General features: G+C 36.0%; 2 protein-coding genes across 3 annotated transcripts; both read right to left on the reverse strand.

Moving 5' to 3' along the window:
• Window positions 1-6,880: 6,880 nt before the first annotated feature.
• Window positions 6,881-113,066, reverse strand: LOC131675270 (probable isocitrate dehydrogenase [NAD] subunit alpha, mitochondrial). Of its 2 annotated transcripts, none has more exons than XM_058954197.1 (7): window positions 112,943-113,066; window positions 112,829-112,858; window positions 112,414-112,548; window positions 111,858-112,030; window positions 111,403-111,637; window positions 7,911-8,189; window positions 6,881-7,831 (listed from the first exon to the last, which is right to left on the reverse strand). In XM_058954197.1, exons 2-7 carry the CDS (start codon window positions 112,856-112,858, stop codon window positions 7,601-7,603), a joined length of 1,083 nt encoding a protein of 360 aa, XP_058810180.1. In that variant the 5' UTR covers window positions 112,943-113,066; the 3' UTR covers window positions 6,881-7,600. The 2 variants fall into 2 exon arrangements, with proteins under 2 accessions (XP_058810180.1, XP_058810181.1); XM_058954198.1 differs by having other exon boundaries at window positions 112,829-112,882; window positions 112,943-112,996.
• On the reverse strand, window positions 78,543-86,412 carry LOC131675269 (uncharacterized). The gene is made up of 2 exons (XM_058954196.1): window positions 86,312-86,412; window positions 78,543-81,192 (listed from the first exon to the last, which is right to left on the reverse strand). Exon 2 carries the CDS (start codon window positions 81,182-81,184, stop codon window positions 79,166-79,168), a length of 2,019 nt encoding a protein of 672 aa, XP_058810179.1. The 5' UTR covers window positions 81,185-81,192; window positions 86,312-86,412; the 3' UTR covers window positions 78,543-79,165.
• Window positions 113,067-144,179: the final 31,113 nt, after the last annotated feature.

Genomic DNA, 144,179 nt, shown 5'->3' on the forward strand with positions numbered 1-144,179 from the left:
CCTCAAAATTCTTAAGCTTCGATGTTAACTTGTAGATTTCAGATCCACAGTACCTAGGATTTTTGGGGTTAACTTATAGTGAGCTAATGGATTCTTTAAAAAATGTAAGTCCTCTTTTTCCAAGTAGAATTGATGTGAGATTAATGTTTTTAGTTATGCATATCATGTTTGTGACTGTCATGTTTTCAAATATTATTTAAGATTATACCCTGAAATCTATTGAATAGAACCATACCACAAGATTTTGAATATTTGAAATATACGTTTCATGCATGGTTTATATCATGTTATTCAATAATTTAGCAATAGTAGCTCGTAATACAACTTAACACTATTCATATCCATCATTTTGAATTTCTGATTGTTTCAAACATTAAGTTTTATCAGTGTAGATCCCCTGTTAAATTAGAATTCGCTTATCGAACATGAAGCAATATAATCCATCATTATATACCTGAAAGCTTTTATTATATGAATTACAGTACCATTGAAAACTCATTTTTTTTCTATTTCAAACTACGATATCTCAGATTGTAAAATTCCGGTTTAAAAATACTGGTATTTCTTTTTAAAGTAGAAGACTTGGTTTTTTCAATGTTTATTCTGGTTTTATAATAAACAAAAAATTTGTGGTGTGAGAAAAGCTTAAAACTAGCAGAAAACAGTATTTGTCGCACTTTCAGGTTAGGATACTTCAAAAACTTAGGGTGATAGAGTAATTTTGAGTCAAGATTTAGATTCAATGGTACACTAGGTCTGGTCTTTCGGTCTGAAATTTTTATTTTCATTTACATTTTAACGTGTCACGAGAAATTACAAACCAAAAGGAGATCGAATACGTCCGGTAATCGAACTTCCCGTACTTTGTGTGAAAAATAATGAACGTAGTGTACATTTTGTATTTACGTATTCGTTGAGAAGTTTATTTTTGGAAAAATTTAAATTATGTTGTAGCGGTCCAGTCTGATTTGCCTTTTCTCCCACTGCAAAATAACAACCCGTCGTACGCAAGAAAACTGAAGAAAAGTGGTACTTGAGCGAAGGCGCTCCTCTCATATACGCATAAATGTGTTAGAGCAATTCGTCGAAAACAAGACCATAAAAGGAGTGTGACGTCACGAGCGTGGGAAAATTATTGTTTACAATGCAAAATCGACAATTGCAAAGTCTTTTCTAATGAACAAAAGCATTTTTCAGTCAATTTTCATGCGCTGATCTCGAATCTCAAGTTATTATAGTTATTAAATATGTATTTGTTAGTTTAATTTAATTTACAAGTAAATATCGCTAGTAATTTTGCAACAAATAAATATGATGCGAATTCGAATATACAATAGCGATATTAGCATATTAAGAGAGAGAAGGAAGAGTTTGACACTTTGATAACTGATTTTTGACTGAGTTATCAATAAATAAAAAATTTATAATTTATTTAAACAATTAAAATTGCAATGCGAGATAGCGATTCGACTGTATATATCTATAAAATTAATGATAACAATTGTTACCCGTTTGTTGATTTTATAATGGCTAAAAGAGGAATTTACGAATTCGTTATTTAATTATTATTTAAAAATGGATTGTTAAGTTAGTGGTTTTTATTTTGAATAATGTTCCACTTATCACAAGTGATTTTTTTATGTGAAAATTTTACCTAAATTTATTGTAAATTCCGTGTAATTTAAATATCTAACTTATATCACTTAAAATTTTAAAAGGCGATTTTTCTTTGAAAAACGATTTATATAAAAAAATTCGTTATCTTCTACTTAATTTTTTAAGTCACTAATTTTCAATTTCGATCGAACCATTTTACGACAAAACCTGTACAAATTTATGCTAATATAAAAAATAGCATTGTAGGGGCTACCAAGCGTAGAAAGGAGCCGTTTTCGCAAGTAAATTCGTTTGTCGCTGCGGCAAGAGGATCCATAATCCTACCTTGTTTAGCAGCGCGAGCATTGAACGAAATAAAGACTCAACTATTTCCTGAGACTGATTTCATTATTCAGTTGTTAGCCTGCTATTCATTTTCTTCGCGATAATCTAATTGTAAGTGCTCAACTCATAAAACTCTCTCTCTCTCTCTCTCTCTCTCTCTCTTATGAGAAAAAAGTAGCCTTAGATTATCTCCTCTCTAAAATCAATATTACCTATAAATTAGATTGAGTATTCGTTGCGGCGCTGTGGGGCCTCCGCTAGATAGATGCAGCAATACTCAATTGTATTTAAAACGGCTCATCGAAGCGGCGAACACTGTGTTCCCTATTCGTTGATTGTAGAAATATCAAAACTTATAGAGCTTTCACGTGTCAACTTCTTACTTATTCTCGGAAACGCGATTATGAATATATCATACAGTACGAACTATTTATTTTAATAACCTAAGATGGAATGAAACGTTTCAATGTAATCATTTTCACTCCAAAATTTATTTTAGTATTTATGATTTTTTTACTCTACACATTCTTAAAGAGTTTATATTTTCGTATAACTGTGAATTATACGACCATTTTGACCGTTATATTTATTATTTATATAATCATTTCTTACTTTACATTTACTGTGCCTAAGAGACTATTATTATAGTTTCTATTCGAATCATTTACTTTGTTATCGTTTGTACTATTTTGACAAGAAATATGCAAAACTTTTCTTGTTGGGCCATCGTTAACATCGTGTCGTATGTTACAAAACGGTAAAAAAGTATACTTAAAAATGCTAAGATACAAATGGGTAATAGTTAATAAAATGAACTAAATGATTACATCTTCTGATTACAGAAGATGTACAAGGGGAGGGGGGTCAATAAGTCTCTACAAAATCCAAGAGATGGCGCGCGTCACGCTTAAGTTATGATGTTTTTGGCAAGTAATACTACTAACTACATATCGTACAAAGTTTCAGCTTGATTCATTAAGTCGTTTTTTTGTGAGCGTTGGTTGAACAAAAAGTTATTGGTTTATTTGAAAAATGGAAAAAACAGAGTTTCGGAGATAAAACATTTTCATTTGAAAGGCCTTACACCAAAAAAAATCCCAGTTGAGTTGAACGCCGTTCATGGCAAGTCTGCCCCTGTGTTTAAGACTGCTTATAACTGGGTAAATGAATTTAAACGCGGCCGTACAACACCAAAAGATGAACCTCGTTCAGGACGCCCTGTAGAAGTGAGTACGCCCGAAATGGTCAACAAAATCCACGATATGGTGTTGAGTGATAGAAGATTAAAATTGCGAGAATTAGTTGAGGCCACAGGGATATCAAAGGGTACAATTATTTCAATTTTGCATGACAAATTGGGGATGAAAACATATCAGCAAGATAGGTGCCGCGTTTACTCACTGTTGAAAACAAACAAACCCGCGTGGTCATCTCTGAGGCTCTTTTGGCACACATACGTCGTAATCCGGAAGACTTTTTGCGTCGACTCGTAATTGTAGATAAAACATGGGTACACCACTACACTCCTGAAACCAAAGAACAGTCTAACAATGGATTACCGCAGGAGAACCAGCCCCAAAGAAGACAAAGACAATAAAGTCAGCTGGCAAGATTATGGCCACGGTTTTCTGGGATGCGTATGGAATCATCTACATCGACTACTTGGAAAAGGGCCAAACGGTCACTGAACAATATTATGCGCCATTATTACGTTAGTTGAAAGAAAAAATTTGAGAAAAACGTCTTCACTTGAACAACAAAAATATGCCTCTTTCTTCAAGACAATGCTCGAGTTCACACGTATGCAGTTTCGATGACAAAAATTAACGATTTAAAGTTCAAATTAATTGACCATCCACCATATTCGCCTGATTTGGCTCCCAGTGACTTTTTCTTATTTTCTAACCTCAAAAAATGGCTTATCGGATAACGATTCACGTTGAATAAAGAAGTCATTGCCGAAACAAATGCTTATTTTGAGGGTTTTCAGAAATCATATTTTTCTGATGGCTTAAAAGAACTGGAAGGCCGTTTAATAAAATGTATCGACCTTCAAGGAGATTATGTTGAAAAATAAAAAAAATTACATACGCAAAACTTTTTTTCCCTTCTTTTTGTAAAGACTTATTGACCCCCCCCCTCCCCCCTCGTAATCATATACACGCTTGAGCAATTTAATATTGTGTCCGACATTGTTACAAAATGCACTAGAATCTGCTTACTCTGTTTACTGTGAGCAAGAATGCAAAATATATCTGAACTCCTATTCGGACGTTTGTCATACATTTTTGTCGCCATTTTGTCCAATTAATAATGATTGCTATATAAATAAAATTAATTTATCGTCTATTTTTTAATTTATTTATTTATTATGAATCTCTTTTATATTGATATTTCTTTATTCAAAGAAATCATATATTTATTTTGATTTATAAACTCTTCTGAATTTATAATTTTTTTATAATAGTAGTTCACGATTTTCAATATTGTATTACTTTATATACCATATTTTTAGCCGAATTACTGTTAATGTTTCACTTATTTCATAAGCTTTTTTTTTTATACTTATTTTTTACTTGTTACTTGATATGGTATAGCAATAGAATTGACCTGATTTATGTATTTTAGGTAATTCGTTATTTGTCGAGTCAGCTCTAATCGGTTCTGCAGTTTTTTTGCGAAATTGACGAGGTTAATAATAATCGTATAAGTACACTCGATTTTGGATAATTAACCCAGTAAGTCCCAAATGGATGATGTTTTTCTACTGTTTTCAATTAATTTTCTAAATGTGAAATCGATGTTAAAAAAAATCGGAAAAGGACATTTCCGACGTAAAATTGTCTGTACTTTCGATATACGTTGTCAGAATTTTGAAATAATGTATATTAACAAATTGATAATTGTTTATTTAATAAAAAATGCGAAATTTTGAGTGGTAAAAATTTTTAAATCCTTGTTTTCGAGTTGAATCTAAATGTAGATCTTTATGAATAGCACATAAAAGGCGTCCTCGCATCCTGGACTTTAAGTTATAGCGGTAGGTTTTTCGAAATTCAACATGGCGGCATCCAATACGGCGGTTCAAAGAAGGACATTTTTTGCTACTTTGCGTAATTTTTTGAAAAATAATATTTTTTTACCAATATTTATGAAACTTCGTGTACAGGGTTTTTTTGGGTCGCTGATTACGAATTTAGAATCAGATTTTCAAAATTCAAGATGGCGGATCCAACATGGCGGCATAAAATTTCGAAAAAAGTCAGATTTTTATGAAAATTGGTGTACAGAGGTTTTTTGGGTCGCTGATTACGAATTAATTATCGGATTTTTAATATTCAAGATGGCGGCTAAAAATTTAAAAATTGTCTCATTTTTTATAAAAATTGGTACCTGTAGGTCTTTTAAATCACTGATTAACAATTTATAGGCAAATTTTTAAAACTTTACATAGCTAATTCAAAGTTTTCTATCCTGTAACAATATTCTAACCTAAGAAAATGCATGTATAAGGGTGTCTTGAGCTCATGTCATGTATATACTAACAGTTTTCAAAGTTTTGAATTGTCGGTTAAAAATATGGTCAAAAGCTAGATTGATCAATATTTTCAAGCTTTTGACTACTAGAATTATTATATTCCATATTTTATAAAACTTCTGCTCGCAATAAAAAATTACAAAATATTTAAAAATAAAAATAAAAAAAAAGAAATAAAAAAAAATAAATAAATAAAAAAATAAAAAAAAATAAAAAAAAAAATAAATTAAAAAAAGGCTCCCTGTGTTGCGTTCACATCCTCGTGGTGAGAGCTGGGCAACGGCATATTTTTTGATGGCTAAGTAACGTACTTTATTTCGATAAAACATTTAAAACCCGGAAAATTCTTAAAAACTGAGAAAATTTTTGAATTTTTCGACGCCATATTGAATCTGCCATCTTGCCATCATTTTTCGTTTTTCAACTGCCATATTGGATCCGCCAACTTAAATTTTAAAAATCTGATAATTAATTCGTAATCAACGGCCCAAAAAATCCCTATATACGAAGTTTCATAAATATTGGTAAAAAAATATTATTTTTCAAAAAATTACGCAAAGTAGCAAAAAATGTCCTTCTTTGAACCGCCATATTGGATGCCGCCATGTTGAATTTCGAAAAACCTACCACTATAACTTAAAGTCCAGGATGCGAGGACGCCTTTTATGTGCTATTCATAAAGATCTACATTTAGATTCAACTCGAAAACAAGGATTTAAAAATTTTTACCACTCAAAATTTCGCATTTTTTGTTAAATAAACAATTATAAATTTGTTAATATGCATTTTTTCAAAATTCTGACAACGTAGATCGAAAGTTCAGACAATTTTACGTCGGAAATGTCCTTTCCCTATTTTTTTTAACACCGACTTCACATTTAGAAAATCAATTAAAAACAGTAGAAAAAAATCGTCCATTTGGGACTTAATGGGTTAATGAGATATTTATTTGATTTGGAAACAACACTTTGCAATCAATCAATAATAATAATTATATGAAACGTAACTTAAACGTAGTATCAATTCAGTGTAATATACATTTAAGGTAACATAAATTCAATGTAAAATGTAAAATATTAAGACCGTACAAGGATTCAAGAGAGTTAGTTCTGCTAAAAATCGAGGTGTCGTCTAATGCCTTGATATTTCGGCCTAATAAATTTACGCCAAGTTCGATTGATTGCAAAATTCCAAACTCATCAAAGGAAAAAAGTGATTAAATTTCAGAATGTAATAGTTGCTTCAATCATTATAGCATTTAAAATCAATTTCAATTAAGTCTTCAAGCACCAACAAACTATTTCTCTCGATTATTGACTATATTTTTCATTTAAAATACATTAGAAACGGTGGCGTCCATCCATAATAATTAAAAAAGGTTGTTTTTTAAAATGAAAGTAATTTTATCATGTAATGAAATATATTAAGAGTGGAACATTCCATTGATAACATATTATTAAATCTTACAGAAATGTTTTTCACAAGGTTTACTAAAATAATTTGCTACCAACCTTTTAAATTTTAAATAGAATTTGTATATATACAGATTAAATAGACTGAAAATTGTCCAAAGAATGACTTATTCTTTTTTATTACCTAGTTAGTAAAGAATATTGGCTTTCAATACATTATTCCATGGAATCAAATAGTGAGAATATATTATTATTCAATATTCAAATATCGGAGCATGCTTTCCTTCAAAGATGCGATTTTGAGCAATTCAAACGTATTTGACTGAAATTATCTGAAATAATACTATTGATAATTTTTTATGTAATATTATAACATTTATTCCAGCAATCTGAATAAATGTTAAATAAATGTTAATAAACGGTAACTAAATATCTTTCACTAAATTTAATATTAGGAAATTTTTTAGCTGTTTCTCGGCAGCATCTTAATGTTATTTGCATATTAATTTTTCAAAGCGATGAGGTGATTTCATTATTCAAATAGATATCTTTTACATTCATCAGATCATTAGCCTAATCTCCGAAACATAATTTTTTCAATGTCGACGAAAAATAATATAACGAAATTTGCAATCCAGTCTCAATCATCGTTGTCTTTGGTAGTTTTATTAATCTAGAGGAATTATCATGTTTCATAGAATTCATTTACTTAAACAGTTACTTTTTTGCAAATCTCATTAGTATATTCACTACACTTAGCAGTGCCACCTAAATCTCCAGTCAAGAATTTAGCTTCTTTAATCGTATCATAAGCAGCATGTTCAATAATTCGTGCGTGGTCATTTAGGCCCATATATTTCAACATCATAACTGCAGATAATAATAAAGCAGTTGGATTGGCTTTATCTTGTCCGGCAATATCTGGTGCAGTTCCGTGTACCTATTAAGAAAATATAATAAATTTTTTAAGAAATTCTGCTTCTTTATGTTATAATTTCTTAGAAGTATTAGAAACCTACAGATTCAAAAAGAGCTCCATTTAAACCTATGTTACCGCTTGGGGTGAGACCTAAACCTCCAACAAGACCGGCACACATGTCAGAAAGAATATCACCATACAGGTTAGGCATTACGAGAACATCATATTGACTAGGATCTTGCACCATATTTAAACATACTGTATCTAAATATCTTTCTTCAAATTTAATATTAGGAAATTTTTGAGCTGCTTCTCGACAACATCTTAAAAATAAACCATCGGACATCCTCATAATATTAGCTTTATGTACAGCTGTAACCTAAAATTAATAAGAAATTTTAATATTATTCAAAATACTGTGATTTTCCTTTTATAAAATAGATAATATCTTCAAGTAAATTTTCAATTAAATGATTCGAAGGAAGGATGAATAAATTAAAATTAATATAGGTACATAAATTAACTATATTTAAATTAAGATTTACATAAATCTTGAAATGGATACTTCTTAAGTAGTCTCATTTTAAAAACAATCTTAAAATTTTATACGTGAATTTGTTGCAAAGATGGAAATTTCATATTGTTTTCACCAAGAAACAATCAAGCCATGGTGAACTAACTTTCGATAACTGATGAGATGAACTGATGAATCGGAGATATGACAGGTGAGCAAATATAACATTACTTCACTGGCGAATTAGATTTATTCCGTAACGATAACAAGCGATGATCAACATCAACTGTATACAATTACTTTTTTCGCTAAATTCTGTTCAGCAGTTTATAGGCGTGGATTAATATTTTTGTTCTCCTATATCCCGGAAAAAACAGCGTCAAAGCTTTACGTTTTCCACGTCAATTAGTTTGTCAACGCTCGGTTTAGTTTAATTAGCAAAATTGTAAGAACCTTCAGAAATAAAAAAAAAAAAACACGAAATTTTGAGTAACTTTTTACGACGGCAACTTCAGAGATCTGCATGTACGAGGGTTGCTACTTATATTTTGAGCCTTGGCAATACTAAGTGTTTAGAGGCACCATCTGACGTTTTCAGTGGAAAGTTTGACATTTTTAACCATAACCTTCTTCAGAACATTTTTTCATTTAAGTGCAATTTGTGTTGTTCACAGTAACTTGAAAAATTCATCTCGGGCAAAAAATGGAATTAACTCGTGAGCATTTTCGTGCGATGATTTTCTACGACTTTCGACGTGGGCTATCAAGACAGGAGTGCATCGATCAACTTACTTCGACTTTTGGCGATGAAGCCCCATCCCTTGCCACTGTGAAACGCTGGTATAACGAATTTAATCGTGGCCGCAGTTCGCTCGGGGATGAAAGTCGTGAAGGTCGTCCAAAATCAGTTGTTGTGCCAGAAAACATTGATTCTGTGCACGAACTAATAAAGCAAGATCGGCATGTACCATATCGTGAGATTGAGGCATCCTTGGGCATTAGTATGACGAGCATCAATAAGATATTGCATGAACATTTAGCTGTAAAAAAGATTTGTTCGCGTTGGATCCCCCATAATTTAACAAAAGCTCAAAAAGATGCTCGCATCAATTGGTGCAAAAAAATGCTCAAAAAATACAATCGCGGTGCATCAAACGCTGTGTATAACATCTACACAGGTGACGAATATTGGATCTATGCATATGAGCCTGAAACAAAACAGCAATCCATTGTATGGGTCTTCCAAGACGAGCCGAATCCAACAAAAGTGATTCGTGCGCGAAGCACTTCGAAGCACATGATCGCCTGTTTCTTTGGAATAACTGGACATGTGGCAACTGTACCGCTAGAGCATCGTAGAACAGTAAATTCTGAATGGTATACAACCATTTGTTTGCCAGAAGTGCTTGGTGAAATACGAAAAAAGAAGAGACAACGAAGGATCATTCTTCATCATGACAATGCAAGCTCTCACACATCAGCTAAAACAACCTCCTATTTGACTGGCCAAAACGTTGAATTGATGGATCATCCTCCATACAGCCCTGATTTAGCACCAAATGATTTCTTTTTATTCCCACATATCAAGAATAAATTACGTGGACAACGTTTTTCGGCGCCTGAAGAAGCCGTTGATGCATTTAAAAACCATGTTTTGGAGGTACCTCAATCAGAGTGGAAAAAGTGTTACGAAAATTGGTCCGAGCGCATGCAAAAGTGCATTTATTATCATGGAGAATACTTCGAAAAACAATAAAGCCATTTTAGATAATAAATTACTGTCTTTTCATTCTTAGGCTCAAAATATAAGTAGCAACCCTCGTATTATCCTTGCATGCAACCTTCTCCAATGCAATTGCAGTAAAAGTTTGAAAAAAAATTATATAAAGTACGACTTCAATGGCTAATGGCTCATTCGCTTGACGTCGAACTTGGTACAAATTATTAAGCAACGATTAAAAATTATAATTTTCAATAATTTTATGAATACATTTTTTAAACATTTAAATGCCAATCTGCTAAAATATCCGACTCAATTCAATAAAATCCGCGCTTTCTATGTTTCAATTGTTATAAATGACAATTGTTATAAGTGTTCAATTGTTATAAGTGACAATAGTCACAAAACAAGTTCGAGTGGAATGTAATACCAACCGTACCTTATCTCTTTCGGTAGCAATCATTCGCAATACTTTTTTTGAAGAAATAGTGTGATGCAAATTCAATTACGTGTACGACGTTAAAAATGTTGTAATTTTTCTTAAAGCACGTATTATAGTGTAAATTTTATTAAATCATTGACACTGCAAATACAGGTTCTTTCTTTTTAACTAGATTGTCAAATACGTTACTAATATTTTTATCGCGCGTTTCTGAATCGAAAGACCGTTAGTCTATACATCACATTTATTATCAAATGTAAGAGTAAATAATTAACGGCTTTGTGCTATACCACGCTGTCTGTTGGCGGGGAGGGAGAGATGTACTGAATTTCGAGAAAAGTTGCCGTGAGCCTTCAAATTGAAACCAAGCAAAATTTTTTTATTTTCTCCGTAACTATTGCATATAAATTCATCATTTTTTAACAAATTTGGTGTAACTCGACGTAATATTAACTTTTACATAATTGATTATCATGTAAAGCTATTATCAACTATCGTAATTGTAAAGTTTTTAATATCGGTTAGTATCTGTTCAATATTTTGGAATATTTCCCGCAAAATTTATTAATAGCTATTTTCATTTCAGAATAGTCTATTATTTAACGTCATATATCGTTTTATGAGAATATAATTATAATAAAAATTAATAATTTTATACTTCTAATTAGAGAAAAAATTAGTAGTTGTATGAGATGAAGATTATTTTTTGTATATTTTTATTATTTTTAATAGATAAATAATATATTATTATTTATGCAATAATTCATTTACAATATGTAACAAATGCCCAATGTCGTCACCAATTATTTAAGGGGGGATAAGAGAGGCGCTTTTAATCTCAGCAATCGAAGAAGAGAAAAAGAGGATAGATCAATAAACTATTCAGATACAATCATCTTATCAAAATGCAAAATCTTAATACTAACTAATAAACTCAATAAGGAACATATACCCATCTTAGACTCATTATAGAAAAAACAGAAACGAACGCATAATGACTGACAATTTACAGTACCATCGACCGGAATAAACTAGGTGTGAACTGCCCTACGGGTGAACGCCTTGGCAGCCCACTACCTGTCACCCGCACGAACGGTCACATAACGGCAGATTTTTGTTGGTTGCTTAAAAAGGTAAAACGAGGAAAATGCAAAAAAGGAAGAGATCCGCTGTAGAAATCTTTTGAAAATAGAAGAGTCCGTTATAAAAGAAAAAAAGTGTAAATTTAGATACATCTATAATCTAGACTCAATGGGATCAAGCGAACCTCGAATTTAGATTCAGCGGCCCTGAAAACTATAGAAATACTAGTTATTCCTTCCTAAACGACGTTTTTCTACTTGACCTTTAAATGCCCTTGAACCTGAAGTGTTGTCAGCCTGACCTGTTGCTAAGGTCAAACGGATTGCAAATTCGGATTCATCGACCCTCAAACTTATAAAAATACTAGTTATTCCTCCTTAAATGGTTTTTTCCTCAATGTAATCTTCGAATGCCCTTGATCCTGACGTGCTACGATCAAAGAGATCACGGATTCGGGTTTAGCGACCCTCAAACCGTATGAAAATAGTTGCCTGATTTCACGAAGGCATACTTTTGTATTGTTGAAATCATCATACTGATTCTCAAGATATTAACGTTCAATTACCTTGAAATGATATACAGTCACGATAAAAAAAATGAAAAATATTATACCTGAACGTAAAATTTTCCGTACTTACAGAATCTGCAATCAAAATTTAACTTTTTGCACAATATGCACATTTGACCTTAGAAATGACTTTGATTCAGATATCTTGAGAACAAACAGACTCTACATACAGCAGTCCTCTAAACCATAGATACACTAGTTAAATTTTTTAAAACTACTTTTTCCTCACTTTGACCTTCAAATGCCTTTGATCTTGACGTGGTGGGGCAAAACTGACTGCGGATTTTGATTCAGCGTGACAAAATATATGGGAATATATGTATGTTGTTTTTGATACAGACGACCTTTTTTTTGTGTGCCTGTCCAGTTACTGCGCACTTTGAAAAAGTGAATTAATTAAATTAAAGAAATGAAAATAATTTTCGAGACTTGCAATTTATATCCATGTTATACAACTAGAAAAAAGAAATATTTTACTATTAATTAAACTAAAGCATTAAACTAAAATCAATTAGAAAAATTAAAAATGATATATTAATAATTAACTGTATTAATTAAGAGTGTGGGCAAAACTGTCCATGATGTAAGTAAATATCTAAGTGATTCATATACTATAGAAAAAGAGAAGATTAACTTATTTGTGAACTTAATTGTGAAAATAGTGGATATAGATAGTTATAAGAAAATAAGTGATAAAGCAATTGCAAATGATACAAAGATTAGGAATCTTGAATATCTAAAAAATAAATGTAAATTATTACATACATATGACCATCAAAAATAAAAGCAAATTACAAAAAATAATATTAGAGGTAACAAGCAAAATATATAAGTTAATAAAGAATAATTATTCAAGAGTTTACGTTAGATATCAATTTTGTAAAGCATATGATGTACTTAACCCATTATTACTGAAGCAAAATCCAGGCCAAATAACATCAAACTAACCATTGGATAACTGTCAAAACGAAAAAAAAATTAATACGTATTATTTCATTTACGATTGCAATTGCTTATGCGAAAGTATTTAAACAAATTAAAAAAAATTTTGTTCATAAAACTATTCATGTCAATTAAGAAAGAACACATTGAAACCTCTACACCATTTTTCTGTTATATTCTAACTTGTTAGTGTATTAAAAAATGTGTTAAAAAATAAAATATTAATCTTTATTCAGAAATCAACATTTTATTAGAACCTTCGGTTCTAATAAAATTTATGAATTCAAATAAAATTAGCACGAGACATTTAGGTATGATTTTTTTAACTGATCATTCAGGGTTGGGTTTGGGTAATAGATTACATGTGTACAAGAAAGTTCTAAATAGTTTTTTCGCGTAGGATCGATTGGTAAAATTAGTTTTTTGATTGCAACGTTTGTTTAGAATTTATTTAAATAATTTCGCATTAATAACTGGAATCACAAAAAGAAAAATACGGGTCTTTTTTTCGTGTGAAAAATGGCAGAAAAATACTGTAGAGGTTTTTATGTGGTTTATTTGGTAGAATTGATTGGCATAATTAGTTTTTTTAAATCGCAAAAACTTTTTAATTTGTTTAAATAATTTTGCATAAATTATTGGAGTCATAAAAAGAAAAAACCCAGGAAATTTTTTTTCCGTTTTGACGGTGGTCTTATGGTTAGCTTGATGCCATTTAGTTTGAATTTTTCTTGGGTAATAATTAATTAATATCAAGCCCTGTTTTGAATCTGGTAGATATAACCACAAAAATACTAAATGTACTAATGAAATTTATTGTCTAACAAGAAAGGTACCCCAACCGAACTCACCGATTTTGATAATTCGTATACGTATTGTAGTACATAAAAAAAAGATTCTTATTTTTTTTATCGACAAAAAAACAATTAAGGGGTGAAACCCACCTTCAAAGTTTACCCCCAAAATAGTTTTTTTTTTAATATCTTTTCTTCTAATCAATATTTTTTAGTAAAACTAAGTGGATAATAATCCTTATGAAAAGTAAAACAAATTTAGATGTGTTTGGATTTTGAATATTACAACCCCTATTTTTAATACGCGAAAAATTGACACGAATTTTCAGAGTGAAAATAGTTTAGTTTTGAACAGATATCTGTATTTAGAAAGAAAATAGAAAAATAGAATCCTCCAATTTCTGAATTATCAATAAAAAATAATTTAAGAGTGTAAAACTACTCTTATTAATAAAAATTAGTATCTAATGAGTAAAAATGCGATGGTTTTAAATAAATTTTCTAATTTTCAGTACTTGGTAGCCGTCGCCATACTAAAAAAGTTAGAAAGAAGTGGATAATTTAATTATTATAATATTATTTAAACTTTTTCATACACGAGTAGTCAAATATTAAATTTTCAATCATTATAATATTAACGTATGTACTGTAATAATCTACTTGTAGTTATTAAATAAAATAATGTTATTTTTGTTGTGTTATGTGACAGAAATTGAGCAGTTATTAAAACAAAGTCTCGACACACAGTAAAAGCGTCAAGGCCAAGACTTCAGCGATAAGCTGCTGAAGTCAGCAGCGCACGTGTGCGCGCTTGTTGAGTCTTTGCAGCAGAGACAAAGCAATGAGAAGAAGACGAAAAATAGGAAGGAGAGAGGGAGAGTAGGCTGCGGTAACGAGGCGATTAGCCGGTTCTAGAGTACGGACGCTACTTTCGCCAGAGTATTAATTAAATCTAACCCATTACTTATATTCGACTTGAGTTAAGTCTCCGAGCACAAGAGAGAAAAGAGTTTGCCATTAATTATCATGTTTCGAATTCAAATAATAAAGCTAACACCACAAATCAAACTTATATAAACCAAAAAAAAGGACCAAAACAACAGAGTGAGTACTTCGACGCTCTATTCTTGATAAAGTGAAATCTCTTCCTTGTTTTCTCTCTCTCTTTATTTCGATAATTACTTACTATATTCAGTGTTCCCCTTTCGGTGAATCCATCTGTTTGCGTACCGGGACCGGGTGCGTAACGACGACCGACCGCGTATTTTAAAATAGTTATTTAATAAATCGTAAATTAGATAGTAACGCGATAGAGGTATCAATACTAGACATGTTATCTTATGTATCTATATATATATAAATCTATCTTATGTTATCCGTGTATTTTCATTTTAATAATCCAGCGAGCCGCACCCCCCCCCCCCCCATTACACTTACTTGTTCCTCGCATGGACGAATTTCGGACATTGTCGGCAAAAACGCGATTCATCCGCTGAGACGGTCGTACCGAAGGTTCAATTCGCCCGAGTCAGGACCACTCGGAGCTAAAACAGTCTAACACGTGGTCGTTTTGAAAAAACATCAAAACTGCCACGTAACAAATGGTAGCAGAGCGTGGTTGTCTGCCTTCGATTAGTTGCCGATAAATCATTGTGTCCTTTTCTTAATTTTATTGATACGTATTTTTTTATATATATAAATGTGTTGGCTCTGGAATTTTTTTGGGAACGGCACGTGGAGCTGAAACCCGAAGCGTTTCCCCGCCGTATAACTTGAGCTTTGACGAGGAAGAAATTTTCGCTCTTTCTCACGCGTTTGATTTCGCTGAAGTCAGCGGGAAATTTGAACACCCTCGAATTTTTTTTGCTGACTGAGTTTTTTTTTCTTTTCTTTTATCCTCTTCGAGTGTATTCCTCGTGCTTCTTAATTATCTTGCAAATATTAACAAAATTAACTTAGAGGTTTTGTGGTCACCTATCTATTATTTAGTTTTAATTGAATTAATTACTTTCGCTAAGTACTTTTGCCTCAATCCTTTTATGAAGGTGAAGTTTTTTTTCTATTTTTCTCTTTTTATTGATAAGTGGTTTGGACTGACTAATTTCACTCTTTTCTTATTTCTTTTAAATGATAAGGATTAGTGAAACGTTTAGATGGGATTAGTAAGAATCCGACACTTTTATCTAATGGGGAGCGACCGATAGAATTTTTATTTGCAACTTTAGTCAGTTTTATTGTTTTATACTTCGCTAGAAATTTACATTATTCACTCCTGTTAGGGAGGTCAGATTAAAATAACGATTCAAATTACGGTAATTTTGGACTTGTGGATTTGAGTTTACTACTTTTTTTTTTACTTTGTGTAAATTTTATTGAAGTATTATTATCATTCTTAATCAAATTTTGTTTTTCTCCCTTAGCAATAATAATTATTATCTACTTTTATATTATATAATCATTTTGCTTGTGATTTAGTAATCGCGTCTTATTTTTTTTTTTTTCGTGTATTTTTGTCTCTTACCACCTGACTCCAAGAACAATAAAGTCTTTCTACCATGGCGACTTTAAATCTTCTATCTAGTATGTCAGCAAGTTTTACTTTGCAAAATATTGTGCAAGGAATCACGGAATTTGATGGGAAAAATGTTCCCGTAAAAGACTTTATTCAGGACATCCGTAATGGAAAGGCACTTATAGCTGATACACAAGAAGCGAATTTTATTCACTTAATCATAGCGAAATTAAGGGGACCAGCGAGAGATTGCATTTACGGTAAAACCATAAATACTGCTGAGGGAATAATTAAAATACTCAAGAAGCGTTTTACCCCGTGCAAGAACTTCTCTTATGATTCGAAGATTCATAGTTTGCGAATGAAAAATGGGGACACGGTCGGAGATTTTCACGACCGTATCAATATCTTACTAAACTGCGCACAGAATGCGCTGAAAGAAGAACTTGGAGTTGAATATAGCGATGTTATGATGACCCTGATAAAGAATTCCAAAATTAAAACCTTTATTGATAGGCTCCCAGAAGAAATCGGGGACTTAGTCGATATTAAGCAGCCCAAGTCTCTTGAGGAGGCTTACAAGGAAGCCCTTCGCATAGAAACTAGGAATAAGAATAAGCCGAAAAATGCGGACCTTAATATGAGTAGGTGGCTGTCGATTAACCGTGGATTTAACGTTGGCTATATTCAGGATCAGCAAGTTGAAGCTGAGGAACCATATTACGAAGAATAGGAAGAGTTACATGCGGAAATCTAACAATTTTTTATCCAACGCCAGAATGGACGATTTTACCAGAATAATCAACGACAGCAATACCAGAATCAGAACCAGAAGAGCCAGTCTCAACAACAGCAAAATCAGTCCCAGGGGCAAAGGTAGTTTATGTTTAGAAATTGGAGGGGACGCCAGCAGAATAAAAATTTTTAAGATAATGGCGGTCACCCAGGACGATTGTACCATCCTGATACGGACATGTATCAAAATCCTACGGGATGAAGATACGGGGCAATTGCCTATGACCAACAACAGAAAACCAACGAGTTAAGACCGAACCCGCCGTATCAGTAGTTCGGAGGAAATGCTGGTAATTTAAACTCCAACGGGGCTCGCCCTGGAGTGAATGCGGCGGGCCCATCTCAGACATCTCCGGCTCAGAATCATCGGCAACAATAGGCGAAAACACTGATGACGGAAGTTCGATAGATGCCGGGAGTACCGCCAGCAAAAGTGATGACAATACTGAAAAATTCGGAGACGTTTCTTCCGAGTCAGTCGTCGCAGTTGCCGCAGATCGGGGACCTAGCGCAAGAGATAATAAAATCTATGCGCCTACAAGAGTAAGATTTCGAATACCCGAGACCGATAAACGGTGGACCGTATTTATAGTCGATAACGGATCGGCCGTAAATCTTATAAAATTTAATACTTTACATTGGACTACGAGGTTCGACCCAAGAGAGTCGACTACGCTGAGTGGCATAACTGCACACACGGTTCCGACTCTAGGCACTGTATTGCTAACAATAAATGGCTAGTCTGCTAAATTTCATATAGTGTGGAATAATTTCCCCATTGAAGAAGATGGCATGCTAGGAAGGGACTATTTAATAGACACGAGTGCAGTTATATCGTATTATAATGGAACTCTAAAGGTAAACAGTGACTTGATGAATCCGATACCATTTCTACCTGTTAATGTACCTGTGGAGCGCTTACAAAACAATCTTATCAAACCTATGCGCATAGTACCAGAAGACGATGAAATATCACAACTTGGAGCTGATTCGGACCTGGATTATGCGATAGAGCAACTTGCTAACGAAGGAATTAGTAACACTAAGCCCGGTCGAGCAAAGGACGACGTCAGTCACGGTAAAGTCAGGTACACCATAGGACCAAGGTCCCGTCAAGTTATTCAAATTAATTTGATCAAAACCGAGTTGACAGAAGGCTACTTGCCCAGGATTGACGTGAAGGATGAAAAGGTATTTCTTGGAGAGGGAGTAGTCGTAAATGTAAATAATACCTGTAAAATCATGGCGATTAATACACATGATGACGAGGAAGTCACCATTGAAGTGGACCCGAGAGAAATTTTACCATTCGAGCAGTTTAAAACGCAGTTTTCCAGCTCTGAAGGCGAAAGTGTGTCGGAGTCCAAAGTAGCCGTGCAGGCCAATAATTAATATAAGAAGAGGGGAAAGAACCTCTTACAATTGATTAGGACCGGACATCTTAGTCCAAGCGAGCTCCAAAGCGTTAAGCGACTATTAAAAGGGTACCCACACGTATTTCTACTTCCTGGAGAACTATTGCCCTGCACGGACTTAATAGAACATGAAATTCATTTTGAAAATAGAATTCCTATAAATACCGAACAGTATAGGCACCCTCCCGTTCATAGACAATTTATTTCTCAAACGTTAAGAAAACGATTGGAAGATGGAATAATAGAAGAATCGAATTCACCATATAACTCGCCACTTTGGATAGTACCTAAAAGCTCGGCAAGTGATGGGACCCCAAGGTGGAGAATGGTCATCGATTTCCGAGAATTAAATAAAAAAACTGTCGGTGACGCTTACCCTTTACCGAATATAGGGGATATATTAGATTAACTAGGGGGATTCCTTTATTTTTCAACGTTTGACCTTGCGAATGGCTTTCAACAAATACCTTTAAGAGAAGAAGACAGGCCCAAGACAGATTTTTCATCGTTTGATGGGCATTTTCAATATAAAAGGATGCCGGAAGGATTGATGAACGCGCCGGCAACATTGCAGAGAATGATGAATGTATAACGTGGCGTCCTGAGACGCCGCTCCGATTACCTGCTGCTGAGATAAGAGCCCTGGCCCCGACACATTGACTACCCGTTGAGCCGTAGCCGTGGCTGGTTGCGCCCCTTTGATTTTCTTCGCATGTTGAATAGGACTTCGCGCTCTCTTTTTCTTACATCCTATAAGTAGCGAACAAAGCCAGCGTACGGAGGAAACAACGAGACCGTTCGAATCACAGCGACCAGAACCCAGCCGATCTGCAGCGCTACATGCCCTCCTAACACGAGGACGGTAGCTGGCGCCCAACGATAAATCAATAATAAAAAGCAGCGATTATCGGCTGACTGCGTCGCTGGTGGCAGTTGAGGCCGCGAAAAATTATAATAAATTATTTTTCCCCTGCCCTCTCCCGTCGCACTAAATACAGATATCTGTTCAAATCTAAAATATTTTTCATTTCGAAAATTCTTGTCAATTTTTCAATTTTCACCTATCAAAAATAAGAGTTGCAATCCCCAAAAGTCAAATATACCAAAATTTGTTAGACTTTTTATAAGGATTATTACCCACTTAATTTTACTAAAAAATATTGATTAGGAGAAGAGTTATTTGAAAAAAAAACTCTTTGGGGCGTGAACTTTGAGGGTAGATTGCGCCCTTTAAATGTGTTTTTCCGTCGATAAATAAAATACGAATCTCTAGTTTTTTTAATGTACTACAACATATACAAGAATTATCAAAATTGGTGAGTTTGGATTGGGATACCTTCTTGTAAGATGCATTGAAAGACATCAAACTAGAGACCGTGAAAATATTAAGATCAGACAATGCATGAATTGTGTTTATAGCGATCTAATTATAACACTAAATATAAAGTAGAACATTATGCTACGGATAGTCGTGAATACGATATATTAAAATCAAAAATTAATAAATACATTGAATTCATAAATTAAATCATTAAGCCCATTTTCCAAAAATTTATTAGAAAGGTGGATTTTCATGCAAATGAAAAAACTGTAACTCACTCTAAATAAACTAATTTAACGACTAGTGATAATAAGATAAATTAACATAGTTTAAAAGTTATTAATACTAACAATTTAAACAAAATGGATCAGATTAAAGATACATTAAATAATAAGAAGGTGAAAATAATGCGAGAGGGGACAACCACCGTGCGCCTTGGGATGGTCTCTGCTAATTTTTCTGGGTTCTTTCTCGGTAAAGAAAGCCGGCGCTGACTTTCACAGGCCGAAGTTCGCTCTGGTTCGGGAGGTTGATACGAATAATCGAACACTTTAATTCTCTTATATTACATATGGCGATCCCATTTATTGACGCCTTTTCACAAATATCGCTACAAGATCTACTTAACCGCAATGAGCGCGCTCGCTCAATCTTTCCGCGACCAGAGTTCGCGGGATCACGCAGGCGAGATCGCTCAGCGTGCGCAATAAATTTCTCACAATACGCTAATATTTGTAATCGAGCGAGAGCTGGCACGAGAGAGACCCATCGGATGCCGACGGTCCGTCGGTAAAGAGGCGACGCCGGCGAAAGCGTAGACCCGCCGGAAACGGTGCCCTGGCGACGGTCGAGGTTGCTGCAGGAAGGGCCGCAGCACGGCCTTTGCCTCGTGGACGGCGAATGGTCGCTACTTGTTCGGGCTCGGCCTTGAACACCCTGTTCTCCTGGCAAAGTGGCAGTCGCACTCCTGGCAGTAGTTCCTCTCCTGCCGAATTCTTGTCTCCACCAGTCTCTCCTTAGGCGGCCCTAATTACTCGAAAGCTCGCGCCTAACTGCCCTTCCTCTCTCTTAATTTTCTAAGCCTCGCGCCGCCGCGCTCCCACTTCTCTCGCCGTCAAAAATCAGTCAAAATCGCTTTCTCTCTCTCGCTCTTCTTGCTCTCACTCGTACTCACGGCGACACCTCGCCGATCATCGCGCTCCTCTCTCCAGATCCTGCAACGACACAAGTATGTAGTCGCCATATAGCGTAGACTTGGTCGCTGCGCTCGCGCGAGGAGAGTGCCGCACACAGGGCTAGCGAACATCGCTATACCCTGTCACAATAAAAATACTAAAAAAAAATTAACACAGCAATGGATTTAGAAAAAATTAGAATATTTGGAAATTATACACTAAGAATTAATAAAGAAATAATAATGTGACGTCGGTTGACGAAACAATTCTCAGGCGCACTTTTTGGTCTATCCTTGCGGACAATAACCGGGACGTGCGTTACCACTATCACGGGAAATTCCTTTTTTCGGGGACGGAGGATCGAAGCTCTGCTACACCACACGCTTGGCAATATAGCAATGCTTCGCGTTATTTTACCACACTCTAGGCGATAAAATAACGTAAAGGGGGACCTATCTAATATGCACTCGACCACACGCTCGGCAATCGAGTGTAACTATCTAAAAGGCAGACCGTCCGCGAAACTAAAATAGGAAAGAATACGGAGAGAAAAGGATGCAAAAAGAAGTTAGAAAAAAGAATTTAGTTTAATTTTCTTTACTTACTTTCGCCTTAATTTCCCACACACACCAACAAAACGAAGTCAAAAAAAGAGTTGCACGAATCGAATTAACTTGAACTAACGAACTGAACTGGAAAATAACTGCTAACTTTGAACGAACTGAATTTAGAAAAATAATTGCCTAATTTTCGTGAAAAGATCTCTTTTATACTTTTTCACAGGAGACTCCCACTCGAAAATCTTTGTCATTTTTGGGCAGGAAGAATTTAAATTTTCTCAACTTAATTGGTTGGAAAATTTGGGGAGTATCTCAGCGTAAGCAAGGTTCGAACCCTAATTGGCCGGGGGCGGAGTGTGCGGGTGTGGCCTCATTTTAGTGTTTTGGGCCCTCTTCACATAGATGGCCCTCTATGTTCTATTCTGGCCTTTATTTATTTAAACTAATTCTATTTAAAATTAATTGTGTGTGTGGTACTCTAATTTTACAAAAATGTTTCTTAATCTATAATAAAACTAAATGACAGAACAAAAGTTAAGAATTACATTTATCTAAAAACAATTAGGATATTTATAGTTTTAACTATTAATTGATTATAAAAAAAACTTTGAGAAATACTGAAAAAATCAGAGTTAATTAAAAGAAATATAATTAATAACTTTCGTTCAAGCCATTCTTAAATTATCTAACGCAAAGTTGAGCGCATCCAACAATTATACATACAAGACTCGCAAAGAAAATAAGCCAATAAATACGGGAAGATAAATTTCGCAATTTTTCAAGAAACTTGCAAGCAAATGTGCTTCCTTTAATTTAAAAGAAATTAGCAATAATAATAATAAATAAAATAATAGTACTGCTGGCAGGATGCACATGTGCGCTGCAGATCTCTACTTTCTAAACATACGCGCAATCTGGCTACTCCGGATGACGCGATCGTAAAATCGCTTTGATTGTCTCCAGCATCCGAAAATTGCCAGATGCGCGAGCCGAAAACTGCTGTTCATAGGAAAAATTCAACTGTACGCAGTTTTTCATCTTGATTTACGAGCTAAGTGTGTGGTCGGTATTTTTTTTTGTCTTTTTTTTTTATAAGTTTTTTTTTTTGAGCGGCCGTTACAATAAAAAATATTAATTTAGTTAATAAGGAGCTGAATGTGCAATGATTTAAAATTATATTTTAATATACGAAGCTTAAACGCCAATTTCAATGAGTTAAAAACATTTATAGAAAGAATGAAAATTAAACCTATTATAATTGTTTGAATAGAAACATGAAATTTAGAATTTTATAAAAACAATAATCTAGAAGGTTATAAAATTTTTTATAATAAAACTCTAGTGTATCACTATGTCAACCTGCAAGATATGTTCCTGAAGAAAAATTCCGTAACAAGGAAAAAAACTATACAGCCCCTTAAAAGAAAATTAACAATCAGCATTAAAGATAGCTATACAAGAGCTTTAGCCACCTTCAATCAACTAAAAGGCCATCCATTCTAGATACAGGAATACAATGAACCAAAAAATACATTGCAACAATTTACAACAAATATATTACAAACTAAAGCAACAAGGGAACTTTGATAATAGTCTAAATACAGCATTGGAAGTCCATGTGGATGTGGATAAGGATAAGTTTCTCTTGGGTGTAAGGACATATTTGTGTTCACAAGGCACTTGTACACTTCATCACAATCGTTCTCATCGTCGAATGTCTGATGTGACGGTAAACGTCAAATTAGCGCTGATAATATAACTTAATTGTTGCCTGTGAGGGCAGCACCTGCCGGGGGGACGAAATTCATAACGAAGGAATTCGGCACGCGAGCAGACGGAACGCGCGCGATTGAAACCGAACTAGTGAAGCTTCGACTATCGTTGAGTCCGCCCGCTTTCGCTATCTTTATCGCCAATCTACGTGCCATCAACATTAACACGCTAGAGCAGCAACAGCCAGTCGTCCGTGATCGTAGCCGCCCAGGTGCCATCCAGCTACTAGTTCGAGGCCAGGACAAGAGTGTGTGTGAGGTTTCGCCATCGAGGGCGAAACCATATCCGTGCGCGCGTGTTCGCGACCGGCGACAAACAATTAAAAACTGTTCCGCGCTGTGCGGTTTGTCTGTGCTTCCTTCGATCGCCTACAATAATAAGGTAAGCTGGCCAGCTTAATTTCGCGATCGCGGTTGCATGATTAATTATTAATTTCCGACGTTCGAAGCGTGCATGCGGCGACTATAATAACAAAGAGCAGCGAGCGTCCCGGCAAAACGTGTTGTCGATGAGCGAGCGTCAATGTAAACAAACGCGCGGGCCGACTTTGTGTAGTATTCGAATGGTAATAAAAGGCTCCGTCCGTGTTATTAACAAGTATTCTTTGACTCGCTCTTTTCATATAGCTTCCACTCACTTTTCCCAGATTAGAGAACTTACTGGTTGACTGATGCACGTTTCCACATGCTCTCCGATTTATGTATTGAGCATAAATAATTACGCGCGTCCTTTTAGTATAATTGCGCGAATAAAATAATTAAACGGTTTTACCCCGTTACACTGAATATAACATGAAAAAAATTAAAGTATCAAATAACTACAGAAAAATAATAGAAACAATTGCAAATGTGATTAACATAGCATGGAACTCACAACGGATAACTATTAATACCAAAACAAAAAACGGACTCAGAGGGAAAAAGAAACGAAACTTACATTCTAACAAAAACAGATACAACCAACATAAATTTCATTAATAAATGTGAATACTGCACATACAAACAATTAATTGGTAAAAAACATATACATTTCATAAAAGAAGAAAACAAAGAAGATCACAAAGAACCAAATACAGATAAAGTAAGATATTAACCCATAGAAACAGTATTTAAACAAATAGATGACATTGCCGACAACAATAGTATGCAAATAGAAACAAGTAAACCAAAAAATACACCAGGAAACCCGATTCTACAAACAAATAATATTCGAATGACCTATGGAGACATCAATTATCTTGGAAACAATAAAGCATTATTATATTAGGTTGGTGCGTATGAAATGTCGGATTCTTAAGTGATTGTATAAAACTGCATATCTTTCTTCAAAAGCTGTTTATTCAATCAAAGTATGCTCCATTCGCTTCAATACACTTCTCCCAACGAGATTTTAAAGCGTAGATGTCTGTCATAAAAAAATTTTAGTCTTTAGAATTAATAAACTCTGATATCGAGTTTTTTAGACTGTCTTCATTTTCATAGTGTTTGCCCCTTAAAAACAGCTCTAAATGCTTGAAAAAATGAAAATCGGTCGGCGAGAGATCCGGTGAATATGGTGGATGCTGCAAAACTTCATATTCCAGTTCGTTCAGTTTCGCAATTGTTTTGTGCGATGTATGCGGCCGAGCGTTGTCATGGAGCAGTAGCGGGCCATGCCGATTCACAAGCGATGGGCGTACAATTTTTAACTTATCGTGCATTTCATCAATGTACTGGCAGTACTTTTCGGCCGTAATTGTCTCCCTAGGTCGAAGGAACGAATAATGGATTACCCCAGCCGCGTTCCACCAAACTTTGAACAAAATCTTCCGTGGATGAAGCGATGGCCTTGGAGTATGGGCACAAACCTCATCCTTGTTAAGCCACCGAGCACACCTCTTTCTATTGTCATAAAGAACCCATTTTTCGTCACATGTAATGATCCGATCGAAAAATGGCTCTCGGTGAAATTGGGTTAGCAATGATGAGCATACGTTTAACCGATCCAGCTTATTTCGCTCTGTCAGTGCGTGCGGTACCCACTTGTCCATCTTCTTAACCTTGCCAATCTCAGAAAGGTGTCTCAATATCGTTGTATGGTCAACTTTCATCCTGATAGCAAGTTCCCTCGTGGATACGGCTGGATCCGCTTCCACTAGAGCCTTCAAGTCATCATTCTTCACAGACGTTTTGGGTCTTCCGCGCGGCTCATTTTGCAGTGAAAAATCGCCAGTCCGAAATTTTTCGAACCAACGCTGCACTTTCCGATCGTTAACTATATTCTCCCCAAACGCTTGGTTTATGTTGCGTGCAGCTTTTGCAGCACTATTACCAAGTTTGTACTCATATAAGAAAATGACGCGAATGTCGGCAGAATTCATATCAACAATAAACTCAAAAGAAATAACAAAAGGGAAGACTTTCGAGAAAAACCTATTTTGCTGAAATGAGTCTCTGTATGTGTCTCGTATTTTAAAAGAGAATAAATTTCATCCTTACAGAATGATCCTTCACCAAGATTTAGATGTAAATGACATGCAACGTAGACTTGATTTTTGTAATTGGAATGAACAACAACCTTATAACTTTCACAGAAGCATTTTGTTTTCTGATGAGTGTACATTCAAAAGTAATGCAGAGGTGAACACTTGGAACTATCGATATTGGTTACAAACTAATCCTCACTGGTTAAGACAAGTTGATCATCAACATGTGTGGAAAGTGAATGTTTGGTGCGGTATTTACCAAGGACACATTGTGGGTCCCGTATTCTTTGATCAGAATTTAAAGGGACCACGGTACAAACAATTAATTAGAAGGAATCTTCTTGGAAATTTAGAAGATATTCCTATGCAAGAACGTTTTGGAATGTGGTTCCAACAGGATGGATGCCCAGCGCATACTTCGATGACCGCTCGAAGATTACTGAATAATATGTTTCCGAATAGATGGATTGGTATTAGTGATCCTGTCGAGTATCCAGCTCGATCACCTGATCTTACTGTACTCGATTATTACTTGTGGGGGAGAATAAAGGATTTAGTTTACCGCGAACGGTCCACTACAAGAGATAATATGATCTATAGGATCACTGAAGCCATTCGATCCTTAGACAACGATGAAGTTCTTCGAGCATTTGATTGCTTTCCTACAAGAGTAAGGGCCTGCATCCAACAGAATGGAGGTATTTTTGAGCACTACATCTAGCTAGGGATCAGATTAAACATTGTCGTTTAAATTTTTCATTTATGCTTACTTTTCTGTTATTCTTGTTCATGTTGACAAAAAAGGTAACGTCATTATAATTCAATAAAAAGAAAATAAATGTTTAATCACTACAATTTGTGTACTACTTTTTGCAACCTTGAAATAATCTTGGAAGTCAAAAACATTTTGTAAATGTTTCGCGAATAATATTGGATCTAAATTTCACATGACCTTAGCGATGAACGACGTGGATCAATCGAAACTCAACATAATACCTTATCCAAACGTCGGATTTCGCGCTATGTGCGAACCCGGGGTCAAAAAGAGGGGTTTCCATTACAAAAAACACTTCGACCTTGAAATGACCTTCAAAATGAGATTAAAGATCAAAGGTTTTTGGTGCATTGGGTGGCCCACTCTGTTCTGAACAAATTTTGTAGAGGTCATTTTTCGATATCTTAAAAATTAAAAAAACGCTTTTAGGCAGTTTTTCAAATATTTGACCTTAAATCGACCTTCTCAAGGTCATGAAAAAAAAATTTTAAAATATCTTTGTGGACGTAAAATTTCCCGCTATTTTCTAATCCGATGTCAAAAATAGGGGTTCCCATTTGAAAAAACAATTCGAACTTCAAATGACCTTGAAAACGATGTTCAAGGTCAAAATTAATTATACAGATAGATGGCCCTCTTTGTCGTAAACAACTTTCATCTGAAACATTTTTCACAAAAACACGAATTTTCGATTTTAAAATGGCTGTACGGATGGTCTGGAACACCCGGTATATAATTTTTATGTTCTTGAACACTATGTTTATGGTTACCAATAGTTATATAGATAGTTTTTTCTATATTTAGCGACAGTTTATTTGAAGTAAGGCAATTTTCAACTTTATCAAAATATTTATTAATTGCACAGGCCGACAAAAAATTTTACCAAGAACCCGAGTATAGTTTTCCGAAGGTTTTTTGCGCGCTGAATCCGAATCCGAGGTCAGAATTACTCTGGTGGCTCCGGTTTTCGAGATATCCTAACCTTAAAATGCAAAAAAACGCGATTTTTGCCTATATTTGAGGTTATGTAGCAAAGAAAAGAAATTTTTTTTCAAAAAACTGTATACATCAAATTAAAGTATGAGTTTTTTTCTTTCAAATGCCGTTGAGTATGCTCGGATATCTTTTTTTTTCACGAAGTTACACAAATTTGAAAATTTCAAATTTTATGAATTTAAAAAGCACCACACCATTCAGCCCAAGCTATCTAACAAGTAACCATATTAAAGAGCCACTCACCAATTTAAACCAAACTTGGAAATATGACAAAACACTAAAAAAGATGGCAGATTCAAGATGGTGGATGAAAATCATAGAATTAGCATATTTTTGGTTGGAAATTAGTACTCGGGGGTTTTCGAGGTCGCTGAGTTCGAATATACTACCAAAATTTCGTTTTTTCAAATCCAAGATGGCGAACGCCAGATAGCGAATTCAAAATGGTGGAGGATATTTTTTTGAAATCAATATTTCGCTCGAAAAATAGTAACTTGAAGGGTTTCCAAAACCCCCGAGAATGAGTTTTTTTTACCGAAAAGCAGTTGATTAATCTTGCTTTATCCAGGGTCATGTGGGTGTGCCTGCTTAGGAGTTGGTAGGGGTGGTTTTAAAGGGTTCAGCAGGTATTTGGGGATGAGGCTTATCTAGGTCGAGATTAGTACGCATACCTGTGATTGGAAAATGAGTTTTTTTTATCGAAAAGCAGTTAATTAAACTTGCTCTACCCAGGGTTATATGGGTGAGCCTGTTTAGAGGCTGGCAGGGGTGGTTTCTACCCGTAAGAGAGCATTTTGTAAATAGAAGCACGATGCTCATAATATTTTTTAGTGTTTTGTCATATTTCCAAGTTTGGTTTAAATTGGTGAGTGGCTCTTTAATATGGTTACTTGTTAGATAGCTTGGGCTGAATGGTGTGGTGCTTTTTAAATTCATAAAATTTGAAATTTTCAAATTTGTGTAACTTCGTGAAAAAAAAAGATATCCGAGCATACTCAACGGCATTTGAAAGAAGAAAACTCATAATTTAATTTGATGTATACAGTTTTTTGAAAAAAAATTTCTTTTCTTTGCTACATAACCTCAAATATAGGCAAAAATCGCGTTTTTTGCACTTTAAGGTTAGGATATCTCGAAAACCGGAGCCACCAGAGTAATTCTGACCTCGGATTCGGATTCAGCGCGCAAAAAACCTTCGGAAAACTATATTCGGGTTCTTGGTAAAATATTTTTGTCAAATTCTGTCGGCCTGTGTTGTTTTAACTGTATTATCTTGTTTTTCATTACTCGCAATGATAGCAGTATCATCTACATAAGACAAAACAGAGTCAAAAGTCATTCCCATTAACAGGCCATTTATGTACAATAACAAAAGTGATCTAAAGATTGTGTTCTGAGAAACACCAATATTTGTATCTATATAGTAGCTATATTTAATTCTAATCCGTACTCTTTGTTGTCTATCAGTTAAGTACTTAGCAAGGAGTAGGGATTACTTCTTATACAATATCTATACAGTTTTTGTAATAATAGTTTATGATCTACAGCGTCAAATGCTTTTGCCAAATCTATACATATTTCTTATTAATCAAAATGTTTAGTCTCTTATAAATGATATTTTCCAATATCTTTGCAATATTGACAATTAATAAAATCAGTCTATTTTTTCGACCTCAGTTATATTCTTGCAATTAAAGTTGGAAATTTGAATTATTCCAGCTTTCTTGAAGTTCCCGGTCATATTCCTTATTCTAAACAGTCATTAAAAAAATATTCAATTTATAATTTCAACTATTGTTTTCAAAAATACTCGTACGAATTGAATCTACTTCGCCAGCTTTGATTTTTATTTTTACTTAATCCTTACAGGTGTGATTGATAAAGAAAGGATCGTTAATCATTCTAAAAATGGTAATGGTGTTACTTTCGATCTTTAGTGAATCTGTAAATATTTGTACACCAATATTGCAGAAATACTTGTTTATATGTGCCACAATTTCATCTATGTTTTTATTTTTTTCATTTTTACCATTGACCATAAAGTTAATATCTGCTTTTTTTAAATTTTATTCTCTATTTTTTCATCAATTGATTTCTATAATTTTTTTGTTATTACAGTTACGTTCTATGTTTTTTTCATTATATTTACGTTGAATATCCATTACACAAGTTAGCATGGTTTTGTTATAGACTAGGTAATAGCCATTTCTAAAGTAATTTTCAGCGTAGAACTCAAATCCAGGCTCAAAATTACTCCACCACGTCAGGTTTTCAAGTAATCCTAATTTAAAAGTGCCAAAAACACGGTTATTCGTCATATTTGAGCATCCATAATATCACCATTTATTATTATTTTTCAAATCTGAATCAATCATCAGAAAGGGCTATTCTCCAGTTTTCCATATCACTATTCATATGTATAATTATCATTTTTTTAACCAAAGATATCGTCGATTAAAAAGAACGAAATTACAACTTTTGCAATAACCGATATATGAACGGCAAAAATAACAACATACTTAGGTTTGAAACAACAGAGCCCTACCTGTCGTGCGTTTGATATTATTACCTTTTAGAGTTACAACTTATTTCGGTTTACAATAGCAGACATATACATTTCGTGGGCTTGATGTTATTCTGTTTGAGATTATGGAATTATAGCTTATTAAGGTTTTATAAACTGAGCGCTACCAGCTATTCAAAATCTTTTGTTAATATAATGCTTCCTTCAACAAAGATTCGTCAAAGGAATTTACACGTCCTGTTATTTTTTCCGTTCATATATTGGTCATTGCAAAATCTGTAATTTAGTTCTTTTGAATCGACGATATCTCCGGTTTAAAAAATGATAAACATACATATTAATAGTGATACGGAAAACTGAAAAGTAGCCCCTTCTGATGGTTATTTCAAATTTGAAAAATAATAAAAAATGGTGATGTTATGGATGCTAAAATATAGCGAATAACCGTGTTTTTCATACTTTTAGGTTAGGATTACTTAAAAACCTGACGTGATGGAGTAATTCTGAGCCCGAATTTGATTTCTATTATTAATTTTTCTAATAGCTATGTAATTTTTATATTGAGTCTTGAGCAATTCATTATTTGGTTGTAGTTTCATAATCTTATATAACTGCTCTTTTCTATCACGTGAAACTATTGTTGTATTTGTTAACAAAATTAAATATTTTTCTATCTCTCGAATTTACTCAGATATTTCAAAATAAAAAAAAAAAAGTTAATATCTAGCAAAAACTCGACTGCGTACGTTGTATTCGATGAATTCGAATTTACAATGAGCGTTTAGATAGCGCTTGGAAAAAGCTAAAAAATGACGTATATCAAATTTTACTACAATTTTTTTTCACACTACAGTCCGGTATCAACGATGGACAAAAAAGTATTGAATTTTGAAAATTGAATGATCGTTAAAAAAAGTTAAAGTAGGGCATCAATCGCATTTGATGTACGAGATCTGTCCCAAAAGTATCCCCTACTTCGATTTCTCGGCGCTTGATTTAATCTTCGACGGTCGGGAGGTGGCATCCATCAAAATATTCCCCATTTGATTGAATAAGAAGCTCGATGTTTCCACTTGAAAGTCAGACTTTGGAATCGCCTTTAGTGCATTCGTCGCATTCGTTTGAACAGTCTCTGTATAGTCGAATCTATGTCCCTTGAGCGGTATTTTCAATCGAGAAAACAGCCAAAAGTCACAGGGAGCTATATCGGAACTGTATGGAGTCTGACGGAGCTGCGCAACACTGTGTTTTTATAAATACTGCTGCACAAAGTTTGATGCTTGCGCTGGAGCATTGTCGTGATGAACAATTCAGTCACCGGTTTCCCAAAATTGTGGTTGTTTTCTTCTGATTGCATCATGCAATCTTTTTAACATTTTAACGTAGTACTCTGTTGATTGTTTGGACTATATGAGCTTATTCGTAGTGTACAACGCCTTTATAATCGAAAAAATTAAACCAGAACGAGGATTACTGTCAACAGATGTGCGGACACTTTTGAATTGCCTATTCCACTCATTTTAGGAGCATTCAAATGCACTGCTTTAGGTCTCTGTACGTTCATTGTTGTTTTAAATACAAAACTTTTAAGGTTTGAATAATTACGTTTTAGATGGACAAAAGCAATTGACTTGTACTGTACATCATGTAACTCGAGATTTTACATCAGTTTTTTTTAAGAGGTCAAAGTTTGCAAACACATTCTTTTGTAATTTGTAGGGCACGGTTTGCATTTTTAATAAAAAGTTTTTTATAAGTCATAAATAAATTGAAAAGCTACATTTGAACTATTGCATGATAATTTTCGGTCATTAGTTATTGTAAAAAGTTCTAATAACTGTGGAAAATGGCCATTTTTAAGATATCAAATATTTATTGCAAAATTAATAATTTTTTATCTTTTTTTTGCCGTTATAATAAAGTTCTAACATTTCTCTAAAAAATAAACCTTTGTACGATTGCATATATTTATTAGTTGCTCAGAGATATTTTAATTAGTTAACTAAGAGCTGACTAAAGTACGGAACCCTAACTTTTTTTTATTCAAAGGGATTCAATTGCCAATCAGTTCAATCTCTTTGTTAAAACGTCAATTTTTATGAACTCATTTTGTTTCAACTCATTGTTTTTAGCTTAAAATCCAACGCATTTTCTGTTATAAATAAATGCATTTATGGCTTTGATATATATTCTATGGCTTCCATGGTTTCCCCATGTATTGCAGATTCATTACACTATTATCACTCACTGTGTCGCATCTAATGATCGCTCGATGAATTTTAAAATAGATTCTTAAAGAAAATAGATCGATATCATTGCCAACTATCATAACATTATCTTCATACTTGACAACATCGATAGCAGTTTTAATAATTAAAACATCCATGTCTTCATTTGCTTGTTTAGTTATATAACCATTCGCTTCAAGCCGCTTTTTTAATAAACCAATTAATTGTTTTTTTATTTTTGTCGTTACATGAAAATTCTTTGGATTTCAGCGTAATCCTAGTATTATACGTAAGTACCACGACAATTTTTTTGATGTCGAAGATGTTCTGTTAATTTTGTCCCTTCTACATAACCGTTAAAAATTACATAAATGTTTTTCAAAAATCACTTCTCCACGTAATTAACTAACTCATTCATTAACCACGAAATTTTTTGTAGCTAAAATCCAACATCAATTACATAATTTATAAACGAGTTGAAATAAATAAAGTTAAATTAAGTCTACATAATTAAAGTTATGTATGAATGAACTTTTATCCTATATACTCAAATAAGATCCGTGAAATTGTGAAAGAGGATATGGAGCCAATTCATACTGCAAAAAGTATTTCATATCGGTTGTATCAGAAACATTAAGAGAGATACGTTCGAATACTAATAATTGCGATACATTTACAATTTTATTATTTATTTTTATTTTATTGAGTATAAGTAATGCCTGATCTTTACGTTTATACGTGGTTTCAACAAAAGACTTTCCAAAATTTTTTTCCAGCATAGATATACTGAATTCAAATGCTCTATGGCAATTTACTTTATTATCTTCAATCTCCAATAAGATCAGACATAAGAGATTCATCGTTGTTTGAAACTGGAAAAAGATCATGGTTGTTGTAAAATTCAAACAATAATTGCAAATCCGACGCATTTCTCACATCCTACTAATACGGGAGTCAACATGTTGCTTGCTATTATCATACGTGTAGGAACAAAAGTTGTCCATTTCTGTGCATATATCAATCAAAATTATTGTGCACGCTAACCATTTTGCAATCATCCTCAGTTAAACTGCGCCCGTACATCATACCTCCAATACATTTAATAGCTCCCATAAGGTCTTGTTCAATAGCTATATCAGTCCATACATCACACCAAATAATTTTGAACGACGAACAGTAAAAAAGCCTTCATTTGTAAATTGCTGAAAAATTGGGAACCCAATGAAAGATTGCAATACTACCATATTGCGATGTCGCTAATCGCTTATTATTTATATTTAGTTCGCACTCTTGTGGTCTCTCGCGTTATTGAGTAAGAATTCGTTTCAAAGTGAAGAAAGTAAATATATCTAATATTATTTATGATGTATAATTTTAATCTTATATGTGAAAATCAAATTTATGTAATAAAAGTATATAATTATTTGGAATGGAATTAAGGAAAGACAGGCTTTACCCTAGTTTCTCATAGTGCGAACTGTCCCATAAGCAGAGCATAAGTCACTCTTGGAAAAAAGGATGTGATTCAGCCCAAATTTCTCATAGCGCGAAGTGCTCTATGAGTCGAGCATAAATCACAATAGAAGAAGGAAGGCTTGCTTAGCTAATCATAAGAAAGAAACTTATGTATAAGCCATTTATGTAAAAACATAAATTTTCTCTTTTTTTTGGTCTTAGAAAAATTTTTCTCTTTTTTTTTGCAAAATTCATGATATTTATTATGGAATAATATTGAATAAGTAAAAAAAAGAAATTTGATGTAGTTTTTCATCTTTTTGGTTACCAGCTGTGAAAAAAAAAATTTATTTTAATCGACAGAAATTTGTTTTCGAAAATATTAAAAAAAAAATAGTACAGTATTCCACTTGCAAAAATAAACATTTTTTCTTTTATACTTTTTTTTTGAATTTTTAGAATTTACGAAGACAAAAACTGAGCGATTGATTTGATTAAACAGATAATATTGTATTTTCATTGCTTGCAGGATCATTTACAAATTTAGTGGTATTATTTTAGATAAACAAATTTCAATAACCTCAGAATGAGCTTCTCAAAATTTATGCCATCCTTTGGTGTTTGAAGGAATATTTTTGAACTAATCATAGAAAGTCTAAAAATGATAAATCTACTGACGAATCCGAATAAACTAATTTTTGTACTACCAGTTTTTCTAAACCTGTTAAGTTGAATGTGGTAGATGTTGTAATTGGTAAGAAAGAAAATGATTCCAGTCCACGTGTAACACCCGTAGCGTTCAGACGTATTGAGTTATCGTTTAAGTAGTAAACCTACGGGCAAGCCCAATAAATTCCTCGCGTCCCGCGAGTAATACAAAGTGCACCAATATGGCCTCAACATCAGCCAGCCAACCAACAAAAGAAGTTCCAACGTTTTCTATCACCCCCAACCTCAGCTATGCTACCATCGCACAAAAAGACCAGGCGCCTAAGAGAGACCAAGGACTCCTCATGGATTGTACCGGAGAGCTCAATCTTACAGACTATACGTGTGCTATCGGTGATATAGTAGAGCCCAAAAACGTCCTATTCGCATCCAAAATCTCAAACAACCGTATCTGCATCTACCTCACAGAAAAAGAAATGGTAACAAAAATTACTGATATGTACAAAACTATCACAATCGGCGAACACTCGGTTCCAATCAGACCACTTGTCTCCCAATTGAAAAAAATTACCTTTTCCAACGTATCTCCTAACATTCCAAATTATATTATTGAAAGTATCTTAGACCAACTACAAGTAAATAGAGGATCCCCCGTTATCTCAATAAAAGCATCCATCACAAAAGAAGGCTACGCACATGTAAATAGTTGGCGTAAACAAGTTTACGTCAAACCAGACGATGTCGCGAAAATTCCCGAAATTTTCAAAATAAACTATGAGAACCTCAATTACTTCATATACTCTAGCACAGATACTATCAAATGTTTCAACTGTAATATAGAAGGCCACCTCGCGCAAAACTGTGTCAACACTCCCACGCAAACAAACATCCAACCGACGAAAACAAAATCAGCCTACCATACGGGAACGAGCGACAATTCTACGAACACAGCGCCAACCGAGATGGATTTTACAACTAAGACCAACAAACGAGCACATTCGGAAACTAGCAACGAAAACTCCCAAATCGAACTATCAATAAAAACAAAAGACAATCCCGTCACTACCAAGATCAAACATGTTCGCAAACAAAGTAAATTAAACGACAGTACTATAGATGACACTACCAATAACCAGATGCTAAATGAAAACGAGGAAATTCCAGATAAAAACCTTCCCCCTATGGAAGAAGATAATTTTGAGGATGCCTTCGAAGATGAACTAAACAAAAAATTGAAAAGCATTAAAACGTATTTACAAACAGCTAACGCGCTATTAAACTATGAACAATTTAAAAGTTTACTAGAGGGCACCTACAGAAATAAACAACCAATTGAAATCATTAAGCAATACACCACAGATTTAAACCTATTTGTCAAGTACATACAGGAAGACATCTATCCAAACGTCCGTAATTCAAGCATAAAAAATCGATGCACAAGGCTAATTAAATGTATAGAGCAACCAAACACGAGCGTTACACCAACCCCTACTCCAGCAACCTCCGATTCTGAAGAACAACCAAAACATGGCTAAAATAATACAGTGGAATTTGAATAGTTTAGCACAACAATTTATATTTCTTCAGTCCCTCATCCAGCAAGAAGATCCAGACATCATATGTTTACAAGAAACCAATTTGAAAGACAACGAAAAAGCCCGCGTGAAAAACTTTACCTGCTATAATAAAAATAGACAAGATAGCTTGATAGCTAGCGGAGGAGTCTGCGTATTAATTAAAGACCAACTATACAGTCAAGAACTACAACTCAACACTGAAATAGAAGCAGTTGCGATCCAGGTACAGATAAAAAACAAACTAACAACAATATGTAAAATATATCTGAGTAATAGATACACTATGAACAGAGAACTCTTGCAAAATCTAATAGATCAACTCCCATCTCCGATGATCATAGTAGGTGACTTCAACAGTCACAACCCACTATGGGGCTCTAGCAAAATAGACGACAGAGGGCAAATTGTTGAAGATCTATTAATTTATAACGAACTCGAAATTCTGAATGATGGTGCACCTACATACTGCAGTCCTTCCTCTGGCAACTTCAGTAGCATAGACCTCACCATCTGCAGTAGCGAAATTGCCTTATACCTTCAGTGGGAAGCGTTAGACTTTCTATACGGAAGTGACCACTTCCCCCTCGTGACCAATTTCTTCAACCCCGATTCCCCAACTCCTACGATAAAAATCAGCAGATGGAAATTCTACAAAGCTAACTGGGAAAAATACAAAGTAACGATAAACGCACGAAACCACGAACTCGAAGAACTAATCAATGAGAGTAAAGCCAATAAAAATATTGACATAAATATTATTACCAATAAATTCAAAGAAATAGTACTATATGCCGCAAATGCAAGTATTCCCATCAGCACCGTGAAAACGGTTAAACACGACACTCCGTGGTGGAATGAAGAATGCGAAACTGCTATAAAAAATGCCAAAAAAGCTTTCAACAATTGGAAAAAGGAAAAAACTACAAAGAACCTAATAGAACGCAAACGATTAAAAGCAACAGCAAAAAAAAATAATAAAATCAAGCAAAAAATAATCATGGTTAGAGTTTCTAAAATCTATGAATTACACAACGCCCCTAAATGTAATTTGGAAAAAAATTAAATCTATCGAAGGCAACAAACGATTATCTTGAAAGAATACAATAAAATCACAAACGATCCCAATGAAATAGCCAATAAACTAGCCGAAACCTTGGCTAAAAACTCTAGTGATAACAACTTAACTGAAGAGTTCCTCCTATACAAAAACTCCCAATCTCCAATAGAAATACAACAAAATAACTCCAACAAAAACGAAATAAACAACAAATTAACAATAGAAGAACTAACCACAGTACTCAAGAATAGCAATAATACCAGCCCAGGCCCAGACGCCATACCTAATATCCTCCTCAAACAACTGCCATACAGCGCACACATCCTTCTACTCGAAATATACAACTTGGTATGGACACATAATCAATTTCCTGATGAATGGCGGCAAGCAATAGTAATTCCAATACTTAAACCAAACAAAAACAAATTCGACAAAAACAGCTACAGGCCTATAGCATTAACATGTTGTACCTGTAAAATTTTAGAAAAAATGGTAAACAAAAGACTGAAGCGCTACATAGAAACGAATAACATACTAAACAATTGCCAAACCGGTTTCCGGGAGGGTCGTAGTACCACAGACTGTTTGGTCACCTTAGAATCAAATATATGTGAAGCCTTTGCCCAAAAACATCATCTACTTGCTGTTTGCTTAGATATGAACAAAGCATATGATTTACTATGGCGTCGCAGGATCCTCGAAATTCTAACCCGGCAAAAAATTACAGGATTCATGTTCCACTTCATTAAAAATTTCCTCACCAATAGAAGCATCCAAGTAAGAAACCTCAATAAACTATCTAAGGCGGTAGTTATCGAAAACGGAGTACCACAAGGTTCGGTCATTAGTGTAACACTATTCCTACTGGCATTAAATGATATCTTCCAATGTATCCAATCACCAATCAAATGTTCAACATTTGCCGACAATATTACATTATTTATCCAAGGAAAAAATATATCATCAAGCGTCCAACTAATGCAAGCAGTTTTAAACAAATTAAACGAATTCTCCAAATCGACTGGATTCCAATTCTCAACAACTAAATCTCAAGCACTGCTCTTTCAGTCAAGTGGAAACAACAACCAAGATGTGAAACTATATATTGGAAAAGACCGCATCCAAGTAGTAAACGAAGTTAGAATACTAGGTCTCATCTTTGATAAAAAACTATCTTGGACACCGCATATCACCGAACTAAAAAACCAATGCATACGCCGCATGAACACACTAAAAGCACTTTCAGCTAGGAATTGGGGAGCAAGTCATCAAATAATAAGTAACTCCTACAAAGCTCTGATTCAATCGAAATTGGACTACGGATGCATAGCATATGGATCAGCCAGTGAAAACACGTTGACCAAATTAAATACTATAATACACTCAAGTATGGGAATAGCATTAGGAGCCTACAGGACAAGCCCAATAATTAGTATCCTCAGCGAAAGTAATATGCTCCCCCTCTACCTCAGACGAAAAAAACTAGCCATGAAATACACAATAAAAATCCTACACTCACCAAACAACCAAGCTCACTACCTTTTATCAAAAAGTCTACTCATATACGACACAGACAAACCCCGGCAAAGAAAACCATTTTATCTACGAACCAAAGAATATTTCAATGACTACAATCTAGATTATAACGACCTATTATCTAAAAGTATCCCACACAACATTAAACAAATAACCGAAAAACTAAACAATGAAAATAACAACATATGGAAAAATGAATCAAACAATTGCTTACTCAAAAAAATAAAAACCGAAGTATCCCAAAAAAATCCAGCCCTACACTTCAATAGATCAGATCAGATTCGCATCACTAGACTAAGAATCGGACACATAAATATAACACGTCAACATCTACTAATGAACGAAAAGGCCCCTCAGTGCAAAAAATGCAACATACAACTAACCACAGAACATATACTATTACATTGCCCTAAATACCAAAACGAACGTCGTAAACTCCAGCTACCCAATTGTCTAGATAATCTTCTCAACAACATCCATCAATGCAAAAATGTCATTAAATTCCTACACGAAATTAAAATAGCAAACTATATATAATAATAATTGATGATAACACACATATCTATTAATAATATAAGCACACATGTCAATCCAATCACTATGTAAATATGTACATCGACTGTCTGTATGTAAAACTATGTAATAAGCAATAATAATGTATCAAAATGTAACACCAAGTCGCTAATACCCATAAAGGGGGATGCGACAGTAAATAAATAAATAAAAAAAAAAATGATTCAGCTATTTCATTTGAAGAAGAAAGTGATTTTAATTTTATAATGTGTGAAGAAGTAGTAACTGCCGATGACCGTGTAATAACCATGATTCCACCCATGACATGATGTAACGCTTCAAATTATATTACTATTCAAACGCGTACAAATTTTTCAATATGTTTGTTCTTAACCTGCATTTAAAGAGAATTTGAACTGAGTCATATATCAGTCATATTTCTGTTTATAGAGAAACTTCGGCTAATTTGTAAAAAGATCGACGCAATACAAATACTTGAAAACGAGGCTAAGTTACTGGAAGACAAAACTTTAAAGGCAAATCAACCTTTTAAAAGATGTGATCAAAAAGAAGAAAATGTATTAAGTGATAAAATAAGAATTTCAAATAAAAGAAACGAGATGAACGAAATACAATCAAGTAACAAAGAGCGATGCGTTTTAAAGAAAACAAATATTTAGCTACTACTTTTTTTATATTAATGTCATCTTAAACTTTATATTAAAACTTGTATTATTACTTTTGACTTTTTAAAAAGGGTAAAATGAGTAAAATTAGCTATGTGAACTTAGAGAGATTAAACTTGTGTGACAGGTAACCAAACAATAATTAGAAATATGAATATTGTGATTTTATTTTATTATAATTATATATGGAAGTTATTCCGTTATTTTCATAAGTTCTTAAGTCAGTACGATTTCTTGGACTCAAGTATACATTAATTTTAAGTATAGACAAAAAATTTTATGTATTTATAAACAATTATAATTAATTGTAACGGGGTGTGCATTTAATGTGTGTGCTATGCTGGGCACGAGTTACGGGTTCGCATGTGTATATTCGCAAATGAGCGCGAATGTTACCGCTGCGCCACATAATGGCGTAGACTTCAGCGGTGCTTAACGAACTTTTAGAAGATTGCCCGCTCGAGCAATCTCGAGCACCTTTTCTGCGGCAATCCTTGCGCTGCTACTTTACCTCTGGCGTAGCCACGCTCGTCTCCGGGCGAAGTCCCCGTTGTTTGCCACCGTTATTTTGTTTAACTTTTCGGAGATATTTGGGATGGAATGTGATTCCGGCTAGCTAGAAACGGACACCAAAGCACGAAATTGTTTTGTCGACACGAACGCATCGACAAGGGAAAGGGATAGGAATATTGGGTCAGTCAATGATTTTATTGCTTACATAATTTACTTGTCTCTAAGGGGTTCTTTATTATTCACTGTCCATGTATAAATTTTAGGACTGCGCTGCTACCGTGATTTACTACACCTGACGTATACGGACGCCGCCATATTATCCGAATCCGCACATAAGTCACGCTTTGTTAGGTGACGGAGCATTTTCTTTTTTTGTGTAACCGTATGCTTGATTAGACTCTCGCTTTCGGGAGTCCTACACTCGTGTGCGTGTCTTGCGGTAGCGCGTGGGAGACGCTGATCACAGCTACTGAGGTATGATGCGACAGCATGCTGCACTCAGCGTCCTAGCCTAAGTTATACGAAACAATTAAAACGTATGCACTAGAGAGAGATGGAGTGTGAGGAATGAGAGAGAAAAAAAAAAGATATATAAACAAACGGTGAGAACGAGCATGCTTCCTCAGTTAGGAGTGAGACCCGATTAATAAGACTGCAAATTCTTTTCCTACAATAATAAAATTGACAGAGTTGTTGAGTTTATTAAAATCTGAATTTATTTTATCAAAAGTTTGAGTTTATTGAGTTTATTAAAATCTGAATTTATTGAAGTTAATCAAAGTCTGAGTTTACTGGAATATTAAAAAGGTGTTGAGTGCGATTATTCGGTTAATTTCTTTCCCTTCTGCAAATAAAGACCATAGAAATAATCCCTATCTCATCTGGAGCTGCAAAATTGAATAAAAGCGTAAATATTGGACCAGTAAATTGATCAGAACAAAGGAAGAACATAATTACGTATTAACCCAATTATACCAAAGGACCAAATTGTACCAATATTATTACAAAGTATAATTTATTTTTACGTAATAAAAATAATAGACTCCGCATGGCGAGACGAATATGTTTGATTATACCTATACATAAATCTCTCTCTCTCTCTCTCTCTCTCTCTCTCTCTCTCTCTCTCTCTCTCTCTCTCTCTCTCTCTCTCGGTGAGTAGCGACACACTGGTCTTTGAGGCTCTCTTCCTTAATAATCATTTTCTCAATTTTGCCACTTCCTCGAGCGGCATATTTTTGCAGGCGAGTTCGTCCAGCTGGCCACTGCGCTTCCTGCTAAAAATTCTTGGCTCTCAGTCAATTTTTTGGCCAGTGGATGAATAAACCGCCTGCCTGGTTACAACATAACCTTCATCAATTCTCCAATTTTGACGAGTTTTGATCTATACACTTCTGCATACAACACAAACAACAACACAGCCTCCACTCCAGGACCGCTACACTCTACACACTACACACTACACATCTCACCGAATGCAACACTTCCAACATTTTTGCTGCTAAGTACCAGTGTCAACTATTTTTACCGTTATCCACATATTTGAATCTTCTCGGAGAGACTCCTCATAGCCGGTGCTATTTCTTCGCCGCATCACTACTCTTCACTTAATTTGTTCTTGCGCTCAGTCATCGCGATGGCTGTTTTAATTTTAAGCTTATTTTAATTTATATTTATTTTACAACATCTTGTTTTGTTTTATTTAGTTTAATACTGTTGTATTTTCATCCAGCGCTATCTACACGCTAGACAATTTTATTTTTAATCTTAATTTTAATTTTATTCTATCGACCGTGTCAAATCGCGTTTACTTTCTTGCTTTTTCACGTAATTTGTAATGTAATTTTTCTGCGTTCGCGTCATCAATCATTTTCTCTCATTTCATTCTTGCGTCTAAGTTACTCATTTATTTTTTGCGTTTCAATCATCTCTAGGTTAATTTGCGAAATCCCTTACCGTCTCTTGTAAATGGCATCATTTTACTCCCGTGTCTCCCGCCAATTTTGATCCTTAACTAACTGAGTTGGTGCCACTGAGGCGCCAATTTTCAAATCTTTTAAATCCAGACTTTTCACAACTACCGTTTATGACTGGTCAGTGACTCAAATTTTCGCGCGAAATTCAAACTGCTCAATTTGTCGTGTCGATCGGTCCTTTAAACTATCTCACTTGTTACAGTTTCTTGCGTAGTTTTGAGATCCGGAGAGGAGATATGGGAAATTTTTTGACACAATCTATGAATTTTTATTTTTTATTTTAACTAGTTTTAAATTTTCAAACCTTTCACTTTTATCAAATGGTCTTGTCTTCATGCGCCGAGTGTGGTGAAGCGCTGAGTGATCTGGGTGCTAATATCTTGCGGTGCGAGTCCTGTGTCAGATCTTTCCATCGTCACTGTTTCCATTTAACCTCAAATCCTGATCTTGCGACCTTTACTTGTCGTGCCTGCTCTTTTCAGTCCGCGGTTTTAGCCAACTCTCGTCAGTCCGGTGGTGTTTTTTTGGAATTCCCTTCTTCTACCCAATTTGACTCTGCTTCTGCTGGTACTTTGCCTTTTATCGAAACCTCAGGCCGTAAGAGACAGGCATCTCCTTACGAGCTTTTCCCATCGAAGACGTCGAGAGTGGAATCCCGGAGTGACTTCCGTAGTGCTGACCGATCGGCCGTCCATCCCACTGTTTCTCCCTCCAGTGAGGACCAAACCCACTTGCTGGATAGTATGGCATCTACCACGGGCGACAAACCACCAGCATGGTTTTCTGGCTTCGTGAATAATGAATTCACTGAATTTCGGAACGAGATCAGAGCCACCCAGACCTCCATTCTAACTAAAGTCAATCGTGTTGCCGACGAGGTGAAGAGTCTCAAGTCCGTGGTGGGTCTCAAGGATCGTTCCGAGCTCCTTATTATGGGCCTACCGCAGGGGTTCCAGGGTTCGCTGGAGGATGCCGCCGGGATGCTTTTTGAGGCGATTGGCTGTCCAAACGCTGGTGGTCGCATAGTGGCCACCAGAAGATGGACTGCCACTCGCTCTCGTCCAAATCCGACCGATACTACGTCCACTTTCGTCGTGCGTATCGACTCAACGGTGGTGCGTGATGTCATACTGGAGCGCTCGGGCAAGCTCGCTGGGAAGACGGCGAGGGACATTTTTAAGTGTGGTCACGGAAATCCCGTCTTCATCCACCAGCTGTTACCGCAGCCCATCCACAATCTCTTTGTAAAGGCACTCGCGCGCAGTCGTGAGCTGGGTTTCGCGCGCCCTTTCGTCTCGGGCATGGTCGTCCATATGCGGGAGAACACACGTTCCACCCCGATCCCAATCACATCGGAGAGTGACCTTGACACCTGCGCGCCTGTGCCTCCTGGTCAGCCTCCTGCCCAGGCCTCTCCGCGCTCTGGTGCCATGTCAGTGGCTGCCACTCCGATCGGCACTCGCAGACATGCTCCACTCAACCTTAACTTCGCGCCCCAGGTTGTCAAATCGCGACCTACTGCCTCCATCCCAAAAAATCCGGCTCCGCAACTTAGCAAAACAGACGGTTGTTTCAGCCCGACAGTGTCTGTTTTTCCGGCCCAGCTATCTCAAGCCATCCCAACTTCATCTCCTCCAGTTTCTGGTCCATGATGCCAACTAATCCGGGACCATACCCCGCCCTCTGCTTCCTTCGTTGTCGGCCACATCAATATAAACAGACTTAATTCCCCCCGTCACTTTGCTCTTCTCGAAGCACAAGCCATTTCTACACATTTTGATGTCATAGCCATTACCGAAACTTTCCTCTCACCTGATATCTCTGACTCACACCTCTCTCTGCCCGATTTCAATTTTTTCAGGCTTGACCGAATTGGAAAGCAGGGTGGCGGTGTTGGTCTGTACGTCAGATCTCACTTTAAATTCAGTTTCCTAGCTACTTCAGATCCAGTTTTCGATAACACGCCTGAATTCATCCTGGGTGAAATAAAGTCCGACAACACCAAGCTTTTGATGGCGGTGGTTTACAGACGTCCCTCTGCTTCTTTCCCACACACTTTTTCAACTGCTTGGCCACTTACCTCCCTCTGTACGGAAATGTCATCATTACCGGTGATTTTAACGCAGACCTAGGTTCCAGCTCTCTGCCAGATGCTCGAGCTTTGAGATCTCTCGTTGACCTGCACAACCTCCACTTCGTATCCACTGCTCCCACTCATCACTGTCTTGAATCAAATCCCCCTTCCCACACTACTCTTGACCTCTTCATAGTGAAAGACCTAAATACTATCCAGACATTTGGAAAGTCTGATTCTCCTTTTATTGTTGGTCATGATTTCATCTCGCTCACCTATCGTTTCGCTACTAACAATCATATCACCAGAGTCATTAGGTCCCGCAGTTTGAATCGGGTGGACGAAGCGGCCTTAAATGGGACCCTCAGGGGCCTTCTCTCGAACCTGGTCGACATTTTTTCAACACGACTGCAGCACCCTTTCGACCCGTCGATTGAAGCCGACGTGCATCCCCTTGACAACTTGGTGCACTCTCCACTGAAGTCCTCATAAAATCCTTTAACGAGGTAGCCCCTCTTAGGTGCATCGCGTTGTCTTCTAGGCGTAAACCCTGGGTGACTCCGAGCATTCTTGCGCTTATGAAAAAGTGTGACGCTGCCTATAAACTGGCATCCTCCACCCGCTCGGGCAGTGACGTCGCTGGGTATCGAAGACTACGTAACGATGTCTCAAATGCCCTCGACTCTGCAAAAAACTCCTGCATTTCAGGCAGACTGTCTTCCGCAGCCACCAGCAAGGCCAGATGGAGAGAGTTACGAAACTTGGGAGTCACAAGGCGCGCTCTTCCATCCCCGTTTCAATTTTTTTCTCCAGCCGTACTAAACACCCACTTTGCCAACATAGTCAACTCGTCCCCTCCATTGACACGTGACTTTTTGGACGCCCTTTTAGCGAGTCCCCCAAACGCTCCTCACGTCCACTCCCCATTCAATTTTCGTGAGGTCACTTGCCAGGAGGTCATGGATGCACTAAACTCGTCCACATCCAGAACATTCGGTCCTGATGGTTTGTCTGTCAAGATGCTTAAACTCGTCTCCTCTTCTTGTCTCTCATCTCTCACGCATCTTGTCAACAAATCATTACTGTGCGGCGTCTTCCCTACCTCCTGGAAACGGTCTCTCATCACCCCTCTTGCCAAAGTACCTTCGCCCGCTCTTTTATCGGACATCAGACCGATAGCAAGGTTATCTGAGGTATCAAAGGTGCTTGAGAGGCTCGTTCATTTACAACTCTCGTCTTACCTGGACCGCCACAAGCTGCGTGATCCACGGCAGGCGGGTTTCGTGCGGTTTCACAGCACCCAGACAGCTCTCCTGGGTGTCCTGGATGACGTCCGCAGGGCTATTGAGGAGCGTAAAATTACAATCCTCGTCCTGCTGGATTTCTCTAGGGCTTTCGACGTTATCCCCCATGGTCGTCTGATGGTCAAGCTCAGGGACCTATACCTGTCTGACACTGTCCTGGGATGGTTTTTTAGCTATCTGACTGACAGGTTTCAGACTGTTACGGGGGAGGATGGCAGGGTGTCGGATTGGCTCAGGGTTGCTACTGGAGTACCGCAGGTAGTATTCTGGGACCATTGCTATTTGCAATCTTTATCTCGGACCTGCCCTCTGTTCTCTCCTTCATGAACTATATGCTATATGCCGACGACACGCAGGTCTATCTTCACTGTAATCCCAGCAGCCTTGCGGAGGCTTTGGGGAGGGTGCAGCTTGATGTGCAGGCTATAGCGGATTGGGCACTAGGAAACGGTATCTCCCTGAACCTCACCAAGACCAAGGTCATGATACTAGGCAGCGAACAGTACGTTAGGGCTATTAACTTGAATGACATCGTGAAGATCACCATCAACGAGGTTCCACTCGACTATGTTACCAGTGCTCGTAATCTGGGCGTGACACTTACTCCCACGTTAAACTGGTCCGAACATGTGAGAAGCGTGACGAGGAGGGCATACAGCTGTCTGGCTTCACTTCGTTTCCACAGGAAATCTCTCTCGACTACCCTCAGAAAAGTTCTTGTCGAGCAACTCGTTTTCCCACATTTCGATTACCTCTCAGTGGTTTGTATTCAGCTTGATGGTGAGCGCTCGTCTAAGCTTCAAGTTGCACAAAACGCCTGCGTACGCTTCGTAATAGGATGGATCCCTTTTATACCCTCTCTATCCTTAAACAGCCACATCACGCACCATAGACTAGCCCTGGGCTGGCTATCCCTCACCCCAAATAGGTATAGAGCCCTTGCCGTTCTGGCCTACTCTGTTGTGTCCAGAAAATCGCCGCATTACCTGGCTAAAAACCTGTCTGTCCTGCTCGATGGTGTCATTATCCGGCGCTCGGGTCGGCGTTTGAATACAAGGCCCCTCGAACTGAGGCATGGAACCATTCCTTTGCTATCCTTGCTCAGAGAATACTCAACTCACTGAGCGTGACCCTGTTCTCCACCGATCGGATCCCTAACTTCAGGGATTGAACCCGTGATTTATTCTTAAACTACGAGGCTAGAGCATGGATTGAGAGGGCGACTCGCGAGAAGTTAATGCCGGTACCGGCACTGTCCGATTATACTCGCATACCAAACAGGGTCAATCCAGCCGCTTTCTCCCAAAATTATCCATCGTCCCACACTTACCCCTCTATCGACCTATGGTTCATGAAATAGCTAACTGAATGGTTATTTTCTAGCCGAACGCACGTCGATCCACCTTTATACCTTTCCTCTTTTCAGACCTTCCTTCTGTAAAACAGGTGCCATTCGCGTCTTTACTACTCTTGCTATTTTTATTATTTTTTACTACTTTTAGTATTTTGTTGTTGTTACTATTTTTATTGTTTTCTATTACCTTTATTGTCTTTATTAACTTAGTATTATTTTTCATCTTTTATTATTGTTAACTTTGTCGTTTTATCTGATAACTCATTTATATTGTTTTTTATATATTTTATTTTACTATATTTTCATATTTAGTTCTATTTTTATTTTTACATATATACTCTTAGTGTTTACTGTTAATGCCATTGGAAACTCGCTGCTCACCGTATATACTACTCACACAGTTTCACGTAATTCATCTCCTTCAAATAGTCATATGCGTCACTTTTCATCCTTGCATCTCCTCTTTTGTCATGTTTAAATTTTGTTATTATTTTGTTATGTACATTTTCCAAACTGCCAGACGGGGTCCACCTCATTGGCGCAATAAACGAACTAATCTAATCTCTCTCTCTCTCTCTCTCTCTCTCTTTCTCCGTGGTACGTACAACACCTCCTTCTTCCGCTCCGTTAATACTCTGCCTTATTCATTTTGTTTTCCTTCTTGGAGTGAAAACTCACTTTGCAGGGTATTCGCCAACTGCGGCTCTCATGCCTGGGCAATAAATCGCAATTTTTATTGCCTTTTTCGAGCCGCGGAGGCGATTAAATACCCGGCTACACAACATAACCTACAAACTTATGCAACAACGCCTTACACACACACGCTTCTGCACACCTACGCTTCTACACACTACGGTCTCATCTGTGCTACTACACACTACGCTCTCATCTGCGTCCACTGCATTAGCTGCATATCGTTGCTGCTGCACTTATTCAACACACTCGACTTTGCTCCAATCTGCCGTAGCTGTCCTCGACTGCACTCTACCTACATGTTGGTGAGAGAGAGAGAAAAAATCCAAATCTCGTGCATGCCTATCTGCATCCTCATATGCGTTGCATAAATTTGCGTTATTGTATTCCCTTGTGTTATCGTACATTTCATATAACACGTTCTTATAAGTATTGCTGAGTTTCCAAATACTGTGTTTATGTTGACATTTTGCCTGTACGTTTGTATACCTATTCAGCTGAGAAAAGTTGCTAGCTAGAGTCTGCTTGGCACGCAATCACCCGCGAAATTCAAAATTCGTCAAACTCTCTACGTTCGGACAATCAACTTTTGCCTCTGCCAGCATCTCTCGCTCAAGTAGCTTTCCCCTGTCTGTCTACACCGGCCTGGTTCTATGTCCAGTCAATGCGCTAAATGCCTGTTTCCCCTGCGCCGTATCGACAATACTCTGTTATGCACTGAATGTAACGCGCTCCTTCATATCGACTGTGTGTCGCCGTCACTGCGTCCCAGGGGATCTGAACCATTCATCTGCAGGAGTCATCAACATACAAGTAGCAGCGACTCGTCGTTGGCGTCTGTCGTCGAGGCTCTTCCCCAGTCTTCACCAGTAGGTCCACGGGCCGCTGGCGCATCCCTCTTACCATATCTCTCCAAGAAGCGGCTCGCCTCGCCCACTCTGTTTAGCTTACACGCACCGAAACTCCATTGCCTGGGTCTTCCATTGTTACGCCGCAATTCAACAACTGTAGACAGATCCTCGCCTGCATCGTTGGAGAATTCCTCTACTGCCTCTCACCAGACTATACAGGTAGAACCTACATCTGAGCCAATCATGTCTGATAAACCACCTACTTGGTTTGTTGGCTTCCTCGAGGAATTCCAAGACCTCAGAAATGATATCAACTCTATCAGCTCCACTCTCCAGCATTCCGTCAAACAAAATGATATCAACAATAAACTTGCTGCACACATTGATACCCCAGAGGTTATGGTTCGCGGGCTCCCCTCGCAGTTTAATGGCTCGCTGTATGATGCCGCTCGCTACATATTAAGCGCCCTTGGTTTTGGCCACGGCCATGACATGCCTGCTATCGAGGCCACCCGAGAATGATATCAGCCAAACCGCTACCAAAATGCGCAACAAAATGTTGACGCCCCCGCAGAGTCCTCTCACCCACGCCCCCCTTTTATCACCTTCTCATACTACCTCTCATCAACCTCCTCTCGCGATCGCGTTATCGCTGCAACAGCTCGTATTCGTGAGCTCACCGCCCTATCCATTTTTGGGTGCGGTGGAAGCACCCCTGTCTACGTGCGCCCAGTCTACCCCAAAGTCATCTACGATCTCCTCACAAAAGCTAAAGCTGCCTGCACATCTCTTGGCTATGTCCGTCCTTTAGTCCGCAATCTGCGTATCTTCGTGCGACCTACATTTAATTCTGAGCTTTTGCCGATTCTTTGCGAGGAGGATCTACACCTTCTCCCCCCCAATCAAAATCAAAATCGCTCAGCAAACCTCTCACTCAACGCTATTACCCCTACTCGTGGCTCTCGACCATTCATTCCACGAAAGTCCCAGCGACTGCAGCACCCACAAAGTAATCAGCATCAATACCCGCATCAGTTACCCTCACTACTACAATACCAACAAGCGCAACAACCACCACAGCAACAGCAGCAGCAATCACCTCAACGGCAGCAACAACAGGAACCTCAGCATAGTCAGCAGCTACTACAGAATCAGCCACCCCAATTGTCTCAACAGCTTTATCAACAACCCCCGTCCCTGCAGCAACAATATCACCAGCCCCAAACGTTCTATGCCCAACCCCAGCATCAGCCACTCCAACAGCCCCAGCTACCGCACCTGCAAGCCACGCACCAACAAAAATGCTTGTAGAAAAATCGTGGCCGGAAACCGGCGCAAAACTCTGGTCCGCATCTGCTCCCTCTTCTGCCTGCTCATCCCTCACCCGCTGTTACAGCATCCTCCAATTCTCACACTAGCCAACCCCCACTTCAAAATCATCCGAGCATCAGTCCCGATGCTGCCCCTCGAATGTCTTCACTTGCAATGGATACAGCGGAGCCTTCACTCTCAAGTGGGACGAACTACCGTCCACCTTCCCACATCGTAGATGATGCATCCCTTCCCACTGAATGCACTATGGGAAATCCACCTACCATCGATTGACCCTCAGGGTCAATACAACCCCCAACTGTTGCCACCCCTCCCATTCTCTGTGTAGCACATGCAAATGTGAACCGCCTGAACCACGGCGGCCATTTCGCCCTTCTTGAGGACAGAGTATCCCACTCACACTATGACGCTGTTGCCATCACAGAAACGTTCCTAAAGGATACTGTGGCTGACTCTCACCTCTCTCTCTCTGGATTCAACCTATTTCGACATGATCGCTCAGCCATGGAAGGTGGTGGTGTTGCTCTCTACATTCGTGACAGCTTCTCCGTTCGCACAATTGCCAAATCGCATCCTGATGACTACAATGCGTCAGAATTTTTAGTGGTGGAATTACGACAACAACATGCAAAACTTCTACTTGCTGTAGTCTATCATCGCCCGTCTGCGTTGGCTCCACTGAATTTTTTCCAAACCATTGTCCCTCTTCTCCCAAATTATCATGACGTGATAATTTGTGGGGATTTCAACTGCAATCTCTTATCGCACACACTACACTACGTCAACGTGCTCCGAGAACAAATCGAGCGCTACGCCTTAAAAGTCGTCTCCATGCTGCCTACTTGTCATCGATTCCAGGATGGTCATGCTTCTCACACTCTTCTGGACCTCTTCTTAATTAAAAATGACACAGATATCCACTCCTTTTCAAAAACGCCGGCCCCATTTATTGACTATCACGACCTTATCGAGCTGTCTATTTACGCCACGGTTCCCCCCTCAGCCACGAAAACCATCCTCATTCGCAAACTTAAAAGTGTTGACACAGTACAGCTAAATTTACTGGTTGCCGAGGGCGTTGCCGTACAGTACCCATCACCGCAGACTACTCTTACTGACCCAACTCAAATGTCCCTGGATTCACTCGAACGCTTCCTCTCAAACGCCGTGCTGAAAGCCTTCGACACCCTTGCCCCGGTTCGCCAGACAAAACTGTCTGCCAAGGCTAAGCCGTGGGTATCAGCTGACATTCGCATCCTCATGCGTGCTCGCACGGTGGCGTATAAGCAAGCAAAAATAACTGCGCTTCCAGGTGACATTCGGAGGTACAAAGACCTTCGAAACCGCGTTTCAAACCAGCTTAACACTGCAAAAAATAACCACATCTCGGCCAAACTTGCATCTGCCACAGATCCCAAGACCAAATGGAGAGAGCTTCGCTGTCTCGGCATTGCACAAAAATCCATGCCGTCTCCACTATCATTTTTCTCACCCACAGCGTTAAACTGTCACTTCGCCAAAATCGTCAACCAGCTTCCGCCTATTATTCTTTCCTGCTACGACAATCTCACATCGATACCACTCTCTCGCTCATTCTCATTTCCGCAATTCAATCTAAACCCGGTGTCAGTCAAGGACGTAGAGGATGTTCTCGCGGATGCCCACTCAAAGTCAAAAGGAGAGGACGGGATCTCGCTGAGAATGCTCTCGATGGTTTCGCAAACTGTCCTTCCGTACTACATCATGCTTTTTAATCACTCAATTGCCAACTCACTTTTCCCCACGCTCTGGAAGCGCACGCAAATTGTCCCGCTCTCCAAAGTGAAGTCTCCTACCTCTCTTTCGGACACACGACCTATCGCTAAGCTATGTGAGCCCTCGAAGCTCTTCGAGCGCCTCGTCCATCGTCAATTGTCAGCCTACCTTCAGCAGCATCACCTGCTCGACTCCCGCCAAGCCGGATTTAGAAGGGGACATTCTACCGAGACCGCGCTCCTTGGTCTTCTCGACGATGTTCGGTTTGCTACCGAAAATAGGCTTCTCACCATCCTTGTGCTTTTTGACTTCTCAAAAGCCTTTGATCGCATCTGCCACTTGCGACTGATCACCAAACTGCGCAATATAAACCTCTCCGGCAAAGCCCTCAAATGGTTTTTCAACTATTTGGTGGATCGCGTACTGGCGGTGGTAGATGAGGGAGGCGTTGTCTCTGAGTGGCTCCGCGCTGCCACCGGTGTCCCGCAGGGGAGTGTCCTTGGCCCTCTACTCTTTGCCATCTACATCAACGACCTTCCGATGGTCCTGTTATCTGCCAAGTATATCATCTATGCGAATGACACGCAAATATATGTGCATTGTTCCCCGCGGGACATTGAGCGTGGCATCGTGGAGGCCCAGCGAGATGCACAGGCGGTGGCTGATTGGGCCTTGGGCAATGGCCTTGATCTCAACCTTGCTAAAACGAAGGCTATGATCTTGGGCAGCGAATTGTATGTGACTGCCCTTGACCTCACCACTTTGCCTTGCATCACCGTCAACGGACATATGATCCCCTTCGTGATGGCGGCAAGGAGCCTTGGGGTCACCCTCTCTCCTACGCGCCAATGGAAGTCACACACTTCAGACGTAGTGAGGAAGGTTTACGGCTCTCTCAGCTCTCTTAAGTTCTATCGCCGTTCTTTGTTGCTCGCTCTCCGCAAGACTTTGGTTGAGTCACTGGTACTCCCACTGCTAAACTTCTCGTCCACCGTCTTCATGGATCTTGACAAGACACGTACTCGTGACCTCCAGGTGGCGCAAAATGCCTGTGTCCGATTCGTCTCTGGTAACATCCCATTCCTACCAAATAATGACCTCACCTCTCATGTTACGTTCCACCGCCTGAAACTACGTTGGCTCACACTCTCATCGACACGTCAACTAGCCCTCGCAAAACTATTTTATAAGGTCGTTTGTAACAATGGCCCGTCGTATCTGACTGGCCACATATCACTACTGAACCAACTTACTATCGCCCGCCGCTCTATTCGCAATATACCCGCGGCCTTCCACTTTCGTGCCCCACGCACTGAGTCCTGGAAGAGATCATTCGCAATTAGAGGTATGGATCTCCTAAACCAACTTGCAGTGATCACTTTTTCCTTGGAACGACTAACTGAATTCAAATACTGGTTATTTGATCTTCTTTTCCTCCTTGAAATTGACAGATTCGCTATCCGGGTTGCACAGGAGCAAATGACAGGTACAGCCTCCCTCGCTTACCTATCCCATATTTCACGCTCGTACAACGTCTCTGCGTTCGCTCCTAATCCTTCATATCTACTGGTGGGCGGCAGATATTTGCGTTATCGATTCCTGAATGATGAACCAAATCTCTCCCTCCAATCTAAACTGTAAATATGCCCCCTCCCACTGCGTTAAATTAAGTTTATATATTAAGCTCGTGCGCACCTCTCTGAGGTTCTCTTATTTGTATTCTTAGATTATATAATTAGCTTTAGTCTCTACACGTACATTTGCGCTGCCTTGCACTTCTATGTATCAACTAGATTCGACTGCTGTCTTGCAACAATCCGCTTGCTAAACAAAAACATGCCGTTTGTACGCTTACAATACTGCTATTGTCACTATCACTATTATATATTGTCAACTATGTATTTCTTCCAACCACACGGGGTCCTACCCCATGGTTTAATAAAGATTAATCAATCAAAAAAAATCTCTCTCTCTATGATTATAAGTAGTTTGTGAGAATAAGTTCATGCTTGACATTGACTACAATTTTCCGATAATCTTCAGCAAAGCCCAGCAACATACTGAGAGGGATAGTCACATCAAAAAAACCTAGAGCGTTACATATTAAAATTTCATTGTTATCACCATTCCATCCGGCATTTTCAGCGATAGAGCTTTGACATGGATTGAGTGAAAGCTAATTTTTCATGAAGCTCGTTAAGCCTACATTTTTCACTTTATCAATTTCAATAGCATTTATTTCATATTGTATTTCTTCGAACAAATGACAGAGGGCGTTGTTGACTAATAAAGTGTTCTCCATTGGCGTAGTACCGTTCGGCTTGGTCAACCGACCACAAATATGAATCATACTGCGTGATGGAAGCAGAGATAAATCTTGATGTTGAATTGCTACATGGATTTCATCACTATTATTGAAATATGATAATGAATAAGGCTGATGCGCATGAACTTCATAATGAGCTATAGACTCATCGAAAGCGACACCTGAATGAATGTCTAGAATTCCCTCCATATTATTGTTGTTGTTTTATACAGCACACTAATATGCACAATATTTTCTTCCACGATTTTCGACGACTTTCAGTCACAAGCTTTTCAGGAATTGAGGTGTTCTGAGGTGTGAGCGGTCTGATAGCTCGCTGTTGACTGGTTGTTGATTGACATTTTTGTCTCTTAATATAGCCTCGACCGGTCTTTATATTGTAAATGATACCTATTACTAAGATATGGTCTTTATATGTACTCGCACTGTGATGACTTCTCCTCGAAAGTTAACTAGGTTTCCGTCTTGATCAACTATACGAATTTGAAAATGATCAATGCTCCTCACAGCGACTGGAAGGTAAATGACTTGAGAGGGAACTTCCATAATCTTATATCCAGGTGGGACTACTGGGAAAAATTCATGTATAGTATGTACTTTGCGATAGTTTATGTAAGAGCCTGTAGTAATATTAGACTCTACACGTAAAGCGTTGACTTTGAGTATAGTGATGGGTAAGTCAGAACTATGTGCGTCAGACACTATGTGTCAAATGACAGTCATTCTTTCAATGAGTATTTTATATAATAGTCGTCTTTTCTATAGTTTGTTTAAAAGAAATTTGAGACAAAGATGACCGCAATTATATGTATTAAAATCTTGATATCTAATAGAATTATACATGATTCTATTAACTTTGAGATAAAGCAATAGATCTATAGGCGGTTGTAGATTACCAAAACTATCAAAATATATAACCTCATCACCTTTCTTTTTGTATGCCACCCAATGAGTACCAGGTCCACGTTTATCATCTAAATTTACAATAGTTGTCTCTTTATATCGTGGTCCATCGGCTGGCAGAGCATTACACATGAAAACACTTCGAAAATTTGCAATTTTTAGTATTTTAGCATATTTTCTTATATCATGATCTGCCAGTGCTCGATTAGGTAAAGTTACTTCAAGCTTTTTTTTTTAAACCTTTTCCACTTGAATATGGTTTCAGATGAAGACCATAACCTTTACGATATGATTTCAAATAAAGTCCTTTACCAATAGCAATAGATTCCATAGTTTTATTATGTCTATGAGCTTCTTTCAATTAATTTTGAGCGGCCTTAGCACTGTTAACGGCTTTTGCTATTGAAGCAGTTCCTCCAGCTAGAGCTCCAGTGGCGCTTAAAGTAGCAAATAATGGAATTAAAAAAGGAAGCGCTCCACCAACTTTACTGGGAATAGGTAAAATACATGGTATATTTATTTTACTTCTACCGCCAGCCTTTTTCACAGCTTCTTTGGCTCCTTTTCTAGCCGAACGAATAACTACAAGAGCTCGATTGTTAGGCACACTACTTTTCGAGACCGTCTTAATAATTTTATTCAATGTAACTGACGGCTTTTTGATTTTTCTACATTTCTTACGTGTTTGGCGTTTTTTAAATCCTCTACCTCGTTTCTTACTACCTTTCTTCATATCAACACCCATACCAAGCTTACTTTTAACTTTCATAATGTTGGCTACAGTGAAGGCAGCTGCTTTCTCAACAAAACTGCTATCATTAGCTTGCACTCTTTCCCAAGCTTTGTTAGCTAGAATTTCGTCAGCTTTATTTCTTGTCGCAATATCCTCCAGATTTTGCGCATAAGCAATATCGTGTTCTTTACAAGCAACGTCTAGTGGATTTTTACCAGGATCTCCACGTGCCAATCGTTTGTTCAATTTTGTACCAGGACCACAATACTGATATCCAGGTAAGTGAGCTTCAATAGGCAAGTTATTTATAATCTTGTTCACTAGATCACCACCAGTCTTTCTTTTATAGTACGTGATCATACTTCTTCGAAAGACAGCATGTGATGAAATAAAAGATATATAAGCAGACTTTTTATACCTAACAAACTCATTTATTGAGATGTCGATGATGAGTAAACAACATGGATTTCAAAGAACAGCCTCTTAAGCTTCAAGTCATTAATTTTGATAGAGTGGTGGAGACGGAAAAACAATAAAAAAGACATGGCGAACTGTTTCCTAATAGTATCCGTGCCGTTTTCTGCGGACCTAGTAATTGTGGAAAAACTAATTGTTTATTAACATTAATCACTCATCCTAATGGTCTTAGATTTGAAAACGTATGTCTACTCAAAATCCCTTAATTAGCTTAAATATAAATTTTTGAAAGATTTATTAGAACCTATTAATGGTATAGAGTATCATGCTTTCAGCGAGCATGAGACAGTTGTTTCACCAAATAAAACGCGACCAAATTCTATCATGATTTTTGACGATATAGCCACTGAGAAGCAAGATAATGTAAGAGCATTCTTCTATATGGGTAGACATAAAAAAGTAGATAGTTTCTATCTCTGTCAATCGTACGCTCGGATTCCGAAGTATCTCATTCAAGATAATGTGAATTTACTTGTTTTGTTTCGACAAGATGACGTTAAGCACATTTACAATGATCATGTTAACTCAGATATGTCTTTTGAGAAGTTTAAAGCAATTTGTTCAAAATGTTGGAGAGACGATAATCATGGGTTTTTGGTTATCGACGGAGACAGACCAATAAATCATGGACAATATAGAAAGGGATTTAATTCTTTTGCTATAAATATAGCGGAGTGAGCGAATGAAGATTATTTAACTTTAGAAATACAAGCGTAAACATGGCTGACTTTGAAAGAGAAAGGAAGGTGCTCGAGCAATTATCCATGGCTCGTGATGCCATAAGACGCAAGTATCAACTAATAAAAAGTAAAGCTGATTGAGAAAAGACATTGCATGAAACTTTTAAACCTATGGTTGATCCATTGAAGAAACTCGTAGAGACAACTACTGATAAAAGTAACGCTACTACTGTTGAACAGCCAACGAAAAAGAAAAAGAAAATCGCGTTCGATAATGTTTTCAAGTCAGAAGTATCAAATGACACTCCCTACAAATATAGATATTTCAATAGTACTGCTAAAGAATTAAATTATACTTTGCAACCGCTTGATACTACATTTGAGTCTGCTATTTCTATTGATGATAATGATGATGATCATGATGAAATAATAAATACATATGTCATAGGCAATTCCCCAATTTCTTTCCAAAACGAGAACGTGATTGTGAATGATAAAGCATACAGCAAGATTCTTGGTTTAATGGAACTTCTCTTTCGTAAAGAACCTGATTCTAAATTAATCAGTTCATTGGATATTGAAAAGGATACACTCCTAACTGGTCTACTGAGATTTTTACTATTTAACGAGTTGCGAAGACAAAGCCTATCACTTATCATTTAAGAGATTATAAAGGCAATCCAATTGGTCGAGGTTTTTACGAGCAAGAACTACAAAAAGCTATGTAACCTGATGTTTATCTCATTGAAAAAGTTTTAAGGAAAGGTGGTAATCAAGTATACGTTAAATGATTGGGATTCGACAACTCGCACAATTCATGGATTGATAAGACTTTATACGTATGGAAGAATAAAGACGTTTATGTAAAGTTACTTTTATTCAAATAAATATCATAATAATAATAAATAATTTTTTTTATTTTAATGGTAAGAGCCCCAACCTTCGCTCTCACCTGTGAGGTACTTCCATTTGAGCATCATCTCTTGTGAGTCCATCAGAACAAGTCGAAACCTGCCTTAGTAGAAACACCTGTGACTCATTTACCTCTCCACAATATATTTTATAATAAATTTATTATACATACTTTATTGAAATATAGATACATTTTTGTTACATTAAATAATAAATTGAAATCTACCAGCGCTATGATATTCAATCTGTAAACAATATTTTTGTACATGATCTGAAAATAATATATAAAGATCATAATGTTACATGATGGCTCTTGAAATTCAATTGTTATCTTCTTCCTTAAAGTTTGTTACTAAATAACACTGATTTTCTTCAAGTTCATAAAAATTATTCTCCGGTAGTGGATCAAAGAGCTTCATAGCAATTTTATTTAACATTCCTAAGTCCATCTTGCTATCGAATAGTGGAGAAGGAAGTGGATACTACTAGTGATGATTCTTCTAACAGAATGACGTGTTCCGAGCTCTTCTCTCTCTCTCTTAAGACCTTTACCCCACTACTATACTTTTTTCTAGCCGCCACGACCGCCTTCCTTCACTTGCTACTTCTTCCACCTTCATTTGCTGCTTCTTCCACCTCCACTTAGATTTTTAAGTTGTTAAGTGTATATACTATACAATGATTTTTTAGTATAGGTTCAAGAATATGATTCATCATTATTATACGTTTTTTAAATAGTGCTCGCGATATTATGCTACTTATTTGCATAATACTACGTTGGAAGCGTTCTCGATCTCGTGCAAGCTGCTCCCACACTCCTTTCCTTGAGTTTTTGTCTTCAATAGGAAGATGATGAATTTGAATATTATCCGAGAACCATACATACTTCGAAGCACGAATGCTCTTCTTGTTTCTTCTAATAGGCGCCATGATGAATCACAAGAGTATCCTCTTGTGATTCATCATAATAGTCTTGCTATAGCTATTTCTTCTCACCGAATGATGGTAAAACAAACTATGCATCCTTCTTATAAATATATTAGAACTCGAATGATATATCGGAACTTAAGGTTAATTATAGGAATAGTGAGAGCCCCAACCTTCGCTCTCACCTGTGAGGTACCTCCTTTCGAATCGTCGCTCATGAGTCACCTTTACATTGAGATAAAATTCATTGGAAAGGGCTATATTATGAACTTTTTTTTTACTTCTCCACAAAAGGAAATAAGAGGATAGTTAAATAAAGGAAAAAAAGACTATTTAATTAGATATATTTTTTTTATTATTCATAGTGCAGCTATTTATAATAGTATTATAATACATTTAATTATTATTCGATGAATATACAATTATGTTCAAATTCGAAGTTTGAACCGACAATATAGTAAATAAATAACTCCTCCTTCTCACTAGTCTGATGTAGGTTTTTCAACATTTCTTCATCTTTTTCGAGTACTATATTAACCCTTTTGGGCAGGATCACATCAAATTCGTCATCTATTGTAATAACAACGCTAAATCCATATTTCGTTGTTAATGATCTAACTTTAGTAACATGATATAATGTATTCGATGTAAGTTGTGACATCGCCTTCCGAGGAAGGAAAGTCGTCTTGGAAATTTTATTTACTGCTGAGAAATCCATTCTATAAAATAAAAAATCAAAGAATAGATTATTTATTTACGTATTACTAAGGTATTAATAAACTAAAATTATTTAAATATCTTACTTGTTTCAATAGTTAGTGGAAGATGTATTAGAGGTTGAGGTAAGACTGTTGCTTGAGTGAGAGCTGAGCAACTGTTTCGAACAAGAGTGAGCTCTTAGTTTTATAAGTGACATCCCCACTCTTAAAGCTCAAGCCGCCGTCGCCGCCTCCCTCTCTTTCAGTCTCCCCTCTCTCATGATTCTTCATCGAAAACCATTCTCCCACTCTGTAGACTCAGATATCCATTGTTTCTCCCTCTCCATTACTAGTCATCAGCGCCATCTAGTAACTGTCGAAGGAGTAGAATTCTTTCGCTAGTGCTGCCCTCGAGAATTATTTTCTTCAAATCTGAATCTTTTCATATTACTATTTTGTTCTATCACTTCGTCTTCTTCTCTATACCTCTTTCTTCGTAGCTGTTCAACTCTTTCTTTCATTTCAGCAATTTCGAGAGTTTTATAATGTCCCCATGAAAGTGTGTCCGGATTATTATCAAAAATACATCGTTTATCATCATGAGGGCTTAGTGCTGTCTTTCCCTCTCTCTCTGTTATTACTTGATGTAATTTAGATCGAATATTACATTGAGTACGTTTAATGATTTCCATTTCGTTTAAACACTTTCGATCATCTGAGTGAGTTATTGTATTTTTTATTTTATGTTTTTTCACTCCTTTTGCCTTTTTCAAGGGATCCTTATTTATTATTTCGATACTGTATAGTTTACTTCGTAACCCAATGTACTCCCTCATAATAGCAGCATTGCACTCATCTTTCCTAACACCAAGAACTTTTTTGTTAGCTAGAGGCATTCCAAATTGATTATCAGCAGGATAGTCCGATGTGTCAAATTTATCAATGTCTACTTTCATGATCTCATACATATCGACATCTTGAATTTCATAAATGAGGCTGTCAGTATCAGTATAAAGTAATTTACATTTTTCACCAATTCGTTGCTTCATGTGACCATAATGAAAGTCATAGACTAATGTTTTTGAAAGATCTAATACACATAGACCGATGTATATAGGTTTTTTAATACTGATAGTTGTCCAGGATAATTGAATAGCAGCTAAATTTTCATGAAAGATGGAACTACTATGGAAATTTGGTTGGGTAATTCGAGCTTCAGCGCTATATCTACCACCCCATTGATTGATCAGTTTGACATCTTTTCGTTTTCTTTCGTCTTCCATCGTTTTTCCATATACTGCATTAATCATAAGCTTGTAAAATAATTTTTCAAACTCATTTTTAGATTGCTTTCTTTTTTCAGTATTTAAATTAACATATGGTTTCAGCCATTGTTTTTGTTTGAATTCTAGCGCTCTATATATCTTTTTGAGTTTTATTCAGTATTTGAGAGCTTGTTTTAACGTTCTATAATGAATAACGTATCGTTCTTTATCATAAAGCGTTGTCAAAAGTTTTTTCTGTTTTGATCACGGTTTTGTTATCGCGTATCCCGGTCTGCCTAACGGCGACTGCGCAGAGTGGGCAGATGGGGGGAATACGCGTGGTATCCTAACTTCAGGCCTTTGGTGTCCAACTTTCCTTCGATTTCTCCTTGACTAGGGTACGCCGGCAGCTCAGATGATGACTCCTTAAGTCAGGTCGTGAGGACGTTCGAAATCGCACGTATTTTACCTAACGAATAATCCGAAAATATAGCGAATTAATGAAACCCGTATGTAACCGCTCGCGGCTGAAAATCGCTAGCATGCAACAGGGGTAGGTTATCAAGTAAGTTTTATATATAGATATAAAGATAACTAATCACTTTATTGATGCATTAAAATTTCTCACATACGAGGTCGGAATAAATATGGTCGGTAAAATTCTGACTTTTCATTAATCCTTAAAGATACAATTTAATCGGTTCCTAAAATGGCGGAAAGGTCAGCGCGAATAATAAATCGCAATTTTCTTTTATAAGACCTAACGTTCAAATTCGGTTTGCGAAATGGCGGAAAGGTCAGCACAACTAATTAGTCAAAACAATTTAATTCAATTGAACCTACGTTTGTACTAAGTAACTAACGAAAGGTCAGCGCGAGTAATAAATCGCAATTTTCTTTTGTAAGACCTAGCGCTCAAATTCGGTTTGCGAAATGGCGGAAAGGTCAGCACAACTAATTAGTCAAGACAATTTAATTCAATTGAACCTACGTTTGTACTAAGTAACTAACGAAAGGTCAGCGCGAATACTAAATGGCAATTTTCTTTTGTAAGACGAACACTTAATAGAAGTTGACGAAAGGTCAGCGCGAATACTAAGTCGCAATTTTCTCTCGTAACCGGACACTTAATAGAAGTTGACGAAAGGTCAACGCGAATACTAAGTCGCGATTTTCTCTCGTAACCGAACACTCAATTTATTTTCACGGAATGGCGGACAGGTCAGCACGATCCGGTAGGCACCGGCGTCGACGGATCCACACGTCGCGACGACCTACAGCACCGAACTAAATAAATTAACTAATCTAACCCGCACTCCGCGATTAAATAATATGAGTGGCACTTTGCCTACTTACAATTTTCTCCTTGCGGTATAAGCAAACAATTGGCAAGATATCTAGGCGTCTAGCACTAATGGTCTAATAGCGATTAGCTGTTAGCTCCTTCCTTGCGGATATCCAATGGCAAAGGGTGGTTTAGTATGTTCACGACAAAGAGGTAGGTCTTTATGATCATCATGCAGCTCTTGTGGATACTCTAGATCTACTTCTAAAATATAGCCTACGTTGCTATCATCAGAGATATTGAAAAAATTTGACATATCCACATTTGAAACCCATTTGAAGCCCTCAAATCGTAGTGATTGAGTCACAGCTCAACCATAAAGGTTGTTTACGTCATAATACATTAAAATTTTGTTTGGCTCATCCTTATTGAATTCTTCACCCATATATTTATTGTTTGCTTTTGAAAATCTATTGCAGCATTGACTACTACCGCCAAGAATACCTTTCTGAATGAATAAAACCATATCTATATCTATTAATAGTTCAAGCTTCATATTTGTATATTTTAACTTCGCGTCCCATGTTAATCCAGGGGTAGTGTAATAATGAGCAGGATCGAGATCATATGCATTCTTACAGGTTGATCGAAAATTTTCAAAAATATCAGCTAGTAAAAGTACATCAGTTTTCAGATAGAGATCAGAATACATTCCTAAATCTATTTTCTTCCAAATACTACCGAAAATATTCCATACGTTTTGAGCATGCTTATATTCTACAGTAGGAATATCACTATCTGTCAATTAACTATGAAATTTTTCAATAGATGGTAACTCTGTCTTAGTTAGTCTATTTAAATTTTGGATGTATTCATATGGGAAAACTTCTTTTCTTTTGAGTAAATTAATCTGTTCTAAAGTGTAATTATCTTTCTGAAATTCTCTCTGTACAATATCTAGCTGAGGTAAATAATATGCTAATTTATCTAGAGATGTAGGCATAAATCGAAAGGAATCAATGAAACGAAAGCTAATTCGACTGTTTGCAACTTCTTTTGTGAAGGATATGTATCACTCCTTGTTTTCAGCGAGAACAGAGATCTTTCCTTCAAATTCTGAGTTAGCGGCAATTTCTGTTATAATAAAATGTGAGTCATAGCCTGTAAAGTTATGAAATACGACTGGTATGAAAGGAGCATTTTTATAATTCAAATTGCAATGATTGTGAGCTGCACCTCTAAATTTTCCTGTTCAATGACAATGATCACGAACTCGTTTTTGGTTATCTTGAAAATATTGGTTGCAAATATGACATCTTCTTGCTGTTTTGAATGCCTGTTCATTAATAAATGATAAATCCATTTTTATTGCATTATTATATATCTTTTCTAACTCAATCACTAGGGACTTCAATTGCTTTATAAACCATAATGCTGGTGATTCGTCTTCATTTAATTTTTTTCTATATGACTTATATATCGACTTACTATCATTATAACGGCATTTTACATATAATCCAATGCTATAGGCTTCATGTTCTTGGAAACTATGTCTCTTAACATCGAGATTTCTATTCGGATCTTCTATAGGTTTTAACAGACATTTAAAATGTATATAATAAATGGAACTTTCTCTTTATGCTTAAAATTTTTAAATTTTAAAGTAGCATCGTCAGGTAAATTAATCGTTCGTAAATTTTCTTCGTTAGTAAAATAATGAAGGCAACGTTCGCAAAGATAAATTTTTTCAGTATGTTGAGTAACTTTTCTACGAAGGAGAGCAGATAAAGTTTTACTCCATACGTAGTGAGTTTGTAATTTGGATTTTTCATCATCTATTGATATTCATGGTCTATTAGTATCATTTTCATCAATATATTCGTTTCGTATTAAGAGTAAGTTCACATGTTTAGTTTGTTTTAATTTCGTTATATAGCACGGTGAGACTTCATATTTCGATCCATATTATTTTAGTATATATAAATTTATACTTATATTTTTCAACTTTTCAAATTTAGGTATACTTTTTATTTTTACAGAGAAGCTGTAAAAATAAAATTCATCAAACTTCAGTTCATTCTCATAGGGCTTGTACTTAATTACTCTATTTGGATTTCTTTCAACTAGATGAAGGCATGAAAGTATAGCCCATTTAAAACATTCATTGTTTTCATTTTTAACATTAACACAGGCTCTTTTATTATCCATGCTTGACGGTAATTGTATATATGAGCATGGTTTAAATGGATTATACTTATTTATATTAATAGTGAGACCAACAATAGTTGTTAACGACCAGCCTGAGTCTCTTTCTTCAAAATTCTTCAATTTATTTAAGTATAATATCTTTAACGTTATTTTGAAACCATCTATCAAGATCAGTAGTCTTATAAATGCAAACATTTTCTGTATTGAAATACTTGATTTGAATATCTTCTTCTTGATTTTTCTTTATGATAAATTGTGATGCCATTTCTATATTTATTTTTAAGTTATTATGGATAGCAAGAAATTGAGGTATTTTAATTTGTAAAAGTTGATTTGCGGCAACTAGAAATGTTTTTATATCTAAATAATGTTGATTAACTATACAGACTGTACTAATTCGATTTTCAAAGGCTGAATGAATTGGTCTCCAAACAACTCCATCTCCTGGAATTTCATCCTGAATAGCTGTTAATGGATGTATACTTCCGCCAACTTTTATAGTTTTACTTAAATTGACTTCAATAGAATTCAAATGACAAGCACAAGTTTGACACCTTTGTCGAAATGCTCTACTTAAATCAGATCGTTTCATAAAGTCATTAATTGAAATTATAGCATTAATTGTTAGATTTCTCCATCTAATACAATCGTCTATATCTAAATCGTCCGAATGATTATAAGCTTTCCACAAATTTTTAATTGTTTTTTCAAAATAGGCGATAGAAGTCATGTTGTTAGTCATCTAGTTTTTATTTTCTTGTAGAGTCACTTGTCTATAGTTGTATAAAGGATTATTATGATGAAAGGATGGAAAAGGTAGTGAACAGCTCTAAAATGAACTTGTTCTCAGTTGGTAATTAATATTGATTTGTTTAACAAATCAATAAGGATTCAACTAACTACTGAGGAACTACTTGCAAATGGAGTAAGGTAAGGCAAGCTTAGCTCGCAGGCTGTCTCGAGAGACTGCGCTCTTTTGCTAGGCCAAAGCGGTTTTTAAAGGTTAAGTGAAGACGCTGCCAGCAAACTGAGGGCGCTGCCTATAAAGTGAGGGCGCTGTAAGCAGTATATGGAAGGGATAGCTCAAACGAAAGAGTGGGGGTGAACCGACTGTAGCACCATCTAACTTATTAATTTAGTATTAAAGGGTTTATATATAGATCTTCAGAATAAAAATATAGTCATTATTGCTTTAAGATACGATTCAGCTCACATATCATAGAGAATAATTGGATTTATACTCTAAGATGGACTATATTTTAGATATTCAAGGCTTTCAGAGTCCTAATAATATTTTTATTTGTAAGGAGTTTGCCTATTTACCAGTATGTTCTAATACTTCACCTACAGTACTACTTTTTAAACCTCCATATCATTGCCTCAAACTGCCTATTGAATATCAAAGTGTGAATAAGTGGTTGGAATTACATCATCATGGTATTTATTTTTATTATCGTTAATTAACATTGATTTTATTTGAAATATTTAATATAATCAATTTTATAGGTATATTATGGAGAAATGGTATTTTACCATATAATTTTTTAAATTGTACTATTCGTAGTCATTTACATAATTGTAGAAATATTTATGTGAAAGGATTACAAAAGAAACAATGGCTCAAAAAAATTATTCCTGAAAAGTTGGTTCAAATAATATACAATAGTACAAAATTCTAAATTCGAATTTAATTAGTTTTTTTTTAATTACAGAAATATTTTAGATATAGAAACTGAAATGAGATGTCCGCGATTGGAAGATTTAAGTCTTAAATTTAAACCATCATGCATATATCATAGTTAAAATCGCGAGAATATAGTATGTGTTGCGGTAAATACACAAAAGATACACGATTGGATTATGGAAAGACAAAAACAAGCAAAATCAAAAGGGATCGACACAGTCGAAAGATTTACAGATGACTATAATTCATATAAATATTCAACTGAATATTTAAAAATAGCTATGTCAGACACTGAACATAAAGATTATAGACAAAGTGTACTCTACTCAATGTATAATTAAAAATAATAAATATTAAATAAATAATAAAATGTGTACTTATTTAAATAGTAAAATAATCATAACGATTGCAAGAAAGAGCGAACGGATGGGAATAAGGTTCTCTCCTAGTAGAGATGTTTAGGAGGAACATCTCAAGGAGGTGTCAGTCGAGCGACTGCATTCGTAGTCTCTAGCATTATCACGAAAACAGTTCCCTTCGTGGAGAGAGCACGCATTGACTATAGACAGCATATGCTTCCCTCCGCGCACCATGGTCCACGCTTAGCTAGAGCGTAGGAGAGAGCAAGAGAGAGAGAGAGAGAGAGAGCGCACGTTTACTACTACTATAGTAGCGCATCTCCATCAGGCCAGAACTATAGACAGCATGCGCTCCCCTCCTCCTCCACGTACTATGGTCCACGCTGAGTCAGAGCTAGAGAGAGGGAGAGAGAGAGCACGCATCCTCAAGTTAGAACTACAGACAGCATGCGCTTCCCCTCCTCCGCACGCTCAGGCCCTATACCAAATGTATGCGTGAGTAGCTAATATACACAATATGCATCCTCTAAAGTACATGTGGCATTGGCTCTAGTGGTAGAGCGCTAGCCTGCCAACCCAGAGGACTCCGGTTCGATTCTCCGGTCTGTCACTTCATTTTTTTAAAAAATCATCGCTATTTTCTACTCGTTTCATTTTCAATGTAGCAAGTAAATTGTCAATAATATATATTTATAACTTTTTAAAAAAATAAATTTAAATTTAATTAGACTGAAAGCACTAGGTATAGGGTTCCTAGGGACTAGGAGCCCTAGAAACCTTCCTCAAAAAATTATAAACAATTATTAAGATTAATAATAATTAACATTGAAGGGTTAGGCCATGGAATCAAAGGGTTAAACCAGGGACCCCCCACGAATATTATTAATAATAATTGTTAACATTAACAATTATTATTAACATGAAAGGATTAAGCCAGGGGGCCAAAGGGTTACGGACCCCCCGCAGATGTGCTGGAACATACGTATGTTCCAGCACACCGGAGACCCCCCGCAAGTGCAACTGGAACATACATTGCTATACTACTGCTCTTAACTACGCCGACGCTCAGATTTGCCTAGCTCGTATTCCGGTCTCGCTGAGGAAGTTGCCGATGTCGATTCGGGCGTACACCGTATCCTTAACGTGCGTTCTCTCAGTATGCACTTTTCTTTTCTCAGCTATAGTACCTTTCAACACAGCTGCACATTTTTATATGGGACGAAACGTTTGCACTCTGTAAGGGCCATAACCGTCGGTCGCGAGTAATTATCCTAGACTGTCCTTTTCGCTATCCCTATCTCACTCTTCCCGCGCAGAGCGCGCCCTCAACTTCTGTCCGGCAGGTGCTGCCCCTCGCGGGCAGTTGTCCTGACGAGATGAGAGCGCGAATATAACATTCACCGTTATATAATATAAAATTAATAGGTTTTTATTTTTTAATGAAATTAAAAAATTTAATTTAATTTAGATATTTAATTTACATATAATTCGTAAAAACAAATATAATGATTTATTTGTCTGTTTGCTAAGTATGCCATAAGAAAACGTGTTCTAACGTGTACTCAACTTAGAAGAATTGTCATTTCTTCTTTTCAATAATCAAATAATTAAATTTTCATAAAAAATAAAAATAATCATATGTAATTAGGTTGGCCACAATAAATAGTGTCTAGAACAATTACAAAATATTTAAAATATTTTTTGGAAATACCCAGTATATAAAGAAATAAAATGTTTAAATATAAATACCAAGTCACTATGTGATATGAAAGAAAAATAAATTCCAATACAAAAAAAATTTCAAATAGTTTTAACTTCATAATGTTTTTACACAAATAAAAGTACATTTATTTACAAGATAATAAGCTATTGTTTTTCTTCTTATTTTTAAAATTATTTTCCACACTATATGTAATCATATACCTGCACACACATCATCAGCTCACAATCTCTCACAACACAATACAAAAAGCAGACAGGTAAATGAAAAAAATACATTTATTTTTTTATATCTACCGACGAGAGAAGACAATCTAGAGTCTTGAGAAGACTAATAAAATAAAAAAACTTTGCAAAAATGTCACGAAAACTTTTTTAATAGTACATTAATTAAACTGAAACTTTTTTCAAATGAAAAATGCTGTTGTAAGCTTTCGATTCCAGTAATAGGAAAACAATGTTTCAATTAAAAATATAGAAAAATTAAAAAAATTAAATAAAACACATTTAGGTTCGTTTGCCATAAGACTGTATATAGTGTCGCGCGCGGCCAGCCTTCGATCTACTCACCTACGTGCCGCTAGTGCACCACTCGATATAATGAATATTTCAATATAAGTATAATTTTTGTGTATTTTTATTCGCTAAATCCAAATCTGTAGAATGTTACTCCTTATATTCTTAATACTTTTCCTAAATTGCAGATAAAGGTTATACAATGGAGAACAGCAAGAAAAAATTCGTTGGAAAAAGATTTTACCACATAGTATCTTCATTAAATACAAATAAAAGTGTTTTTTCCTATATTTTATTACTCATTTTTATTTTTACTTACTAATTTGGTGAACGTTGATGTCTTTATTCCTTTATCCTCTTGTATCGAACTCTTTTTTTTCTTCAAATGATGTATCCGACGGATTTGTTTTACTTTTTTTCTTATTTGTTTTCATGTCTCCTTCAAGGATCCAACAAAAATCTGCCATCCTGTTGATATTCCCTCTTCCTTGACATGGATTCTTCATTATACTCACATCCTCATTAAATCATTTTCCTTGTTATTCACTGACAGTGCCAAGATTGAGAAGAAAGTAGTAGAGATGAGAATGTAAGAAAGACATTTTATAACTCATCTTACAACCTAAGTTTTTGTAATTATCTAATACTTTTACTAGTTCTTCATAGTTTAGCTTAATTTACACTCTTTGGATTTTATAAAAAATTCTCACAAACAGATTTCAAACTTTTTCATGCAGCTTTTTCTGTTTCAGTCATTTTCGTGATGAATTTTTCATCTTCTAATAGAGCACAAATTTGAGGACTACTAAAAATACCGCCTTTTAATTTAGTGTGACTTATCGCGGGAAATTTTTTTCCTAAATACTGGAAACATTCACTATCATTAGAGTTTTAATGAATTGCTCCATGAGGCCAAATTTGATATGAAGTGATGGTGCAGATCGTTTTATGGATCAATCGATGATATTCGTATAAAGTTGTTCGACACTAGTTCGAAATTCCCTTGTCCCTAATACCCCACAAATATAAGCTAGGATTTTTTGTGTACCTAAGTGTTGCCATAACATCACGGTTGCAATTTAAAGATCACCACAAACTTTCTATTTATGTACCGAGTACTCTATTTTTCCTAATACTATCTCTAAATTTTCCCGGATTTAACCTGCTCGATTATTGCGCTGTCTCTGAGGCTCTCGTCATAGACGCTGTAATAAACACGGCGAAGATGTCCGCCAGGGTGCTCGTTGAGGTTACCTCACGCAAAGACAGCCCCGGTCTTGCAAGGTCGGAAATATAATACATAGCGCGAGACGACCGGGACGAAAAAGCCTCGGGTTTCGTCGCGTAATAAGCCAATTAATAAAAACATTTTAGGTAACTAATTTTTAGCAGGAAGCCAATTTCGCAATAATTTTAATTAGCATTAGTAGATGAAAATGAATATGTTTCCTACTCCTAATTTTTGATAGTTGATTGTTTAAACAACGCTTGAAATGTACAAAAGCGTGTTTTTCGCATTTAAAATTGAAAGTTTTAGAGCAAAATATATACGCCAATGGAAAAAGTTGTAGGAAATCAAATTACCTTTTAAATGGGTGGTTGATCGTACCTATCGAACCATATCGAACTGAGAATTAAAAAAATCGGCAAAATTTGCGAAAAGGGTCATTTTTGAAAATTTACTACACAGTACTTTTTGGCGATGAAGGGCTGGTCTTTGGTAATTTGATAGTATCTATTGTATATATTATATGTGCGTAACATGGTTTTCATCGGATTATTAGTTTCTGAAATATAGAGTTACAAAAATAAATCTTGTTCTTGCATATTGCAAAAGTCATTCTTGTTTAGCCGTTTGGACTTATTTGAAATTAAAAAAAAGAATTTGAAAGTATATTCTAAGGTTTAAAACTCTACCATTGACACCTGACCTCTAAAATGAGTTTAAATCGATGAATTTTTCAATCAAATATCCAGCAATTCGTCCTCAGTCGAAAGTAAGCGAGTAGTAGGGGAACCTCCATAAGCAGATAAGTAAACATATACAGGGTGTCCAAAAAGTTCCGGGACACCCCAGTAAGTCTTGAGATATAACTATTTCCGAGGAGATTAAGGTCAATCCTGTAGTAACTTTGAACGAGGAATCCAGTGGTGACCTTGGTTTTGACCTTGAGCTTGACCTTCAAGTTCATTTCAAGAATAACATTTTTTTTCAAATGGGAACCCCTATTTTTGACAATGGCAATCGAAAAAGCGGGCAATTTTACATCCAAAACGGTATTTTAAAATTTTTTTTTCATGGCCTTGAAAAGGTCGTTTTAAGGTCAAATGCTTGAAAAACTGCCTAAAAGCGTTTTTTTAATTTTTAAGATATCGAAAATGACCTCTACAAAATTTGTTCACAACAGAGTGGGCCACTCAATGCACCAAAAACCTTTGACCTTTAACCTCATTTTGGAGGTCATTTCAAGGTCGAAGTATTTTTTGTAATGGAAACCCCTCTTTTTGACCCCGGATTCGCACATAGCGCAAAATCCGACGTTTGGATAAGGTATTATGTTGAGTTTCGATTGATCCACGACGTTCATCGCTAAGGTCATGTGAAATTTAGATTCAATATTATTCGCGAAACATTTACAAAATGTATCGGGCTAAATTTATTAAATTCTACTGTTACAGTAAGAGCATGTTACAGTGACCTTATCTTTGACCTTCAAGATCATTTTAAGATTATTTCAAGGTCACCTTTGATTGTTTGAATAATAAAGTAACGGGTTATCCAAACCGAAAGTCAAGTTGTTTTAAATGAGGAGCAAGCAGAGACATAGGTACAGTTTTTTTGCTGGATAAGTTTTTTCCACTCACTGCGTTTTGAATGTTTCTTTCTGATTTCGCGCTATGTACGAATCCGGGGTCAAAAATAGGGGTTTCCATTACAAAAAACACTTCGACCTTGAAATGACCTCCAAAATGAGGTTAAAGGTCAAAGGTTTTTGGTGCATTGAGTGGCCCACTCTGTTGTGAACAAATTTTGTAGAGGTCATTTTCGATATCTTAAAAATTAAAAAAACGCTTTTAGGCAGTTTTTCAAGCATTTGACCTTAAAACGACCTTTTCAAGGCCATGAAAAAAAAATTTAAAAATACCGTTTTGGATGTAAAATTTCCCGCTTTTTCGATTGCCATTGTCAAAAATAGGGGTTCCCATTTGAAAAAAAAAGTTATTCTTGAAATGACCTTGACGCCAAGCTCAAGGTCAAAACCAAGGTCACCACTGGATTCCTCGTTCAAAGTTACTACAGGAATGACCTTAATCTCCTCGGAAATAGTTATATCTCAGGACTTACTGGGGTGTCCCGGAACTTTTTGGACACCCTGTATATAGTAATAGCAGCGCGCACTACACTAAGTATTACTTTTTCGATTGATTATTTATGTCATTAGTAATGCTATTAATGTGTTACACAATGTGGAAAATGGATTTTTTTTGTGTAAAAATCTTAAGAACAAAAGTAGGTACAAAATTAATTCAACGGTATTTTGTAGATAAAATAATATTAATTTAGGAAAAATATCTCCGTTAGATTAATAAGTGATTTTGACTTTCACAATGTCCCTCAAAAATTGAATTTTTAAATGTTTTTGTTTTCTTCCTTTTTGAACAGGATAATCAAGGTTTTATAGAATTTTGAAGATGCATTTTCAAAGTTTTTAGTCCAAAGTTTTTTCCAAGGAACACATTTCCAATATCCAAGAATTTTTTTTACATCAAAGTTTATGAAAAAATCTAGCCTACGAGGGTGGTCCGATAAGTACTTAGCCTCACAGCCCGATGGCGCCACTCTCGCAAAAGAAATATTCTATCACGTAGTAGAACCTCCTCAATGGTTACTGTAAAGATTTTAACCGGATCGGAGTTGTAGTTTATTTTTGAGAGCGTGTGAAAGCAAGTGTGTCCGTTGATTTGTGAAAAATGGGAAAAAGAGTAGTATCGGTCGGTGATTCGATTCTTGTTTTTGGAAGGGAAATCGCGCAGCGAAATCAAAAAGCGCTTGGATGCTGTGTACGGTGATTCTTCTCCTTCGATGGTGACCGTCAAAAATTGGTTTAACGAGTTTCATCGTGGCCGCACGTCGATTTTTGAAGAGCCACGTCCAGGTGCTCCGAAAACGGCTACCACGGAGGATAACGTGACAAAAATTCACGATCTCGTATTGGCAGATCGACGATTGAAGGTGCGCGAGATAGCTAAGGACGTAGGCATCTCAAAAGACCACGTGGGTCATGTCCTGCATGAAATTTTGGGCATGAGAAAGCTGTCGGCGCGATGGGTGCCGCGTTTGCTCACTCCGGACAACAAGCGCAACCGTGAGACAACTTCAGAGCAATGTCTGACGCTGTTTAAGCGCAATCCGAAGGAGTTTCTGCGTCGTTTAATGACAGTCGGCGAAACATGGATCCACTGGTATACACCAGAGACCAAGGAACAGTCAAAACAGAGGACTTAACCCGGCGAAAGTGCTCCGAAGAAGGCTAAGACTGCCCCATCAGCCGGAAAGGTGATGGCCACCGTTTTCTGGGATTCACAAGGTGTGATCTACATCGACTACCTGGAGAGGGGCAAAACGGTCACAGGGCTGTACTATGCCGAATTATTGGGCCGATTCGACGTCGAATTGCAGAAAAAACGGCCCGATTTAGCGAAGAAAAAAGTGCTCTTCTACCATGACAACGCACCGGCTCACACCTCCGCCGTCGCCATGGCCACATTGGTCGAATTTGGCTACGAATTGCTGCCCCATCCACCGTATTCTCCAGATTCAGCCCCGTGCGACTTCTTTTTGTTTCCAAACTTGAAAAAGTCACTCGCCGGGCAGAAATTTGAGTCGAATGAGTAGGTAATCGCTGCCACGGAAGCCTACTTTTCAGACCTCAAGGAAACGTATTTTTCAGACGGGTTAAAGAAGTTGGAGCATCGCTGGGCCAAGTGTATCGAACTAAAAGGAGACTATGTTGAAAAATAAAACGCCACTTTTCCAAAATTTTCGTTTTTCTTTTGTAGGCTAAGTACTTATCGGACCACCCTCGTATGTTTGGTTTTTCTTTTTTTGAGACTTAAATGATTGATTGGCGATAAAAGGTGTCTTATTTTATCAAGCTTAACATATATTACAAGTTCAATTTGGTACTCTCACAGAGGCAGAGCAGATCAGACTTACAAAAGGAAAAAATTATGAATATTGAAAACATTATGGGTCTTGAAATATGGCCTTGAAGTTTGAAATGGGATGCGATAAGGAGAGTAGATCTTGATTCAGTAGCTATTCATATAAAAGTAACATTTCAAAAAATTATTGTATCGTGTACAAAAATATTTTTGATATGCTCGAAATAATCTTCATCTTGTGTCATAAAATAATACTGGAGTGAAAGAATTTTTTATAATCACTGAAAAAAATAAAAGGTTTGTGGATTTTTGCAAGTAACTTATAAAAAGGGCAGAGAAAAAAAATGATAAAAGCAAAAAAGTCATGGGCGTCCTAAAAAAATCTCTTGCGGGCACTGTGGTGTTGGACGGAAAAGAGTAGCAAATGAAGATATTTCTAAAGATACAAAATTCAGAAGGGCATATGAAGTAATAAATCATACTGAAGGTAATAAGGATGTTCCCAAACTTGCAAATAGTGTATTGAATAGAACAAATGATGATTCAGTTTCTATAGTTAATAAAACTTTGCAAAATGATACAACTGAACCTATGAAATATACCCATGAGTCTGCTCTTGCTTTTTTATTAGATAATTATATGAGTATGAGATTATATAATAATGTAGTAGGAGATTCAAGGAACCAATAAATTCTTCTTACAAAGTACTCCAAATTAGTATGGCTGACTGCCGAATTACATTATTAAAAGGTGAAGAAACTTAAGTATTCGTAGAATTGCAAAAATTACTTAATAAAATCATAGAAAGATTATGCAAAGCTTTCGCAAATGAATGGCTTATCTAGATTTGTTCAATCCGAAATTAATTGTTACTACTTAATTTGATAATTCATGAAGTCTCAAAAATACTCACCAAAAAATTCGAAAATGAAGAAAACATACAGACATATCTTTATTCGTTTCAAATGTAAAAATCATTAAGCTATTGTATATGCTAGCTCAGGGTTCTGTTGTTGCTAGTTTGCGATTTCTCGCATAAACTAGCGGGATCACTATTCGAAAATTAATAATACCGCAGGTGATGGTGACACTAAAGCTGTACTTCTGCTCTTGGATTCCAATTAATAGTTGTAATCCGAGAGCGGGAGGTACCCTGGGTCCTATCAATAGTAGAACCCGGTTTTCCTAATATTAATTGTATTTGGAGCCTATCAAAAGTAGTCTCCAAATACGACAAAGGGAAAATTTTGGATTGCGAGCTACGCTAAAAGAGAGGAGAGATAGATAAGTAAAAAAAAAATAAAAAATTTGATTGCTTACTCTTTTTTTATTGAAAACTTGACACTGTTAATTTGCGGGTCTTTATTCTGTATTGGTCGATCTTTTTTTTATTTTATCTGTTCTGCTACTACGCTGCTTGGCTGCTTGGCTCTTTCATTCACTTCTTCTTGTCTAGACTCTTTGTTCACGGACTCCCGTGCTTCCTTCAATCTTTTCTTGATTTTCTTGTCTTCTTGGCTGCTTTACTTTTTGGTTGTCTTATCCTTGTGCTTCCTTCCGCACTCACTCACTGGTACTCAATATCTGTTTTGTACTCACACTACGATAACTGACAACTACGGGAACAACTGCAACTGCAACTCCAACTACTTGAACTTGAATTTTTGTTGATTAATTTTCACTAGACTGACTATCGCAGCCTTGTGCAGGGCTTTCTATAACCTGGGGGCGGGTGGGTGGAAATCCCTTTCCTCAGACCCATGAAGCGATAACGGCCAAATTTTGTATTGGTTGGAAATTATCTAATCGTATCTAGGATTTCTTTATTGGTCTGTGGGCGTGAATTTTCAGAGAGAGATAGGGCGGTTCCTTTTCAACTTGGGCCCTTTTCTCCAGAGATGGCTCTCGGAGTGCCACTTTTAAGAGCAAGAGTGATGCTATAGTTTATAATTACTTATACAAAATCGTACTAAACTTAGTTAATTTTAACGATACATAGTGATTATTTAATAACTATAAATTACAATAATTTAATAATTAACTATTATAAAAATCCAAAAACTTATAAGGGTTATTATAATATGCATTACGGTACTATTGTTATTCTCGCTTAAAACATGAAATTATTTATTAGTTATTCTGTTATTGCAAGGGTTGAACTGGATAAATGATATATTTTAAAAGATGCGCATTATGGTACAATAGTAACTTACAAAATTGATTAAAATCCATTAAATATTATGGATATTTTCTTAAAATTCGGTGGGAAAAAAAAGATAAATTGCATTTTTATGGCCCCCTTCTATTATCGGCGTTATAATGCTTCATGATGTATACGTGATGATCGTAGGCTCCTGTCAACACATCCGCCTAGGACAAAGCAGGATAGAGCGTCGATTGTAAGGCCGAGTACGCAGGCTCGGGCCATTATCGTTTTATATAAACACTTTATCTCGAATGCGTTTACATCGTGGGAAATCAGGAAGGTTCTCGCTCCGTTCTTCATATTTATTAATTAAATTAATATAAAAAAAACTAAGTTACGGCTGGCCGTCACACTATTAAGCAAAGACTCTGATTGTTCATGGATCAACACAAACTCATATAGTATTAGATTCTTAGATTCTGTAACCATTCAAAATTGCATTTGAAAAAGAGCATCAAAAAAGTATTGGAGATGAATTTCGTTGATTACAAAAAGAAATGAATCATTTTAGACCTCACTGATTCAGAATTGCTAATGGAAAATTAGCGAAAGTAATATATAATGCTTCTATTACATTATTAGATGACAAATGCTTGAACGGGATAGTTGGTAATACGTATTCTCCTAAGTGTCCAATCTATCTTACACATTATTTGCACTTCAACAAACCATGTGATTCATTTTTGCTTATTGCTGAAAATATGAAGTATCGACTTGATCTCTTGCATGTTTTCATAAAATTATTTAAGCTTACTTCATTTATTGTACAAATGACCCTACAAAAAATGGGAAATATCAGACACAGTTAAACGTAAGTATGTAACCAAAAACTTACATAATATTTCATGTTAGAGCATCACATCATTTTTTAACATAGATGAAAACAATTTTAATACTCATTTAAGTATATATTACCAATGCAACTTTGGAAGCTCTTTCATCCACAGGTTTGAGCACTTTCAAAATCTTTTTGTTTCATCGTATAAATCATAATCAAACATTATTTAAATGCACATATGAATATAGAATGATAAATAGCAGTATATGTTCTGTTTGTCTCTACTTTCACAAGATATAGTAATCAGAAAACAGGATATTCAAGATCGATTACACAAGGATTTTGGACTATGGGTTAATAAAGTATTACAAGGCATATACCACAATAACATAGTACCACGAACACTGGCAATATAGCTAGAACACGTTTCAAAGATCTTAAAGAAGTAGCTTGTTGTTTAGAGTTAAATAATAAATTTGTTAACAATATAGTAACTGTTGTTATTCTTCATCAAAATTTTTGGAAGTTTTCCACGTGCACACTTATAATTCATACTACGAATTATATCGATGGGCTCGATTGAGTCCAACATTACACAAACTTTTGGCTAACGGGTGTAACATAAGTGATCAATTTCCTATGCTACAAACCTATTATGCGGAAAATTGTTTTGAATCTTAACACAAACACTATAGGAGAAATCTAGTTTTACATGCTCGACAAAGTAGCAGAAAAATCGTTTAAGAGATGTATTTCATCAAGTTTTAGATTATACTGATGTGACGAGAGCAGGCCATGTGCCGGTCTCTCGTCTGCGTTCTCCCTCCTCCACTCGGCAAGGCGTGTTGGCCAACGTTAGGCGCATTAAAGTATGCGCCTAACACTTGGTCTTTTTGTTTCAGCGCCAAGGACGGGCCAGCGCAGTTGAGCGCAAGAAAAAGTTGAGGAGCGCGGAGAGAGAGTGAGAAAAAGAGAGAGAGTATTAGGCCCATGCAGGGATTGGCAGGCGCGCAACGCGTGACCGATAAGCGTCGCGTCGCGTGCCGCCTAACTAATAGGTCAAGGTAGGGAGAGGAGCGAGCGCCGCTGAGCGGCTGCAAGACAAGCGCAAGAATAAGTGCGTGTATGAGTCGAAGCCTAGTCCTACTAGAGTGCAGGAGTCCAAGCCCAGTCCTGCTAGAGTGTAGAGAGTGCAGTTTGGGATAGCTGGAAGGAAGGTCAGGCAAAAGGATAGAGTTTTGTTACACTGACCTCAAAATTTCTTTGTTAAATATTGGTGTTAGATTGAAAAAGCAAGAGAAATTACCCATTACTAAAGATATAAAACGTTATATGGAGAGAAGGTAAGTGTACATTTCATGAATGTAATTGTACCAGCATAACTTAAAATATACGATGATTTTTTGTTCATAACCGACTGAGTTTATCGTATTTAATTTGAGATAAAACAAATTCTTTGATATTGGAAATGGGTTTCTTGGGCTAAGAACTTTGAGAAAACATCTTCAAAATTCTACAAAACATTGATTATCCTGTTCAAAAAAAGAAAAAAAATATTCAATTTTTGTAGGTCATTTTGAAGGTAAAGATCATTTTTTAATCTAACGAAAATATTTTTTCTAAATGCAACATAATTTTATCTACAAAATGCCTTTAAATTAATGTTGTATCTCTTTTCATTCTTGAAATATTAGATTATGATATAAAAAAATTCCGTTTTCTACACTATGTGTTGTTATGTCGCGACTACGTAGCCGTGACGTGTATTTTTAAAATAGGTATGATCATTCATTTATTAGTAAATATTATAGTGACAGGAACTTACCTGGGTTATTATCTCGAGTTAAATTGGCTGTTTAGCTTTATCTTGATAAAGTATATATCAGGTCGGTCGGTAATGATGCACGAACACTCGATTTAAATAATTATTTATTTATTCAATGACAGAAGTAGTTTCTCAAAAATAACAGTAGGTGAATTATACGTTGTTCGGCTGTCGCGCGTCGCAAATCAGTCCGTAAGAACTTTAACAAATTTTAATGTTATTGAGTAGTCGCGCGTCGCGAATCAACTGCCGAATAGTCGAGTCTTCTGTTTTTATATTGACTCTTCGGCCCATATTAATGTGTTAAGTAATCAAAAAATCAAAATGTCGGGCGCCCCAGATTTTCGGACTACTCATCTTTTAATTTCGCTGAGTTTGTATTTTGTAAAAATGCCGTTCGTTGTTTATACATTATTTCGTTTTTCAATTGATTGCTGATGAAATCAAAATGAAGAAATAGTTACGTCTCGGGACGTAACACCTCCGTGGCTAGATCGTTGTATATCGGTGTGATATCAACGCAAAATAAACAGAGAGAAATGAGAGAGAGAAATAAATAAATAAATAAATAAGTAAATAAATGTGCGTTACTCTTGGTTATTCGGCAATCGATTGAATACGCTTTAATTTTACTTTAATAGTACTTTTAATGTTACGCGGACAATAATACTCCGTATCACGGTATAGTAGAGCTTCATTTCAGGATTCGATATGTATATATATAACAGATTTGTGTTTTTAACTAATGTGATTCTAATGTGAAAATTGGGATATGTTGCTTCTTTCTGGTGGAAATTTCTTTAGGAGTAGGGACGGGGGATGTGGTGTTTAAGGTCTGGTTCGTGAATGGGGTTATTGCTCGTGGGTTCTCATTTTTTTGTTTGTCTATTACTATTTCATCCAATGCATATTCTTCCTCTTTTGACGGAGTTTGGTTTCTCTGTTTGAGCAGCGGTTTGTTCAGTGCCACCAGTAATTGTGTTATTGAACTAAATATGGCTCCTAGCAAGTATGCAGAGATTCCATATATAGAGTGTAGAGTATAGCCTCTGATTATTAGACTTTTACCGCATTGAAATATAATGGCGGTCATTATGATGGCAGAACTTATAGAACCAAATTTAGTTAGTTTGGTGATGAACTTATTCCATGTGCTTCCAGCGATGTTGGTTAATGTTTGTTCTGTCAGTATTAGGTTTGATACTAATCCTCCCTCTACACTTTCGTCGCCTCGCATACTTCTCGCGATCACGTTGAGGAGTGATGCTTTCTCCATGGGAAAGAGGATGTGATTTTGTAGTTTTTGTAGGTCTTCTTGGGAGTAGATCCCACTGGTTGCCAATGATTCTAGTTCCGTCGGTTTCCATGTTATTTTAGTGGTCGGTTTCAAGGTTAGAACTGCGTTGGTTGTTCTTCTCGGAGTTGGTGTCAAATTTATCCATTCGTTTCCTATTTTGTAGTATTGGGGAATGATTGTGTTGCAGTTTATTTCTGTTCCTGTTTTCATTAAGATGTGTGTTTTTGGTGTGAGGTAAAATGTTTCGTTTCTTGAAATGACTGGAAGTTGCGAGAAACATTTGTCTGTATGAAGTAGTTGAACTTCTGTAGGCGTACATTGTATAATATGTACGGCTTCCCCTGCCAGGCGAGCTATGTACCCGGGCTTCTCCATGATATTGTACGCAAATTCATCTGGTGAGAGGGATGCCAGGGATAAGGAGTTATATAGGATTTTCCTTTCCAATTCACATTTTTGTTGCAATATATCTATATAGAGACTTTTTATTTCGACCCTGAAATGCTTTTCTACGTACACAAATTTGCTATTGAAGTACGTGAATAGATCATAGCTAAGTATCCCTTGCTTCGTTTGAATATCATTGTCGTACAAAATATTGAATTGGGTTCGTTCATATATAAAAAGTTTTGGATGTTCAGTTGTTATTAAGATTCTGTTGCAAAAACTCATGTTCCCTCTAGTTGACAATGCAAAGGATACTTCGTTCGTACTTATGCTAAAAATGGTTTCATGATCGGGTGAGCTTATTTTAGTGACCGTTCCCCTATACAGTATATCGTATTGATTTTTGAAACAGTCTTCGTGCGGTAGTAATGACCAAAAGGTGTAACCTCCTTCCATATCGATACAATGTTGGTCCGAAAACTTACATACTGTACCCGAATTTAATCTTAATCTATCATTATTTAATTCGACTGCTGCATAGCTTTCTAACAAGGTTATTTTTATAAGTCCTTGTACGAGAATATCGCTCCACGTACCAAATCGGTCGGCGTAGGCTGCCCCTGAACAAGTTTTACCCTTAACGTTTCCTGCTAGATCTAAACCTACACTTTTTGTCGAGTTAATCCTTAGGTCGGCTATTGTGTGTGCGTTATCATATTTAAAAATACCCGTATCATGTATAGCTTTACAGTTGTCGTGTGATATTTGGTAAATGTATTCTTGGATTGCATTTTCGGTTGGGCCTAAATGACTAAACATACCGCAATGAAAAATTGTTCGCCTTATTTCTATTTTACATTGTATAATTTTCATTGATTTGAATTCCGTTTTTTGTAATAGTTCGATAGTGGCTTGTGTGTTATTTACTTGAATTTCTTGAAAATTGCATTCCTCTGCATCCAAGAGTGAGTATGTTGTAATGGTAGGGTTCGTTGAGCCGCAATTGAAACCAATAAGTCCTTTGCTTGTTGAAAAGAAGGTGATTATGATTAAGATAGTCATTGATTGTTGCGCCATTGTGTTTCCTGGAAATAGAATAAGATTACTATGCTTGTTTTGCTACGCTTAATTTATTGGCATGAATTGTTTTTGGTTTTCCATTGTAATCGATTACAACACTGCCTTTTTCAGTTATTTTTAATACTTCAAAAGGTCCTAAATATTTATTTTTCTCTAATTTACCCGGTTTTGGTTCTTTCATGAACCATACTTTATCTCCAATTTTAAAATTTACTGGATTTGTAAATCGGTCATAATAATTTTTTGATTTTTGTTTTGAGATTATTAGATTTTCTCTAGCCATGTGTGATATTATATTCATGTTTTTTATTAAATTTTCTAGGTATCCATTAAATGTTGGTAATTGTTCGGATTTTTTTAATGGTACGCTAGATGGTAATTTGGCTGGAAAAGCAAAAACTAATTCATGTGGTGTGAAATTGTGACTAGTGTGTATGCTGGTGTTGTAATTGAATTGGGCCAACTCTAGGAGTTCGTCCCAATCACATTTTTTTGATGTAAATTGTTTGATGTATTCGCAAAGCGGATGGTTAGCCCTTTCGATAGATCCATTAGATTGAGATGAAAATGACGTTGTTTCAATTTTTTCGAAATGAAATCTTTTGGCAATTTGCTTTAACATTTTGCTTCTGAAGTTTTGTGTTCTGTCCGTTAGTACTATTTTTGGAGTTCCGAAAGTACAAATAAACCTTTTTATAAAAGCTTCGCTTACAGCTTCCGCTGTTTGGTCTTTTAATGCTACTAATGTGATAAATTTTGAAAGTTGGTCTTGAATTGAAAGTATGTACCGATTATTACTTTTTGTAATATCGAATGGCCCCATTATATCCATGGCAACTTTATCAAAAGTTTTGAAAGGTGTATCTGTTATAATCATTGGTTGTCGTGTAGGTTTACGTTTTAATTTGTTTCTTTGACATTCTATACACATGGAAATTCTTTTTTGTATGTCGTTCTTTAGGTTTTCCCAACAGTATTTTTCCTTAATTCTATTGTAAGTTCGATTCACTCCCGAATGACCTCCTAATCTCGAAGAATGATATATTTCAAAAATTTTATTTCTCTGGTCTAACTCACATATATATTCAACATGATTCATACAAACAATAGTCTTGATGTTAGTTCCTATGAAAGTATCATTTATGATTTCTTCTATTTCTGACCATTGTATGTTTCTTATGTCAATATTTTTTGAAATACTCAGCATAGAGATTTTATTTTGTAATAGAAGTCTTTTCAAATTTTTGAACAATTCGGCTAAATCTTGTTTTACTGTTTCCGTTGCTGCGGCAGTGTTCAGGCACAAAATAAATATTTTTCGTTTACCGTAGTTTAATGTTTCTAAATTATTACTGGATAAATTTTTGTTTATTTTCAAATTTTTCTCTGCAAGTATGTTACTCGTATTTTTGTCTAGCCCTTCATGTTTTTCAGAGATTAAATGGATAATGTTATCATTACGAAGTTGTATGGAACTTTTGCTATAAATGACATGACCTCTATTATAATCATTATTAATGCTACTATTTTTTATACATTTTTTATCTATATTGTTGGATTTGTATGTATGTTTCTGTTTGCTCTTTTTTTGAATGCATGCGTGATTTGTAATTTGTTCCTTTTTGTCAACATTTAATGATTTTGTCTGTACTACCTCCTCTAAGTTCTCGGTTCTTTTTCTTTGTGCTCGTGTCATAACACAAATTTTTGGTTCTACCGCAATCCGCGATAAACAGTCAGCTGGACCGTTTTCTTTGCCTGGACGATAAATTATGTCAAAGTCGTAATCAACTAGTTTTAATCGCCATTTTTGTACCCTACTATTATTATCAGCCGACTTTAATGAAAGTAAAGGTTTGTGGTCTGTTACTACCGTAAATTTATTTCCGAATAAGTATGTTCTAAATGTTTTAATAGCGAAAATTATTGCAAGAGCCTCTCTTTCATAAGTCATATAATTTTGTTCTGTTTTGTTCAAAACCCTTGAAGCGTATGCGATGGGTCTATCGTACCCTAATTCTCCCTGGGAAAGGACCGCGCCCAAACTATGATTCGACGCGTCCGTTCTAACGATGTAAGGTTTGTTAAATTGTGGATATTGTAGGATAGGTGCTTCGCATAGTAGTTTTTTTAATTTATTTAAAGCTTCCTGTTGTTCGTTGTTTATACATTATTTCTTTTTTCAATTGATTGCTGATGAAATCAAAATGAAGAAATAGTTACGTCTCGGGACGTAACAGTGTTATTGAGGCCTCACCAGGCACACCAGAACAGGACAGCCTCACGCCTGCATCATCGACACGACATCCGGTTTTCTGGCGCAGGATATCGTAACAGCCCAGTGGAAGGACAATGAACTTATGCAGCTTTTCGATAACGGCATCTTGAAGATCGACGACATCGAGCTTACTTACAGCATCACCGCTGATACAGTCAAGCCATTCCTGTCCTATCTGCTGCGTCGGATGTCCTTCAACGTCTTACACTTGCCGGCTCACCCAAGTGCCCGAGACACAGACAGTGTGACTCCTCATTGATAAATTCGTCTGGACAGGTGTTTGTTGTATGTCAGTGCGTCAAGGTTGGACGGCACAATCGGGCGAAGCTCGGATAGTTCGCCCTGCCGAACAACTGTTTGAGTACGTGCTCTTGGACCTTACTTTGCTCAGCAGTGTTCACGCCACAAAGTTCGTTTCACTTCAGGGTCATTCCAAAATGGTATTCTCTTCGTGAGCTTTGGATCCTACGAAGTTCTCTAAGAGGTCAACATCTGTGGGGACTGCACAATCTCAACTGAGCTGCGCACTGCGGAAATACTAGTGGAAACAACATCTAGTGCTGTGAAGTTGCTCGTCCTTCGTCACTTTGAGCAAGATGGCCACAGTATTTGCATACCTTGATCTCCCGGCCAGTTCGCTTTATAATTCTTGTTCTCTCACCATCAATTTTGTTCAATAAATATAAGTTTTGTTACAAGTGCACACTTGTCATTCTACGAACCATCTCTCGAAATTTGCGCTAAAGTCTTTTTACATCGATTATAGAAAGCTTGGTAAAATAGAGGTTATATGTATAAGTTTTGTTTGACTTTAAATGAAAAATATAAATAAAGAAAAACCTATTTATCACAAAAATAATGGCATTTTTACAAAAAACAAGTATTAGATCACACGACGAAAACTTTGCAGGCAATTTCAAATGCAAAGAAATAGTTGATTTAAGAAACACTGGCGGAATATAAAAACAACAATGTTTGTAAATAATAAAGCATACTCAAATTACAAGAACTGGAAAAGAATCTCGATTGATGCTAATGTAAAAATAGTTAAATTTGAAAGAGACAGTAAAAGAAACATTTGTTAGCTGTCATTCAATATTAATTATTCTTTATGATACTTATAAAATTGTCACAATTACGTAGAGCAAAGGTTGGGAGGGAGGGAGGTTATTGGGTTATTGGGAGGGGGGGGGGGATTCGATTCAGTTCATCATGGCTTATATATTGTGCTGATTCTCCTGATCAATCTCCATACTAAAGGGAACAGAGACTAATGCGTATACGAGGTGTGATCAAAAAGTAAGGTGAATTTTTACTTTTCTCAAAAAATATTTATTTATTCATCAATTTTTATTTTATCTCCTTCAAAGTAATCCCCCTCGGATATAATGCACTTGTGCCAACGCTTTTTCCAATCCTCAAAGCATTTCAAAAAATCATTTTTTGTGATCTTGTTTAGTTCATCCTTCGATGCCGTCTTTATCTCCTCAATCGTAGCAAAACGCCGTCCTTTCATGGGCCTCTTTAGTTTTGGGAACAAGAAGAAGTCACAGGGGGCCAGATCTGGGGAATACGGTGCCTGTGGCATCGTTACTGTGTTAGTTTCAGCCAAAAATTCGCGCACAAGCAACGATGTGTGAGCAGGGGCGTTATCATGGTGCAAAAGCCAATTTTTATTTTTCCACAAATTCGGATGTTTCTGGCGGATTGCTTCGCGCAAATTGCGCATAACTTGCAGGTAATATTCCTTATTTACTGTTCTACCAAGTGACAAGAACTCATGATGCACCACGCCCCTGCAGTCAAAGAAAACTGTAAGCAAAACCTATACATTTGATCGAACTTGGCGTGCTTTTTTTGGTCTTGGTGATCCAGAATGCCTCCACTGGGACGATTGAGTCCTAGTCTCAACGTCATAACCATATACCCATGTTTCGTCACCTGTTATAACCCTGTTGAGTAAATCTGGATCATCGTTGACGTCATTCAGTAGCTCTTGGGCGATGCTCATGCGACGTTTCTTTTGGCCGAAATTGAGCAATTTCGGAACAAACTTCGCTGACACACGTCTCATGTCTAAAACACTCGTCAAAATTGATTGGCACGAACCAAATGAGATGCCAATATCATCAGCAATTTCTCTAATGGTAATTCGACGATTTCCCAACACTATTTTCTTCACTTCTTCAACATTCTCATCAGTGTTGATGTGCTGGGGCGTCCAGAACGAGGTTCGTCGTCGGTGTCTTCTCGGCCTTCTTGGAAGAGTTTATACCACTTGTAAACATTTTTTTGGCTTAAAGTAGACTCACCGTATGCCACTTTCAGCATTTCAAGTGTTTTGGAACATTTGATTCCATTTTTCACACAAAATTTAATGCAAACTCTTTGATCCATGTTTTTAGACAGCAGCAAATCGTGGAGCACGCAAAACACTTCTAACCTTGATACCTCTCACAAACAAACCAAACATACTACAAAGCTGAAATTTGGAACGTATGTTCTAGACGAGTGTACCGACTTAACCAAATAAAAAAGTCGAAGATCGAACGGACGTAGCCCGCTAAATCTCAAAATTCACCTTACTTTTTGATCACACCTCGTAAGTACCTAGTTTATCTCTGTAGCATTACACATGAACGTAGTTCTTCAAGTTACAATATTATTTCAGGTGCTATTTATTCTGAGGCTCGGAAAACAATTTTAGATAAAATTCTAACTTGTGCAAGTATACCATCTATGTTAAATGATTTATGTGATAGAAAGAGAAGCGAATGCCAACTATAAGCAAACAGCGATGAAACAAAGATAACACAGGCCAACAAAATTTTACAAAAGTCAAGAACCTGAAACCAGACATAAGATACTTGATATATTTTCATGCGTTGATTCCGAATCTTGGCTCAGAATTGCCCTATTACCCTTGGCTTTCCAGATATCTTAACCTAAAAGCGTCAAAAACAAGCTTTTTTACTATATTTTACCACCTGTAACATGACGAAAGATTTTTTCTGCGCAATTCTGACCACAGTTCTTAAAAGAGCAAGTTTTGTGCCACAAAAATTACTATTCAGAATTAATTTTATAATTTTTTCAATGGAGATATGGTCGTTTGAACAATGATGGATCTGAACATTATACTATAGGCTTATAACAACACAAAATTCAATATTCAATTCTCATGCCTATAAATGTACACACACAATAGCATCAGAAGTACAATAGTCTGCGTATAGCACAGTGTTCAGTCTGCTGAAACCCCATAACCTCAAACTCGATATTTCCTAAACCAGTAGGAATTCATGTCATTTCTTGAGTAATCCTTGAACCAAAACATTTAACGGAATCACATCAAGCCGTCGCCCAGTCGGACTAACCGCTGGCTTCTTTCGAACTCTATTCTTTCCCGCTTCCCCGTCACCCATTGCGACTGCGCATTGCGTTCTTTCGTGTTTTCAGCGCAAGTGAGCTGCACGACGCTCTCCATGGGCCTAGGAGCGGGACGGCATGACGGCATAGCTATGCTATCTGAACAACGCTTCCTAATCCGCTAACCTATAATTTCCTTCATTACTTTCTAATTATGGTGGCTGTCGCGAGCGTCAAGTGCGTATCCCCGTTATAATCTTTTATGTTGTTGAGTTTTTATGACTATTTCAGGGTTTTATATACACTGCCCGTCAATCACTTTTGCCATGCTTACCTCAAAATTAGGCAAACTTGAAAGTTTTGTATCTCGGTCGGAAATCATCATATCATAAAAAACTGCAGGGCATTTTAAAGGTAATTGCAGAAGCTTCCATTTAAGACGTGCAGAGACTTAAAAATGAAAATTTGTGTTTTTTACAGTAAAAAAACTGATTAAAAAAATTCAATTTTTTTAACCTCGACTTAAATCAATGCCAATTTAGAAACAGGCGGTGGAGGGCAAATCGACCGGAGGGGTTGGGAGGGTAATGTCTTTCCCTTTAAAATTAGCCCCCGCGGGGTTCTATCCGATGTTTTTTAACCGAGTTACGGCGTTTTTTGTAAAAAAATAACCTTTTTTTTCAATCGTCAATTACTTCGACTTGCGTACGTTATGGAAAAAAATGCCAAGGAGAAAAAAGTTTCATTTTGTGCCTAAGAATACGAAAATAAAGTTAAAATAAAGAAATAGAGAAAAAATTTTTTTTCGGTTTTTTAGCGCATTAAAAAAATAAAGGAATTTAACTTTTTTTTTACGTTTAGTTTTAGTTTTTTTGTGATTTACTACGTCCCTAGACATTTTAAAACGAAGCGTAAAAAAAAAGTGAAATTCCTTTATTTTTTTAATGCGCTAAAAAACCGAAAAAAAATTGTTTCTCCATTTCTTTATTTTGACTTTATTTTCGTATTCTTAGGCACAAAATGAAACTTTTTTCTCCTTGGTATTTTTTTCCAAAACGTACGTAAGTCGAAGTAATTGAGAATTGAAAAAAAAGGTTATTTTTTTACAAAAAACGCCGTAACTCGGTTAAAAAACATCGGATAGAACCCCGCGGGAGCTAATTTTAAAGGGAAAGACATTACCCTCCGAACCCCTCCGGTCGATTTTCCCTCCACCGCCTGGTTCTAAATTGGCATTGATTTAAGTCGAGGTTAAAAAAATTGAAATTTTTTTAATCAGTTTTTTTACTGTAAAAAACACAAATTTTCATTTTTAAGTCTCTGCACGTCTTAAATGGAAGCTTCTGCAATTACCTTTAAAATGCCCTGCAGTTTTTTGTGATATGATGATTTCCGACCGAGATACAAAACTTTCAAGTTTGCCTAATTTTGAGGTAAGCATGGCAAAAGTGATTGACGGGCAGTGTACATTTATATTATTTATTTGATTATACATACGTGATTTTATCTATTATATTTTTTTTCGGTCTCTAGTAAGATTAGATTTGCTCCAGAATGAAAATCTAATATATCAAAGAAAGTGAAAATGACACTTAAGTAAATGAAAGGATTAATTACACTGCAAAGCGGATTAGCAATAATACGCTGACAATAAGTAACTGATTACAAGTAAATATAGAAGAGAGATTTAAATATAATATTAAATAGACTTTTATAGCCAATAAAAGCATTATAATGGATATCTCGCTCTCAAATAACGAAGGCAGAATGGAAAAAATTCATTGGACAACAGCAGAGGAAAGATGCTGAGTCTGCTGTCAATATTAATCAATAAAATTTCAAAATAATGTATAAATTCAAAATAGTCATATGGAATAATAATGCACTGATACAGAGAAAACTAGAACTAGAAAACTTTCTCACTAGCAAGCAAATACAAGGTGTGTTCAAAAAGTAAGGTGACTTTGTATTTTTAAGAAAAAATATTTATTTATCTATCAATATTTATGTTGTCCCCTTCAAAGTAATCCCCCTCAGATACAATACACTTAAGCCAACGGTTTTTCCAATCCTTAAAGCATTTCTCATAAGCACTTTTCGGTATAGCCTTGAGCTCTTCCAGCGATGCAGTCTTTATCTCTACAATTGTTGCAAATCTCCGTCCTTTCATAGGTCTCTTTAGTTTTGGGAACAAGAAAAAGTCACATGGGGCCAAATCCGGTGAATATGGTGGCTGAGGCATGATTGCGGTGTTGTTTTTGGCCAAAAAATCTCTCACAAGCAAAGTTGAGTGAGCAGGGGCATTATCGTGATGCAAAAGCCATGAATTATTTTTCCACAATTCTGGGCGTTTTCTTCGTATTGCTTCTCGCAAACGGCGCATAACTTCAAGATAATACTGTTTATTGACCGTACGTCCATATGGTAAGAACTTCTGATGCACCACGCCATGGTAATCGAAGAAAACAGTGAGCAAAACTTTGACATTTGATCGGACTTGACCTGCTTTTTTCGGTCTTGGCTCATCTGGGCTCTTCCATTGGGACGATTGGACTTTGGTTTCGATATTATAACTATATACCCATGATTCGTCACCAGTTATGACCCTTTTGAGTAAATCTGGGTCGTCGTTGACGTCATTCAACAGTTCTTGAGCGATGCTCATGCGACGGTTCTTTTGGTCAAAATTTAGCAATTTCGGAACAAACTTCGCTGACACACGTCTCATGCCCAAAACATTAAAAAAAATTTCATGGTACGAGCCAAGCGATATACCAACATCCTCAGCAACTTCTCTGATAGTGATTCGACGATTTTCCAGAACAATTTTCTTCACTGCTTGAACGTTTTCATCAGTTGTTGACGTGCTTGGGCGTCCAGAGCGAGGCTCGTCATTGGCATCTTCCTGGCCATCTTCGAAGAGTTTGTACCACTTGTAAACATTTTTTTTACTCAGAACAGTTTCACCGTATGCCACCGTCAACATTTCAAGTGTTTCGGAGCACTTTATTTTATTTTTTACACAAAATTTGATTCCTTTGATCCATATTTTTCGATAGCAAGAAATCGCCGAGCACGCAAAACACTTATAACCTTTACGCCTCTCACAACCAAACAAAAAATGCTATACACTTGAAACTTGGTACCGATGTTCGGGAAGAGTGTACCAACATAACAAAACAAAAAAATCGATAATCGAAAGTACGTTGCCCGTGAAATTTGAAAAGTCACCTTACTTTTTGAACACACCTCGTAGATGTCATCCTGATCTCGGAAACTCATTTTACGAATAAACACTACTTCAAAATTTCCAAAACTATCTATCAATCAAATCATCTAGATAATAATAGACATAAAGGCACAGTTATCATTGTTAAGGCATCAATAAATCATTACCTAACTGTTAATCATCAGACAAAAAAATTGCAAGCTACAAACATCATGATGACGGATAAGAATGGACCGATCACTTTTTTAGCAATCTACTACTTATCTAACCATTTAATCAGTAAATAGGATTTCACTTCTTATTTTAGTACACTAGGTCGTAGGTTCATAGCTGGCGGTAATTTTAACGCGAAATACCTACGGTGGGGCTCCAGATTTTTACACCTATAAAAGAAAGAGAGAGGAGGAGGGGAAGAGGGGAGTAATCCAAAGGAGTAAACAACTGTATGAGGCAATGAGGAAAAGTGACTGCACACCCATATCGACCGGGGAGCCTACATACTGGTTTTCAGATCTCAACAAACTACCTTTCACTATTGACTTCGCAATAGTGAAAAGTATGAACCCTTCCCATTTTGAATCAAGCTCATGCTTAGATCTGACATCGGACCACTCTCCAGTAATAATAATACTAAATGCCAAAATAATAAGGAAAGAATATGCAAAAAAAACTACAGACTAGACCAAACATCACATAGAAGAACACATTTATCGCAACATATTTCTTAACCCGTTTCGCCCCAAAACGCCACTTCCGGTACCCCTCACTTTGAGGACTCATAACTTTCCCTATTCGCGCTTGAAAAGATTGAATGGGCTATATTTGAAAAATTTAAAACCTGCCTTTTTTGATGGTGTCCACAAAAAATTATTAACTATCAGAAAATACAGTTTAAACAAAAAGAAATTATGATTTTTAGGCCAATTTTTTTTAAATCCTGTTACAAAAAGGTTCCCGGTCTGAAATCAACCTAGAGCACCCATAACCGGTGGAATAAGTTTCTGAGCATGAATTATATATGATTCCGGTGTCGGTTTTTTTACCGGACTATAACCAAAATGGCGCCTGGACTGCGAAATCTTAACGAATATCTTTATGATTTTTTTATTGCTAAAAGATACACTTTGGAGAAAAATATAAAAAATATAATGTTCTTAGAATTACTCAAGGAATGCACCTAAATATTTTGAAACGTTTCGAACAACTTTTTGGATTTCACTAATGGGCAATTCTTGGCTATTTCAAACAGTTTAAAACTTCAAATCACCAATTTTGTTCAAAGTTGGTAGACTTGTTACCTATATAGAGGTCAACATCTGTGCAGAGTTTTAGATCAAAATATTGATAAGGGGCCGACTTATCAACTGTTGAAAAAATATTGGACTTTTTTTTATTAATTCGATTTCTCTGAGACTAATAAAGATATGGACATGATTCTTTTTTTAAAAGACGCGGAAAGAGTTTCACTTTTAAAATATAAATAATAAAATACCAAATAATTTATTTATGCCACTGTTATAAACAATTTTTTCAAAAAATCGACGATATCTCAAAAAACGATATTTTTTTTTTTAATTTTTGTACCATCGTGTTCCTTGTCATTTTTTACACAAGAAACCGTTGAGAAAATCGAGTGCCCGCTATTAGGATTAAGATAGCACTAAAATGAAACGAACCACGCGCTAGCCGCTCGGCCGCTCGGCCGTCTGCTACTCGTGCGGTTCCAACGTTGCTTGCTGCAATTGCCTTCTTTAAAGAATAAATAATTTCATATTCTAACAGTCTATATGTATTTATTTAAATAATATATAGATGTATTAATTAAGTAAGTAATGTAAATGAACTATTTTTTTATACAATCTGATATAATATTGAAATTAAACATTCGCTCTCTGCGTTTGAGCGGGCTTGAGACCGACGCATATTTAGGATGCGGCCGCATTAAAAATGTTTTTTTATGGGACCTACACCATAATACTCTTAATAAGTTATTTACAAGTAATTTTACAAAAAAAACCCTTTAAATTATGCGTCTTATTTTAAATTCAGAAGAGTATGAAGTTTTTTTTACCTTAATTTCCGTTGTATTGTCATCACTAACTGGAATGAATGCATATAGTGATTGTGTTCCTTGTATAGTAAGAGCATCTTTTAATTGACTATACATGCTACTTTCAAAAATTTCATATTCTTCTTGACTACAGTAAATAAACGTTATTTTAGGCGTAACTTGCTTCGCCCATTTGTAAAATTCTGCAGAATTACTTATGATCTTACCGAGAAAGCTTTCTCGTCGAGCTAATCTTTTTATACCTCCACCAATTCCATCACATGGACTTTTAACATGATAACTTGCAAAAAAATGCCACTCTGCTCTAAATAGAATAAATGCCGTAATATCGAACTAACTTTAGAAAATTCATTCTATTTTTATATTTGCTTCCGGCACCATCACTAACATAAATAATTTTTTTTACAGTATTTTGAAATCTATTTTTGACGAATTCAATTAAATTTTTTTGATATTTAGCATAAATTCTTTTTCGTAAGAAATTCAAAGACTTTTAAAGACTTCTAGAAGTTATTACAAATTGGTGTTTATATTTTCTACCATATATTTTTGCATATACGTCATTCTCACGCCTGATCTAACGCACAGAGCAAATGTTTCATTTAATATTGTTTCAGATTTATATTACTTATATTACTTTACTTATATTACTTTATATTACGTTATATTAAGTAAATAAGTCATCAAAATTTAATTTAAATTTAATTACTTATTTAATTAATTAATTTATATATTATTTAAATAAATACATATAAACTGTTAGAATATGAAATTATTTATTCTTTAAAGAAGGCAATTGCAGCAAGCAACGTTGGAACCGCACGAGTAGCAGACGTCCGAGCGGCTAGCGCGCGGTTCGTTTCATTTTAGTGCTATCTTAATCCTAATAGCGGGCACTCGATTTTCTCACCGGTTTCTTATGTAAAAAATGACAAGGAACACGATGGTGCAAAAATTAAAAAAAAAATATCGTTTTTTGAGATATCGTCGATTTTGTGAAAAAATTGTTTATAACAATGGCATAAATAAATGATTTGGTATTTTATTATTTACATTTTAAAAGTGAAACTCTTTCCGCGTCTTTTAAAAAAAGAATCATGTCCATATCTTTATTAGTCTCAGAGAAATCGAATTAATAAAAAAAAGTCCAATATTTTTTCAACAGTTGATAAGTCGGCCCCTTATCAATATTTTGATCTAAAACTCTGCACAGATGTAGACCTCTGTATAGATAACAAGTCTACCAACTTTGAACAAAATTGGTGATTTGAAGTTTTAAACTGTTTGAAATAGCCAAGAATTGCCCTAATAATAATTTTTTACAAAATTAAAAAATTTTTTATTCACACTTTGGAAAAATTATTATGCATTCTATGACCAATTCTAAGAACTTTTTTGCTTTATAATTTGTAACGAGTGTCGCTCGTTAAAGGTGAAGCCTAAGCGCCGTTATCGCGTGGGGCGGCGTAAAAGCCGGCCCGTGAAAACAAACGAGAGAAGGAGAAGCGCCCGCGAGACGAACGAGCGAAAAAGTGAGAGAGAGGAGAGAGATTAGGGCGCCGACCAGCGCGTGTTAGGCGCGCGTAGTACGGGACTGTAGGAATAAGGGGAAGGGGAAAGAGAGCGATTAGGCCGCCGGCCGGCGTGCGCGATAGAGGAGTGAGGAATGCGTACGATTAATCAAGTCCGGACCTGCGGGCAAGAAAAACGCGAGTGAGTGCATTGGAAATTGAAGGAGCTTCCCGACCGATATTACGCGAAGACTCGGTGGTTCTAAGGTCGCTGAGAATCACGCCCCAGAGAAAGGTCATTCGCTGCCCATTACTGCCAGTTGCCCAGAGCGATCTGAGACAACAGTCGAGGATCGCGGGCAACTGCGAACCCGGGCAGGGAAAACCTTGACTGGAAGGCGTGCCGCGAGGAAGGGCCGGAAGCCGACGCAACTCGCGAATACCGCCGAGGATACCCTTGGCAGCAGCAACTCGATCCCGCAGCGTAAGTTCCCGACATTAATTGTAAGTGCGCGCGGACAGAAAGCGAAATTAGATAGTGCGCGTCTTTCTCTCATCGCGAGCGCGATATACCCTGCGAAATCTCTCGGCCACGGCGTTACCTTTATATGGTCTAACGCAGCAAAGGAAAATAAATCTGTAAATCTTTCGAGAACTAGCTGAGACTTTTGCTTTCGAACTCCCTTTGGTTTTCCTCTCCTATCGCCCATAACAGAACCTGTCCGACCTTGAATCACTGGGCAACCCGGAATCGCCGCACGTGTCCTCTACGTGTGGGCTTTCTCGGGCTCTGGGGCGAGAGGTCAGAAGATCGAATTGATCCGAACGAGCTGATCGAAGTGGCGGTCAGCCTCGCAACAGAAGGAATATCCTTTCTCTAACGGGTAAGATTTCTATTCGTGTCCCGAAAGAACTCCCCCATTACAAATTTCATTTGATAACTTATTGTTTTCAAAAAATAAAATTATGAATAATTAAAGATTGTTTGTACTACTGTGGGCAAAAAGTAAGGTGAATTTGTTTGTAAAATGAAAAATCTTTATTTATTCTTCTACATCAATGTCATCCCCTTCGAAGTAATCCCCTCCCGATAAAATACACTTATGCCAACGTTTTTTCCAATCCTCGAAACATGCCAAATAGTCCCTCCCTTTCCGGTATAGCCATCAGCGCCTTCTTCGATTCAGCTCTTATCTCCTCAATCGACTCGAAACGCGTTCCCCAGAGTGGTCTCTTGAGTTTTGGGAATAGCCAGAAGTCACACGGAGCCAAATCAGGCGAATACGATGGTTGCGGAACGATATGCGTCGAATTTTTGGCGAAATGGTCACGAAGAATGAGTGCAGTGTGAGATGGTGCATTATCGTGATGCAAAAACCAAGAGTTGTTGGCCCATAATTCTGGTCTTTTTAGACGAATTGCTTCACGCAAACGACGCATAACGCTCAAATAATATTCCTTATTAACAGTTTGGCCGGGTGGAAGGAATTCATAGTGCACCACACCACGAAAATCGAAAAAAACTGTCATCATGACCTTGATTTTTGAACGACTTTGACGTGCTCTTTTCGGTCTGGCCTCGCCTTTAGCACGATATTCGCTTGATTGGTCGGTTGTTTCAGGGTCGTAAGCATAAATCCAAGTCTCATCTCCCGTAATCATGCATTTGAGCTTGTCCTGACAGTCAGAAAGCATTGTTTCACACACATCAACGCGGCGACTTTTTTGCAAGAAATTGAGCGTTTTCAGTACCAAACGAGATTTGACTTTTCGTAGGCCCAAATGGTCTTTCAAAATTGTTTTCACAGATCCTTCTGATATTCCGATCATATCAGTAAGGTCTCTAACAGTCAACCGACGATTTTCGAGCACTAATTCCTTCACTTTATTGACGTGTTGGTCATCTGTTGACGTCGATGGTCGTCCGGAGCGCTCCAAGTCATCAACACGTTCTCGACCCTCTTTGAAGTCTTTGTACCACTTATAAACATTTTTCTGCGACATGGTAGAATCACCAAAGGCCTTCCGCAACATCCTCAACGTTTCCGCAGCCGAAATTTCATTCCGCAAACAAAATTTGATGGCACTTCTTTGCTCAATTAAATCAGACATTGTAAAAATCGAAACATGCACTCTTGGTCGTTTGGTAAACACAAGCGTAAATATATTACTGATGATGACATTGACATGAAATTTGTCCCAGATGTCATTCGCAGTCCTACCAACTCAAGAAAAAAAGAACTAGCCCGAAATGTTAAGCCCGCGAAGTTTAAATTGAAAATTCACCTTACTTTTTGCCCACAGTAGTATATATAGGAAATTTTCATAAACATTGACTTTTTTTTATAAAAAAAAATTAATTTTCAATTCATGACACATGTCTGAAACTTTGAGAATACGAATTCTTTAGCTGTTAAAATACAGATTCTGATATGGTGCAACGTTTTAAAGAAACGTACCAAACGTTATCAATGTTTTTCCACGTTTCTTTTATTTTTTCATGATTTTTGTATATTTTCGAAGAATAAGCCAATAAATCAAAGGTAATGATAAATAAATAACTCAAAAAAGTCAAAGTAGAAGAAATAATTATTTTACTAAGCAAGACGTTTGGGTTATACAATATTTGTGTTGTATAACTTTTTTTTCATGATTCGTTTTTATTCCAGAACTATGCTCTCATGCACAGTATAATTTTTTAAAGGTAAGAACTTTAAGCTTGGTGTAATTTATAATTTAAACAACTGATTATTGTTTCCTGAGTAACAAAAGCAAACTATAAAAAATACAACAAACGTAAATTTTTATGTCTTATAGTACAATTGCGTACAAGACGAGTTTTTGTTGTACAATATTTCTCAGTATTTTTCACATGATTATTTCTAGATTTTGCTTGCGTTTCTTCCTAATATTTTTATTCGTGGAAGTTTGTTGGGTAATTTGATATAAAGTTTTTTTATTTTTCTGATTTTTTTAAAGTCTTCTAAGTGTTCCTTTGTACAATCTTTGTAACTTTTGGACTTTTTCCACATTTTTGAGCAATTTTTTGTATTTTATTACTTTTCGCAGCCTTTAGTTTTTTTGAGTCTTTATTACATTCAACAGACCAACTGTTTAGTTGCAAGAGAAAGTGGCAACATGGAGGATGATATAGATAATTTAATACACAGATGCACATGATAAATAATGAAGATTTAAAACTTTTTTGTTGTGTTTCAACCAAACTAATTGAAAAACTTTTGTTGTATTTAAACATGCTTTTAAATTATTGTTCACGAAGCCATCAAATTGTTTAATGTCATCTTCTGAAATTGAAAAAAAATTCACTTTCAATTTATTCAATTTTTACTAAACTAGCAATATTTTCAGCAGATATTATATCTTGTCCTGCACGATAACAAAAGCTTTTGATAGTTCCCCTACTCCACCCCATCTGCTGTACTTTTGCTATGATTCGGAGTTGTATAATTTCATGTAGCGTGATCTAATGCATAGTCTTCAGAAAACTTTTGAAATAAACAAAAATAAGTCTTATTTTTGTACTGCGTCGTTGGACCACCACTTTGAAAGCGAATAATTTTTACGTTTAGTACAACGCTTTTAATCAATTCAAAGGTAGATTACATATAAACCCATATAGCTGGTGCATTGTGTCTTAAAGGTTCTGAAATTGTATAGAACGAAAAAAAATTGAATTTTCCCTAAAATGAGCTCTGTGAATTTTCTCATTATACTTATCCACATAGTTCTGTGAAAAATCCATAACATTAAAAACTTCATCTATTTTCAAATGAACCTTTATTTTTTCAATTGCTTTATGTTGATGAAAAGTGTCATAAACGTGTCTGAAGTAACTAGAGATGTTTTTGTTTATATCATTAACTAATTGACTAATTCTACATGATATGTTTTCTTTCGATGTAATTTTCACACGATAAGTCAGATTTTTCGCTCCCGGTCTTTCAAGATTTTTAGCAACCCACTTATAATACCAAGTGTTATAATTATTATTATCTGCAGATATAAGCTTATTCTTCATCCTATTCTAACTATTTTTGTTTTTTCGAAATTAATAATAACCGTTATAGTATCAGTTTTTTTAATATTATTTGCATTGTATTACATATAGCTGTGTATAAAAGAATAATAATAATAGTTATTATTTTTTGAACGTAAAGTTAATTCGTAATAAAGAAAAATAACTAGTAATAACAGTTAAAAATTATTAATTTCAAAAGTGGAAGTTTAATATAGTTATTATGTCTTTTTTAATTATTTACAATTTGTCAATGAGAAAAGAAATTATAACAAATAATTGATTATATTAATAGTTATAAATAGTTATTATAGTCTCAATTCCTATACTTCTAAACTATTTACTTTTTTCAATTTTCATTTGTGGTTTAGTTTACTTTTTGTTGGTACTTTACTTTGCTGTACACTTTATCTTATTTACAATTTTTTCTTACCAATGGCTCGAAGAAGATAATTTATATCAAATCTACACCCCTTACGATAATAAGACATCCGATACATATTTCATTATTCATAGTAGTTGAAGAAAAGTCAAGTATTTAAAAAGTTAAAGTTTTTTTATAGTGCTGGATTTATAAATAAACTTATTTCTATATTTAGATACAAATTTCCCGAACACGAAAATAAAATACATAACAAGAAGAAAAGTTTTTGTCTACTACGTAAGTATTTATGTCACTTATCATATATAATTTTATTCAAATATTTTGATCTGTAAACATGTGAAATATGACTGTTAAAAACGTATGATCGAATTCTATCCATAGACTAGGTTTTCTTTTGTCTTTTGTAAAATTATTCAACTGCAAAAAAGAATATTTATATCTTGATTTTGTTTTAGATTAAAACATGAAGATCAATCCTTTGAACGTAGTCAATTTATTATTAGCATATTTTCAAAGTTTACAAATACCAGATAGCGAGATTAATTTCAAAGAAATTAAATTGTCAGAAAAGTTGAAAGAAATAATAATAGATGCCGTGTATGAGTTTAATGATATTAATATGATTGTTGAAGAGACGTTAGATTTTCATGAAGATTATAAAGATACTGATGCTAAAATAATTGAAGATGAAGTTCAACATCACGTTCCTGATCCTGATTTTGCACCAACAACTCAGTGCACAAATGATGATGAAGAAATCACATTTGATTATAAACAAAGAGCCGTAGAATTCTGGAGGAGCGGAAAAAACAAAAACTTAAAACTGAATACTCTACAACATAGATTCAAAAAAGTTTCATCTATAAGTCAACTTAAACGTTGGACGAAAACAATTAATAAAACTGGAACTTACCGAGAAAAAATTGCGCAAATTTGCCAATACACGTTTGATAATTTAAAAGCCGCTATTGCAGCTGGTACGATAGTGCATGATCGAGATATACGGAAATGGGCATTACAAGTTCAAAAAATTGTTGGCCATGAAGATATAAGACTCAAGGCTTCTCAAAATTGGTTACTAAAATTTAAAAAAGCTCATAGAATAGTATCTATAAAAATAAATAAATTTATCACCAAAAAAACATTAGAAAGTAAAGAAGAACTACAAACTAATGCTGATGCTTTTGTAGCTGATGTGAAATCATGTATACCAGAAATCGGCATTGCAAACTTCTATAATTCAGATTAGAGTGGTTTTTAATTAGAAATGCACTCGGAAAGAACATTAGTAGTTGAAGGAGAAAAGCAGGTGCAATGTCTGGTACAGTCGCTTTCATCGACAATGCACAGTTATACAATTCAGCCAACTATATCAGCAACCGGGAAAGTTTTATCACCACTTTTTATAGTATTAAAAGAAAAAAGTGATCAATTCGGTCCCATAGTGGAATCTTCATTATTTAGACCAAAAAATGTGCATGTGGAAGTATCAAAATCTGGAAAATTAACGACAAGTTAGTATATTTTTGTTTATTATAATGCAATGACATAAAAAAATTTTGACATTTTTTTATTTTAGATCATTTTAAAATTTGGTTGAAAGTTTTTTACCCAAATGTTGGACCTCAATCTGTACTTTTACTCGACTCTTGGAGTGGACATTGCGATAAAGCTGTATGGAAAACGATGCCGACAAACAAAATTGTTAATATAAAAAAAATTCCCACAGGAACGACAGGGAACATCCAACCACTCGATGTTTATTGATTTCGTATCTGGAAAAACTTCGTTCGACGTTTATCAGATCAAGTAATTTTGATGGACTATGAAATGAATCTACATTTAAGAAAAATCATAAAAATACAGTCTTGTGTCCATAACGAGCTTTCTTCACCAAGATATACAAATATTTTTAAATATGCTTGATATAAAAGCGGCTACATTGCTGAAAAACCAGCTAAAACAGATAACCCTGTTGATTTTAGTTTTAGAGATTCTTGCAATATACATTGCGAAGTAGAAGCATGTAAAAATGTTGCTATAAATAATATAATAATGTGGTTGGGATAAAAGATCATTATGTTTCAAACACTTTTTCGATGATTATCATTTCTGTAAGAAATTCGTTGAATGATACATTTAAATTTATCAATAAATAAAAAAAAGAAAAAGATGAAAATTATTATGAAAAATCAAAATATATGTAGTATCGCGTACGATGGCTCTTACGTAAATATATTTATGTATCTACATACGAATATAAATATATATGTATAGATCTATAAATGATAATTAGACCTCGTGTTATTCTCGTGTTTATTTTTAAGAGATATTTCTCGACATTTTGGTACTATTAAAATGAAATATATTAAACATATTTTTATTTATCATAAATTATTTTTGAGCTACAAATATATTTTATCAAAAAAAATGGGATACCCCACGTACTGTGTAGAAATCAATTATTTTAAGAAAAAGCAACTGATAAACTCAATTCTCCCAAAGTTAGGTCTATTAGCCTACATTTGGTTGGGTAAGGGTGGTTTATGGGGGTTTGGTGGGTTAGAGGCAGGTTGGTTAGTTGAGGTAGCTTGCTCAGCCGTAGGATTAAATTATTTCAGGAAATAACAAACAACTTAACTCGTGTTTCCCAGGGTTAGGAGGTTTAGCCTGCTTGTGTTTCAGTACGGGTGGTTTATAAGAGTGGGGGTTAGATAGGTTAGGGGTAAGTGGATAAGAGGTGTGTTATACAGCTGGGATAACTCGCTGATGGTGTAAAATTCAATTATTTCAAGAAATAACAAACGACTAAATTTGCTTTTCACAGGATTAGGTGGGTTAGCCTTCATGTGGTTCGGTAAGGGTGGTTTATGGGGGTTTGGTGAGTTAGAGGCAGGTTGGTTAGTTGAGGTAGCTCGCTCATGCATAGGATTAAATTATTTCAAGAAATAACAAACGACTAAACTTGTTTATCCCAGGGTTATGTGGATTAACCTGCTGATAGTTTGACGGGGGTGGTTTCTAGGGGGTGAAACACCCCTTAAACATTTTTTTTTAAATCCGGAAACACGTCAATTTAATTTTGTGAAAAATTACAAATCTCGAACCGTATTACCAATCGGTATCGCGAAAACAAGAAGAAAGAAAAGATTATTTGCGGCTACAGAATTTTTTTATTGAAAAGCAGTGCGTTTAAATAAATTGACAAGAATAAAATGCTTCTAGAATTAGCCAAAGAATACATGAGAATTTGTTGGAAATATTTTGAGCAATTTTTTTCAAAATAAAAAAATTGCTATTTGAAAAAACATAATACATTACGATACAACTGCAGGAAAATAGATCTGGTCTCGTGTGGCGTTTACACCCGAGCGAAACGAGAGTGGAAAGGTTATCGAGACGAGAAACTCTTTCCCGAATATGTGCCGTACCGTATTTTTTTATACGACGTGTAGAAAGTGCGATTTTTAACGCACGTTTTTTGCCGAGTGTACGGGAAAAACGCACTTTCCGCACGGAGTGTCGAAAAAAAATTTTCTCAAAACTCGTCGAAAAAAGTATTTTTCTTTACATGCCACTTTTTCCATAAGTTCATAGTTTTCGAGAAAAAAAAATCATGAATTATTTGAAAAAAATTTTGCGGCTTGAGCGCCATTTTGAAAATTCTAAGATGAAAAATCGATCTTTGAACCATGGATTTTTAAAGTTCAACCATTTATTCCACCGGTTAAAAAGGTTTACGGTTATTTCCTAACGTGAAAGATTTTGAAAACTAGATTTGAAAAAAAGAGGAGGGGAAAATTCATGCTTTTCTTTGTTTAAACGCTATTTTTTTATAAATATTAATAATTTTGATCAAATTTGAGTTGACCATAAGAAAAGGCTTATTTCAAGCTTTTAAAATATGCCCCTCTAAATTTTTTTTGACATCTATAGAATAAGTTACCAGATGCCAAATACTGGTATATCGTGAGTGGCGTTTTCGGCCGAAACGGGTTAATTTCCAATGGAGTGCCGAGGCTATGGAAGCAAGTGCACGAGTACGAAATCATAGCGAAATTTTAAAGAAAAATAAATTGAACGTACGAATAATAGTTGATGATGACGATAGCTCGATGATTGCAGTTCCACACAAAGATAATTCCGTTATCACTTTTCATAATTTAAATGATAAAAACTTTTGGTAAAAAGTGTTAATAATGAACACTACAATATGTGTGAACGCACAAAGAAATGAATATAAAAGAACTCATACCGCATATTAAAAAATGTTTTGAATAGGCTGTTACACAAAATAAAGGAAATTGTAATGGATTAACTAAAGAATTATGATCGTTACGAAAATTGTGGATTCTGGTACAAGTATAAAGGAAAACAAACAATAACAGACAGATAATGACTTATATGGAATACTAGTACAATTCTTCAATAAATATGCAGCAAATACTAGTAAATTCTCAGTTGCAGCTTCTAGTTAATCGAAGGAAAGACTTAACAATGTCGTTGCTCATGAGGCTCATTAAAGACAAATATCTAAGAATGAGCGTAGTTTAAACTTGTAGAGTTACTGACAGTGTTTTATACAATTGATGGCGAAAGTGACACTCTAAATTTCAAACTAGATCGGGTATGAAAGAATACGATTTTAGTGCGCTATATACTGAACCCATCAATAGGAAACGGTTTAATAGAAAAATAATTGATCTGTCTTCTACAACAAACTTACGTAAAATTCAATTGAATATAGAATAAAGAAACATTCAAGAAAATAAATAAGGTGTCATATATCAAACGAACTATAACTTCAACTGTGTGCGGTTGATGAAAAAGTCAAACTTGTATTTTGCGATTTGGACACTACTGGGTTCAGTGTAGATACGGACATTGAACAAATTGCAGCAAAATGTAGAAAGTACTCGGACGAATCCCATTCCTATACGTATACGACAAAAGAGATTTTACGAGATGCTACGATAACGATTGACTAGCGTAATAAAGGGCAGGATTCTCTGTATCTCGAGACTGTTGAAAATATGACACTCATCAAATTTTAGTCGCTTTAAACAATTTTAAGAATCATTATTAAAACTAAAAAAATTTTTATTCATAGCTCACAATGCTATATTTTATATTAGAATATTTATTCGACAAGATATCATTCATAACATATTGCGGGAGTTTGATAGAATTGTAGAGTTTTCTGACACATTAGCAGTGTTCATTAAGAAACTCAAAAATTGAAAAGATCATACTATAAGTAATTCAACTTAAAAGGTTCAGCCACAAGTTTTATAGAATTCAATGATTTACAGGATATTCACAATGCACTCAGTGATTCCAGTTTTAATGAAATTTTGTTAACGTGTTAATGTATAAACACTTCTTACATAAGCGAAAAAATCTTATATTTCATGCTGTAATGGAATACTTGACCAAAATTAGATTAATTTCAATTGCAATTTTGGACCTACAAGGTAACATTCGCAACCGTCCGCCTTCAATTTGGTTGCAATTGAGGTATGTTATACTTTATAAAAAAAATAAGAGACACGTATTTTTTTTGTCGGTGAAAAAAGCCGTCTAGGAGATCAAAACCACCCTCAAAAGTCACCCCTGAAAACAGTTAAACAGCAGTAACTTTGGTTGTAATAAATCTTTTTTGATGAAACAAAATGGAAAAAATTTCTTAAAAAACAACAAAACCGCATAGTTTTGGACTCGGAGGGTTGCAACCCCTACGATGTACAGGGGAAAAACTACATTTTTGAGTGGGTTTTTCGTGTACAGAATCACAAATTTATTATAAAAAAATTGAAAAATAAATTTTCATCGAGGAAATGATAAAATAAAACTAACATGTTTCGGCGTTTTTTCATTTTTATGTAATTCGATGGTGAACTACCCCTAATCTCTTTTAACACTATATGAATAGTTGCCGATCACCAATTTTGCTGATTTTCCATATGCTATGACGTTTAAAAGTGGGCTAGACAATGAATCTGTTAGTCTCTAGGGAAATAAATGTAAGGGCTGAAGACCACCCTCAAAAACTACCCCTAAAACACTATTACGGCAATATCTTCAGGTTATATCAATATTTTTAATCATACAGGTTTTGTCACTGGGGGTTGCTAGCCTTACGTTGTACAGGGGTGAAACTGTATTTAGAGTATATATTTTTACCGTCCTAATTAAAAAACGGATCATAAAAAAATTTTAAAAACGATCAATCTTGTAAAAAATAATACGAATAAACCTAAAGCGTTCCGGTATATCTCTTAAACATCCAGTGATGAACTCCATACGCATACCACCTAATCAACTTCCTGATTAACACCCTGATTAGCCTCACTCGCATACCACCTGATCGCTCGCATACCTCCTGATCAACCTCACCCCCTGATTATACTTACTCGTATACTCGTTGATTAACCCTAATTAACCACACTCGCATACCGCCTGATTTCTCCAACTCGCATACCCCCTGATTAACCTCATTCCCTCATTAAGCCCACTTTTATATCCCCTTATTAATCCCAACTGCATACCTTCTGATCAACCTCACCTCCTGATTAACCTCACTCGCATACACCCTGATCAACCTCACCCCCTTATCAACCCCACTCGCATACCCCCTGAAAAACTCCACTCATCAAGTTAACCCTAATAATCGTAAGCCCTCAGCTCATCCCCAAGATAGTTTCACCTCCAGAAGGCTTAACCCAATAAACGGGTATCGGACGGGTTTACCCCCAGGTCGGTCAACCGTTTAACATATATTTTCGTAGATAGAGTAACCCGTAGAAAAATTGACCTCTATACAAGTAGATTCAGGACAAGTGATGTATGTTTATTTATTTTATTAATACAATATTCATACGTTTGATGATATCATATTCTTCTTGAAATTCAATCAAATCTTTAAAGTTAATGATTGTATTGTATATAACATCCGCCTTCTTGTCACTGTTAATATTGTGAGCAATAATGATACTCTATAAACAAGTGCCGCAGGCTTAGTAGTGTCTTGCACCATGTACATTTCATAATTGCTATATTTTCACAAATCTTGCAGATAGGATCTTCGTCAATTGCAAAGCAATATTCTGCAAGATTATCGAATTTAGAAGGTTTTTCATCCAAATATTCATTCTTGTACCAAGCATATTTGAATACGTTTTGAAATCTAGGTGAAGATAATTTATTATATGTAATATCCGAATAAAATGACAGCATCAGATAGTTTTCGCACAAAGTTTTTCCAAATTCTAAAACCAAATACATCTAATGGTTGAATTTTGCATGTGGTACCCTTAGGGATTGTCATCAATCGAAAATTTTTATCTTGAGATATAAATTCTGTACAGTGCGTTCACATTGCCCACTCCATGAGTCTATTAACAAAACTGCAATTTTTCCATAGTTAGGAAAAAAGACATCTCCTAACCATATTTAAAGTAATTCACTCGACAGTTTTCCAGATACACTTGCTTCCAAATATATATTAGGTGCTTGGAATAATTTTTGTACAACAGTAGGATAGAATTCGCCTTTTGTTTCTTTTCAAACCATAAAAAGAGGCGAGAGCAACATACCTTCTGCAGATATTGTGGATTGTTTCGTATAACTATATGTAGTAGATGATATTGATTGTACAACCATTTCAACTTTCTTTACTTTTTTCTCATTCAATGTCCTGCCACTATGCATTTCTAAATTAAACCCACTTTGATCAGAATTATACGAGGTGTGTTCAAAAAGTAAGGTGACTTTTCAAATTTCACGGGCAACGTATAGTACTTTCGATTATCAATTTTTTTGTTTTGTTATGTTGGTACACTCTTCCCAAACATCTGTACCAAGTTTCAAGTGTATAGCATTTTTTGTTTGGTTGTGAGAGGCGTAAAGGTTATAAGTGTTTTGCGTGCTCGGCGATTTCTTGCTATCGAAAAATATGGATCAAAGGAATCAAATTTTGTGTAAAAAATAAAATAAAGTACTCCGAAACACTAGAAATGTTGACGGTGGCATACGGTGAAACTGTTCTGAGTAAAAAAATGTTTACAAGTGGTACAAACTCTTCCAAGATGGCCGGGAAGATGCCAATGACGAGCCTCGCTCTAGACGCCCAAGCACGTCAACAACTGATGAAAACGTTCAAGCAGTGAAGAAAATTGTTCTGGAAAATCGTCGAATCACTATCAGAGAAGTTGCTGAGGATGTTGGTATATCGCTTGGCTCGTGCCATGAAATTTTTTCTAACGTTCTGGGCATGAGACGTGTGTCAGCGAAGTTTGTTCCGAAATTGCTAAATTTTGACCAAAAGAACCGTCGCATGAGCATCGCTCAAGAACTGTTGAATGACGTCAACGACGACCCAGATTTACTCAAAAGGGTCATAACTGGTGACGAGTCATGGGTATATGGTTATGATATCGAAACCAAAGTCCAATCGTCCCAATGGAAGAGCCCAGATGAGCCAAGACCGAAAAAAGCACGCTAAGTTCGATCAAATGTCAAAGTTTTGCTCACTGTTTTCTTCGATTACCATGGCGTGGTGCATCAGAAGTTCTTACCATATGGACGTACGGTCAATAAACAGTATTATCTTGAAGTTATGCGCCGTTTGCGAGAAGCAATACGACGAAAACGCCCAGAATTGTGGAAAAATAATTCATGGCTTTTGCATCACGATAATGCCCCTGCTCACTCAACTTTGCTTGTGAGAGATTTTTTGGCCAAAAACAACACCGCAATCATGCCTCAGCCACCATATTCACCGGATTTGGCCCCATGTGACTTTTTCTTGATCCCAAAACTAAAGAGACCTATGAAAGGACGGAGATTTGCAACGATTGTAGAGATAAAGACTGCATCGCTGGAAGAGCTCAAGGCTATACCGAAAAGTGCTTATGAGAAGTGCTTTGAGGATTGGAAAAACCGTTGGCATAAGTATATTGTATCTCAGGAGGATTACTTTGAAGGGGACAACATAAATATTGATAAATAAATAAATATTTTTTCTTAAAAATACAAAGTCACCCTACTTTTTGAACACACCTCTTATACATTACTTGCTCTTTTTCTAGATAGTTCAGATTTCACTTCATTAACAAAATTTTGACAGTTCAGATGTAGATTAGGCTCATTATGAATAGATACCTTTGTTACGTGTTTCGTTATTTTACGTGATACAATTTTGTTTTCTTTTAAATAACAATATACACCTTGGTGATGCTTTAAACCAAGGCACATTCAATTCATGCTTCTTTTCTAAAGCCCATCTTTTAAGATCTAAATCATGAACTGTTAACTTCCGGTTTAAAACATCTTTAATTTTTTGTAGAGTATACTCTGAAATTTTAAGCAAATTATCTCTTCTAGTTCCGCCTGCGGAAATTTGCTGTTTCGATATTCTCAACTGTTGTTCTGACATGACTAATTTATACTTACTTTGAACGGAACTTAAAGACAACTTCTTTTTTTTTTTCATTGTCCTAGTTCTCAACAGCTTTCTTTTTGTATCCATCATCAACTGTTGTATTAGTTATAATACAATTAGGCACCTCAACATAATCTTCAGTATGTATTTCCTTAGAACCATCGTCAATCACTTCTGGATTGATATCAAAATCATCATCTAGGAAACATAAATTGTCACTTGTTTCATACTCAACGCCTTAATAATTACCTTTAATACTTTTTTTCAATAAATCTTCGATATAATCGTGTAGCTGTTTCTCTACGTCGTTCAATTTTGATATATTTTCCACTATTTCAGTTATATGGAATGTTTTTAATAAACTTTGCATGACATTGTGAATTTCGATTGCCATTATTACACAATATTGATATTCAAAAAAATTATACAATGTTAACAAAATTGCATTACTATCCGACTGAAATATGTTGACATAAATACGATGTGTGTGTGTGTGTGTGTGTGTGTGTGTTTTGAGTTAACAAAACATGTTTTGAAGTTTGGACCACATAGAAAGCAATTGATTAATCTTAAGTTGCCGTATTTATATATATACGTGCCGCATATCACTGCGGTTAACGTGGTGAACAAACATTAAAATTCGGTTTGATTACCGTTAACGTCGCAAACCAAGATTAAAATTCGATTTGATTGCGGTGAATGAGGCAAACTAATTTTTTAATTTTTTTATGATAAATTTGTGATTCTGTACACGAAAAATCCACTCAAAAATGTAGTTTTTCCCCTGTACATCGTAGGGGTTGCAACCCTCCGAGTCCAAAACTATGCGGTTTTATTGTTTTTTAAGAAATTTTTTCCATTTTGTTTCATCAAAAAAGATTTATTACAACCATAGTTACTGCTGTTTAACTGTTTTCAGGGGTGACTTTTGAGGGTGGTTTTGATCTCCTAGACGGCTTTTTTCACCGACAAAAAAAATACGTGTTTCTTATTTTTTTTATAAAGTATAACATACCTCAATTGCAGCTAAATTGAAGGCGGACGGTTGCGAATGTTACCTTATAGGTCCAAAATTGCAATTGAAATTAATCTAATTTTGGTCAAGTATTCCATTACAGCATGAAATATAAGATTTTTTCGCTTATGTAAGAAGTGTTTATACATTAACACGTTAACAAAATTTCATTAAAACTGGAATCACTGAGTGCATTGTGAATATCCTGTAAATCATTGAATTCTATAAAACTTGTGGCTGAACCTTTTAAGTTGAATTACTTATGATCTTTTCAATTTTTGAGTTTCTTAATGAACACTGCTAATGTGTCAGAAAACTCTACAATTCTATCAAACTCCCGCAATATGTTATGAATGACATCTTGTCGAATAAATATTCTTATATAAAATATAGCATTGTGAGCTATGATAAAAATTTTTTTAGTTTTAATAATGATTCTTAAAATTGTTTAAAGCGACTAAAATTTGATGAGTGTCATATTTTCAACAGTCTCGAGATACAGAGCATCCTGCCCTTTATTACGCTAGTCAATCGTTATCGTAGCATCTCGTAAAATCTCTTTTGTCGTATACGTATAGGAATGGGATTCGTACGAGATGTGATACGACTTCATGAAAATGAAATTTTTTGTAGCCTTATCGAATTCTCATCACTAACCTCTGCGTGCATAATACGCTGCTTTTATTAATAGCGCAACGCCACCTTGCATCTTTCATCTAAGACTAAGTTAGTTGCAGGTAATTGACAACACTATTATTTTTACATAAAATATTATAAAGTATTAATGTTATATTATCGAAATTTATGTTTTCATAGAATATTTTAATATTCTATCAACAACCTAATAGCTACCATATTGGGTTATTACGTCTTCAACAGGGATATCTCAGTTTATTACATTTCAAATGAATCCATACATTTTATATACTTTCATATCTATACTTCTTAAGCTCTTACAAGTCTATATTATTAAAAATGATTTATTATTTATTTATTTTTATGTTATAAAAAATATCGTAAAAATATGTCTTTTTACAGACACACACACGCGCGCGGACACACACACGCACATACACACACGCACACGTACACACGAATTGTAGTTGAAAATGTACGTTATAACGTGAGGTACGAAGAATTTTGGGGTTTCAGCAGTCGGTAATGAGCAAATACTAACTATTTTCTAATAGAAGATGCCTTCTTTTACAACAAACATATAATATTAAATATTTTTTACCAAATTTTAATAAATTAAACTTGTAAAAGTATTATATATGGGTGATTCCAGCAGTTTTTTAAAATTGGCTGCGCAGGGGGGTCAGCCGATCTTCTCGGCGATTTTTTCTATGATAGAGTATGTCAAAAGAAGCCTTTTGGCTATCTCAGATTTTCGTTAAAATATATATATGTCCATATATATTTTTTCAAAGTCTGAAAATCTGCCTGTTTTTGGCTATTTTTGAAAAATCGTAGCCCCGCGAGTTTTCAATATTCTTCAACGTGCGACATCTCATTTGATTCGTCTACTTTTATACTTTCAAGAAAAAAATTGTTCATTTATAAAAAGTGACAGCTATCGGGTGTACTCTGACGATATTCGTACGCTTTTTAGGGTCAATTTGATGCTCATATTCCGAGTACTGTAACTTGGTCAATTTTTAATATTTTTGAACCAACCGCGTGTCATTTTTTTTTGTCTATTTAAGATCCAGCGCATCTCAATCGATGCATTAGAACCAGAGATATAGCCGATAAATTTGGCCGTTTTTTCAAAACATATTGAAAGGCGAAAAAAAAAAAACGCATTCAATTTTTTTTCTACTTTGAGGCGGTTTTAGTTAGCTCAAATCGAGTAGAACATGCTCTAGAATTTTCACGATATGACCCTTTTTCATTTTCAAATAAAACGATTTCAAAAACTGGCGATTTCGATATTTTAAAAAAATGGTCATTTTCAAACGGCTATATCTCTAGTCTTAATGCGTCCATTGAGATGCGCCGGGTCTCAAATTACAGGTCTTAAAAAAATAAAAAAAATGACACGCGGTTGGTTCAAAAATATTGAAAATTGACCAAGTTACAGTACTCGGAATATGAGCATCAAATTGACCCTAAAAAGCGTACGAATATCGTCAGAGTACACCCGGTAGCTGTCACTTTTTATAAATGAACAATTTTTTTCTTGAAAGTATAAAAGTAGACGAATCAAATGAGATGTCGCACGTTGAAGAATATTGAAAACTCGCGGAGCTACGATTTTTCAAAAATAGCCAAAAACAGGCAGATTTTCAGACTTTGAAAAAATATATATGGACATATATATATTTTAACGAAAATCTGAGATAGCCAAAAGGCTTCTTTTGACATACTCTATCATAGAAAAAATCGCCGAGAAGATCGGCTGACCCCCCTGCGCAGCCAATTTTAAAAAACTGCTGGAATCACCCATATATATATATATATATATATAATGTACAAATATATAAATCTAAAATATTATTTCATTATGGAGGTTGTAAGAGTTCAATACTTAATTTAATGATTTTATTGAATATAAATTCATAAAATTTAGAAGAAATCAACAATATTGCAGGCCAACAATTGAATCAAATACTGTATCTTTTTTTAACTTCGAAAAAGGGTTCAGTGTTTAAGGGCTGATTGATGGGTTGGGCTGACCTTTAATATCATTCATTTTTCTAATTTTATTACTAATTATTGAGTGTGTATATCATAAATATACAATTAACATACCAGAGTTCCTAAAATATAATATTCCAAAAGTCTTCCAAAATAAAATATCAAAACAAATACCAAATTAAGTATTGTCCAACATCTGCTTTTTAAGATATGTGAACTTTTTAATCTAATAACTTTACCTTTTTCCTGTTATTATCTTGAGCATATTGAAAAGCAAATTCTGCTACTCTTCTTGATGCTTCTTCTGTAATAAGTTTGATGGATTGTACAACTCCTTCTACTATTTCATGTTCAATACCTGAATACTCTCCCTCAGTATTTTCTCTTATTGTCACAACATCAACATTGTCATATAAAGTTTTGTACCCTTCTAATGACCGACATGGACGGACATTAGCATAAAGATTAAATTCTCTAAAAGTTATAAATTAATGTAGCCATTATTTTCAATATCAATCAATTAGTGAAAAAATATTTTTATAACAAAAATTTTAATTCCTTAAATATGAAAAAATATTTTAATGCCTTAAAATTCCTTAGTAAATAAACGTGATTATCTTAAAAAATACTAATTCCAAGCAATTTCAAATGTCACTTGGATTTCTAAAAATGTTCTTCCAAAAATTAACCTTACTTTCTTAATGCAAGATTCAATGATCTATGTCCTTTTCCTATTGGTGTCATAAGAGGTCCTTTCAATCCAATTTTATTCTTGTTAATAGAATCAATTGCAGCTTGAGGAATGCCAAATTTTCCATCTGGTCCTCTAACTGGCGTAACATCCACAGATTCCCATTCGATAGGTACCTATCGACAAATTGTTAATCATATACAATACAAAAATGTAGTTATAAACTTGTAATTCAAATTATATTTAAAAATTTAATTTGACCATAAAAGTTTGAGTATAGTTCATAATTGATGACCTTGTGACAGGAAAGTGTCAAAATTTGCCTTTGTACATAACCCTCACTTTGTTTCCATTAACATTTTTGTACATACTTTAACAGAATGAATCTAGTAATATAAGTTATGGCCATTAAGGCCTGAAAAAAATAATGAAATTCACACATAAAACTATCGCTCAGCATATATTTTTCTAGACCCTTGAATTGATAAACAGATTCCATACGAAACCAAGACAGTAGAAAAGAAACTCTTACAATGTATGTTAAAGTATAACAAATTACCTTAGCAGCTTCAAAGATTTTTTGTACGGCTGCAGATATTTCAGGACCAATGCCATCCCCAGGAATGAGAGTGCATTTATGAAGTGTGCTGCTGTAGAATCGTACTAGACCCACATTCGGTGCATTCGATGACCTCTATTTATAAAAATAAAAATAAAGTTATGTATAAATCAATTATAAAATTGATGTAAGTCTTTAGTTACTGTATCAAATGAATCAATTGAATTTTCTGTGGGTATGCTTTAACAATTTCAGATTCTATATATGAAATGAACAAGATAATTTGGAAAAAGTGAGTGAAGAAAAGAAATGCAAATTCATGCCAAGTTCTATAACTCTTTCAGTGAAAAATATAGAGGTTGAAGTAGAGCACCTATTTGCAAATACATTTCATTTCCATAAAATTTGTACTTACAATAATATGGCGTATCCACTGAACTGCCATCTTTTTAATTTTCGAACAGAAAAACTAACTTAATTAAAATAAGCAATTAAATAATTTGTATCAGAGTACTTAATTTCAGCTTACGATTTGGAATTATTTGAAAGCTCAAAGATTGTAAAATTGTATTAGGTATCCATAAAATAAATATCACACCTGGAAAGAACAGTCTAAAAATAGTGTATCAAATACGACGAAACCTCCATCTATAGTCTTTACATAATATAGAGCACGGTGTAAGATAGAAAGGTGGGTTACCCACCACGGATTTTGTGTACCGATTTTGAAGAGCCGCCAGTCACGGCCACGAGATCGGCGCCACAGGAAAATATTACTCCTGGACCACACCTATAACAAACTCTCAGACTCGTGTATGTGTGTCAGTGAGCAGGCGCGTTGCTCCTCACGCTTGTTTCTCTTGCAAATTTCGAGAATTTTTTACAGGTTTTTCATGTTTCTTGATTCTATCATTCAAATTCGATGATGATTCAGTATTATATCGAATCCATTAATGTACCTGCTATATTAAATAGAAATACTTATTGGATTTTGCGTGGATAAAAAGTTGTTTTTGTTTATTCTGTTATTATATTGTGTGCATTAGTACAAATTGTTACACCAATTTGTTAAACCTAAGCACCGAATAACTTAAGCAGGACAAGAAAATCTAATTACTTAAACTCAAGCCCCCAAGCTCACAAGTTTATCAGATACTTCTAATCATATTCTAACGTACAAGCACGGTAGCCGAGGCAGTAGCTTTTCGGCTTACAGATTTTGCGTCGTGAGTTCAAATCCCATCGCTATATTTTATTTTTTTCGATAATTGATTGTAATTATATGATTTATAATTCCATTATTTTCATATTTTTCTGAATAAATTATTGATAACTTATTTATAAACAATAATGTATGGAAGATTGATACTATGTGATCATAACTTCACAATCTTCGATATAAATTTTCATATCGTAATTGTAATAACGATGTTACTTTTATGTAATAGTATCCGTTAATAGTTCAATTTATTTAAACATTATAACGCAAGCTCATCCACAAGTTTGTATCTTAAGCTCCTACCCTGCTATAAAAGTTCCATTGAAAACCATTGAAGAATTTCTGAATGGTTTTCAATCTTCGATCTGAACACTCCAAATGACCATTGAATATGATTCCTCATCCAACAAGAAATGTCAAGATATTAAATACTATTGGTTCCAATAATATAGATTACTATTGATTCCTAATCGAGATTAATCATTATCAATAGAAAAATATACTATTAAAGTAATGGTTTTCAATAGGATTCAATGAAATTTCTCATGTATGTTACCCAATCGATTTCAATGGTAAAATTCGTGGTCAAATCGAAGATTTGAAACCATTCGAATGCGATAATCAATTTGATTGAATTGATATCAATGGTTTGTTATTGCAACATTCAAGTCTCGTATCGTTGAATAATTTTCAATATTTTTGAATATGAAAGTCCTAACATTTCAATAATATGCAATAGAAAATATCAATCTAATTGAATGGGTATTAATGGTCTTTTATCGCATGATCAACTTTTTTTCTGACGTTGAATAATTTTGAATAGTTTTTAATGTGAAGATCACATCAATCCATTTATTTACAATTGAAAAAAAATCGAATAACCATTAAAAATTATATTCGAATATGTTTTTACTTAAAAACTATTAAAATTGATAAAAGTCTATTCAATCAAATCATATACGGAGTTTTTTCATTCATGACCTATATAAAATTATAATATCCAAAGCATAAGATACGATTCTTCAATTATAGTATCGAACAACTATTCAAATTTATAAAAAATCATTCAATTATGGAAATTTTTTCTTTCATCATCTAATGAAAAATTATAGAATAAAATTATATTTGATAAGTTTAAAGAATGAAGGATTATTCAAAACTATACAAACAACTTCTCAATAGAATACGATTGAGTTTTACTTGCATTTACCAATCATTAGATTTCATTAAAAAATATTCAATTGAAAATATTTGAAATTTTTTTGTTTGCCTTTCATAAGAAATTATAGAATACTATACCTCATTGAATGCGATTGGGTTATTTTTATATTGACCAATCATTAAGATTAAAAAAAAAACTATTAAATGAAATATTGCTAAAGTTACAGTATTGCTTTTGCTCATATTGGCATATATGGAAAACCATTCTATAAAATATTATTGACCAACCGTGTAATTGGATAAAAATTAATATCCATATAATATGATTCAATAAAATATGATTGGACAATTATTGTATCGAAAAATTATTAAAATTCATAGAAAGATATACAATAAAATATCATTGATTAATTATTTTATTGAACTGTGATTGATATTCATTCAATGCAATTGGATAGATTATCATTGAAACCATTCCTATACAAAGTATTATTCAGAAAGATTGAATTCTATTAAATTTAATGGTAAGTTTTACTATTAGTTATGCTTACCATGAAGTATTATTGAAAATCATTCAGTTTCAATCGTCATCGGAACATTGAACCATTCAGTTCATTGATTACCATTGAATATGAATGATCCCGAATAGGAATGAATGGAACTTTTTTAGCAGGGTAAGCATACGACTTTATCAGATACTTTCAACCACTGCCTATCGTACTCGTATAAGCACGGTGGTTAAGGCAATTTAACAGCCTCTCTGCCTACGGATTTTGCATCACGGGTTCAAATCCCGTTGCCTATTTTTTTTGTTATTTCTATAGAAAATTCATCTATTTTATGTTTTGTAACGGGATGCGTAAGGCCCCATCAGTCGGTAACGAACCGACATTACCCACCGCAAGAGTGGGAGCCGCCAACTGGCTCCACTACCAAGTCGTCTGCCTTAGCGACAACACCTCCGTACATAACCTGCCGATCCGCTCCTGCGCTCGTGTAACACGTGTTTCTTCGCCTGTGACTACGCTCTTCGCCGACTCGTTATCTAGTCGATCTCTGCCAGCAACAGCCCGATCTACCCTCTCGTCGAAGGATCATCACAGCAGGCGGACACCAGCACCGACTGCCCAGAAGCTGCAGCTAGTGCATACGTGATTGCGACTAGACGGAGCGCCGTGAGTATCCCCCTTTGTGTACACCGTTGCCCGTCGTGTCTGCAACTTCGTCGAGGCACACGACGGGGCGTGCACCGAGAGTGGGAAGTGAGTGTGAGTGCGCGTGAGATTGTTCGCGAGAGTAATTGCGGCTCTCCTCGTTCGTTCGTCCGCGCTAGCGTTTGCGACTCGACCTCGGTGATTCTCCTTTGTTCTGCTTGGTGATAATATACGAGAAGTTCTACCCGATACCCTTCGCGTTATTCTTTCGATCCCCGCTCCCTGAACGATACCTAGCCGTGCGGCAGAGCGGGTGTAAAGTCGGAGCCGACAAGTGTTCCGACGTTATAACGGCCTCCGCCTCTCTAAATAAAAGGTAATAAGCCCGTTATAGTTTATAAAAAAATAAAATTACAAATAACTCATTCATGATATGTCAAGAATACCCGAACGTTGCCCTAACCTCAAAGCTGCCTTACGGTGGGTTGAGCCAAGAAGCCAAAGAATTTATAACATTAATTAAACTAGAAACAAGAGAGTAAATAAAAAATGAGATACTGAATGAAATCGTTCATGAAAAAATAAATGAAAATGGGCAAGATATGGAAACATCATCCTATGAAAAATTTGACGTGATACAAGCACTAAAGACAGAAAATAATTTATTAAAAAAATTATATAATGAAACCAAAGAAAAAAATTAACTACTAAATGAATTGTTAATGAAAAAAAGATAATCCAAAGCTAGTGTTATTAAACATAACTTTTACTGAAATAGTTATAATGCCTAAACCTAAAAACAAAAGAGTACCAAGATTAATAATAAAGAAAAACAATAGTAATGATAACACACATTTAGAAAACACAGTTACTCACTATTTAATTAAAGACAAAACTTTACAGACTAAGAAATTAATAATACAATAATGATCAACTCCACGAATGAGAAGAACATAAACAATATCGAAAAAACTCTGAGCAAGAAATTATCGAACACGATAATCGTTGAAAGAGAACAGATCAAAAAACCAATTGTCAAAATAATAAGCAAAACAAAGTATTTACAACAAATTCTAAAGATATTGAGAGTGATATAAATGTCAGAAATTTTAATAATTATAAAGAAAAAGGAAAAGTCATTCATTGCTACACAAATGAAAGAACAAAAATAGTTACCGTGGTTTTTGAAGTAACATCACATTTATACAAGTATATCATAGATAAAAAAACAAGCTTTTTGTGGGATGTCAAAACTGCAGAGTCTCAGACGTAATAAACACGTATCCATGTTTCAAATGCGCAAGATTTAATCACAGCGGCAACAAGTAACAACAGCTCCCACATGTACAAAATACGCAGGCAATCACATAACTGATAAGTGCATGAGTGACATTAATAAATGTCCAAATTATACTTATCACAACACAAACTACAACAAAAATATGATGCGAATCACTGGAAAAATGATAGTGAATCATGATAAATATTTTAATCCAAAATAAATAAATATATTGAAACGACAGACTGTCAAATACAGACCACCTTCCAAAGATATTTTGACATAAAAGAGCGTGCCACTGTACGTAAACAAGTAACTAGCCTGAGGTCAAGAATATCATGCAGTAATTCAATAACATCTGTAACGACTCTGAACAAAGCAGGTAAAACCACATATAACAACATTAGAAATGAATCAAATTAAGGTAATGTAACGGTCCAGTCCGATTCATATATGCCAGCTTTATTCTCCAACTTTTCGAAGTGAATTGAGTACCATGGTCGCAAATGATGAATTTTGGCTTTCCATATTTGGGCACACAACCATTAAAAAGATTTTTAAAGACTATGTGCCCAAATATGGAAAGCCAAAATCCATCATTTGCGACCATGGTACTCAATTCACATCGAAAAGTTGGAGAGTAAAGCTGGCATATAGGAACATCAATTTGATATTCTCTATCATACGTCATCCGCAAAGTAACACAGTAGAGCGTATGCATAGAGAGCTGGGACGTTTTTTAAGAGCGTATGCTCATGAAAACCAAAAAAGTTGGGCTTCGCTAATACTAAAAATACAAGATATAATGAATTCTATTTATCATGATACAACCGAAATCACTCCTATGGAACTCCACCTAGGACGGAAGCTAGATCGTTTTTGGCATCGCTGGTTTTCCCCAAATGATTCGATTGTATCTAACAGAATCACGGATCTTCGTAGAAAGGTCCATGAAAAACTAAACAAAAGAGCTCTAGCGCATAACATCAATTCAAAGCATAAGACATATAAAATCAACGTTATTGTATTACTGAAAAGCCATAATTCAACGGACAAATCGGAAGAACGATTTAAAAAATTTATGAAACTGTACGAAGGACCATACGTAATACAATCGATTATAGGTATAGATACATATTTGCTCCGTTACAAGAATGGAAAAATTCGAGAAAAATTTCATACCTCGTAATTAAAGCCTTACCACAGTTAGTCGCTAGAGGTCGATTTATTATATGTAATTGAATTCTCAGAACTCGTGTCTATATACTGGTACTCTCGGAGAATGAGTCTAGAGAATTTTTGGCTATGGCCTCTTTAATTAAAAATAAAGCCACTCAGACCGACCTCTCGGATTTGAGGGATTTTATCCCACATCTGCAGGGTCGGCCTTTCGTGCCGTTTTGTAACCTGGTGCCTTGGCTGGAGTGCAAAAGATCGCAAACTCCAGCCAGGTTTCACCAGGTGAATTTCCCACTAGCCAAACCTGCCAAACCAATGGTGAGGGAGGCACCCCTCAACTTACTGCCCTTCAGCATTCCACGACCTGTCAACCCTGAGCCTGTTGCGGAGGAAAAGAAGATTTCTAAACAACAGCTGCGCAGAGTAAGGAAGCGGATCGCTAAACTGGGGGCAAGAATAGCTGAAAGGAAAGAGGAAATTAAGAGACTAAAAGAGGAGGCAACCACCAGCACCAAGATTAAAAATAAATAAAATGTAAATAAATGAAGAAAAAACAACAACAACAAATCAGACACCATTAGTTACATTGGAATGGCTCGTTTTATTCGCCATTCTAATGGGGGGCTATGTAACGGTCCAGTCTGATTTGTCCCTTTTTCCTTCTGCAAAATAGCAACCCGTCGTGCACGAGAAAACCAAAGAAAAGCGGTAATTAATCGGGCGCCCTTTTCACATATATGTAAATGTGTTAGGGCAAGTTTTTCAAATGAACAAAAGAATTTTTTTCATCAATTTTGATGCGCTGATCTTGAATTTAATGTTGTTGTAGTTATCAAATATGTATTTATTAGTTTAATTTAATTTACAAGTTAATAGTGTTAGTTATTTTGCAACAAAGAATTATATTGTTAATTCGAATATGCAATTGCGTTCGTAACGTATTGAGACAGAGAAACAAGAATTTGACACTTTGGTAACTAATCTTTCACTGAGTTATCAATAAATAAAAAATGTATAATTTATTTAAATAATTAAAATTGCGTTGTTAGATAGCGATTCGATTGTATATATCTGTAAAATTAATGAGAATGATTGTCACTAATTTGCTGATTTTTAAATTGCTAAAAAAGAAATTTGCAAACTCGTTTTTAAATTATTATTCAAAATCGGATAGTTATATTAATCGTTTTTAATTTAAATAATGTTCCACTAATCACAAGCGATTTTTTTATGTAAAAAGTTTCCGTAAATTTATTGTAAAATTGGTGTTATTTGATTATCAAATTGTATCACTTATAACTCTAAAAGGCGATTTTTCCTCGAGAAACGATTTATGTTAAAAAATTTGTTATTTCATACTTAATTTTTTAAATCATAAAATTGCAATTTCGATCGAGCCATTTTGCGACAAAACATGTGCAAAGTTTATATCAATTTAAAAAATAGCGTTGTAGGGGCTACCAAGTGTAGAAAGGAGCCGATTTCGCAAGTATAAATTCTCTCGTCGCTGCGGCAAGAGGATTCACTATCCTACCTTGCTTAGCAGAGCGAGCATTGATTTGAAATAAAGACTCAGCAATTTCCTGAGACTAATTTCTTTATTCAGTGGTTAGCCTGCTAATTCCTTTCCTTGCGATACCTAAGTGCTCAACTCATAAGACTATCTCTCTTATGAGAAAAAAGTAGCCTTAGATATCTCCTCTCTTCAAATTCATTAACTGCTAAAAAATTGAATTGAGTGTTTGTTGCGGCGCTGTCGGGCTTCTCTCCGATAGATGCAATCATACTCAATCGTATTTCAAAATGACTCATCGAAATAGAAAACTTTGTGTTTTCTATTCGATGAATTTTGATATTTCATTTCTTGTAGAATATATGCGTGTCAACTTCTTGCTACTCTCGGAAATGCAATTACAAATATAATAGAAAGAGTCCGAACTATTTATTTGATAACGCGAGATAGACTCAAACGTTACAGTAAATATGTTTTTAATGAAACAGCTGCTGATGACACTAGTACTTTGAAAGAGTATTTAAATTCAGAAAAAGAAATATTATTATGTGTAAACATAAGAAGTATAAACGTAAACATAAACGAACTTATTGTTTTTATAAACAGCCTCCAAATAAAACCTGCTAATAGTGTGCACTGAATCCTAGAACATAGAATATCAACAAATTGTTAACATTCACGGCTATATGTATTACAATAACAGCAGAATAAATAAATCTGACGGTGCAGTCATATACATCAGAACAGATACTCAGAGACGTTTGGCTTACCGAGCCCCCAGTTTGAGAAGACTCAAAACGTTTAACCTTGAGTCCATTCCGCACGTACACCCTCCATTTACATTTCTGTCATTCCTTACTCAACCCTTCAATTTTAATAAGGTGGTCGTCAATAATGGATCCCAAACATGTTTAGGTCAAACCAAATACGTGGTAAGAAGAATTTTCTGCCAGAATAAACAAAGGTTCTCAATCCTCGCTCTTATCGAATTTACATTGAGAAACCCAACCCTGTCTTCAGCGCAGCAGCCCATTCCCGTTTCCATGGAACCGAAGCTAATCAGCACGCCGATTGCTGACCCTCCCCACACACCGCATTTTTCATTTGTTTTACGGTCGCTCTCGGAGCGGGCGTTTGGACCCCGGCCCGAGATGATCCCACAGGAGAGCCATCAGTGCATGCAGGTCCAATGTTCTGCAAATCAGCTACAGAATCGAAAATATCATGCGCACGTTCACCAGTGCGACGCCGGACTTGAAACCTGACACATGCCAAATATATTTCAAACCAAGCTCCCGTGCAGCGGACTTCAAACTATTGAAAATCTGGAATTTACTGTAAGGCAACATTTCATTAATTAATATCTTCCTTTGTGGCATAAGAGCGGCAACGCGCCACGCGTGATAGTCGCGACACACCTTCGTGAAATAATTTCTTGTCTACGCTCATGTAGATCTGTATATCACCAGCATAGAAAATGTGGCTAATATCTCGATCATCTAGGGCGTACTGCAGGTCGTAAACGAAATGGCAAAAGAGTAAAGGTCCCAAAACGGACCCCTGTGGGATACCTGGATTGGTCTCCAACCATTCCGAGTTGCTCACCTTAGAGGTTACCTGTTGGTCAAGACCCTGCAAGTACGACTTGAGCCACAAGAGAGTCGATCTAGAGAAGCCCATTGACCTGAGGTTGCGCAAAAGCTTAGACAGGGAAATGGTATCAAAGGCCTTACTGGAGTCAAATAGTAATAGTAGCGTTACTTTATCCCTGTCAATGGACATACGTGTTACGTCTCGTGCACTAGTTACGAATAACTAGACGTGACATACGTATGTCACCCATCAAGCTCTGCAGAGCCCTTTGTGTACTATCATGCCTTCGGAAACCAGTCTGTTAAGGGTCAAGAATGTTTTTGGCATTAAAGTGCTCCTTGATCTGATCGTGAGCAATTAGCTTCTCGAGAACCTTTGACATGAACCGATTTTCGTCTTGCGTCTACACACTGCTTCAAGTTTAGTGTTTATAAGAATGTCTATTTTGTGTTGGGAAGCGAGTGCCATTGTGACGACGGCTGACGACCTGCAGGTCATCGGATCAGCCTGCTCCTCTATTGAGGATAGGCTTTTCTAGATCAGCCGTCTTGTGGCTCGAGTTGTACTTGCAGGATCGCACTCAATGGGTAACCTCCAAGGCGGGTAAAAGCGGTATGGTTGGAGACGAGTTTGGGTGTCCCGCAAGGGTCCGTTTTGGGACCTTTACTGATTCGTCTACTCGTCAATAACCTGCAGTATGTACTTGAAGACCATGATATTAGGCACATTTTCTATGCCGATGACGGACAGATCTAGACGAGCGTCGAAAAGAAATTGTTTTATGAAGGTGTATCGCGATTATCTCGCGTGGCGCGTTTGGTATCTAGCTAGGCTGAAGACTTCGGCTTGCGACTCAATGTGGGCAAGACGAAAACATTATAATGTGGTTTAAGACCAAACATTAAAAACATTAATTCTATGAATAGGGAGTGCTCGCCGGTCGTAGAGGTGCAAGATGGGGTCTTCGTTGCATTTTGTGAGGAGGTGTTTAGGTGTCACACTGGGCAGAAAACTGTCCTGGAGGTTGTGTATTGATCAGGAGGCCAAGAAAGTGAACAAAGCCCTGTACAGCTTGCGCTTTAATCAGGTCTTGCATAACACTGTTACTTGGGCCGAGATTGGTCGAGTTCCTGGTTTAGCCGCACCTGGATTACTACCTGGTTGTGTGCCTAGATGCCACTAAGGAGCATTTAATGCGACTGCAGAGACTGCGTAACTCTTGAATTTTTGGTGTTAAGAGGGACGAGCACATAACTCCCTTTAGAAAAAAACTGGGTTGGATTCTTTCGGACTCGCGTAAAAACTACTTCATAGTAGTACTAATTTCTTGCAAATAAAGTGTTGCGAACAAAGAAGCTGAAATACCTGCTAAATCTATTTGTGTCTAAGTATCCCGATAGGGGCGGCAACAAAGAGACTGAGCTGGCGGTGCTCTCGATGAGCACCGAGGCTAAGCTGAGGTCTTTCGAGGTCGCGGGGGTGCTTTACTGAAACTCTCTTCCTTAATACCTTCGGCAGCTCCTAACGCTTGCCTTGCTTAAGGTATCAGTACGAGAACACATCCTGAACCTGGATGGTATGGCCTTCAAGGACAAAGGAGAGTCATCGATAATTGGGCTGAATAGACCAACTGAAACGATATTAGATTTGGCAAACTTAGACATTTATACATTTAGCTTCTGACTGTAAAACAAGCAATTTGACATTGAGTTTACAGATCTTGTGATAGTAAGAATATTAATTGACAAATTGATTTTGACTGAACTATTGTTGTCAATTGTTAAAATAGGTAAATTATAAGTTGTTAACGTGCTGTAACTGTTATTAGATATACTGCATATGTATTATTATCTAAATTGTAATTTTTACCGTGAAGTAAAATAAATATTTTTCTATCTATTTATCTATCTATCTATCTATCTCCAGCTTGTGTTGCACGCTTGTTATCTCTGTACCATATCCAGTGATACATGATTATATGTTTCATTAGCAGAAAGTAGTCGATTATATTCATAAAAGGATGATTGAAAATGAACCAAACCCATGCATTGTAGATTGTTGATGAACTGATAAATACTTTATATTTATCGTTTAGGAGGAACTTATTTTTATTAATGTTAACTTTTTGGAGTTTAAATTAAATTTTCGCAATAAAAAATTGTTGGTTTTGCATTTTTAAGGGCTCATATAATTGCATTCATTTATTATTTAGACATTAACTTAAAATTATATCTCAATTATTCGATTATTTAGTTAATGTAACGGGCCAGTTTGATTTTCACCTCTGCATCTAAATTGACCTACCGTATTTACCTGTGTATAAGACGCCCCCATAGATAAGACGCACCCCATTTTTGAGACGAAAAAATGAAAAAAAAAGTACCTTTTCCATGTATAAGCGTCCCGTAGATAAGACGCACCTCAGTTTTTTGACGAAAAAAGTAACTTTTTGGTGCGTCTTATACACGGGTAAATACGGTATACTCGCTGAATATTGCGAAATTCTTGTCTCGGAAGATACCTTTTGAGCATGCAACCCTCGAGGAAGACTTAAAAGACCTCAAAATTGCATTTGTCGTCCCCTATTTTTCTACCCTTCCAGAAAAAGAAAAGGCAAGGGGACAGATCTAACTTAGAGTTAGCGCCTGTGTTACGCTAACCTGTCAATTATGCGAAAATAGAAAAATCTGCAATCATAAGGAAGGCGCTGTCACACGCATGTGTATATGTACGATGACTTGTTTACGTATTAGGATTCGTCAGTGCGCATCTGATTGTTTGTGCGAATCTAAGGATTTGCCAACGAGTTATTCCATATAAGGAGCTCATACTAGATATTTCTATGCAAAACTTATTGTTTTAATAAAAAACGATTATTTAGCCATAACACTATAAACTAAAACTAATTTAATATAGATTTTAGTGCGTAATTCTTAACTATATAAGTTTCATCTAAATCTATCTGTCGAATCATTGCGATATTTAACTGCAAACTTAACAATAAATAATATGCGTTGAACAAAACCAAATTTGAAAAACAAAATATATGAATGCGTTAAGAAGCACCTAATGAACAAAGTATGAATTTGCTACGTTAATGGTCAACTATTAACAAAAGTTATCACTAAATAAATAAATAATAATTTATTTATTATTTATTTATTTTACGAAAAGTACATGAAAATATAGTTTATAACTTGTACATTATATATAAATTAATTTAAAGGATTCTGTTTGAAACTCGATTTTTTACGAATTTTTAGAAGAATTAGCAAAATGAATATTTATTGATAATTAAAATTATATAAGTCCATTGTGCTTCTTGCAAGCTATTTTATGATACCAAAACAAATAAAATTGTATTGTAAGTTTTTAATAAACTAAGAAATTATATCAGTACTCCATGACACAATTTAAAAAAAATATATAATTAAGATTAAAATCAAGAATAAATGTAAGATTTGATTTTTAAAACTATTACTTTTAATCTCGCGAGCGCAGTTTGCTTGTAATAATTAATTTAAGATTTTGCGAATTGCGAAAAAAGTGTAAAACTGGCTATCAAGTGTAAAATGGCGCGCCAAATTTCTGTATAAATAAGCGTCCAAGCGTGACAGTCGAGGTGATAAACGATTGAGATGAAAACTGTCCCTACTCTCCATGCTCTGGGGGCCCTAAAAAAACAATAAAGAAATAATCGTTACACCTTACTTTTTGAGTTGTTCTTTGTATAGAGAATACAGTAGCAATCATCCTTTCTCAAACTCGGGCACAGACGTTCAACTCCCGGGACTAAGAACAAAAGAACATTTCCAAGAAAAGAAGTGTCCAACATCCTTTTATTAATTTAACTTTAATTTCGTTCAATCATCATCCCACTGATCCAGCACCTTTAAGTGATGCGACGGTGATCGTTTGATTCATTTATCTTTATAAAAAATTACCTTATTTATCGGTATTCTTTTTTCTTTTTTAACGTCTTGTAACAGGCTGTCGCCTAGCCTATAATCTCTAAAATTGCCCTTATTATAACTAGACGAAGCCTTTTTATCTATGTGCTCAAAGCACAGTAACCTACCTTGCCTCGGAGTGCGCCTGCGCAGAGTCTCTTCACTGTTCCGAGTTGGGTTCCCCCAACTCACCGCTTGGCGGCGCTGTCGCCCCTTGCTAGTAGCGCTCGTGCGGTCGCCGCCGGAACCTAAGTCGTCGACTCGCGTCTATCGATAATCGCACGATTCGTGCTACGCAACCGGCGAATTCGAATCCCCTGAAAATAAATACTGGCGCGACCTCCGGACAAAGGAAAGACTAAATAACGACTATTTAACTCGAAAGTAACGATCAACATGCACTTTATTGATGCAATTTAACTACACGGGAGTTTTGCCGAGAGACTTTCGCACGCTCGCGTGAATGACAAGACACGCTGTTTGAGAGAGAGAGAAAAAAAACGCGATTACCGCGAACTACCTGCTCGCGCGCAACAAACAAATTCTTCGCGCTCGCTGCGCGGATTCGCACGCAAGTGATAACAACGATTAACAATGGAAAGAAGGTGCACCTACCGCGATATCGATGAGGATACGGTGGCCAACCGTATCCGAACAACAAGTTGCTAGACGCCGCTTCGATGCTCGCTGTGCCGCCTCGTAACTGTTGTCGCTGTTGTTGTTGCTGCTACTGATGTTGTTGCTATTGCTGCCGCTGCTGTTACTGCTACTGCAGTTGTTGCTATTAGCACACCCACGCACTCAAGTTCTCAATGTCAATGGCAAACACACGGAACTTGAACGGCTCGGGAAAACGGAGGTTAGATCGGCACGAACTGACTGAGTGGCACAGTCATACTGCCGGTCGGAACCTCTCCTCCCGGTCATTGCCCCTTACGCGCTCTCTCTCTCTCTCGCGAACCGAACGCGGCTCCTCTCGCTTAGCTGCTCGTTAACCTCGCGCGAGTCTTACGATTTTCGGTAATCGTTGCAGTCTATAAAATTATTTAATTTCTATTTTCAACGTGAATAAGCAAATTCAAACTATGTTCAATTGTTAATAAGAAAAGAATCCAGTTTTAGAAATATAAAATTAGTATAATGGAAAATGGCATTAATTTCGTGATATAATTGTCACTTATATCGGTGACAATTTTCCCTTACTGATCCTTAAACGTCAAATCGGTGAAAATGTCGTTTTTCCGCGTACCCCGTGGATGGTTATTATCTTGACAATTCGTTTTTGTATATTTACGGGGAAGGTTTAAAAAAAAAGTGTATGATATCCCTCGTCATCACCTCTCGCTTTTTCGATTAATTACTCGAATTGTAAACAAAAAATAAGAACAATTTTCGCCGCCTCGGATGGTGGAAAAAGAGCTCAGTCCTCTTTTCACCGTTCGAAAATGGATTTTTGAGGAGTGAAAACGGGTTAACCAATTAGGCCCTGCTCACATAGGTACATACGGATGCGGATCACGGATACGGACGCGAATCGCAACTCTAGTAACATCACTAAAAGTAGTTTAGTTTAGTTTAGTTTATTTATTTACAACTTATATGTTACATTTGGTTTACATTTCTTAAATTTCTATTTGTGTCTCGTATCCAGTTTGTGTAGTTGATTATGTATGTGTTTTGTGTGTGTGTGTGTGTGAGTGCGCGCGTGCGTGTATGTGTGTATGTGTTGTGTAAATATGTGCCTTTATAGGTGTGTCTGCAACTCTTGTGTCCTTGTCTTCTGCGCCTGCCTGTTCCTCTTTTCTTCTCATTTTTCTTCTGATTAATCTACTCTTCCTCTTTCTCTCTCCAAGATCTGCCTTTTCCGCTCTTCTGTTTTCTTTTCAGCTTTTCCTTTATTACTTTCTTTTGCCTTTTCACCTTTGCCTTTCCTTTGCTTTTGCTCTCCTTCTTGCTAATCATTTCATCTATCTTTCTTCTTGTTAAGGCTTTGACACCTTTTTCTTGTTTCCTATTGCTCCCTCTGCCTTTCCTTTCCTCAACCTCACTTATTTTTCCTTAGTATCTTATGATTTGCCTTCTAGTTTACCTTTTTCTTTCTCTTCTTCGATTCTTCTTCTTTTCCATTTTGCTCCATCCTCCAATACATGCTTCCTCTCGCTTGTGTAGTTGCTTTTACTTGTGTCTTGTGTGTGTGTGTGCATGTGTATGTTTATGTTTGCGCGTATGTTTGTGTTTTCTGAGTATGTGTGTGTATGTATGTGTGTGTAGATGTGTCTGCGAGTCTTGCTTCTCTGTCTTCTGTTTCCGTCGCTCCTTAGGGTCTTGTAGCTTCGTCTTCTTGCTTTTCTTTTTCTTTCTTCTCTTCATTTCTTCTTCTTTTCCATTTTACCTCCATCATCCACGCTATCTTTTCTTTGTTTCCTATTATTATTTTTTCCCATTCTTCCCCTTCCTTTCTGCTTTTTTCACATTTTTCTACCATCTGCTTCCAATTTTCTTCCTCTTTCATACACATTCTGCATCTCTTATTTTCTTCTTTTTCCCAATACTTGCTTCCTCTCGTTTCATTACCTAACCTAAACCTTTCCCTTATTTGCAGACCTTTTATTCTTCCCTCTCCTTGAATTTCCTTTAACCTATACCTTTTCATTTCTTCTTTCAGCTCTTTCCACTCGTTTATGTATCTTGATTTTTCTAGCTTTTCTTCTAATTCTTTTTCATCTTTTTTCTTCAGCTCATCTCTTATTTCTTCCCAAAACTCTTCCCTCATTTCATCTTCCTCTTCTCTCTCTCTGTATATTTTACTTTTTTCCAGCCTTTCCTCTCTCTTCTCCTTCTTACCCTTTTTATCTTTTTCATTTCTTTCCCTTTTCTTTAATTCTCTCGATGCTTCTTTTTTTATTAAGCCATCTCTTTCTTCTCTTATTTTGTTTTCATACTTCATTGCTCTTTCTAATGCTGTTTCTTTCATTTCTTGTCTTCCTGTTTCCCATCGTATTAGGTAACTTGGCGTATTTCTATCTAATCCTAATATCCACTTTATGTATTTTAGTTGTAGTCTCTCTATTTCCTCATATCTCTTCCATCCCCAGATTTCTACTCCATACATAATCACGCTTTTCGCCAGAGCATCGAACAGGTTCATCCTTAGCTCCCAGTTTTCTTTAAATAGCTTTTCTCCTAGCCCCCAGAACTTTCCGAGTCCCATATTTATTTTCCCTTCTACCTTCTTTATCTGCTATAACGGGGTTTTAGCTAACTCGTCGTTATAATCGAGAGGATAAAATGATTGACAGCTCGGCTTTACCAGTTACGAATGCCACGAGGCTAGTACGCTGGTGCACGTGTGTCCAAGCCCTTCAACTAGCCACAATGTCAAGCAGCCTCGTGGCCCGCGTAGAGCGTCGCAGGTAGCAGTGGCTGAAAAGCGCGAAAAGTAGCGACGAGCGCAGAGAATTCGCTAAGGATAGGGAGTGAGAGTCGGGTGCAAAGTCAGAGAAGCACAGAGGATAAAAAGGGTAAAAATAATTTATATAAAGCATCCAAGGGAAAGCATACAGAGCAGTAAGTCGGCAAGGAGAGAGAGAAGCGGCAAGCCAGCAAGAGAGAGCTAGACGAGTCGGTACTTACAATGCGATGGCAATGGCCAGGCCCTCTGTACAATAAGTATTCGCTCGCTGAACGGCGTTCCCGGACGCCGGATGCAGTGGTGACGAAGCGCGGGACTGCCTAGCACTAGACTCCAGCACGCGCACACCACTCTGTCAAATCGCCGCACCATTGTACGCACTCGCAAACAATCCCAGGCAAAGCCAGGTCGAAAGTCCAAGCACTCCAGTAAAGAGAACGAAGTCGAGGAACGCTAAACCGCGGCAGCTGCCCAAGCAGAAAAAAAAAGGAGAAAGCCTCTGCTTCAATGCGCGTCCAGACACGTGTCGCCCGTGTTACGTTTGCCAGTCAATTGCCGCGGGAGGCGTCCCCATCTTTCATCGCGCTTTTCGGCAGCGCGACCACACGCATACACGCATACACGCGGACGCGACTCTCCCTGCTTGTAGGCTCGTTAGTAGACATGCCGGGCTCTCTCTCTTACCTTACACTTCGACGTTGTCGGCTGCTGCAGGCCGCTGTACAATATAATAATATAATTCACATATAGTATAAGTATATAAATTGTGTACATGCATGTGTGGGAAGAGAGAGACATAACGAATGAATTAAATTCGTTATACTGCTTTTTATTTTCGTTATTTCTGCTTATCACATATCCTAAGTAGTTGTACTCTTTTACCATCTCTATCTTTTCATCTTCCCATTTGAATTCTTCTTCCTTCCCCCTTCCTCCTCCTCTCCTGCATTTCATCATCTTTGATTTTCCTACATTTAACTCTAACCCCCTTTCTTCCAGGTATCTTTTTAATTTTTTCAGCATTGCTGTCATTCCACTTTCACTCTTTGCCATCATCACTAAATCATCTGCGTATCCTAATGTCCATATTTTCTTCCTTCCTATCACTATCCCTCTTTCCTGCACCTGCTTGATCTTCACTTCCAGGTCGGCGAAGGCAAGATTAAATAGCGTGGTGCTCAAAGGGCACCCTTACCTTACGCCTTTGTAAGTCTCAAACTCCCCAATTATTTCTCCTCCAACTTTTACCTTACTCCCTGTTTTCTTGTATATTTCTTCTATTCTTTTCCTAATTTTTCTATTTATCCCTTTCTCTTTCATTGTTTCCCATATTTTCTTCCTCTTTATTTTATCAAAAGCGGCCTTCATGTCTGCAAAGAATACGAACAGTTTTCCTCCTTTTTCCCTTATTTCCTTTCCTATTATTGTTTTTAATATAAATATCGCGTCCATTGCTCCTCTTTTCTTCCTAAATCCCATCTGCGTATCACTTAGCGTTTCTTTAGCTTCTAGTTCTCTTTCCAGCTTTTTTCTCAGTATTTCCGCATATATTTTATATCCCGTATCCATCAGCGTTCTTCCTCTATAGTTTCCTACTTCTTATTTTCTCCCTTTCTTATATATTAGTACTATTATTCCCTTCCTCCATTCTTCCGGATATCCTTCTCCGTTCCATATTCCATTTAAGCATTTTGTCATATCTTTTATCAAGTCTTCCGTGCCTTCCACCCACGCTTCATTTGCTATACCATCTTCTCCTGTCGCCATTTTCTTTTTCATTTTTCTTATTACCTTTTTTACTTCTCTTTCTTTGATTTCTTCACCTTCCCCTTCTTCGCTGTCTTCGGTTTCCTCCCCTTTAATTTTTTCCTGTTCTTTCTCTCCCAATTGTTCCTTGAAGTGCTTTATCCATTCTTCTTTTCCTATATTTTCGTCTAATCCAATTCTTTTCTTCCTATTGCCATTCACTTTATCCCAGAATTTTCTTCTCGTCTTATCTGTTCTTATTTCTTCTGCCACTCTGTATTCTCTCTTTGCTTCTAGGTATTTGCCTCTGTCTCCTTCCCCTTTTCTTACCTTATTTAACTCTGCCATCACCCTATCCCTTTTTGCCTTTCATTTTTTTCTCCACCAGCTTTTTTTTGATCCTTTTTTCTCCCTTATCTTCTTTTTTACAACTGCGTTCTTCACTCTATTTTTTATATCTTTCCATTTATCTGTTCCCTCTATTGCGTCTATCCATCTCTGATACTCCCTTATACCTTCTTCATTCCAGTCATCTATCATTCCTTCCTCTTCTTTTCTTTCTTCCGCTATTTTGTCTCCCAGTTCCACCTCTATTGGTAAGTGGTCGGACTTTACCCTCTCCTTTATTTAAACCTTTTTTATCGCCTCATCACCTTCCTCGTTACCTACTACATAGTCTATCGTAGACATTCCTCTCGCTCCTATATATGTTATTTCTCCCTCTTCATCTCCTTCTTTTCTCCCATTCGTTATCACTAAGCCCATTTCTCCTAGCCATTTTATCATTTCTTCTCCCTCTGCGTTTAACACTTTATCCTTGGCCTTAATTTCTTCTAGGTTTTCTTCTGTCTCCCATTCTCTTCCTTCGTTTCCTGTTCTTGCGTTGAAGTCTCCTCCTATAATTGTTGTTTTTCCTCTATTCTCCTCTATCTCTTCACTTAGGTATTCATAGTTTTCCTTCTTCTCATGTTGCATACACACCGATGCTATCATGTATTCCCTCCCTCCGATCTTTATTTCTCCTACTATTACCTCACTTGTCCTTTCTTTCTTCCATTCTACCTTATTCATCCCTTTCCTCTCTCTTGTCGCCATTATTCCTCCCCCTATTTCTCCCCCCCTTCTTCCTTCTCTTCTTGAGTCCCTCCACTCTATGCTGTACCCTTTCAGTTGTTTCTCCACACCAGTTCTTGCCCCTTGCCTCTTCACCCAGGTTTCCGTTAGCCCTATTATGTCGAATTCCCTAACATATTCCCAGTCGTCTTCCTCCATGCTTCTCACCCCTGCCACGTTCCAGAATAGTATTTTTACTGCCTTTCTCCCCTCTCTCTCCCTTCTCTTTGCTCTCTCTCTCTTTTATCCCTATTGTTTTCGAAACCCTTCCACCCCCTTTCCTACCATTTTTCCCTCTCTCTCGCTCCACCACCATTCTTCTTCCTCTGATTTCACTCCGTTATGCCACCTCTTTACCTCTTTACCTTTACTTCTTATTTCTTTCGCTTTCCTTCTTACTTCCTCTCTTATCTTTCTCTACTTCCACGTCCAGTCCTGATCTATGTATATATTTTTCTGTGCCAGATGCTTTTTCTTCTTCATAATTCCTTCTTTTTGTTCCCATGACGTGCATCTAATTTGCCACATGTTTTTTCTTCTTTCTCTCCGATCACCTCTCTCCGCTGTTCCTCCTATTCTTCTCAGATTCACTATCTCTCCTTTCATTTCTAGTACCTTTCTAAACCAGACCTCTGCCTCTCCCTTCTTTTCCCATCTTAACTCACACTCTAAGTCTGTTACTATTATATTGTTTATCCTACTTTCTCTATCCATTTTTTCTCTCATATGCTCTAATTCTTCCTTATTGCCTACTTCTGTTCCTCTTTGCTTCTTGTTTCCTCCTTCTATGCTTTCTTTTAGTTTCACGCACTCCTCTTCCAACTAGTCCATCCTCTCTCCCCATTTTTCCTGCAGTTTCTTTTCTCTACGTTCTGCTTTTTCCCTTTCTTCTTTCGTCTCTTTCTTTCTTTCTTCTCTCTCTCTCTCTCTTGCTCTTTCCTAACTTTTCCTATTTCCTTCTCCCACCTTTCTTCTCTTCTTTTCCCCTCTGCCTCCATTCTTTCCATTTTTCCCATTATTTCTTTAAACATTTCTGTCCATTCTTTCCTTTCCTCCTCCCATACCTCTCTTAATTCCCTTATGTCTGTCCGTATCTTTTCCATTATTTCTTCTGCACCACTACTTTTTCCCACTTCTCTTAAAGTGTTGTCCAATCCTTTTCCCCCCTCCCCATTCATCTCGCTTCCCTCGCTCTCACTCTTGCATCTCTTTGCCTCTCTCATTTCTCCTCTATTATTCTCCCTCAGCCCCTCCCCGCTCTCTCTCCCCCTCACCACCTTTACTCTTTTCTTCTTTTCCTCCTCTGGGCCTTTCTTATCCAACCTTCCACCTTTATCTCTTAATTTTTCTGTTGTCACAAATCTTTCCACCCTATCCCGTACGCCTTAATTCGACTCTCTATAACTACCCGTGATCCCACCTTTATTCCCTGTCTTACCTTTTCTGTCTCTGCCTTTACTTCTAACCGCCCCTCCTCTCTGCCTGCCTTTCCCGCTTTCTGATTTTCTCTCTTAACCTCAACTTTTATTTTTTTCTTTATTCCTTTCTCTCTGCTTTTTCCTGTTCTTCTCCAGGCCTCTCTCTCTCTTCTCCACTCCTCCTCCACCTCCACGCTCTTTTCACCTCTATTTCTCTCCTCAAACACTTTTCCTCTTTGACTTTATCACCAAAACTCGCGCTCACATCCAAGACACGTCCACACTCCCCTTGAGTGAAATCTAACCTCAACATCACTAAAAGTATCTAGTTCGATTATTTAGTACCAACACTATCGGTAGTGAGTAAAAGTAACTGTTGTTTAAAATTGTAGCGCCGAACGTACCACATTTAATGAACGCCTATCTAACCTTTACATTATTGCAATCTATAAGATGGCAAATGATAGAGAATTGATAAACTTTCAACTACAATTAGTGAAATTAGGCCTTAATTTTATGGAAGTACTTTAATATATCAGAAGAAGAAGAAAATATATATATAAATGATATGTATTAATCATCCCAAAAACTTTTTTTAGATTTTTTATTTACATCAATAAGCAATATTCATGAGAATTTGAAAAGTAAATTGTTGACCTGACATTTGAACATTAAATGTAGTACTTTTGGCGCTACAGTTTTAAACAACAGTCACTTTTGCTCACTACCAGTAGTGTTGGTACTAAATAATCGAACTAGATATTTTTAGTGATGTTACTAAAGTTGCGATTCGCGTCCGTATCCGTCCGCATCCGTATGTACATATGTGACCGGGCCCTTACTTGTAATTAATTTGCATTACTGTTGGTTTGCTTGTATGCGGGCGCATGCACTCAGCGTCACCTTCACTTTCTTCTACAAGTCGCTGTACAAAGCGCGGCATTCCAGAGCCAACCTGCTTAGAGGAAGGACGTTGCATCGCATAACAAAATCCTTTTTCATTGTACTTAATAAATGTTTAACTAGAGTTTTACAATTGTAATCATTGTGTCCGCCAGTTATTATTATTACCTTGTCCAATAATTACAATGTTACTTTCTTATTTTTTATGCAAAATTAACTCGATTTCGTTACAGCAGAGACGAGTTTCAAGCACTTTGTTGAATAAGCACCACCCGTTTACATATACTAATTTATATTCAAATTCAACTAAAATACCAACTGAATGTTGATTTATATTGTTTATTTCGTAAATAGCTTTCCCGTACGACGATAATGAAAAAACCCCCACTTACTAAATATTCAAACTAATTTTTTTTATGAAACTGTCTTATTATAGTCCAGATTTTTTTAAGAAACCTTATTAAATAATTATACTACTTAAAAAATAATAATGGTGATTGGTAAATAATTAAAATACATGATCAATAAACTATCTCTACTATTTGAAAAACAGTAAATAGTCCTGTATATTGGGAGAAATGGGTCATGAATTTTGGACAGTAATTTTTATTTTATTTATATGTGCTGGAAATATAATTTTTGATTAGATCTCATAGCGAATTCAATATTCGTATTTGGAAAATAAATTCTCAACTTTTATTGGAATTGTGAATCTCATTTTGAATCTTTTCCCAGTTGCTTCTGAACTGAGACTTCTCATATTCTTTGCAAATTTATAAGATATATACAGAATTTGATCAAATGACAAGTGGTTATTTAAAAATTAAAAATACAGTGAAACAAAACGTGACTTGTTAAAACGATATCACCTACTTGAATTTTTTTATAAATTTCAGTATCAAAGATTTTTGTTAAGATAAATTGTAACAGGCTCCCGTTTAGTCTATAATATCTCTTGAACGTACCTACTATATATAATGATCAAACGACGCCTAGTTATCTATGTGCTCGAAGCACATCAACTTACCTTGTCTTGGAGTGCGCCTGCGCAGAGTCTCTTCGCTACTCCGAGTTGGGTTCCCCCAACTCGCCGCTTGGCGGCGCTGTCGCCCTTGCTTAGTGGCGCTCGCGCGGCCGCTGCTGGAAACTACGTTGACGATTCCCGCCTACCGGTATCCGCGTGATCCGTGCTACACTACCGGCGAATTCGAATCGAATGTAAACAAATATAGGCGCGACCTCCGGACAAAGGAAAGACTAAATAACGATGACTAGATTTAGTAAAGATTAACGTTCACTTTATTCATGCAATTCGATTACACGGGGGATTTGCCGAGAGTCTTGCGCACGCTAGCGCGAATGACAATAAGCGCTGTATGAGAGAGAGAGAGAGAAAACCCGTTCGCCGCGAACTAACCGCTCGCACGCAACAATTAATCCCTTCACGCACGCTGCGCGGGATCACACGCTATTAACAATAATAGGGGAAGGTGCACCTACCGTGAGAAGTAGCGGATACGGTGGCCAACCGTATCCGATCAACAAGCCGCTGAAAAGCTGCTTCGCTGCTCGCTGCACCGCCGCGGATACTGTTGTTGCGGTTGCTGCCGCTACGGTTGTTGCTGTTGCTGTTGTTGCTGTCGCTGCTATTGCTGTAGCTGCTAATGCTGCTGCTCCGCACTCAGCACCCCGCACTCAAGTTCGCAATGTTCAACCTCGCACTACCACCAGGAAACGCGTTGAAGGCACGGAGAAGGTTAACTTCGATGCAGGCGGACTGAGTGACACAGTAATACTGCCTGTTGAACGCTCCCCTCCCGGTCATTGCCCCCACGCGCCCTCCCTCTCTCGCGAACCGATCGCGGCTTCTCTCGTTCAGCCGCTCATTAACCTCGCGCGAGTCGAACGATTTTCGGTAATCGTTGCAAAATATATGAATGTATATAATGTACACTACATATCTTGCAGTTCCCCATTCAACATATTATTTTCAAGAGTGAAATTCATTAGAAATAAATATTTTTGTTTGCATACCAATAAAATAATCATCTTTGTTAGGACAAAGGGATTAATATGACACTATATTGACTTATTTTGAACAGTTCCACGGTGTCAGAAAATTTCATTCGATTGGTCTCAAAATAAAAAAATAATAACTAATCAAACTGAAACTAGGCGTGTAATGGTTGTTGATTTATCATGTGTAATAAATCGTCGTCCGTTAACAAGATTCATGTACTACGGTCGTTCGTTATTTTCCTCTTCTGACTAGCTCTGTGCTGATCGCGCAACCTGAAAACGAGCGCGAAAGCGCGAAGCAACAAGGAAAAGCGATGGTCGAAGGTTCCTAGAAAACGGTGCGAAGGAAAAGGGAACGTAGAGAATGTTCAGGATGGTCGAATAAATATGCCGGCTTATTAATATGTTTCTGCCGGGTTTATTCACTCCTTATAACTACATAGGCGCGACTATTCACGTTGGCCGAGAGATTCACGACATGCAACCTAATCGTACGTACACGTGAGAGAGAGACGGAAAATACAATTTTGAACGACACGCATCCGACGCTGTTCACATGTGCTCGCTTCCCGGAATTCTCGCTCGCAATCTCGAAAACACAAGAGGAGACTTACACAAGAGTAGCGTGTTTAGGTAGATAACTTAGTTTCTTACCTTGTTAGGATTGGATTTCAGAAGGGTTTTTACAAACAGTCTCAGGTGTTTGCGCTTGATTTAAGATTTATTGTTTAAAGACAATTTTTATAATGCTTAGCAGAGTATAATTCCGGTTCTAAGTAGCCGGATAGCGAGACTTAAAAATAACTCAATTAGTACTGCGCGAAACGTATGCTGTGCGAACTGAACTGCTCTGAACTGCTGGACTACCTATTGCGGATCCCGATCCAGCCTTTTTATACCATAGGCTGATGTGCCCCTTCCTGTGTTTTCGCCAAATTAATATGCGGTGAGTAATATATTCGCGAAAATATTAGGAAATATTATGGAGTACGTGCTTAGACTAATCTATCCTGCTAGATAGATTTGCAAATGTTCCCGGGAGGGTTGATACGATAGGAAATTAAATTACCGATACCCGGTTTGTTACCATAACCCGTTATTTACCTCTCATAATTCGTCACGTACTTTTTCTTTTGTATCGACGTGACAGTACATTAGGGCAAGGCATGGAAATAGGCAAATTAGTGTGAAGAAATGGATATCATATTTTTAATTGATATCATCATTATGCTGATAATTCAACCTTATATATTCAATAATTCAGTAAACTGTGGTAGTCATAAATTTAAATTAGTTGAAACTTGAGAATCTTGCACTATCCACGTATTAAAATTATGTATTTGATGATCTGAAAGAACAGAAAAATTTATATTAGTCAAATTGAACAAATAAGGTACTGTATAATAAATTCTTTATATCAAGCCTTGAAGGTGTCAAATCAAAATGTGCTGCATATGCTCTGGAATTATTTTCCAATCATTAGAGTGAAGAAATCGAGGAAGTGGTCTTTTTTTTTGAAGAAATCAAGTGTAATAATAGCTTACTTATATTAAAAAAATGCCTAGGCTCTGTAAAAAATTAAATTAAATTTAGATTATTGATATCAGATTTTTTTTTATTGAGATTATTGAATTTTGCTATAAATATTCTATTTCAAGTAATTCTATTTTCAATTACTCATTAGAATCAAATATCAAATAAAATATTTCCTCAGTACACATTGAAGTGGATATGATAATGATCTTTCTCAAACATAAAATTCCATATAATACGTTAATATACTCACTTGCACTAGGTACAGCCTGGAGAGGTTACCGACCTTTGTAAATAAAATTTCTATAGCAGTGGTATAATGAATTAAGATCGAAGTAGGTTTTTATCAAAATTTGTCTTGTCAATATTATGATGACATTTTACTATTACAATAAGGAGAAAAAGTTTTGAAAAATAGTAACGCCTTTTTAAATTATTAGCATTGTACTGTACATGCCTCGTGCAAATTATACTGATGACTCCTATATACTTATCGAATTTTTTTAGCAATTGCCATTTCACATTGAACAGGAGAAAATGAAAAAAATTTGAAACTTTTTTGTTTTTTACAATTATTCAACGTCCTTGTCACTGATATATAATTGAATATAAACAAAGGATATATTGCAAATTTGTTTGTCAACAAATTTTGGAAAACTTTGTGAAGCTAATTACGTTTAGTTTATTAGGCAGTAATAATCAATATAGTTTGTTTTCAACAGCCAAAGTAAAATTGCAATTACCTTATGCTTCTTGCTTTAATTGGTTTATATAAAATTATAATCGTGGTCTGCTCTTCATTACTTGTGACTGATTCTTGTATTCTATCAAAACTAATGTGCAAGACTGCTATATCATTTTATAAATATTAAAAGCACCTGAAAATGAAATTGAGTTAATAAGAAATAAGTTTATAAAAACTTGATATTCACTTTTCTATTGCAAGTCCATACACTGTATTTTCTTTCAATTGTGATGCAAAGTAAAATCTCATTTATCTCATGCTTCTTGCTTTAATTGGTTTATATGAAATGATAAACGTGGTCTGCTCTTCGTTATTTGTGACTGATTCTTGTCTTCTATCAGAATTAATGTGCAAGGATTCACTGATATTTCATTTATAAATATTAAAAGCACCTGAAAATAAAATTAAGTTAATAAGAATTAATAGTTTATAAAAACTTGATATTTACTTTTCTATTGCAAGCCCATACACTGTATTTTCTTTCAATTGTGATGCAAAGTAAAATCTCATTTATCTCTTATATGAAATGATAAACGTGGTCTGCTCGTTCATTACATGCGATATGCGACTGATTCTTGCCTTCTGTAAGAATTAATGTGCAAGGAAACTACTATATTATTTAATAAATATTAAAAGCACCAGAAAAAAAAATTGAGTTAATAAGAAATAAGTTTATAAAAACTTGATATTCACTTTTCTATTGCAAGCCCATACACTGTATTTCTTTTTAATTGTGAATTTCGGAATATACGAGATGTGTTCAAAAAGTAAGGTGACTTTTCAAATTTCACGGGCAACGTACTTTCGATTATCGATTTTTTGTTTTGTTATGTTGGTACACTCTTCCCGAACAACTGTACCAAGTTTCAAGTGTATAGCATTTTTTGTTTGATTGTGAGAGGCGTAAAGGTTATAAGTGTTTTGCGTGCCCGGCGATTTCTTGCTATCGAAAAATATGGATCAAAGGATTTGCATCAAATTTTGTGAAAAAAATAAAATAAAGTGCTTCGAAACACTTGAAATGTTGACGGTGGCATACGGTGAAACTTTTCTGAGTAAAAAAAATGTTTACAAGTGGTACAAACTCTTCCAAGATGGCCGGGAAGATGCCAATGACGAGCCTCGCTCTGGACGTCCAAGCACGTCAACAACTGATGAAAACGTTCAAGCAGTGAAGAAAATTGTTCTGGAAAATCGTCGAATCACTATCAAAGAAGTTGCTGAGGATGTTGGTATATCGCTTGGCTCGAGCCATGAAATTTTTTCTAACGCTTTGGGCATGAGACGTGTGTCAGCGAAGTTTGTTCCGAAATTGCTAAATTTTGACCAAAAGAACCGTCGCATGAGCATCGCTCAAGAACTGTTGAATGACGTCAACGACGACCCAGATTTACTCAAAAGGGTCATAACTGGTGACGAATCATGAGTGTATGGTTATGATATCGAAACCAAAGTCCAATCGTCCCAATGGAAGAGCCCAGATGAGCCAAGACCGAAAAAAGCACGCCAAGTTCGATCAAATGTCAAAGATTTGCTCACTGTTTTCTTCGATTACCATGGCGTGGTGCATCAGAAGTTCTTACCATATGGACGTACGGTCAATAAACAGTATTATCTTGAAGTTATGCGCCGTTTGCGAGAAGCAATACGAAGAAAACGCCCAGAATTGTGGAAAAACAATTCATGGCTTTTGTATCACGATAATGCCCCTGCTTACTCATCTTTGCTTGTGAGAGATTTTTTGGCCAAAAACAACACCACAATCATGCTTCAGTCACCATATTCACCGGATTTGGCCCCATGTGACTTTTTCTTCTTCCCAAAACTAAAGAGTCCTATGAAAGGACGGAGATTTGCAACGATTGAAGAGATAAAGACTGCATCGCTGGAAGAGCTCAAGGCTATACCGAAAAGTGCTTATGAGAAGTGCTTTGAGGATTGGAAAAACCGTTGGCATAAGTGTATTGTATCTGAGGGGGATTACTTTGAAGGAGACAACATAAATATTGATAAATAAATAAATATTTTTTCTTAAAAATACAAAGTCACCTTACTTTTTGAACACACCTCGTAGAATAACAACAAAGTCGTATTAAGAAACGTTACGATGGTCGTAACAGAAGGGCTCCCAAGATGCAGCCAACTTTTCGATCCTCCAAGAACTCGTCCCTATTCCACTTATTCCACGTGTCCAGTTTTCAATGCGGTTTCGCGCGCAATGTAACGCTTCGTACCTCGATATGTCGAACTTCGTACAAATAATTTTAAAGGTTTTAACAAAATAATTTGTTTTTTAAAGTTTGAGAGTTAACCCAATAACTAATTACAATAAAAAAAATAAAAATAAATACACAACCATCCATTTTTCATGACGTTTCGCTGGTGTAGTATCCAGCCTCTTCAGATCTTTATTCGAAAATGTTTTAAAAAATATTATACATAGATATATAAAATTATAAAAGGTTAGTTATTAGAATTCTTACCAATATTTTACAAATCACATATTAATCAAAAAAATTTTTTTATCTGAACTTTTTCTACTTTTGCAAAATATTAGTACTCCAACCATGTTTAGTCGAAATAATTTGATAAAAGCTCATCCTATTCTGAGTCTGGTCATTATTCCTTTGTAAACCGCATAACGAATTAAATATAATATCACTCTCCATTTATTTAACAAAATAATCTGTTTTTCAAAGTTTTAGAGTGAACCCAGTAACTAATTACAATAAAAATAAATACACAACCATCCATTTTTCATGAAGTTTCGCTAGTGTAGTGCCCAGACTAAATATGGTTGAAGAAGTGCTAATATTTTGCAAAAGTAGAAAAAATTCAAATAAAAGAATTTTTTTAATTAATATGTGATTTGTAAAATATTGGTAAGGTTTCAATTTATTAAGTCTCGTAGTTTATTAATGTCGAACAGCCAGTATGTTGGTTCGCCCGTCGATATTGGTATTAAATTTTCGGTTTTCATTACTGTGTATAAAATTGCTCCTTTTGGATTTGGAATCCTTTTGGATTAATATTAATCCCCACCATGGATGTTTAGCATTGTGATTATCTCCTGCGAGAAATTTTTCAAGTTGTCAAAATATTTATTGTATTGCTCTTTGGTTATCTTGTGTCTAGTGAAGGCAGTATAACGCTGAGAATATTATTTGTCTGTGATTGTCCGTTATTGCAACGTTTTTTGCTTTTAATATAGTCGTTATTATGTTATTTCATTTTATGATGTTTTACGGTGCTTATGATTAATATTGCTGTCCCTCCGTATACTTTGCCATCAGGATAGTTTGTACTATATACCATGTATCATGGATTTAAAAAAAAACTTTTGAGTGTGAAGTGAGTTTCAAATATTAACTGTAACGGGTGAATTAATTCGAGCTTCAGCCCACGCGGTCCCTCGCACTTATTACCGTCGTTATAAATTCGCCCGATCGCTGTGAAATAAACCAAAAAAAAAAAAGAAATACGCGAAAGGTACTGGCCAGCCTACCGTAGGTTTTCTCTCGCCGTTGACTGCGAACCATTGCGGTGGCTTTCGTGTACGCTGTAACGTCCTTCATGCCGCTCTGGTTCATGCGAGCTTCGAGTGAAGTTTCTGTCGCCTTTCACGCACAGCTCAGATAATGCGCTCTGATTATTAAGGGCTCGGCATTCAGACGAATTAGATCTCAGGTTCTTACGATGCGGTTTTTGGTTAACTTAAACACAGCTATTTCACCACGTGGCTTACGCAATTATACTAACTTTCCTCTGCCGATTGTAGCTGCGCGCGCATGCATCGTGTGAAGGACCGAGTCTAATAGGTGCTGCCCTCGTAGGCAGCCGCTGTTGCTGATAACATGCGCGGATGTAACGAATACTCGTTACATAACATTATATCAATATTATTTTGTATGAGAAAACGTTTTACATCTAGGCTTCTTTGCGCTAACCCGTTAGTATTCCAAATAGTTATTTTTATTTTTGTATTCATTTGATCTTGTTTATAAGCGTAGTAAGTAAACTTAGCGTTTTGTCCATTCTATTCATTAGATGCGTCATCATGTTTACGAGTTGACTGTCGTTGGTGTCCACAATACCCATCAAACGTGTTTTTTCAGCGTGGTATCTCTATCAGGCCTTTTTTTATTTCATTTTCTTCGTATGTGCTCGATGCATTTTTTTTTACGTTTCTCCAGGTATTGATAATTTCTGATACCCTGAAATCACAAAATTCAATGTCTTTTCCATTAGAGGTACTGTTTGTCATTGTTTCCCTCTATTTTCGTTTTAAATATACAAATAATCCAAATTTATTTCCGCAGCTAATCTCTTGTTAAAGTTTTCATACAAATCGCTTCTGATTTTGAGATATCTCTGATCCTGAATTTCCTTTTTGTTAATGATTTTCTTGTGTTCTCTTAATGATATGGATTCTGAATTTATTTTACCCTTATTTATTTCAAAGTAATTTAATCTAGTCTCAATTAATGTTTTTTCTAAATTGCAATACTTATAGTTTCATCAGAAAGTATCGAAAGCTCTTTAAGTACAACAATAGTATCAAATAAAAATATATTGTTATTTAAGATGGTTGTATCAAAAATCGACCTACGTTAAGATTAAATTTTTTTTCTTATAAAAAAATTGTAACGCGAGCTTTCTGATACCTTCAAAAGAATTGGGGATTGCTGTTGGCTACTTCATGTGACTGACCGAGTGCCATCTTTGATCGCTAGTTCTTACTAGGGAAACAGCGCTGATTTAGTTATAAGATCGTCTCACTCAATGGACAACCGCCGTTACGAGTACCACGATCATAACTTTAGTTAGATAGTTTTGTATTTTTGATTTATTCAGAGTTACGCAGTAAGTGATACAAATCAGATTAATTCAGAGCTGAATTAAATATATAAAAGAAATTGTTCGTTATTATTTTCCACGTAAATCATCTAACAGTTGCCGATTTAAATAAAGGGAAATAAATGGTCAAATTCAAGCCTTTATACATTAGTGCGATAAGAGGTTAGGCATGCGTGAACCCTTGTTCTTAAATTGTTTCAAAACCAGACGAACTATCGTACTGAAGAATACAGATGTTGTACAAATGAAGCCGTGGGCATGGGGTACTAATAATAAATTTAGTGATGGAATGTTTATGTTAGGTAAACTTGGTAATAATTTTATCCATGACACTATACACTACACACAACGGTGATACAAACTGGCTCGCATGACTCGGCAGAACGCGGAAAGCAGATCAGGCGTTCTAGAGCGAGGTCTCGTCGCGGCGGAGGTTCGAGCCAGAGTAGTGGACCAGCTTTTGTCAAAGCGACACCCCTATTCGGGAAATCGTGAGGAGGAGGAATTCAAGAGGTCCGAGGGAAAGCTTTGCCGGGACCGAGGGTCGTTAGCCGAAGGACAAATATAGGTGCCTTGCCCGTTATAAAAGGAGATTAGCGACACGTGCTCGGCAGCCGTGATTTATTGCTGAAAGATAGAAAGAGTGTCTGTCGCACAGGTGCCGAGACGCTCGCCGATCCATTCCCTTGTCATATGTAGGAACTGGGGAATTCCCAGACAAACAAATGTGGGAAAAACACACGCCACATAAAATTAAATACTGTACAAACGATTTGTACTGAGCCATCTCTATAAAGATAGTTTCGTACGGAGTCGGAGTTCACTGGCTCCGTACAGAGATGCTTGTACGTAGTCGACTCTTTACAACTCTTCTCGGACAGAGACGAGACTGGTGGATTTCGTATTCATAGAGATGATTGCACTAGGCCTGCGACGAGCGTATCATATCCTATATGTTAGTTATCACAAATA

This window comes from Phymastichus coffea, unplaced genomic scaffold (genome assembly GCF_024137745.1).
Source record: "Phymastichus coffea isolate CEN01 unplaced genomic scaffold, Cenicafe_Pcof_1.1 PCOF00018, whole genome shotgun sequence".
Taxonomy (NCBI): domain Eukaryota; kingdom Metazoa; phylum Arthropoda; class Insecta; order Hymenoptera; family Eulophidae; genus Phymastichus; species Phymastichus coffea.

Excerpts from the sequence above, each read along its gene's own strand:
- LOC131675270 (XM_058954197.1), bottom strand. The coding sequence starts at position 112,858 with ATGGCAGTTCAGTGGATACGCCATATTATT. Across the intron at positions 112,549-112,828 it reads AGTGGATACGCCATATTATT|AGGTCATCGAATGCACCGAA; the intron begins GTAAGTACAAAT and ends TTTTATAAATAG. Across the intron at positions 7,832-7,910 it reads ATGGAGCTCTTTTTGAATCT|GTACACGGAACTGCACCAGA; the intron begins GTAGGTTTCTAA and ends TTTTCTTAATAG.
- LOC131675269 (XM_058954196.1), bottom strand. The coding sequence starts at position 81,184 with ATGGCGCAACAATCAATGACTATCTTAATCATAATCACCTTCTTTTCA.